At 48.1% G+C, this 127,398-nt stretch overlaps 1 protein-coding gene and 1 long non-coding RNA gene across 8 annotated transcripts; both read right to left on the reverse strand.

The window, feature by feature from the left end:
• Positions 1-51,153: 51,153 nt before the first annotated feature.
• On the reverse strand, positions 51,154-54,095 carry LOC309584754. Its single transcript, XR_014227266.1, has 4 exons — positions 53,983-54,095; positions 53,074-53,179; positions 51,777-52,874; positions 51,154-51,583 (listed from the first exon to the last, which is right to left on the reverse strand). It is a non-coding gene; the product is annotated as an uncharacterized lncRNA (long non-coding RNA).
• A 4,672-nt stretch (positions 54,096-58,767) lies between these two features.
• On the reverse strand, positions 58,768-121,534 carry RIN2 (Ras and Rab interactor 2). 7 transcript variants are annotated; one of them, XM_082303183.1, is made up of 12 exons: positions 121,407-121,534; positions 98,177-98,269; positions 90,098-90,192; positions 83,183-83,375; positions 82,842-82,953; positions 80,957-81,029; positions 78,549-78,640; positions 74,351-75,472; positions 66,476-66,781; positions 63,457-63,588; positions 62,720-62,883; positions 58,768-59,744 (listed from the first exon to the last, which is right to left on the reverse strand). In XM_082303183.1, the coding sequence occupies exons 2-12, from the start codon at positions 98,231-98,233 to the stop codon at positions 59,427-59,429; spliced, it is 2,664 nt and encodes an 887-aa protein (XP_082159309.1). In that variant the 5' UTR covers positions 98,234-98,269; positions 121,407-121,534; the 3' UTR covers positions 58,768-59,426. The 7 variants fall into 7 exon arrangements, with proteins under 7 accessions (XP_082159309.1, XP_082159315.1, XP_082159310.1 ...); XM_082303189.1 differs by having other exon boundaries at positions 121,387-121,481; XM_082303184.1 differs by lacking the exon at positions 121,407-121,534 and adding an exon at positions 116,119-116,207.
• Between the last annotated feature and the right edge of the window lie 5,864 nt (positions 121,535-127,398).

Raw genomic sequence — 127,398 nt, forward strand, 5'->3', positions numbered from 1 at the left:
AATAACTGCAGCTGCCCAGGCAGACACAGGAAACTATTCCACACATGAAATTGCCATGACCCAAGGCACTCCTGGAGAGAGAGTGTAGAGAGTTAGAGCACTGATCCTGCTCCCTGCTTTCCCAGTAGTGCATGAACATGATTTCATCCTGATCCTGAGAGCTCCAAGGACAGTAACAACTGAGGTGCCACTGATGCTGCCACTTTTCTGATGGGCCTGGCCCAGAACCATAGCCCAGCAGGGGTCTGTGGGAGCAGTTCAGTTCCCCCTCCCTTCCTGCACTCTGGGCAGTTCCAGGAGCCATCTGATCCCTTTCTGAGGTTGCCACCACAGCCTAAGCTCCCCCCCCCCCCCCACTGGGCCATGATGGCATCTGCGTTCCCAGAGCCAGCGAACGGCTCCGGCCCTCGCACCACTGCTGCACATCAGGCCCAGCCAGGGGAGCTGAAATAAAGCCTGGAACTCTCAAGGGTAAACTGGCACCACAACCACAAACCTCCCTCAGTTGAGAGTAAAGAGGTGTCCCTGTATTTACACACGTCCAGGAACAATACTCCTCTAGAGCAGGCGTGGATTTACTTTTTTATCAGTTGAACTGGCACTGCTGCCACCTGATGCCATTAAATTCTCCATCCCCACAATCCCTGGTTCCCCTTGGCTGTGGGGTTTTTGCTGTCCCACAGTGAGTTAGGAGGGATCGCTGGCCAGCCTTGTTGCCCAAGAGCATTCAAAATCCTAATCCTCACTTCTCTGACTACTGACTACCTTAAACGCCACTCTGCGTTGTGCAAAAAAGTGCCTTGGTCCCACTGGGAACTGCACATCTCTAACAGCTGTTCTCAGTTATTCCAACTGAGTAAAATAATTATTAAGGAAAAGAGGAACCAGTTAAACCTAACAGCTTTTGCCTGATGTTTTCCTCAGGAATGAGTTAGGAGCTCAGTAGCAAGGCCCTCAGACAGGCACAGTGTCTGATATAAACTATATCTGTGCACACATAAAAAATAGGTTATATATAAATAGATAGCTATATGCCCTAATATATAATACATATTTATATTAGAGTTATGTAAGGCATAAATATCTGCCCTACATATAACCAAAAATATTTATCACCAACTACCTCTAAATTACCCCCTGACCCCTGATGCTAGGAATGTAACATTTTTAGGGATCCTAAAATCAAACATATGCAGGAAAATAAACCATGATTTTATGCCATTAATTCCAAGATGTTTTCCTGGATGTGTGCTGCTGCGTCTGTTTTTCTGTAAGATCTTGTGCCTTATCCCTGAAGTGCACTCAGAATTGTCAGGATCATGAAATCCATTTGGGATTTTACTGTTGCTGCAGTATCCAGTGAGATGAGTTTTTTCAAAATTATTTCTCTTGGACCGAGCACATCTCCTCAAGTTCCTTCTCACTTTCTGCATCCTGGAAATGCAAAAAGGGAGAAGATCAATGTACAGCTCAAGTGAAACAAATAAAAAGCATCATTTCCCTTCTTTCTCTCCAACCCCAAATCAGTTTTTAAGCGTATCGTGGAATCCTGGAATGGTTTGGGTTGGAAGGAGTCTTGAAGCTCATCCAGTTCCACTCGCTTCCACTGGGCCAGGCTGCTCCAAGCCCCGTCCAAGCGTGAGTCTGAAAAACCCCAAACAAGTCCCAGATCTAGACAGCCCACTGGAAGAAAACCCAAAATTAATTAGAGCAGCAGAGCCTGGCTTCAGTCTGGCACTTCTCCTTGACAGCACGCAGAGCTGAACGGAGTGGTCAGGGCACACTCGAGGGCAAACTGGGAGAAATCACGGCGGGGTCTGCCCTGGGATGGAGACCCAGCGCCGCCACCCAGCGCCGTCCCGCTCGCCCCCCCTCCGGCCCCAGGGTGGGTCGGTCCCCGCAGCGCGCGCCCCTTCGGCCGGGCTCGCCCACTCTCCGTGAAGAGGGGCGGGAGAGGGGGCTAAGCAGAAGCTGCGGAGACAGGATCCCCTCATGCCGCTTCTCACCGTTGAAGTCCCCGGTGTCGGCCACCACCGTGGTGTGGTGCTTGAGCTGGTCCAGCGCCGACTCCACCTTCTGCCGCTTCACGGGGGACACCGACACGTCCGCGGCTCCGGGGGACTCGCGCGCCCAGGAGGGACGGTACGTGCCCGAAGGGCACCGGCCCGCGCGCTCCCGCCGCCCGCCGCCAATCCCAGCCTGGCTGGGCGGCAGCGGCCAATCAGGAGCGCGGACAGGAGACGGACGAGGCCGGGAGGAGCCGAGGCGGGGCAGCGGGAGGGAGAGCGATTCTGATTGGCTGGTTCGTGAGGGCCGGGCGGGGGTTCGCCTTGGCGACCGTGACGCCGCCATCGTCCCCGACGGAGCGTATCGGGGGAGTCTCCTGGCCCCGAGATCTCTCGGGCCCGGAACCTCCTGTCCCCGGAGTCTCCGTGTCGCCAGAACCCCCGGCAGTCTTCCCCGCGGCCGGTACGGCGCCCGACCCGCCCCTGAGCCACCCGTCCCTCGTGGCCGCGCGGGGCCCGGGCGCGGCCGGTGCCGCAAGGTGGCGGCGGGCAGCCCCTGAGGGAGGCGGCCGTGAGGGAAGGCTCGGGGCCGCGTCGGTGGTGCCCCGCTGCAGGAGCTGAGCGCTCTGGGCTCCCTTCCCCGCCGTTGTGGCAAGGTTCGAAATGGTTTATCGAGTGCAGCTCCAGGCGCTGAGAGAGCCCTCGGCCCAGTAAGGCAGGTGTTTTGGGCTCGTGGTTCGCCTGAACTTTATTTAGGCTGTAAAAGAGGTGATCTTGTTAGTGTGGGCCCACTTGGAAATTGTACTCTCCAAAACATCTACAGAAGGAATTACCAGTTATTTCAGCTGGGTAATTTAATTGTTAAGGAAAAGAGAAGACAAACTTTTGCTTCTGGAAACAGGATGGCTCTTGGCTGGAAATGTTGGAGAATCCGTGTAACAGGCTCCTAGTCATGGGGTTATGCTGTTCCCTCTTTCTGTATGGTTCCACTTGGGACAGCTGCCACAGTCGTTCCCCTTCCAGAGAGGCAAGAATGTGCTTTTGTGCAGCCTTCTCATGCTTTGCCCCTATTCTTAAGACACAGCTATCCAGGCCGTAACATCCTTCCTGTTGAATGTCAGTCCCCAAACCCAAAAGGAAATGTGTGGTTTCAGACATTCTGCTGAGTTTCTGAGACTCTCAGTGACAAACCATTATGAAAACCCAGTGAAAGAGACGGAGATGGAGTTATAACTTAACTATTTTAATAAATCTTGTACAGTGCATGGTTATATCATTGTCTCCTTCGCTCAGTTACATCAATGTACAGTACTTTATAGCAGTGTCTGCAGGCAGTACAAACAGAACAGATGCACAGCTCAGTCGCGTGGAAATTTGTAAAAGTGGCCTCTGCAATAAGGTCTACTGAGCTATTTGTTTTAGGAAGTGCTCCTGTGGCTCCCGGCTTTACAGAGCTGTCATGTACACTCCTGTTAAAATCCCAGATAACTGTAATTCCCTGTGATTTGCTTTCCTCTACACCCCAGGACTAGAAGATGGTGTGTTTCCTAGCTCAACATTCGTTTTTATTTTCATTTTAGAAACTTTTTTGCCTCCCGTGCTTGCCATCCTGCCTCCCATCTCCACCCTAATCCGGAGCCAGGGCTTCTCAGGAGGATTGTCCTCTTCATCCCTCCCTGACAAGGTGAGTGCCCTTCTCAGATCCTAGCAGGGCTGTGACTAAACCCAGGATCCTCCCCTGCCTGCACCCTAATTCTGCTGGTGAGAGCAGTGTCCTGTTTCAAATGAAGAAAACAGATTATCCATTGGAGACGCTTAAGAATGAAGCCAAAACTAAGGTGCACTGGTGTTCTCAGTTTTAGACATGAGCTCCCCAGATGCTGTTTTAAAGCTTTTTCCATTAAATGTGCAATGACAGGCACAAATTTGGACAAAGACTCAGCATGTGCTGAGAGAGAAATCCCAGCTGTCCCTGGGCTGTGGGCAGCTCTGGAGCTCTGTGTGCTTCACTGCTTTGCAATCAGATTGGTCTGTCAGTCAAACAGAGCTAGAAATGCAATGTGCCAAACTTGCTGTGGACAGGAACTACGCTGCTTGCTTGAGTTTTGAAATGGTGAGTAAATTTTGGAAGCATAATCACTTAATTCTGCTTCTAGGGAGAGGGATTTTCCTCACCCCTATTTACAGATTGCTATATACAAATGCACATAACTTTATGAAGGAAAACGGGAAGTAAAGAGCAACACCCTGTGCTAAATTAGAGGGGTTTTTTTCTTGTGGCCATTTAATTTGTGTTAAACCTGCCTTTCCCAGTGTGCTTTGGGGTTTCAGCTATTTGGGAATCATTTCAGCTGACTTTTTGCAGTGAAAATGTGAAGATGGGGACAAGTGACCAACACCCTGGGAAGGGCTGTGGGTGTGCCTGGGTCGGGAGCAAACGGTCAGGGCTTATCTTCTCCTGGTTTGAGGCCCGGTTTGGCAAAACCACCACAACATTCCAGTGCAGGATCCGTGCCCCAGGGAAGGGCTGCACAGCTGCCCCGAGCCCCGGCCTCTGCATCAGCAGCGGTGGGCGGGTGGAACTCACCTATTTCCAGATTCAAATCCCTTTGTCACTCCTGCTCATTTCTAGGCACTGAAAGCTCATTTCAGCTGTTCAGAGATAGCACTAGCTGGTCCATGGATTTAAGGAAGCAGCCAGACTTCGGGAATGTGTGTTGCCATTCTAGCCTTGTCCAACGAGGGGGCACAGGAGGACAGGACAAGGACAGGCAGTTGTCACCGGCCCTGTGCTCGTGGGCTGCAGGGGACACCTGCACTGAGGGGGAAATGGAAATGGAAATAGAAAGGGTTAGGTTGCCCAGAGAGGTCATGACTCACCATTCCTGGAAGTGTCCGAGGCCAGGTTGGACAGGATTTGGAACAACTTGGGCTTGTGACAGGCATTCCTGCCCATGGCAGGGGGGTGGAATGGGATGAGCTTTAATGTCCTTTCCTTAAACCCAAACCATTGCAGGGTTCTAAAGCCTTATTCCTCTGGTCCAGGCTCCAAGCCTTGAGGCTGGCCTCTCTTGTGCTGTGTGCCACGCCTGCTCTGCCAGGGGAGAGTGGGGAGCAGGGGACAGCCCTCGGAGAAAAGCTTTGGGGGTCTTTTTTTGCTTGAAGCCAGCCCTTGTACATCCAGCCCCGTGTGAATCCTGCTCTGATCGCATGCACGGAAAATTTCAGTATAAAATATATAGTTATAAAAAAAATACTTCATGCAAAATTAAAACACCTTTCCCAGTGGGACATGGTCTTATTGTCAACCCTTCCCAACAGTGTTCAAGGAATTGTCACTCTGATGGCAGCTGGACCCCAAGGGGAGCTCTGCTGCATCTGGCCTGGGCCAGGAATCATTGCTTTCATTCCCTTTTTTTCTGCACTACTTAGGGCTAAGAGCTGAAATAAAGCAGAGAGACTTTAATTTGCAGAATCAATCCTTTCCTGGCGGCGCTTCGTGATTTCTTGGAGCTCCGACTCCCCTCTGCTTTTCTGGAATGGAAACAAAACAGGCAGTTTGGATTTGAACTTCAAGCTGCAGTTAAGTGACAGTATTTAATTAATGCTGTAAAAGTAGAGCTAGTTTCAAAGAGATAAGTGATATCAGTAAAAAGCAGATTAATTAGTGGAAACAGGGGGATCTTACAGATTTGCTCAAAAGACACTTCGGAATTTTTACGTGTGTTTTATTGCTGGTGTAGGTTTGGTTGCATTTTTTTTCCCCACAATTGTATTTTTTAAAATGCCTGTTTAATGAGCTATCTGACGCTGCTGGTACAGCCCCCATTCCAGCAGGAATTATCCAGAAAAATGCTTACCTCCAGCTGGTTTTTCTCCACTGTGATCTTGCTGTAGACTCTATTTCCCTCATCACCGCACACCTTCTTCAGCTCCTCTCTGTTGAGGGAGAAGAGCTGAGCTCCGGTGAGGATGCCCAGGTGTTCCACGGTCCTGGGGAGACACAAAGTAGGGAGGTGACGATTGTGCTGCACGTGGCCTCGTGCCAGAGGTGAGGAGTTGGAGATGGGAGGCCAGGAGCTGCAGTGGGACCATATCACGGGGCCCTGGGGCTGTTCCAAGGTGGCAGCTGCAATTCCAGTAGCATTTCAGGCCTTGGATTTAGTTAGTTAACTGTTTATCTCCAAGAAAATATTTATACCAGAGAAAGGGAGTGACTTTGGGCTCTGAACATTCTGGTTATAGAGCCTGGATTGAACAGGGTTGAAATCTAATTTGCAACACAGGCTCTGTAAGTAAATCCAAGTGGCTTGTCCCAGGTGAGATGGTGCCGGTGGCCTCCCCCGCTCCTTCTCCAGGGAAGGACGAGCATTGCACGTGGCAATAGGGCAAATCTTACTCTTTGCTGAATGACTTGGCCTCCAGCCAGGCTTTGACTTCTTCAGTGCTGGATTCAAAGGTGAGGGGCACGAAAACTTGCTGAGGCTTTTCCACTTTGAAATTCCTGTGGGGAGGCTGAATTTTATTGTTTGTGATCTTCTTTAGCAGCTCGTTGTTCAGCTCATCCGTTTGGTGAATAAGTTCTGTAGAAACAAGTAGGGAATGAAAGCAAGTCTTCAGTCAAAAATGCCATTAAATGTTTGTGGGGAAACTGTAAGGCAAATGGGGATGTGGCTCAACATTCTTATTTAAATTCAGCCCAGAAAAGTGATTCCCATTTTCCTGTGCCCCTGTGTTGCCATTTATTTTGCTCCCATCACCCCTTGGCTGTTGCCTGATGTGGAAGCACAGTTCTGTGAGAATCTACAATTGGAGGTTTGGAATTGAGACCTTTTCAGTCCTCTCTGCTGCTTCTAGTCACTAATTTGCTGATCGCAGAGCTCCAGGTTTTGCTCCGCAACAGAACAGAAGCGGCAGGAAGCACAAACTGGGAATGAGCAACACACTCATGATGGGATGAGCTTGAAGGTCCCTTCCAGCCCAGGGCATCCTGTGCTTCTGTGAAAACTCCAGTGACTCTTCATCCAGTATCGCTTTCCCCATGAAACTCCTGAAGACTGTGGAGAATAACTCAGTGATACGAACAGATTTGTGTCCTTGTATGGTGGGGCTTCCTGTCGTCCCAGAAGGGCTCCTGCTTCCAGGAGTGGACAGGGTGGGATAAGGGGTGAGGTGAGCAGGGCCCCTGATCTCTCTCCTGCTCTGTGAGCCCCACAGCACGTGCAGGGTGAGGGAGTGATGCGGATCTCCTGTTTGGCCGGGAATTCTGTGGAACCACATGAAGGAAGCGGCCAGGCGGGCACTGTGTGTGTGCCGGGAGATGAGCAAAAGGAAGTGAGAGAAAGGGATTGACCTGAGCTGTTCCTTAGACACACTTAAACATTTTGGAAGAGAAAGGAAACTCTCTCCTTGGGAGGAGGAGGAGGAAGTTAGAACTGGAGGAAGGAGGCATGGGGTGATCACTTATTGCCCTGCTCGGCCCGGGCCGCCCGAGAGCCCCGGTGGTGTCACAAGCCCCAGGGCTGCTCTCTTGGCTCTTGTCCTGCCTGGAATGGCCTCCAGACACAGTGCTGCTCCATTGCTGTGATCAGTAAAAGGTGCAGGGGAGCCCCTTGGGCAGGTCTGGTCCCCCGAGCGCCCAAACCCAGGGGAGCCCAGAGTGGGACACACACGTGCGTTCTTTGGCGTCCTGTGCAGAGTGGCGCGACAACATCTCACTGCCCCACTTATCCCCGGCGTAGCTGGCAGGCAGCTTGTGGGTTGGGCTGGATGGGCCATGGCCCCTGGGGCTCAGGTCTCCTTTGTGCCTCTGGTTAGACTGGTTAGAAAGGGAAAGAAAAGTAAGAATTTTTTTTGGTCGTTTTTAATTTTCTTAAGCTTTCTGCCTCACACCCACGGAGGGACAAACTGCCGTGTTCTCCTTGTGCTGATGTGGGGCTGGGGAGACCTCAGGTGGAGCTGCATGGAAGAAGTTAATTTCTGGGAATGAAGAACCCAAAGCAAAGTCTGAAGTTTGCGCAAGGGAATTCCTAGTTGTGCCAAACGTGTTCGATCTCATTGGAAGGCAGAGCCTCACTGCTCCGTAGCTGGGATGTGAAGCGGGACCACTGCCAAGGGCCTGGAGCGGACTGGAAAGTTTTTTGACGTTTTGATTAAACTAGCAGGGATTTATCCAGAAGCCTGCTGGGCCGCCTTAGGCTTTGCCCAAACGCTGCAATACCAAAATGGGGAAGCAATTCCATGCTTCCCTAGGGTGTTTAGAACACTCCAGCTCCACATTTCTGCAGTGCAAGTTGCAGTATTCAGTTAATTCTCACTTAGATGGTGTTTCCATCTGCCTCCACTCCAGTAACGTGTTCCTGGTGCTGAACTGAACTGGCTGAGGGAAGTGTCCATCTTTAATTTAACCCCCAAGAAAAATCTTGATGTGGAAAAATATGGAAAGCAGGAGGCTGGTGCACAAATAGGAAGGATAGGCCTTATTTGGGAAGACGATCGTGGCAAAATGTGAATTTTATCATAGGAGACTCAGGAATCTCCTGGCTTTGTCTACTTCTGAAGGTCTGTCCTGATTGGTGCATAGTATCCTAAGAAATCAGGGAGGTCTAATGACAACATTATTCCCAGAGGCGGATTGTGCCCTGCAGCTGATACCAGTCAGGTATTACCTGACTACAGACCTGTTTGAGCTCTTCCAGTTTCACCACATCCAGGATATTGTACGGAACATAACCGGCCTGCCCACTCCGGTTGAGCAACTTCCACCACTGCTTATTATCTTCCAACACCTGAGAGAGGGACAAAAATAAATCTGCTGTGGGAAAATGGGATTTCAGGCATAAACAACCAGGATATAGCGGGGCCGAACCATCCAAAAGGTGAAGTTGCCAGAAGGACATCACTGAGGCCAGGAGCTCTAATCAGATCTGTTGCTCTCAGATGCAATCCAGGACTGAAACTTTTCCTGGAAAGCATCAGAATGTATCGTAAGGATGAACAGGAGAGCACCTCTGCGTGCTGAAGAACTCATAGTTCCTACATAATGTCCCTGTTTCTCCAGACCTTTTTTTCCTAATGACTGAGTTTCTGATGTCTTTTTGCATTAAAATAAATAATTAAATAAATAAAAAGCCACATTTTGCAGAGAAACCTTTTCCTCAGGTCACAGATCAGTGTCAGCCCAAGTCACGTCCCACCTTGTCCAGCTGCCAACAGTGCTGCAGTAAGAGAAAGGTTATGAGAAAGGTGCTTTTCAGAGAAAACAAATCCTCGTGGAGGAGGAAGTGGTGATAAGGAACCGACCCAGCGGGGGATGAGCAGGGCTCTAGAGCGAGTTGTTGTCCTCCCTCCTCACTGTGGTTAAAATGGGACCGATGTCTTTGAGCTGAGGAAATGACACGACACAGCACAGGCAGCCTGCTCCAGCTTTGGGTTTGAGCAAAGCTTTGTGTCACTGCTGAGATACCACCAGGGAAAATGGAGTTGGTGCTTGTTGCTATCCCGAGCTCTCTCCTGCCCCTGGGGGACACACCTTTTCCAGGAGCGGTCACGTACCTCCAGGATTTCATCCTTCAGCACCGAGAGCTCACTGGCGTTTCGCGCGATGAAATCGTAGCGGATTTTGGCAAATCTCTTGGGCACAGCCACCCCCTGGGCCTCGAAATTCCTGCAGAAGAGAAGTGGCCTGAAGTTCATTAACCTGAGCTAGACTGTTGGAAGGACTCTGTGTGGAAGCTGGAATTGTATTAGAGGATCAGCATAAACTAAAAATATATGTGACAATGTGGCCAGATTGCAATGAATCTAAAGACAGGACAGGGTTGGCTCGAGCTCACAGGGCTGCTGCCTCCAGTGTAAACTAACCGCCTCGTGAAAGCAAATGGTTTTTCACAGACATTATTCAAATAAAAGGGGAAAGGGGAAAAAAAACCCAACCAAGAAAAAAGGAAGGTTCCCATTAGCAAAAAAAGCCTACATGAAAAAGTGAGGTTGTGAGCTATGGCTGAAGGGCCGAGTTTGGTGCTGATTCTCAATCAATTCAGCAAATGACAGTGCATTGATGCAACTGTTTTTTTAGTCAAATTTAGTCCTGATTCTTCACAGTAATTTGCCTCAAGAAAATGAGCCCCATATCCTTTGGTGAGTTCCCTGTTGGCTGAGGCCCAGACCTTCAGGCCGTGACTTCTCAACATACTTGCAGTGAGACTGGCTCCCTCTTAATTGCTTCTTTTTGAAGTATGGTTTGTCACTATCATCCTGCTGAAGATGAACAGGGCTGGTGTCTCATCTTCATATATTCTTCCCCCTCGTCCCCTGTCCTTCTTTTCTCCTTTTTCACCTCTAAATAAATTTCTTCAAGGCGATTTAACCCTGGGATAGTCTAATCCACTTTAGTCCTTCGTGGTCCACCCTCAGATAGATGTGTTGGCACAGAAGAAGTAAGGGTGTTCTCTTAGGATCTGATACTGTAATAAAGGGAAGAGAAAGATGAAACAGGCATTTCATGTTTGTCTGTTTTCTCTCCATGTCGTTTCGTGAACATGTACTCACACTTGGCCAAGAGTAGTGCATTCAGACACTGAATATGAGTGTTGAAGAGGGGACTGAGAAGGAAGAAGCTTAGTGTTCTGCAATAGGAATTATGCTTTGGGGATTTTACGAATTGTTTCCCTCTTTTTCACCATCATGCTCTTCTTGCACACTTCCTTGTCTTTTGCTATTGAGCGAAAGTCTGGAGGCTCAGAAAGCCCAAGTTTCATCTGAGAAAGATTTCCTGTGTCAGAGAGAACGGAAGGGATTCTGTTTCCATCCTTTCATGCCAGGAAGGATGAACTGCCTGTATCAGGAGGTGCCGAATTGGTTCTGGGTGCTGCTGTAGCTCACAGAATTGCAAGACCCAGTGCTGCAGGAGTTCAAATAACAGACCGGTGGAAAGGCTCAGGGGCCACAAGCTGTGCTGCATCTCTCATGGACTTGCAAGGAACCTCTCCTTTGGTGTCTGTGCAAGTGCTGGCTGATGTGGGCACTAGGATTGCTCTTTTAATCAGGCAGCTCCAGTACCTTTCAGAAAAGAATTTTCATGGCACATCATGAGCCATTAATCTCTTGACTAACCATAACATTTCCTTACTCCTTGGTTTTACAGCATTACTCAAACACTGACATTTGTCATTTCACCAGCCATCTCCCTTGACCTCTAGCATCAGGCACTTGCAGGGGGAAGGATCTGGTCTCACAAATATTTTCATACTCTGATCTCTGTGATTTATTAACCATGAAGTTTTGCCTTCAGAACTCAAGATGCCATTTCAAATAATTTCATGTGCAAAAGTCGAGTTATTGGGCAAAAGGGATCCTTGATAGCTGGGTACAAAGGACAGCAGGACTGCTGTTGCTGTTTTCTTTTCAACTACTGTGCTTGCTGTGTGACCTTGAGGAAATAGGTTCACTGCAGCTTTATGGTTCCGTTTTTGCATAGGGAAAATAAGGGCAGTGATAATTGCTTTCAGTTGTAAAACACTTTTAAGATTTATGGAATATGAATGATTCTTACTAAGTGAAAAGTGTTGCAAAGCTGGCTTAGTTGCACACTGTGCTAACAAAATCCCGTATCAGCCTATTGACCCCAGCCTGAAACACTCATTAAAGTTTATAGGACATTTTGGTGGATGAGTTGAGGCAGTTGTTCTGCTGGAAATATCATACTGAAAGCACTTTTAAATCCATCATCCGCTTTGACATTTTTCTCTATTAAAACTAAACACAACTGCTTGCTCTTTCCAGTTTTCTTAGTTTAGTTTTTGATGGGTAAGTACTCACTGTTAACTCAGCTTGTACCCCCATGGCATCTGAGACATTACAGTTCATTCTAGTCATAGCATAAACACACAATAGCTGTTGTACTGAGACAAAAAGAGTTATAAAACATGTAAGATATCCAATGGACTGGTATTAACTATCAAGTTGCATGGTCACTTTTGAATGTCAAATGTTCTTTTTATGGATACTGCATTAATTTAATTTGTGCTTAAACGTTAGCTAGGCTAGACATTGGTGTCTGAAAAGTTTACATATTTTTCCAATGTCAAAATGTGTAAATTTAGTATTAAAGAAACAAAACATATTTACTTGTACTAGAGGAAAAATACTTTCGTAGCAAAGAAATTAACTGAGGTGCTCTTTAGAAATAGGTCTGGCTTGCTTACAGAATTGTTGCTTATGCAGTAAAGCAGATCTACAGATGTTTTCTTTTTTTCTTCCAGATAAAACTTGGATTGTTTGAAAAGTGGGGAGATATTTCACCATAGTACAAAAGAAGATACAGAAGAGGAGAGCAGAATGAGAGCTCTGCAAGTGCCACATGCCTGCAGCCTGCTGTCTTTAGCAATGCTGTTCCTTCCAGTCACTGGAACGTCAAAACAAAATATCCCAAGACTGAAGCTTTCCTATAAAGGTAAACTTTTCAGTAGTTTTTCTGATTCTGCCACTTCGGTTTCGATGTGATACTGCCAGCAGTTCTTTTTGTATTACTAACCAGGAAATACATAATAGAAGCCTTAAAGATGGATGAATTCTGCCTCGGGGCAGTATTAAAATCTGGGTTTTTTGTTGTGTCGGGGCACATGTTTCTGAAGTATAAATGTCTTTTAAAAGTATTATTTCTGTTTGCTCCAAGAGGATGTTAACAGACTATACATAAATTAGAGGGGAGTGGTCCTTGAAAGGCTCTGAGGTGCATTGGAGACATTCCTGTGTGGCTGGTGTGGATGATGTGACACATGGAGGACATTCACACCTTCCTACAGCATCAGAGAAAGTTGAGAGCGCTGACTCAAGTGTTTCAAGGGGACTGACATTTATTTTTGTAATAATTCTTTTTCTATCACTAAGTGGGTATGTTAAACTCTTCATATGTGGTTTTCTTTCTCCTTGCCTCTTTGGATCACAAAAGCGTGATTCTCTGCAGAATTTCTTAGTCTTGTGTGTAGTTCTTGTTAAGAATGGTACCGTCTGAGGGATTTCAACACAGACATATTTATGTATTAATGGCCAATTTTTTAAAGAAGGTGGATTTCTTTTTGCTTTGCATGTACAGTACACCTCCACAGGCACAGAGATGTGTCACTGACACTTCCTTCTTTAGTGAAAACAAATGCTCTCCAGTTAGTTATGTTTCAGCTATGTCAGCCCCTTGCCCTTAGGGGAGCTATTTCTGCTCTGTTTTTCAAACTTATGTCTTCCTATGCATTGCAGAGTTACACTCAGGATGGTGTGATGGGACAGGCTGTAGAGCCTTCATCGGGGCTTATGATATGTTTATCATGAGTTTAACACCCAGAGAAATGTATTGAGTAAGCAGAATGACATGCTATTTATTTACAAGCTTCTCTTTTGCTAGATTTGCATGCCACTGTGCATGCTATTCCACTGTGTATATAAATGTGTTTGGATGTGTTTGTGCGAGAGAGACAGAGGAAGCAAGATCAAGGGATCTTGACAACATTTTTATAAATTCAGGGAACAGTTGCACTCCCTGAAGCCAATGCATACAGAAACTGAAAGAGCTGACATGAGTTATGAAAGTTAGCAGTGAAACCCTCCTGACATACAGCCGGCCTTCTCACAGCTAGGCCTTTTGAGCTAATTCCCAAAAGCAGCATATACCATATGGCCATGGCATTTACTGTGGATTTGACACTCACGATTAGTGAATTCCTCTCAACTTCAAAAGCAGATAGCCTTTGGCAAAATCCTGATGGATGCCTTTGGCAGGTAAAGAGGGGGAGAAAGAAAAATTAGTGAGGTCAACACAGGGGAAAAAAAATGGCTGAAATCTTAGTTTAAAATAGTGGCAGAGACCTGCTGGGAACAGTTGGGAAAATGCCTGAGCTCGTTTAAAAAGACAGTGAGCAGATGATTGATATTTAGGCCCTGACCCAAACTTTTCTTAGCAACTTTATAAACCTTTCAGTTTGGCTTGAGGGATACCGTTTCCTGTCCAAACTTATTCACCTATATCCCTGTAGGGGGGGAAAATCAACAACAGATACAGATGCAAAACAGCACATAAATCTTAGTTTTGAGAGCTGTGATGGAACTGAAAAGTCAGAAGAAAGAGAATTACCAGAATTTATTGTGCCTTGTCTTACTTTCTTGGGGGGTTGGAAGGTGTATATTTTTCCACATGGAACAAGAAATAATTTAATGCTGTTTTTTCACATTTATGTATTGTAAATGATTCCAGTATGGCGTATCATAATTAAACTATATTTTGCGTGTTGACAACAGAATATCAGATGTACTGAATATTTAATATAGTTGTGAGAATTAAGTCCACCTTCCTCCCCCCAAATCTTTCAGACAAAACAATTCCAAGGTTTCTGAGAATAAGATGTAGGAGAAATGAACTGTTTTGCCAGTTCTCATAAAATTGTTAGTCATGTCACTGACAAGTCCTGGCATCTCTGTTCTTTGGAATTCATACTTGAACTCTCATGAAGAGGAGAATACAGGGCTCTTTTCCTTCTTTATGGAAAACAGATGAGAACTGGCCACATCAGGCAGTTCCAAAAACCTGGTCACATGTGTCTTTGAAGGGAAGGTTTCATCTCCTTTCAGGTGCAATGTGCTTATGGCATAGCTCCATCTTCCCAGAAGAGCTGAGCATTTGCTGGGGCAGGAGAGCTGGAAGTAAGCGGGACTTTGCTCTGCAGTTACTGAAGCTTCCAGTTGCATCAATCAGTGGTGGATGGAGGAAGAGGGAGAGGGTAGGGTGGTTAAAGATGTGTCTATAACTGCAGGAGTGCTTCAATAAACCACAGCATGTCAAAGCTCCTTTGTGTTCAAACAGCAATTGAAATTTTAGACCTTCTCTGAATGGCAGTTACAGGTTTCCTTCTTCTCAAGGTTGTCATCTTAACGAATGGGAATCTGTGCAGGAAATGTTAAGATATTCCAGTGAGTGATGTTGGGATCAATGTAAAGTCATACAATGGATTTCCTTTATTGTTTGTCCCAGTCTAAAGATGTGTTCTAAAAAATTGTGCATGTATAAAACTAAAACTACACACAAATCAATTAAAATATGTTGTAGTACAGAATCAAAGTCATATATTTTCCACCTGTGTTAACCGAATACACTATGATCTTTAATCACATATCTCATCCTTTCACATTTTCCCTGATCCATTAGTTGAAAAATTCTCTTATTCACTCAGACTTAACGTTTAGATACTCGTTCATGTCATTACTATCCCAGAAATTGTCACTCCTCTTGTGATGTTTTTAGGGTGCTCTCACTGCATATACCTTACTTATTCTGTGTATCTTAGATACTTCTACAAGATTGAGGTGCTTTTACTATTACAGCTTTAATATTAGGAGAAGGTAACAAACTGTCTTCTAATAGAAGATTATGATCTTTAGAAAACCAGGGGATGATTTTGAGTAATATTCCATATTTTGACTCTCTTTGCCTAGTACTGCTTTCAGTCTAAGACCAACAGTGTGTATTTATCACTCATTTTCATGTAGCTGGAGATAACCTGTGACCTTCATCCAAACTGCAGAACTCCACAAGCACAGAAGTGATATTCAGCTTCCCTAAGCAGCACGTCCTTGTTGTCTGCTGCCTCATTTAACATCCTCATTCCAACCTCTAGAGCAGATGCAGAAGGTTTTCATATACCAGTCTAATTCATTAATGTCATTTTCAGGACAGCATCAGTTCTGTTACTAAAGAATGGAAGGCTCAGTGTCCTAATTCATGTATGTTTAATTCATACAGTGTAGACAGTCTTGTTTCTGTTTGATCTTCTGAGTAATAATTTTTCCTAATTCATTGGGAGGTCCTTCCATAAATATCGTGTGTGTGTCTTTTTAGATTTTACTTCATAGGGAGAAGTAAAGAATAGCCAGACCAGAAGGTTGATTGCCTTCTGAGAAAAAGAAGAAAAAAAAGCAAATTTTTCTCAATTTGTGGCTATCCTAAAATTTTCCTGCCGAAAGAGAGAATCCTAATTGCAAATTTAACCCTATTGATTTGATTTACTTGGCTGCTTTTCATGGACATTTTAGTAAGTGCAGTCTGTGTTCTCAGTGAATGCATTTATATTACAAAAGTGTGCACCCTAGTTTCTTGGCTGGGGGGCATGCCCTAGCCCAGATTTGGACATTGTCACCAGTGACATCCACAAACATCTATCATTCCCGTGTGGGAATGTGGCCATTCCCCAGAGCAAGCCATGCTTACTGTGACAGCGGTGACTTGGTCAGAGGACCAGGAATCCTGCACTGTGACACAGTACAGAGGAATAAGCAGGACTGAAGGCAACGTTTGGCTTTTAAAGCAGGATTTACTTAGCACTGTTAAAAACGACTGTGGTAGTAATTTACATCTAATAAACAAAAGCATTATTCTCAGCTGATTTGTTTTTCTCCATATAGAATGAATTAAGATGCAGTCTCATTCTCACTGAAGTCATGGCAAGAGTTTTTCCACTGAAGTAAATTGAAGCAAGATCAAATTCACGCTCCTCACTTTTTTCATCTTACCTAAATAAACTAAAGACAGGTAATTCTTTCTCCTCTGCTGAAGGATGACAGTGCTAAATCATCAGCTCCACATGGAAATTAGCCATGTTTAAGGATTGTTTAGTTTCACGCAGTGTCTTGCGCACAGGATTTTCTTCCCCCAGAGTGATCCATTCTTAAAACATGGTGAAAAAGCAAACAGAGAACATTTTGGTGCCAGGAATTCTTTTGAAAATTTGACTGGGTGAGTGCATTTCCTTAATGTTCAAAAATTATCCTTTGACCATGCTATTTAACAGTGTCAAGCATTCTGTTCTCTATATTGTTTTTGCTTTAAACCTGTTTCATTTTAGAACTGATGAGATGCTTAACTGTTGCATCAGAGCAGTTAGTTTGTTCAGTTTCAGTACAGCTGGCTTATTTCCATGTCATGCATCATTTAATTATACATATAAAACATAGTTAAAATTGTACAGCTCCATGAGCCTCACTTAAACTGTCTGTGGCACTGCAGTAATCCCAGTACCCTGACGGGGTGTTGCACAGCTGTGACTGGTTGGAATGTGGTAAACTGGTGATGTGTAAGAGAGCCTGGAAATGAGCTTGCATTTTGCAGCTGTGCTTGCTCTACTGGAAGAGGAAGTTAAACCAGAAAAAAACTGCTCTTGTGGCAATATCAGCATCTGTAAATCTGAATGCTTAATGAAAATCAAGGAAAATGTGCTGAGTGAGGAAGTGGTGCTTTTCCCTTGTTTGTCATTTAATTAATTTTTGGTGGTTTGTTATTTCTCAGAAAAATCTATCTCAGATTCCTCTGTGGAAAAACATGAAGTGTTTATGTGGGAGTGAAGATCCTAGTATTGGATGATTGTCTAGATATGCAAAAGACTTTGCCTGTTTTGTCTCAAAAATGCTTTCTGGAGGCAGTGATCATTGACACTTAAAATGTACCCTAGCTTGAAGATGGATGGGCACTGCTGTCCATGTGTATATGCTGTCGACTGAGTATAAACTTGAAGGCATCTATTACATCTTAGTAATGGGAAAAGCAGCAAATTTCTTACAGACATTTTTTTCCTTTTTTAAGCTAGTGAACTTGAAGGTCAGATTCAACTATATGTTGCATTTTCTGTCATATAATTATCATATCTATAATGTCCTGAAGAGCAGCCTCCAGTCAGTGACATCAACAGTTTACACAGCAGTTGAACTAAGAATAACCTTGGAGAACTGACCCATGTCAACCTCTTATGAGTGTAAACTGTAGTTCACAACAGTTTCTGTTTTTTCATGATCACAGAAGGGCCTCAATTGGATAAAAGAAGAATTGTGTTCAAAAAATACAAAACTATTCTGCTGAATGTTCACTTTACTGTATCTCAGAAGATGAGAGGAAACAAAACTGAAAGAGTAATACTTAATAAAGTATTTTTGCTCCCTTATAAAAAGAAGGACAGGACAACATCAAAAACAGCTTCCCTAGAAGAATGCAGGGAAGATACATGATAAGTGGCATCAGCTTGGAAGAGGGATCAAAACTCTTTCTTTGATTGCTTTTACTAATGACATCTGTTTAAGCAAATCCAATTCAGAGCAGTTTCAGGAATCCCAAACTTGTTCTCTTTCTGAGCACTATTTGGAGGGCATGATCTGCCTGACATCAGTGTCTGTCTAGCAGTGGACATCTGTGGTCACTATGCAGGTGCTCGATTCACATCCTGTTTCCTTTTCCTCCCTCCCCATTTCTGCAGTTCCATTTGTAGGTGAGTTCCCCAAAGAAGAGCTGAGGAACATAGGGGATGACTCTTCCGTACTCACAGTCCTTTGGAGATAAATACACAGAGATAGCAGAAAGAGTCAGAATTTCCTTTAATAAACCAGTGCAATATCAGACAGGAAGGGCCAGGAAGTGCTCCAAGAGCTAGAGCATTACACAGACGGGCTGGGAGGGCTGGGAATGTTCAGCCTGGAGAAGAGAAGGCTCTGGAGAGCCCTTAGAGCCTTTTCCAGTGCCTAAAGGTGCCCCAAGAGAGCTGGAGAGGGACTTGAAGAGCCTGGAGTGAAAGGACAAGGAGGAATGGCTTCCCGCTGCCAGAGGGTGGGTTTAGATGGGATATTGGGAAGAAATCCTTCCCTGTGAAGGTGCTGAGGCCCTGGCACAGGTTGCCCAGAGAAGCTGTGGCTGCCCCTGGATCCCTGGCAGTGTCCAAGGCCAGGCTGGACAGAGCTTGAAGCAACCTGGGATAGTGAAAGGTGTCTCTGGCCATGGCAGGGGGTTGGAACGGGATAATCTTTAAGGTCCCTTCCCACCCAATCCCTTCTGTGATTCCATGATTCCAGCGTCTCTACACACATGGAGAGCCAAAGCGCAGTGCAGCATCTTTGGCACCTGATCCTTAAGGTCACTTTGCTGGGCTGATGTTGGGAAACAAGACCTATGGATGGACTGATGAAGTCAGTCAATATTTTTGCCTCCTGCGGTGGAAAACACCTGCGATTCCTTTCCTTGCAGAGCTGCTGGGGGTTAAACAGCAGACAGTGCTTATGGGAATAACCCCTCAGCTGATCTTTGTCTTCCCTTGGTGGTTATTAACAGTGGCAGGGAGTTGTCTCCAGGATGCCCAAACGTCCCAGTGTCACTGTACGTGTCCGTGTGCGTTCATGAGGTTCCGAGGTGGGAGCCAAAGCTCCGGGCGTGCGGATCCATCACCTATTTCCATGTGGAGTGATGTTCTGTTTGAAGGCATCCCCGACCTGTGTCTGCTCAGCCGTCTGGCCACGCTTGAGTGAGGAGTTCCAGTAAGGATATCCATTGGCTGAGGAGAGCTGGAAAGGCAGACATGGAGTCAGTGTTACCAGGAAAGGGGAAAGCTGATCGGAGAAAAGGAGAGGGATAGTGGTAGATGAGTCATGGTCTGGCAGATTTTGGTCAAGGTGTTCTCCAGGGAAGCCTGTGTCCCTGGAGCTCAGTTACGCTGTAGGGTGCTGTTGCCTTGGATTGGGAGAGGCTCATTATTGCTGCCCTTTTCCAGCCTCATTTGCTTTCTGTATTTAACTGGGGCAACCAGATCCAACTGAGTTTTGAGCCAACTACTTGTTGCATGCCACCACTACCCCTGCGGCTCCATTTCTCCGGAAAAGGAGGAGGGAGAGTGAAGAGACAAGGACACAGGACTAACCTCCTCTTGCAAGTGTCCAATGTCTATTTCCCAGGGAGCTCCATGGAAGATTTCTGTGGGTGGTTCCCAGCCGTTGTGGAATTTGGGGATGTAGGTGGGGATGTTCGTGTCTCGGGGCCACTCGGCTCTAGGACAGAAAGTGGGAATATGAGGTGACATTCACGAAGAATGTGTCTTTCAGGGCATCCCCTGAAAGAAGAAGCAGGAGCATCAGGGAATCCAAGCATCCCGTCTGCGTGGGGAGCCTGGGGAGATGGCAGCTCTGTCCTTACCTGGATCTGGTCCATGTCTCCCCCAGGGAATCCCAGAGGTTTATCTCTTTGGGTGTCAGGTGTCCTCTCAGGAAATCGGTGGTGTCTTTAGAAAGCAGTGGGCTGAGGACAGACGGGGCCAGCTCGGGGCCACTGCAGCTGTTGATGATCTGAGTCACACACAAACCACACAAAGAGGAGAGAACTTGCAGGAAACGGTCAAAATGTCAAACCAGGGACACACAGACGAGCAGGAATCGAAGACAAAGCTGATCCTTGGATCAGCACAGTCACTGCAAGAAACATCAACCTAAGTCTTTGAAGGAGACTGGACAGTTCAAGGGAACATGAGATTTTTTTGGATTGGAGTCAAAGGAAGAGCTGATCTACAAATGAGCTGTTGTTACAGACGAGTGAAGTGTCAGAAGCTGACACTTCAAAAAATGGAAAGTATCTTGCTATTCCTTTGTGGCTCCTTTTCCAAGTTGGGATTTCTGCTTCCAAGCATTTTCAGTGCAAATACTGAGCCGTATTTGCCTGAAGGTGAGACCAGGCAGATTCCCAGTGGGGACTCCAGCTGGCTGCCCCTTTTGTTCACAGTAATGCCTTATTGACCCGGTGGAAGGATTCATATTTGCTGGGATTCCTGTATTTACTTCAAGCTTCAAACCGGATCAGAGGCCAGGAACAACCGGCATCGCTTCTGGAAGTTCCTGAGAAAGCTGTGGCCAGGTGTGAGCAGTTTTCCAACCCTGTTGCACAATCTATCTACTTGTAAGTGTGAACTAGAAATAAAAGGAGTTCCCAGTGAGACCTGGGAATAAGATTTACCAGTTCCAGCGGCCTGAAGAGGAAATGCACCAACTCTGAAGCACGGGGGTTTTGGATGTGCTTCCTTAGTTTGGCCTGAAAAGAGAACGTAAACACAGTTTAACCCTAACCTGAGTGTGCCTTCTCTTTTCTGTCACATGGGGCGAGTGTTGTGGACTGATGAGAACAGTAAGGGATGGAGGAGTAGGAATCATTCATTTTTATTTTGTGTCCATTTCTAATTCCCAGTTAATTTCAGGAGGGGGGGAATACCCTCTCTGTTAAATCAGTGCCTTTAAAGCTAATTTGAACAGACACAGAAGACCTTGGCTTATTTTGAAAGTCCTAGTGAGGAAGGGCCAGGATTGCTGGTGCTTCTGCCTCTTGCAGGGTTGAGAATCCCACTAGTTCCATGGATGAAAACAACAGGATAGGTGTTCTGAGGGTCCCCTGGCAAACTGCTGACAAGGGAAAGTCTCCACCAAGGTCTTGCCTGGGGCACCCGGAGCTGCCCTGGCCACTGAAAGGCTCCAAATCCAGTGGTATTTGAGGTGAGCTGTGGCAGAATGGAGAGCAAACACTTGGGATTGATTTACTGCAAGAACTGGGTTTCAGTAACAGCAATCAGCTGAGCTGTGGTGAGAAACCTCTCCAGTTTGTGCTCCCATTCAGCTCCTTCTCCTGTCCTGGACTCCTGGCGCTGTTGCCATGGGAGACAGGCTCCCTGCTCCTACCGAAATGCAAAGCATTTGAAATGCCGGAGATGAAACATTAATGTGGAGTGGGAAACAACTGCTGGCAGCAGGGTGACCCAATGAACGGGCACTTCCCAGGGACTCGGCAGCCCCATGGTGAGGAACGTGGCAGGACCCCACCACAGTGTCCCAGCTCTGCTGCGTGCTCCACCCTGGGCTCTTGCCAGGAGATCAGCTGCTCCTTCTGATCCTGAGCAGGCACAAATTAGCCATATTTGCTTCTCAAAGAAAAGGCTGGAGCTTGGTATCCTGCTTTAAGGTTGTTTACAGTCTCTTGGTTTTCCTTATTAATAACTGCCCAGGAAGGAGCTTGTAGGATGTGTTCGCTGGACAAGTTTGGTCACAACTGACAGAATTCCTGCTGCAGTGGTGAGGCAGGGACTGAGCCTGGTTCACTGTCCCCAGAGCTCGGGTAGTACAGGACAGTCAGGCCAGTAAAGCCCCTGCTCAGGGCTGGGAACGAGATCCTGGCCAGCTTTCCCTCTCTGCCCCTCTCTGCAGTCCTGCTGGCCTATGTCATGCCCTGGGGCCACTCTGCCGTTGCTCAAATGGCCAAAATCCACTCATCCAGGAGTGGGAAAGGGAGGGAGGGCACAGGAATTCATCTTAGGTGGTGAGGCCTGGAAATTTTCAAGGCAACAAATTGATCTTTGGATAATTACAGCAGAGCAGAGAACACGGTGCCATGGGCTCTGGCAGGGCTGTGCTCAGCTCTTTGTTCTCTCCCAGGTCCAAAAGTGTGACCAGTTCCAGCAGCAGCAGCAGCAGCAGTGACAGCTCAGCCAGCGACTCCTCTGACAGCCAGGACTCCTCTACCTCCTCCGAGGACAGCGACAGTGAGGACAGCTCCTCCTCCTCCTCCTCCCCCTCCTCCTCCTCCTCCAGCAGCTCTTCCTCCTCCTCCGACTTCGACTCGGATCCAAGCTCCTCCAGCAGCAGCAGCAGCAGCAGCAGCAGCAGCAGCAGCAGCAGCAGCAGCAGCTCTGAGGATGAGCCCCCAAAGAAGAAGAAGAAGAAATAGCTGGGGAGCTGCAGGACTGGTGTGGAGTGGGGGACAAGCCCCTCCCAGGGGCTGGAGCACACGGCTGCCAAACATTCAATGGTCAACATTTCTACTGCTCACACTTTCCAAGTGTTTTGCCTAGTTGTTCCTAGGACATGGAAGGTATTAAATGGCTTCCTGAGACGTACTGAGAGAGTATTTTTGTGCTTTATCCTTTTATGGAAGATTTTACTTTTTTAGTTCCAAGAAAAATTAAAAAAAAATCTATCATCAGATTCGTTTCCATGAGCTGAAGTCCAGTAACCTGGATGCTTACATGCTGGAAAGCAAAAGCTTTTTATTGCAGGTTATGTTGTGCATCGTGTGCTGTTCCTCTGTTAATGACAGCTTCACTTCCATTGAGAAAATCCTCTCCAACTGTTAAAAGCAGAAGTTTTTCAGCGCTGCTGTGGAGCTGTGGCATAGTTGAAGCTGAATGCACAACGTGTCCCACACAGAGCCTCCCATCTCATCAGCTGGTGCCAAATGGATTCTGTGCTGCTGAGCTTGTGTTCCAATGGCTTTTCCTGATGCTTCCAGGTCCAGTCTTAAGTGCACCATCCAGCTGAGCTGTGTTGGTTTGTTACTGATCAATGGAGTGCTTGTCCTGCCCGCAGGCTCTGGGCTTTTCACTCCCCTGTGGCCTTGGCTCGTGCGTTGGAAGTGTTTGCTGAGACACAGAGTGTTGGTGGTGGGAAGCAGCAGCTCAGTGACTTGGGGCTGCTGCTGCTTTAGGAGTTTCATCTTTGTGCCTTTTTTTTGTCAATTCGGTGTGCCCCAGTGAGACAAGGGCTGCAGTGGGTGTTCTGCAGAGCTCCGGCACAATATTGCCACGCAGCAAAAGCAGAGAAATAATAACAGCCACAACTGGGCACTGTTCTCACTGGATGCTCAGTAAAAAAGAGACTCCTTGAAATAAAGGGCTCAAAGGAAAGTGTTTCCCTTTGCATGTGTGAAATGCAGGATTGCCGAGTGACAGTCTGCAGAAATTCAGTCATTCTTTGTTTGTGGGAACTGCCCTGGAGAAGGAAGTGAATGCAAAAGCCCCACAAGCCCTACAAAAGCAGATGCAGACAGGCTGCAGAGCAGGGATTGCTGGATGCAGAGTGGGAATTCGTTGTTCTTCTGGGGGATTGAAGCAGTTGCCATTAGGATTTTATTTGGTGATGCAGTCTCCTGAATTTCTTCTTGTCGGAGTGCCCTTTGTGGGGAGGGGGCATCACTTGTGGAAGAATTCTCAAGTATCTTGGTTTAGGTAGAATACAGTAACTAAAGTATTTTTTATAATTTTTATGGAAAAAGTAGTGCGTAGACTTCCTTTGGAATAAACTGTACTTCTTTAAATGTTTGTGCGTGTGTGTCTGTGTGCACTCCTGTGTTTTACAGAACACGCTGCAGACTGTAAATAAAACTACCAGAAAGGTGTTGAAGTCTTGTGGACTGAATGTACCATTTAATGGGAAAGGGAATAAATTATTAAGCAGCAGTTGCTAAGTGGATGCTTCCTGCAAATATCTGAAATCTTTGTGGTGTTTGTGTGCAGGTTTCAGCTGGAGTTGCCCTGGCATTGCCTCCCAGAGGGGCAGGATTGCTCCCCAGGAAGTTCTCCAGCCAGAAGTCCCTCTGGATCCGGATTATTTTTAAAAAAAAGTTTAGTTTGTCTTGGCTTTTTCTTTTTTTCCTGCCCTTTCTGGTTTGTCTCTCCCTGTTCTTCTATTACAGAGGAGCCCCTCCCCAGCCTGGCCAGAGCCGCAGCCTCCTTCATGTGCCGCTGCCTCACTCGCTGCTGCTGGTGCTGGCTCAGGAATGTGCTCAAAGCCCGGCTAAGCAGGAATTGTTCCGGGCCTGCTCTGTTGAATCGCTGCCGCCGCGAGCAAAGCTGCCCCTGCTCCTTGAGGGGAGCGCTCGCTGCAGCCCGGCAGGAAAAGAGCCCAGGAAAAGCCGCGCCCTTTGCAGGAGAAGCGCTGGGAGCAGAGGGGAGAGCGGGAAAAGGCAGCGAGAGCAGCTGGGCGGGCGGGGCGGCATCAGCGCTGATCCCTCCGCGGGCAGGAGCGCATCACAAATAGTCCCTCCGGCGGATCACTCCGCGGGCGGGCGCCATCACCGCTAATACAAGTATTTATAAATTCAAAAGAACTCATTAACACAGAAGAAAGCAAGTATGCTTCATGCTGGGTGGGAAACATAGGGTCTAAGGGATAAGAATTTTAAAGTTGTTGATTTTTTTTTTTTTTTATTTTATTTTATGAGAGAACTACATACCCCATGGCACCCACAGAGTTCAGGACGGGTAGAGAGGATGAAACAAACTTTAAAGAGAACCTTAACTGAATTAATAATTGAAACTCAAATGTCATGGGGTATGTAGTTCTCTTATGAAATTAAAAAAAATTAATATAAAATAAACAACTTTAAATTTTTATTTTATTATTATTCCATGTTCTTCTCCCCCTCCTGGATGAGGAATAGGGGTCGGTATTTGCGGCTGTGCACTGTAAGGAAATAAACGAGGAGTGGCTGAACCTGCCATCGCAGGTGGCTGTGATCTGGCCACTGGAGGAGAGGGTGCAGTGGATCTGGGTAGGGTACTGCCAGCATGCGGGATGGGTGAGGGGTGGGGACCCAGTGCTGCAACCTCTGGAGGCAGATAATCTGCACGTTCTCTGAGTCGGAAATAAAGGTGACGAACAAAGTCATCCGAACGCTGAAAGCGACGGTGGAAAAATGAGGGATCAGATGCCTGTTGTGGATTTCGAAGCTGTGAAGAAGGCATATGAGAAGTTGGAGTTGTATTGGTTGTTGTAAAAAAAGGAGATGAAGCTTGGGAAGATAGAGGAATGCTTTCTGAAGCTGTGCTGGTCACTATATCCTTCTCACTGAAGTGTTGAGCAGGCATTTGAGGATGAAAAAGTCCCATAAAATCAGCTGAATGTCCCTGAGAAGTTCGAGAAGAATGTGCATGAAATGGAATGTCTCGATGCGAGACGTCACTATTAATAACGCGTGCTTGGTCCTGTTGTGATGGAAGAGGTGTCCACGTATAGTTGAGAAAGTCCTCTTTCTGTTCTGGAGATAAAATCGTATTTGTTTCGCTGAAATGGCACGGGAAACATGGTTCAGCATCGTGTGATTGTTGTGATAATCCTCTGAGTGGTGTTATCAGAGTGATGATAGGGGGTACATGCCGTGGTGACACGGCAGCTGTTGAAATGTCTCTGCTGTGTGTCCACGGCTGTGGCTGCGGTGCAGACGGGGGCTGTGTGGACACAGAGCTGGTAGGAGGTGTAGCTGCCGAAAGCTCCTAGGATGGAACTGCAGTAGCCGAACGAATTGCACTGCTGGCTGGAGGTGCTGTGCTTATCGGTCGTATCGGCGTGGCAGCTGAAGCGTCCGTGTGTGGCTGGAGGTGCCGGGCGGGCGGCCGGGACCGTGGGCGGGACCGGGCTGGCCTGGGAAGCGCTGGTGCCGGGCAGCGGGCCCGTGGCTGGGCTGGAAGCGGGGCCGGGGCTGGGCTGGAAGCGGGGCCGGGGCGGGGCTGGCAGCGGGGGCGGGGCGGGGCTGGAAGCGGGACCGGGGCTGGGATGGAAGCGGGGCCGGGGCTGGGCTGGCAGCGGGGCCGGGGCTGGCAGCGGGGCCGGGGCTGGGCTGGCAGCGGGGCCGGGGCTGGGCTGGCAGCGGGGGCTGGGCTGGCAGCGGGGCCGGGGCGGGGCTGGAAGCGGGGCCGGGGCTGGGCTGGCAGCGGGGCCGGGGCTGGCAGCGGGGCCGGGGCTGGGCTGGCAGCGGGGCCGGGGCTGGGCTGGAAGCGGGGCCGGGGCTGGAAGCGGGAGCGGGGCGGGGCTGGAAGCGGGGCCGGGGCTGGGCTGGCAGCGGGGGCTGGGCTGGCAGCGGGGCCGGGGCGGGGCTGGAAGCGGGGCCGGGGCTGGGCTGGCAGCGGGGCCGGGGCTGGGCTGGCAGCGGGGCCGGGGCGGGGCTGGAAGCGGGGCCGGGGCTGACGTCCCGGGCAGGGCCGGGGCCGGGCCAGGAGCGGCTCGAGCCGCGAGCGGCGTTGCCGGGGTAACCGGCACTGAGGAGGGGCGGCCGATGCCGCGCCGCGCAGGCGTGGAAGCGAGGGCTCCCGAAGGCGGAAGTAAGGCCGGGATGGAAGCGGCGGGAGTGATGACGTCAGCAGCAGGCGCCGCCGTTCAAACGCGGAAGCGGCCGCGAACCCGGGCCGCGTGGGGATAGCGGGAGGGCCCGATGGAAGCTCCGGGACCGCCCCTGGCCGCGCGCATGGCTCATCTGATGGGAGGACCCCAGGCTCGGGAGGTAGGGACCTGCCTCTGCCTTGCGCCGTAACACATGGATCGGGCGAGATGGAAACCGAGAAATATTCTCGGCACTCTCGGTTCCTACACTCAGGTGTATTCCTAGTTCCTGACATTCCTTTAAAACTACCGAATTCTTCTCTCAGGTCCCTGGCAAATGGGGCTTTGCAGCCTGGGGGAGTTATTGCAGAACGGGGTCTAGTGAAGCGCTCTGCAGGAGTGGTTGTGCACCTGAGCGGTCATTAATTGTCTCCTCTAATGAGGGAAACGTGATTAAACTCCCGGTGCTGTGCTGCTGTTGTGTGTCGGCCTCGAGGTGTGAGACAGTCCCTGTGTCACACTGGAGTTGCTTAGTGGCTGGACTGGGACTGGGACAGGTCTTGTTGGTCAGGAACAAAAGGGAAAATTTATCTTTTGGCTTGCTTAATATCTTGGCTTTATTAATGTATCAATGTCAATTGTTGTCATTTGCTGCCTCCTGCACAGTGTGTGTGCAGCTCTGTGTGAGAGCAGACTCTCCCCTGTTGGGGAGTGAGACAATCCTGGAATATCCTGAGCTGGAAGGGGCCCACAGGGATCACCCAGTCCCACCCCTGTCCCTGCCCAGACCCCCCAACAGCCCCAGCCTGGGCATCCCTGGCAGCGCTGTCCAAACGCTCCTGGAGCTCTGGCAGCCTCGGGGCCGTGCCCATTCCCTGGGGAGCCTGGGCAGTGCCCAGCAGCCTCTGGGGGAAGAGCCTTTCCCTGATCTCAGCGTGAGCCTGCCCTGGCCCAGCTCCAGCTGCTCCCTGGGTCCTGTCTGTGTCCCAGGGAGCGGAGATCAGAGCTGTAGGCCCCGATGTGTTCTGACCTCACACTTCTCTACCAGAACAAACCCAGTGCCCTCAGCAGCTCTTTCATGGTCCTTCCACACCCTTCCCCATCCCCATGTCCCTTCTTTGGATGCTGTCAGCTTTGTATCTTTTGTATACTGTGGCGCCCAAAAGTGCCCCCAGGACTCCAGTACAGTTTAACAGCAATGAAAGAAAACAGTAGATTTCAACTTTGATCTCAAAAGCTGTCTCAGGCCCCTGATACTGCCTCGAAATGTCTTTGCAGTTCTTGCTTTATGACTTGTGTCAAACACGGAGAGAGTGAGACTGAGCCCCTGGGGTCAGGTTCTGTGTGAGAAGCCACACAGCAAGCCAGAAATCTTTGCTCCAGATCACCAGAAATTTACAGTATTGAGGGCGGAAATACTGAGAGTTGAGTCTTGGGAGCTGAGCCAGGAAAGCAGCACCTCTGCCATGGGCAGATTTGGCACGTGGAGAGAGCTCGAGCAGCTTGCAAGAGGTCCCAGCAATGTGTGTGTGGAGCTGGGAGGAGCATGAGTTGCAGTGTCGTGTTTGGAGTCCCCCTGGGTGAGGATGTAGGAATAGACTGGAGTTTTTGGTGACTGAGGTTTCTTTTCTGTGGCAATAATTGTTCTTGGCCACATCATTTTGGTTTGTTACTCGCCTGTGGTTTGTTCTACAGGCCTGTTTCCTTTCTCTCCTACTATGGTGTCTCAGTTATCTTCAGCAGAGGCTCAGCAATAACTAAACTTGAGCTTAGATACTTAAACTTCAGTTCAGAGTAGATACATGGAAGAAATCTTTCCGTGTGAGGGTGGGCAGGCCCTGGCACAGGGTGCCCAGAGCAGCTGTGGCTGCCCCTGGATCCCTGGCAGTGTCCAAGGCCAGGCTGGACACTGGGGCTTGGAGCAGCCTGGGACAGTGGAAGGTGTCCCTGCCCTTGGCAGGGGTGGCACTGGATGGGCTTTAAGGTCCCTTCCCACCAAGGCCTCGTCTTCCTTTGCCTTCAGTGTCTGCCTCAGAGTTTGTACCCAAACCAAAGTGAGGTTGGTGTCACCTTCTCTAAACTGGGAGAACAGATCACTCCAAGCTGTGGGGAGATGGAGAGGCTGTAGGATGGAGAGGGTGCAGCCCTGCAGACGCCGAGCTGTGGGGTTGCTGCTTTCAACAGCCTCGTTGTTGCTGCGGACACAGCTCAAGGTGGGTCTGAGAGAGACAAACTCTGCTTTTGGGGGTTTGTGTTGATGAGGAGGGGAGGGGAGGTCGCTGCTCTGCTTCTTGTAACTGCTGTGGCAGAGCCAGGAGCCCAAGGCAGGACAAGGGCAAAGCAAACCTCTCCGAGCTCTTGGGTTCTCTTCATTCCCAGATATTCTGATTCCTGCCCAAGTCCAAGTTCATTGTGCTGTGCAGAATGCAAGTTTAATCAGGTTTTAGTGCTGGTTTAGCTGAGTGTTTCTAGGGCTTGAGGATGAAGCCAAATGCTCTGCACTGAAAAAGTGATGGATGTTCAGCACAAGATTCTCTTCAGGAACTGGCACGAAAAGTGGTTGCTGAAGCTGAGGGAGAATTCACAGCTTGGCTGGAAGAGGGAGAAGTGCTCACTGCTGGTCTGTCACTTCATCCTCATGAGTGAGTGTGGGAGCTCCCGAGATCGGCCAGGCTGCAATTTCAGATAGTTTAGATGGGCTGGCCTTGAAAAAATCATATTTTGGTGCCTGGAGCAAAAGCTGAAGGTGGCAGGAAGTGGCAGCAGTGGCAGGGAACTGAAGTGACACCACCCTGAGCTCAGAACTAATTTTGGTTGTGACCTTGAGCAGTCCCTGGGCCACACCAGAGCTTTTTGTGTCACCTGCTTTGGGAGGTTCTTCCTTGCCCGTGGAGAAGTTGGGTCTGGCACAGGTCTGCTGTGGAGCACCTGTGCCACCACCTTTAAAGAGCCACCCTGGAGGTGTCAGTGAGCCCCTCAGTGCCTGCCCAGCCTAGAGCAGGGCTGGGAGGGCAGGGGGCTCAGGGAGTGCTCATTCCTGGTGGTGTTGGAGCTCTGAGCCCAGCCCTGAGCTGGGTTTGTGGCTCTGAGGGCATGGGGAGTGTCTGGAGCAGGCCTGGCCTGGGCAGAGTAGGAACTCCTGGAGTAACTCCTGAGTAAGCCACACCTTCCACGCGAGAGGGAGGCACTCCCAGAGTCAGGCGCTGTCTCCTCAGAGGTGCTTTGGGGTTTAATTCTGTTCTCACAGTGACTCCTCTCACCTGGGAACCCCGTGGTTACCTACAGAGGGTCTGAGGCCTTAGGGATGTAAATATGGACAGGAGGGGTTGGAATCTGCCTATCAGGGAATCTTCCCCTTGCCCAGAGGAGAGTGTGTAGAACTCTTCTGTGTGATGATAATGTTTTCATACTTTAGGTGTAAAAATAAAAAATGGGAGAAATCTCGTTTTTCTGGCAGCACGCAAAGAACTTTCTTCTGTGTCACCTCTAAAACTCTGTGAGGGGATGAATACCTGGGAATCTGAAAGAGACATAGCTGGAAAGCATCAATATGAATGGATTTTTCTGCTTCTTTTTGCACTTGAAAGAAAGGTGAAAGTTACAGGCTGAGTCAAGCTTTTACCCTTTATTTCAATCAATTCAGTTATTGCTAAATATGGCTACACACAGGTAGCCCAGGTGACAGAGCTGCCTCCAGCTGCTCCTTGGCCCCAGTGTCCCACGCGGGATGCTTGAGTTATCCACTGAGAGCCCCCTTGAGACTGGAGCACAGGTAAATCTGCCTGTCTGAAGGGCAGGATTGTGTCCTAAGTCCCTCCTCATTCCTTTCTTTCCTCAGGCCCCACCATTGTGGCTTGGGTGGCAGTGGCACATTGGAAAGGCCTGGGGGTGCCAGCTGGGGTGAGAGCTCGGGGTGCCAGCCCAGGCTCCACCAGCACTTGGCCCACACTGGGGCACAGATTGAGAGATGAACTCTTGGAAGCTTGTCCTGAGTGCGGGAGCTTTGGGGTTCAGTCTGGACCGGGCGGTGACGAGTGGAGACGAGAGATCTCTGCAGTCAGATCTTGGAACATGCGGTTTATTGCAAAGGGCGTGGGTACAGGGGCACTGCTTAGAGCTGCCAGCTGCAGCTCTGAGCAGGCCCAAGAGAGCAAGAGTGTAAGTGGGTAAGTAAAGAGAGAGAGAGAGTGAGAGGAATGAGAGTGAAGAAGTAGTGAGAGAGAATGTCTGAAGTCTTGGTTACAACACAATAAATCATCTTCTGTACTGAATATTCTAATTGTCACTAACCAATCTAATACAAGATACAAATCCTATAGCATTTACATACAGCCTGTAAGAGTTCTTGTATTACCATAGAGTGTTACATCTTAACTCTTAAAAACTACTCTTTGGACCCCTTCTGCTGAGCTAGTAGGGTCTGCTCTGACCCTTGGACCTGCCTGCAAGCAGAGGGTATTGTTCAATCAAGAGGGGATTACCTTCAGTCGGCCATACCATTGTTTTCCAGTTGTTCAGTAACTAAGATTTGGTATTTCAAAAATGGCTTTCATTTCGATGTCGCTTATAGTTTTCATATTGTCAAAATCTTTTGTCAGGCAATCATATTTATAAGGCTTTCCTGTTTCATCTTCCCCAACACTGAGGAGGATGAATGGTACCTGCTGGCAAAATTCAGTGCTTTCACAGAGCTGTGATAAACCCCAAAGTCTTAGACTGCCAACCTACAGCCTCTGCACCGTCACATTCCCCAGTTGCATTTTGTATTGGAATTTTACCTGCTCCCACCTGCGTCCTCCTGCTGGCAGTGCCAGCAGCCCACGTGCTGCCTCTCCTGAGAGCAAGTTCCTGCCTGTTTCCTCTCCCAGCCCCAGCTCTTGCTTCCCTCTGGCAGAGGCAGCTTTAGGTGCAATATCCTGATGTTTCTGCGAGTGGGTTTTGGAATAAACCTACACACGGGATGTTCATGGGTTGCTGCTATGGATTCTGTGAAAGGTGATCAGGAAAAGCAAGTTCAGAGTTACTCAGGGGATTCTCTGATTCCTGCCCATCTCACGGAACTGCTCAGGGTGAAACTACTACTCCCATGCTTTTTATTTTGCTCCTCTTAGTGCTGGTTTTTCCCCAGGTAAGTCAGTGCTGGAGCAGCCCTTGTGGGTTTATCTGTGATGAGCAGTGGTTGTGTCTGCACACGGAGATAGCAGATTCCAGCTGTAGTGTGCAAACGTCGGTGCTTTGTGCCTTAGTGCACAGCCACATTTGTCAGCTGACAGGGCTGATGCGATGAGAAAACCTCGCACTCTCCAATAACCTGAGCACAGGCACTTCCTGCGTTGTTACATTTAACCAAAGCTCTGATAAAAAATACTACATTAATTTTTCTAATGGAGACCAGATTCCGCATTATCATAATTTATGTTTTTGGATAGTCTTTGATTGACTCTGGTGGGAAGGGAGGTGAATCAGTATCTTGTACTTTAGGGAAAGATCTAGGGGAGAATTGAATTGTACTTCCTTGGAATTCACATCACCCGCCCTTAGTCGGAGATGTTGATCTTGAGAACAACAAGCAGAGAACAGCCCAGGAAGGGCTGAACGTGACAAAACAGTGCAGAGCATACAGAAATCCTCTTTGCTGTGTTCATCATTCTGTCTTCATCTTGGATTGTTTCCACCCTTCTCCTCCACCTGGAAGTCACAAGCATCCTGCAGTGGCAGGTACTCTGGGTTCTTCAGCCAGGAGTAGTCTAAGAACAGCTTTTGCTGGGAGTGGCTCTGACCTTGCTGAAATCACTGCTGAAACCTCCCCTGACTCTTGCAGTGCCAGAATTTCAGGGTGCCAGTGGTGAGGCAGGGACTGAGCCTGGTTCATTGTCCCCAGAGCTCGGGTAGTACAGGACAGTCAGGCCAGTAAAGCCCCTGCTCAGGGCTGGGAACGAGATCCTGGCCGGCTTTCCCTCTCTGCCCCTCTCTGCAGTCCTGCTGGGCTATGTCATGCTACTATGTTACAGCATTGTTCCATGTCTTTTTTTTTTTTTGGAAGTAATGCCGGATATTGGCAGTCAGGGGCGATGGAGCGAGGTGAGCAGTGACCGGTGGACAGAATGAGTTGTTACGGCCTCGGTCTCAATTTTTGGAGCAGCTCTAAGCATCCGTTGTTGTTTGTGTGTTTTAGGTGGTCCACTTGCAGGATGTCCTGGCCCTGGATGCTGGAGCGTGCAAGCCTAAGGTATAGGTGTGGTGTACTTCAGTCGGAGCAGGGAGGCTGTGGTTTCACAGTCTCTCAGCATGTTTTGTGTGTTTTTGCTTTGCTTCTCTGCAGGTGTTGCTGCTGCCCTGGGCGTGCCAAGGGCCAGAGGCGAGCAGGTGAGTTGGCATTTAGGTGGGGTGGCTGATAGGCCAGTGGTCTATGGCAGCGTGCTGAGCGTGTCCCTTTTCATTGTGCAGGTTTGTCCTGGCCACCTCCAGAGTCAGATCAGGATTTGAGGTGAGCCGGGGCAGTGGTGTGGAGTAGCCCGGGGATGCTCTTCTGGAGGGCAACAGTGACGTTTTCTGTTTTGTTGTCTTAGGTACCGTGAGCAGGTGTGGAGCTGAAGTTTGGAGAGAGCAGGTAAGCGCTGAGCCTCGGCAGTTTTGAGGGAGGGGGCCTTGCGGAAGGGGTCTCTTTTGGCGTGTGTTGTCAGAGGCTGAATTTTCTCCTTGTTCTCCATCTTTCGCAGCTGCCAAAGCGGACCGTGGGGAACGTGTTGACATCTGAGGTGCTGATGCATTTTTTCTGTCAAGGATGGATTTTGTCCGTTTGTCTTCAGAAAGCTAAGTGTTGGGAGCGGTGGTTGGGAGAAGGGAAAGGCCTTTGGAGTTCCAGGAGGCAATTGGAAGTTAGCTTAGAGGAGAGGGCTGTTGTGGGAGGGCCCCTTGGAAGTAAAGGGAGAGGGTTTCTCCTCAGCATCACCCGAGCCTTTGCTGGGCAGGGCAGTTCCCACCCATCTCTGTCATCGGCCTTTGAGTCTTGCCGTCATCGTGGATCTTTTTGCCCGAGGAGCTCGCCTTCGGGTCTGGCACGATCGCCACGGTCTCCATTTCACCTACTCGCTGGCGTAGCCGCCCGCGGGCATCTTGGCCACTTGCTGGTTGGTCACGTTTTGCAACGTCACTTCAGCCTTTGGTGGCAGAGTCCTTCCCTAGGGATCCCTTGGTATCACCTGGCAGTCATTGCCTCCTTCTCTAGGCCTGCCGAGCTTCTCAAGCATCCTCTGAGCTGCTTTGGCACTGCCTTCTTGGAAGGAGTTACGTTTCACTGCCGCGTGCTGTTGCCATAGAGCCTTCTTTCCTTCGGCATCGCCAGCTTCTGGCTCATCTTGCTCTAGGAATCTTGTGCCCGTTGCTGGGCAGGTTCAGCTCGTGTCTGTGTTATGTCATTTGTGTCTGTGTTCTGTAGTTTGTGTCCATCCTCTCCTGTGTCACAGGGCTTTGTTACGTCTCGGTGCTTTCTCGGCCTCGTTCTGGGCCGTAGCGGCAGCGGGGATCTCTGCTCGCGTCCTTTCCCGGATCAGGCTCATTCCGGCATCTTTACAGTTTTGCTTTTGGAGAGCAGAAGGAGTACACAAGATGTTCTCATCCATCTTCCTTCTCACTTTTGGTAGTATCTTTTTTTCATGGGCCATGGACTTCTCTGGACCCTCCTCACTGTGGTAGTTCCGTAGGTTCCATTGCCTCCAAGCATATCGGGTCTAGAATTTATCTTCTGGAGAGTTATCTCAAGTCCTCGTGTCATCTTTGCTTCTATTTGGTGTGCTTACACTTGGAGCTGCCCTGCCCTGGCACGTAGAGTCGTGGCTGGGTTGAACAGTTGTAAAACTTTGTGGTTCATCTCTTGTCTGTGGGGTTTTGTGTAGAAAACTTACGGGCCTGGTGTATGGGGATAACTCCGAGCTGTCAGCTCCTTGTAGACTGCCTCATGTTGTCTTGCAGGTCCCCAAGGCCGATTCCGATCCCTGCAGTCACCGATGCTACCGCTTTTCCCAGAATCTGCCCTTCCACGTCAGGGAGCAGCAGTTGGAAGATGCGTTGAAGCGTCTTCATCAGTGGAGTGTTGTGAGTAAGGGCTGCAGTCAGTGTGTGAGCTGAAGAAGGGGTGTCTGTCTGTGAGAGTGTGTGTCTGTCTGTGTCTGTGTGTGTCAGTCTGTGAGAGCGTGTGTGTTGACTGGTTCTAACCTTGTGTGTGTGATTATTGCCTTTCAGTTTTTTCAACTGATTTTTAACTTTATAATAAGAAAACAGCCAGCTGTGAGGTTTTTTTTCTCCCCCATCTGGGTTTTGTTTTTCCTTGGTCCCATCCTGTCTGTGAGGCGATGTTCATCGCCAAGGTTTGGGTGCAGCCAAACAAAGAGCCTCCCTAACAGGGTGGAGAGTACACAGTGGAGGTTAGGAATACAGGGAAAAGGTGCACCAGCCCTTACACCACCCCTAACAGCACCATTTTCCCCCCACCAGCAGCACAATGCAGCAACCCTGGAACCCTCAGTGCAGCAGAGCTCAGTAAGCCTGGTGCTGGGATAACCCTGGAACCCTCAGAGGAGGCCAAGCCCCACACCAAAAAGGTGGGGATGACATCTGCAGGCTGGAGAGTGACAGGTACGAGTTGGGGGCTGGGGCGTGTAGAGCAGGAGTGAGGGGTTCCAGGCAGCAAGAGCAGTGCGGGGTATAAAGTAGAGGGGGTTAAAGGTTAGGGGATAAAGGGACAAAAGTCAGGGCAAAGGTTGGGGGGTCAGGGAATCAAAGGTCAAAGTCCAGGGGTCAAAGGTCAAGGTGGTCAATGTCAAAGCACAGAGGTCACATGTAGAAGGTTGGGGCAAAGGTCACAGGGCTCAGGGGGGTCAAAGGTCCTGGGGTCAGGTGTCATGGGTCAAAAGGTAAGGGTCAAAGGGCTAAGGTTGGGGGTCAAAGGTCAGGGATCAAGGTGTAAAGGTGGATGGTCCAAGGTCAGGGGTCAGGGATCAAAGGTCGGGTTGTCAAGGAATGGGTCAAGGGGTCAAAGGTCAGGGGATAAAAGGTCAAGGCTCGGGCTCAGGATTAGAGGTTCCAGCATGATTTTCCGTGGTGGTTCCCAGTGTGGGGACACGGGGTGTGGGGTCAGTGGCGCCGGGGGCGGGCAGGAGCCCCGTGGGCAGTGGCCGGCAGCGGCGGGGACGCCTCCGTACGGTCGCGCCCCTCCAGTGCCAGCAGAAGCCCCCCTGCGCCGTGCGGTGCCCGGCCCCACTCCTTGACCTCCCCGCCGCTGCCTTCCCGCACTCCCACCGCACCCCCTGCTCCCCTCCAGCCCAGGGAAATGCAGGAAAACACAAAATCATTGAGGTGGAACAGTCACCGGAGCTGCCCGAGCCATCCCCCCGCCTGAAGGCGGCAGCTGCCCAGAGCCAGGGGCACCCAGCAGGATGCAGCTCCCCTTTCCCAGGAGCTGGAGGCAGGGGGAGCAGGGAGAATTTCAGCTCCCAGCAGCTCTCTGTGAGTGCTGGATGGACTCTGGGCTGAGCCAGGTGGGAGGTGTGGGTGGTGTTCATGTCCCCAGGAGCTGCTCAAATCCACCTTAAACTCCTGGAATGGTCTGTGCTGGCAAGAACCTTACAGACCATCCTGTTCAGCCCCTCGCCATGGTCAGGGACACCTTCCTGGGGTGTCTGTGCCAGAGTGGTGGAATGGGCAGGACTTTCTCCCTGAGCCCAGTCCCGGGCAAGATTGGGGTTCCCATGGGAAGAAGCCTGTGAGCTGCATTTCCGGAGCTGGGAGCCTCCATGCCCGGGAGTGTTTCCAGTACTGTTCTTTGGCTTTTTCCATAACTGGGCATGATGTTTCTCCCCAGAGCAAGGTGGTTTTCCCTGGATTGTTGGGGTTACACACTGGCTGTTTGACAGCTCTGTTGTCTCTTTGTCCTGAATGGAAGAGTGAGGAACGGGGGATGCTCCCGACTGTCCCAGGGATGTGGGAACAGCCCAGTTCCAGTGAGGAATGTGACGCCCAGCTCGTGGCGTGTGCCCTGAGATGGTCTTTGCTGTTGTTTTGTCCTTAGAGCCTGTTGGAGTGCTGGCCTGGATTTGGGAGGAGCCAAGTAGCCTGGAGCAGTGAGGTTTTTCCTGTCAGAAATCCATGCTGGGGACGTTTTCCCTGGCTGTCCCAAGGGGAAGGAACAGCTCTGGAGTTTTTGCAGCCACAGGCTGGGGATGCATCCCCTGAAAACCAGTTCAGGATCGTTCATCTGACTCTGTCCCTGACCTGTGGCTTCCAGGGAGCCTTCTGGTCTTCTGGATATTCCCAGGAGAGGATATTCCACCACCTGACTTTTAAGCCAGGAATTCCAAACCCAGTAAGTCGGTCACATTCTATGGGAGCTGCCCCAATGGTGGGATGGCAGAGGGCACACCCCACGCTGCTGTTTGGGACATTCCTGACTGGAACGGGAGCCAGCTGGGCATTTTGGAGCACTGAGGCCACCAGGGCAGCCTTGAGTGGCATTCCCAGGCAATGCTGAGGCATCCCATGCCTGTGGCAACACATGCCTGATGTGGAGTAGAGAGAGGAAGGGAGAAATTCTGAGTTGATGGGAGGAATGGAATTGGGCTTTCCAGAATGGAATTGGTATAGGTGCTGATGGTATCATGGAATCATGGGGTGGCTTGGAAGGGACACAAAGACCCTCTGGGCTCTGTTATCCCATCCCGTGGCAAAGAACACGTCCAAAACGGCCTCCTCACCCCCATGGAATGGCAGTGGGTGTTGGGAGCTCTGGCTGGAGCACCTGGAGACCAGGTAAGAATAGCAGTGGCATTGTTTTGGCTGCTGCTGGATGTGGTTTTCTCTTGTCAAGATGTTCCTCTGATTGATATTTTCACAGTAGCTTGCTAGGCCTCATTTGAGGATAATTCCAAGAATTTGGAAGTCGTTGGAAAAGAATGAGGAAAAAAGGTGAACCTGATCCATTTCTAGTAATTCTGAACTTCTCTTGCAGCACCGTTCCAGGGGAAAGCTGGTGAAAGGATAAAGATGCAGAGGAACAAGTGTTGTAAACCCCCCAGCCTCCCTGACAAAGCAAACCTTTCTGCAATCCCAGTAAATCTCTTGGAGAAACTGTGGGATCATAAGGTTTCCTAGGAAAGGAAAACTAAGGACAGAGATGAGGAAATAGGCTTCCAATTAACAATGATTTGATGGAGGTAGGAATGATTCTTGTATGTTTGATGCACCCCTTTTTATTCCTGGGATAATTTTAAATGATTTCTTTAAAAAATCATTTCGATTTGGGAATTCAGATTAGAGAGGAAACGATGCAAAATAAATGCAGGGAGAGATCACAGAATCATCCTGGAATGGCGGAATAATTTGGGTGGGAAGGGACCTTAAGGATCACCTCATTCCATCCCCAGGGTGCTCCAAGCTGCGGCCAGCCTGGCCTTGAACACTTCCAGGGATGGGGCAGCCACGATTTCCCTGGGTTTACGGGCACAAGAGGAAATTTCCAGCAGGAACTGAGGGGTTTCCCTTGCTCTGCCTGGCCCTAGCAGGGCTTTGGGAGGCAGAGGCTGTGGGAACAGGAGCTTTGTCCACTGCCTTGGAGGAGTCTCTGATGTCCCAAAACCCAGCAGAGCAAGTGGTTGTGGTTTAACATCCCGTTCAAAGGAGATGCCAGGCCAGGAACGGGAATGGACTGCAGAGCAGGGATGGTGGCCAGCAGAGGGGTGAGTGTCCAGGGGGTCCCAGCAGTCCATCCCTGCTGCCCAGGTTTGGGATGAGCAGGCTGGTGAGTGTCCCTGTGCTTGCTCTGCAGGATGAGGAAGCCAGGCCTGCTGAGGAGGAAGATGAGGAGGTGTGGGAGGATGGAGACAACGGCCACCAAAGGCTGGGGAAGGCACAGATCCAGGTAGGAGACGTTGCCTTGCGAGGAGAGGGACTTGTCTGTCCCGTTGGAATTTGGGGCGTGAGGCCAGTGGAACAAAGGCTTTGATTCCATTTTCTTGCTCGGGTTTTCACGTGCCTTAAGAGAGCTTTGTGAAAATGTCATTATCCCTGATTGAGTCTCTGAAAAACAGGGATTGAAGCTTTCAGAAGGGGCCCAACCCTGCCTGCATGTATCCAAGTGCAGCCCCCACTCCCTGTTTTTGTGTACAGCTGGGATGAGACCTCAGCTGCTGTTACTTGCCAGCTCACAAGTTGTGTAGCTCAGAGCCTCAGCCATGAAGGGCCAGGCTGTGTTTAAAACAGCCCAAGGTGCCCGAGAGCTGGAGTAATTTCCTAGCAGGTAACTTGACTTGGAAGCTGCATTCTAAAATTTGTCCACATTTAATTGATGTCCCACATGGAGACACCTAAAGAAGCAGAGGTGGGGTGTTCCTAAGAAAAGAGCATCTAAATTCTTTGGTGGTAGAGGGCTTAAAGTCTGAGTGAGGTGCCTTTAGGACACTTCCATTCCAGTATCTGAATAGAATTTAAATGAAGTAGCCAAATCCTGACAAGCTTGTATGAACTCCAAAGCCTCTGCAAGTGGTTTACAGCCAGGGAAGGAGATAAGAGTCTGGAGTCTCTTCCCCAAAACCTGGCTCCTGGTTTCTTTGGCCAGGCATAGGAAGAATTGTGTATTCCCTGGGGCTCTCCTTATGGGGAGAGGTTTACTTATGTGCCCTGGGTTTATTCAGTGCATCTTCAAAGTGATGGAAACTGATTGCATTGAAATGCCAGGGGTGCCAAATGTTTTCCCCAGGCAGAGCTCGGAGCCAGCCCAGTGGGAAGGGGTTTAGTGGCCATTTTCCCGCTCCCTCGGGGCAGCAGCACTGGAGCACTCGCAGCCACCCGTGCCCGAGGTGCCGAGTACTGGCAGGAGGCAAAGCCAGGGACTGGGCAGGAGGAGCTTGCAGTGCTCCTGGAATCGCAGAGCTGGAGCTGTGGGTTAGAACTGCCAGGAGCTGCTGCCTCACTCAAACCTTGTTTAAAGCTCAGCATCCCTCCTGCTCCCTTGGAATGATTGTTGCTTCTGTTGTTGCTCTTTCCCGCTCCATTATGATTATTATTGTAAATTCCCACTCCATTTCTTCCATAGCCCTTTGCTTCCCAGAGGTGGTGCTTTAGGCAAGCCCCTCCAGCCTGGGAAGGGGCTTTTGGCTCCAGACTCAGTCCCAGTCCCCATGAGCAGCTGGAGCTGTGCTGTCCCCAGCAGGTGCCTTTCCTTCCTTCCCTGCTGCACTTTGGCTTTTTGAGGGCTCTCTAGGGGGCTGAGGGAGAAGTTCTTTGTCATTCCAGGGCAGCATAAGCCCTGATCCCACTCAAAGCAGGAGGAATCATTCCATCCTTGGTTTTGGATACACCTTTGGTGTTCTCTCTCTTTTGCTGACACTGTGTGGTGAAGCAGCAGCTCCCTGGAATAACTTTTATTTGTAAAACAATGAATTCCCTGCTGGAATCCCAGTCCCAGCCCCCCAGATCAAGGTGCAGTTTAAGGCCTTACACCCTGACCAGGACAAGTTCCTGTCCTTAGACATGGAAAACAGGGGAAAACTCAGACTGGATTGGAGCCAGCATCCAGAATGGGGAGAGTGAGGCAGCGTGCTTGGCCCAGGCTGGGGCTGGTACAGGGGGTGTTCCCCATAGGATGACACCCGTTTGGAGCAGATGCTTCTCTTCCTTTGTCCAAAGTCCAATGGCAAAGGAGTGAAGAACCCACAAGTGGGGCCTGGAAGGAAAACAGTTCTGTTAAAATTAGGCAAAGAATGCACTAAGAAAAAATGGACATCCTTTTTAGGTATGAAAGTAAGTAGGGGAAAAATGTTGAAAAAGAGCTCTTTTATTTGGTGCCACCTCTCATTGTTTTATGGATAAAACCCTCTAGTGAGCAATGAGAACAGGAGTGGGAAAGCCAGGAGCCTTTGACTTCCACAGTGGACTTAATTGCCATGCTTAATTTCAACAATTTCTTCTTTCTCTCAGGCCAGGAAAACCCACTTAACTTGTCCCATCTTTGCCAAAAGCTTTGGTGTTTGAGCAGCCAAACCCAAGGGGCTCTGGCCCCACCAGCCTGTACTGGAGGGCCCCTGGTCCTGCCCATGGTGTGGGATGAATCCCCAATTGTCCCCAGAGGGGGCTGCCCTGGTCCCTGCAGTGCCCAGCACCTGAGACACAGAGAGAGCCCTGTCCAAAGGGGCTCCTTGTCAGGAATGTGGCAGCAGCCCCAGGAGCAGGCTGGAGGTGAGAACTGGGGCTGTGTTTGAGACTGACCAGGTCAGCTCAGTGTTTACCTGTGGGGGGAGTTTGGCCCCCCATGCTGAGTTGAAGCTGGATCAGGGTGACAGATGCTGCATTTTGGGCACCCTGAGAGTTTCTCTCCCCCTTGGAGATTTCCTGCAGGGATGGGGCAGGGCAGGGAGCAGAATTAACCCTGCACCTCCCGTGGGCACTGCTGGCCTTTGTCTCTCTGCTGTGCCATCAGCCTGTGGGAATTTGCTGCTGCCGCTGCCACCCCACCTGGGGGCTGCGTGCTCCTGGCAGCCCTTCCCAGCCCCACACCCGAGCTCCAGCGCTGCCTCCAGGCTGTGTTGGGAGAGTTTGCTGGGAATGTGCCTCATCCCTGGGAGTATCCTTTCCTTCCAGAGTGGCTGGATGGAGCTTCTGGGCTTGTCAGCTTCAGAGTTTGCTTGCAAAAGTCACTGCAGGGAAGAATGACAAGGAGGTTTGTCAGAGTGCTGCTGTCAGACCCCACCTGCCAGTCTGTGCTTTGGCTTGGAGGTTGTTGTGTATTGGCCCTGCAGGGAATGAATGTCCCCTTCCCACCTCAGCCCAGCAGATCCCAAGGGCTCTTCCTGGAGTACTTATTCTTTGCTTCCCTTTGGGATAACTTAATCTGCACCCTTCCAGGAGCAATTCCTTGGCTTCTCCTGGAGAAAACCCCATGGCAGAGGCAGTGTGCAAAGGAGCCCAGAGCTGTGCTTGGAGCAGAGAGTGCTGAGAGCTGCGTGTGCCTCTGCTGCCCCAGGCTGGCAATATCCCCATGGAACAGACTGGGCAAATGGCATTAGAGGGAGCACAATCCCTTCCTGGAAGAGGTTTTCTCCTGTGCAGATCAGGCATGGGGCAGGAAGGGAACTTTGGAGATCAGCTGCTTTCCCCCAGAAAGCATCACTCACACCAGCATGGATGACATGACCTGTGCCCACTGCTCACCATGCACCTGGCCAGAATCAAGAGCAAAGGTTGGTTTGGGTGTGAGCACTTGAAATAACTTTGAAAGAGAAGCAATCACCTTTTGCTGCTTCTTTCTTTCTTGCAGATGCTGGGATTGCCTCTGGGCACATGGGCTGAGCTCTCCCTGCAGGGAACTGTCAGGCCTTAACAGCTGTGAGGTTGTGTTCTTCTCAGTGGGGAACTGGAAATAATTATTAATTAATTGCAGAAATGTTTTCTGAACCTTTCCCCTTTCCTGGTAGATCTTCTCTCTCTGCCTCTGAATTTACAGCTGTTCCCTGGTGTCATTGGCCCTGCCTGAATTCCTTGCAGCTCCTCACTGGGAAAACCTGGGATGACTTTGAGGGGACAGAGGAGACATTTTCAGCTGAAAACCTGGGGTGACTGAGAGGGGACACAAGAATTGTTTGTGTAGGAAAATGGGAGGTGATGTCAAGCAGAGCAAGGTGGCATTTTTGAGGGAAAAGCTGAGGTGATGTTTAGGGGAAAGAATGCACATTTTTGGGGCAGAAAAGAGTTAATATTATACAGGAAGGAAAAACTGGGGGGTAAAACTTGATGTAATCTGTAGGGGACAGAATGAATATTTTGGAGCAAAAATGAGGTACTCAGTAATAGACAAAGAAGGAAAATTTTGGAGGCCAAACTTGACAAAGTCTCAAGAGCAGAGAATGAACACTTGGAGGGAAAAAGGAGGTGATGAATACTGAGCATGTGGGGAAAATTTGGGGGCTAAATCTGAGCTAATCTCTAGGGGAGAGCATGAACACACTGAGGTAACATGAGGGAATCAGTTGTGGGCAGATAGGGAAACTTGTGTAAAAATAATATTAAATAAGCTGTAGAAAGAACATTTTGAGGTAAAAATGAGGTAAGCAGTAGTAGACAGATGGAAAACTTTGGGGGTAAATCTTGATAGAAGCTACATGGTAGAAAGGAAATAAATATTGAAGGAAGAATGAGGGAATCAGTAGTGGACAGGTAGGGGAATTTTGGGGGGTCAAACTTGAAATGATCTAAAGGTTGAGAATGAATCTTTTTTGGTAAAAATGAGGTAATAAGTTGTGGACAGTTCAGGAAAATTTTGGGGGTTAAACTTGAGGTAATCTCTAGGGAGAGTGTGACCACTGACATGAACTGAGGCAATCACTGGGGCTAGGCAAGGAAATTTGGGGTGTAAAACTTGGGAAGATCTGTAGGGCAAAGAATGAACATATTGAGGAAGCAATGAGGTGATCAGTAGTCGAGGTAGAATGTGGGGGGCAAACCCTGAGGTAATTATGTAGGAACCATAAGTGGTTTTGAGAAAAAAATCTGACCTAATTTGTAGGGGACAGAATGAACATTTTGGGGGTAAGACAGACATAACCTGCGTGGTTTGGGTTTTAAAATCTAGTCAGTGCACAGGGGACAAAATAGACATTTTGGTGATAAAATCCGAGTTCATCAGTAGAAGAAAGAACTCATGTTTTGAGGTAAAAAGGAGGTGATCAGAACTGGGCAGGTAGGGAAAACTGAGGGGGTAAAATGTGAGGTCATCTCTAGGAGAGAGCAGGAGCATCCTGAGGTAAACTGAGGGAATTGCTGTGGACAGGTGGGTAAATCTGGCAGGTAAAACTTGAGGGAATCTCCATGGTAGAAGATGAGTATTTGGAGGTAAAAATAAAGTACTCAATGGTGGAGATGTACAGAAAATCTTGGGGGTAAAATCTGAGGTGATCTGTAGCAGAGAGCATGCACTTGATGGGGTAAACTGAGGTAATCACTTATGGACAGGTAGGGAAGTTCAGAGGGGTAAAAATTGAAAGCATCTGTAGGGCAAAGAATGAAAAGATTGAGGTGGGAATGAGGAAAGAGGTAGTGGACAGGTGGGGAAAGTTTTGGGGGCAAATCTTGTGGTAATCTCCAGAGCAGAGAAAGAATGCTTCCTTGTAAAAAATGAGGAACTCAGAAGGAGGCAGAAGGGGACATTTTGGGGGTAAAATCTCAGGTCATCTCAAGGTGAGGGAAGGACTATTTGGAGGTCAACTCAGCACTCACTGTGTCTTCCTTCCTTGGCATCAGCTGGCAGGGAAGGGAGAAGAGGCCTCAGGCTGGAGAGGGGCAGGAGAAAGGCACTGTGGGCAAAGGCACCTCCCTGGCATCCCCAGGGTACCTGTGGGGAACACAGCGGACACTTGGGGAGCAAAGGGAGGTGATGGCATTGTCCCTTTGGGGGATGCTGGCATTTAGATCATTCCATCCATTTGCCTGCTGACATTTCCCAGCCCAGGGCCTTTGGCTGCCAGGGCAGCACAAAGATTGTTCCCTGGGTGGTGGGCAGATTTGGGGGTTGGCTTTGCTAGTTCAGATGAATTCTACCCAAAGCCCTGAATTCCCTGCTGAATTGCCACTGGAACAGCCTCCCAGTGCCTCCTGGAGCATGGATATTCCCATGCAGAGCTGCCTATTTAACACCAGCTGTGGCAGGAACCAGCAGAGCTTCCAGGGAAGCTCAGCAGGGTCAGGGCAAGGACAGCTTCATGTTCCATAGAATTTGCTGTTTGTAACCCTCATCCCCCAGCCCCCCCCCAATGTCCCTGGGGGCACCTGACAGAGTTCCCTGGAATTCAGCTGCCTGCACCCCCCGAGCTGGGGCTCCAGGTGATATTTGAAAGCAGGAACAGGCGCTGGCTGGACACGCTCCCAGCCCCTGCTGAGGCAGCCCCTGTGCCCACGGGAGGACTTCTCTCCCTGCAGGAGCTGATTTCATTCCAGAGCCTCAGGAGTGGCCTCTGCAAGTTCTTTTCCCTCAGGAAAGGGATGCACATCCCTGCCTTCAGGGCACCTGCAGTGGGAGCCACCTGGGAAAGCTTTCCATCAGTTGTGCAGTTCCAGCTGGCTCCCCAAAAACTCCCAACTCAATCCAAAGAGATTTCTCTGACTCTGACCTTTCATTTGAAGGCATCTCTGAGGGCATTGCTTGGCATTTCATTGCTGTGGGCGAAGCTTGCCTTGGCCTTAACACTGCTGAGGGATGATGGCCTCAGGCTGGAAGGGAAGGCATTTTGGGTGGCTGGGACATAGCTGGCAGGTGTGTGGGAGGTCAGCACTGGGAATTGCTGTCTGAGCCCCTCTGCAAACAGCCCATTCTGACATTGCCCAGTGCCAGCTGTTCTTTGGGGCATTTTTGGGGTGTCAGTGGGGTCTGTCAGGACTGAAGCATCTCTGGGTGCCTGTTCAGAGCAGCCCCTGGCCGAGGGGCCGCGGGCAGCCCTTTATCCATGTCCATCCCAGCGCTGCCCGGGCAGCCCAGTGCCCGTTCCGGGGATGTGTGTTTGGCACACTGCGTGCCACGGGCAGGACACTGCAGGCACAGCTCCTCTCTGCAAATCCAAAGCACAAGAGCTGCTGCTTCCCTTCCTGGGCCTCCTGGCCTTCTCCTTCCCCCCATTCCCTGCCAGCTGGGACACACAGAAGGAGCACCAAGGAACACTCCTGGCAGTGAGCAGGAGTTGCTGAGAGCTCTGTGCAGCTCTGGGCCACAAAAAGCTGGCCCGGCCTCAGCAGCCCCTGGGATTTTGGGCTGTGAACACTCACCTGTGGGAAAGGCCCCTCTGCAGGCAGGAGCAGCCCTGACCCTCTCCAGAAGAGCTTTGGCTGTGGAGCAAGCGAACCCTCAGGACTTGCCTTGCTCATTTCTCCCTGGAAAGGGCCATGGAACAAGCACCTTTACAGCTGTTGGGTAAATCCTGGAAAGGGCAGGAAATCAGGGTTATGGGAAGAGTTCAGTGCTGTCACACAACTGCTCACCTGTGTTGTTGCATGATGAGGTGCTGGCCATGGAGCTCTGCCCTATGGCAATTACAGGGGCTGGTGTGGCAAGCAGCATTAGCATAAAAGAAGGAGTTGTATTTGCATAGGAATGATCTTGCTGGCACTTGGCATTCCTATCCCAGGCAGGACATTGCCAGGAGCTGAGATTGGCTTGGCTGGAGCAGGGTGCTGAGAGTGCCCAGGTGTGGGTTCAGTGGCCAGAGGAGCCATTCACATAAGGGTTCGACTTGGTGGTCCTTGTGTAGCCATTGCCACTCAGGATCTCCTGTGCTCTGGAAATAAAGAAGAAACATTTTTCCCTGGCCTTTTAAAGCCAGAGGTTTTTGCAGTGGAGCGTGCAAGCCGCAGAGAAAGCGGGGGGGAGGAAGGAGAGCATCAGGTCTCAAGCGGCAGTTGTGGGATGAGCGGCTCAAGCAGCAGCGAGCCCCGGCGAGGCCCCGGTCCCGCAGCGGGCGCAGTCAGAGCAGGAGCGGCAGCAGCGGCCTCGGCGCCAGCGGCCGGGCCGGGGGAGGGGCTCGTCCCGCTGCAGGCGCGCTGGTTGGGCGGGGGCGCGGCGGGCGGGAGGCCCCCGGGGGAGCGGCCCGGGGCAGGGGGAGCGGCGGCCTCGGCAGTGCCGGGGCTGGGGGAGCTCCGCGTCCCCGCGGGGGCTGCGGGCGGGGCCGGGCCGGGAGCGCCGGCGCTCCGGTTGCGCCAGGGGGCGCCCCACAGGGCGGGCGGCGCTGAGGGAGCGGCGGCCTCGGGGGGTGCCGGGGCGGGCACGGGCGGTCCCCGCGGCCCGGCCGCTTCCAGGCGCGATCCAGCGCCTGCTGCGGGGAAGCGCCGCCCTCCCGGCGGGCCCGGCACCGGCACGGCCCCGGCTCCCCACGGCCGCAGCGGGAGCGTAGCCGGAGCTCCGGCGGGAGCCCAGCCCCGCGCTGGCCGCAGCCGGAGCGGCAGCGCCGGGCTCGGCGCCAGCGCCAATCCCGGAGCGGCACTTGCCAGCCGCGGCGATCCCGATGCCTAATGCCATCCCCCATCCCACCTCAGTTCTCCGAGCCCGGCAGCCGCACCCCGCCCGCCGAGAGACAAGCGGCTCGGCCCGGGACCCCCAGCAGACACCGACAGGACCCAGCCCCGAATCCCAGGGCCCGGGTCCCGTTCCCACCTCAGCGCCTCGGGCTCGGCGCAGCGCCGGGAGCAGCCCCCGGTGCCGGGCTCCGCACAGCGCTCCGAACGACGGTCCCGCCACAGCCCGGGAGGAGCAGGATGAGCATCCACCGCACAAAGCGGAGCGGGCGCGGATCCGCCGGCATTTACGGGCGCGGGCGGGGCGGGGCGGGCCCGGCACAGGTGTGAAGGGCGGGGTCCGCACAGGATGCGCGGGGCCCCAGAGCGGCTGCGCGGGGCGGGGCCGAGGGGATTTAAGCCTCGGGAATCGGCGGCGCCGCCATTTGCTCCCTCGGCGCTCGGTGGGAACGGTTGTGGCCGGACCGGGCTCTAGATCTCTGTATTTCCATATTTCTATGTCTCTGTAGTTCTTTTCCTTTATATTTGTGTTAGTTTGTCTTCTTCTAACCCTTCTCCGTTCTTCCCCCTCTGCCTCCCCTCCCCAACCCCCTACACCCCCCCCCCCCTACCCCCCCCCCCTCTCCCCCCTAGCCCTCCCCTCCCTCCCCCCCCGGCCCGGTCCCCCCCATCCCCCCTCCCTGTCCCCCTACACACCCCAACCCTGCCCTACCCCTCCACCCTCTCTCCCCTTCTCCACCGTTCCTTCGCCCCCATCCCGGGTCCTCCCTGCCCCCTCACCCTGCTCCCCTTCCCCTCCCAGTTCCCCCCACCTGCCCTCAATCCTCCCCCTCCGTCTCCCACCTTTCCTTCCCCCTCCACCTCCCCCTGTTCCTCTTCCCTCGTCTCCCCTCTGCACCTTGACCCCCCACTTGTGCTCCGTCCTCGTCCTCCCCCGCCTCCTTTCCTGTCCCCCCATCCCACCTCTCCCTGCACACCCCGAACCCCCCACCTGCGCTCCTTCTTTGACCCCCTCTGCTCCCTTATTCCCATCCTCTGTCCCGTCTTTCCCCCGCAGCCGCGGGGCACGGGGCGCCGGAGAATAAAGCCCAGAGGGCCGGAGCCCGGCGCCCCTGCCCTCGCTGGAGCCCCACACGGGCCGGGCCCGCTCGGCGGGTCCCCCGTGCAGTACAAAAACAGCGCCGGGGCTCCGGCTTTCCACACATCACACTGGGGATCCCCTCCTCAGGAGGGGTTCCCGGGGGGGGTGGTGGGTTTTGGGGAGGGTGGTGGGTTGGGGTGGGCCCCCTCCTCAGGAGGGGTTCCCGGGGGGGTGGGTGGGTTTCAGGGAGGGTGGTGGGTTGGGGTGGGCCCCCTCCGGAGGAGGGGGTCCTGGGAGGGGGTCAGGGTGGGCCCCCTCCGGGGGAGGGGGTCGGGGGGAGGGGGGTGGGGCGGAGGGGGGACTTTCCCCCCCTCCAGTCCCCGCCCCCTCTCCCGGACCCCCTCCTCCGGACGGGGCTCACCCCAGCCCCCTCCCCGGGACCCCCTCCTCCGGACCGGGGCCTCGGGGAGGGGGGGTGGGGGGGGAAGCAGAAGGGGTCACGTCACTCTGTGGCATGAACAGACATAGAGACCACAGGCCAAACCAACAGCCCCTCCCGCCCGGACCCCCCCCACCCGCCCCCCCCCCCTCCCTCCCCCCGGGGCCCCGGTCCGGAGGAGGGGGTCCCGGGAGGGGGCCGGGGTGAGCCCCGTCCGGAGGAGGGGGTCCGGGAGAGGGGGCGGGGACTGGAGGGGGGGGGAAAGTCCCCCCTCCGCCCCACCCCCCTCCCCCGGACCCCCTCCTCCGGAGGGGGCCCACCCTGACCCCCTCCCGGGACCCCCTCCTCCGGAGGGGGCCCACCCCAACCCCAACCCACCCCCCTCCCCGAAACCCACCACCCCCCCGGGAACCCCTCCTGAGGAGGGGGCCCACCCCAACCCACCACCCTCCCCAAAACCCACCACCCCCCCCGGGAACCGCTCCTGAGGAGGGGATCCCCAGTGTGATGTGTGGAAAGCCGGAGCCCCGGCGCTGTTTTTGTACTGCACGGGGGACCCGCCGAGCGGGTCCCCCGTGCGAGGCTCCAGCGAGGGCAGGGGCGCCGGGCTCCGGCCCTCTGGGCTTTATTCTCCGGCGCCCCGAGCCCCGCGGCTGCGGGGGAAAGAGGGAAAGGGGAGGGATGAGATGGGGTAGGGAGAGGAGTCGGGGTGGGTTGGGGAGAACGAGGGGGGAAGGGAAAGGTCGGGTGAGGGGGAGGGATGATGGTCAGAGGAGGGGGAAGAGAGGGGAGTCGGGTTGGGGAACGGGGTACGGAGAGGGGAGAAAGGAGGGGTGGGGGAGAGAGGAGGCGGGGGGGGTCGGGGATGCACAGGGGAGCAGGGAGAGAGGGTGGGGGGGCGCTGGGGAGAGGGCAGGCAGGGGGCTGGGAGAGACAGGGAGGGTGTGGGGGAGAGAGAAAGAAACTGGGGGGGGGTAGGAAAGAGGTGATAAGCGGGGGAAGAAGGAGGAGGATAAGGGCAGGAGAAACAGGGGGAAGAAAGAGGGGGAGCGGGGGCCTCTCCCGGGCCACGCCGGGGGAGCCCGGCCCGGCCGCAGCCTCCCCGAGCTCTGAGGGAGCAAATGGCGGCGGGGGCGATTTCGGGGGCTTAAATCACCTCGGCCCCGCCCTGCGCAGCCGCCCTGGGACCCCGCGCACCTGTGCGGACCCCGCCCCGCGCACCTGAGCCGGGCCCGGTCCCGCTCGGCCCCGCTCGGCCCCGCCCCAGAGCCCCGGCCCCGCCCGGCCCCGGGGCCCGCCCTGCCCGGCACGGGGGCGGCTCCATCGCTCGGGGCCCCGCCCCTCTCTCCCGGGCCGGGCCCGCCCCGCGCACCGGGGCCGCACCGGGGCCGCTCCCGGGACCGGGGCTCCGGGTCGTGCCGGCGGCCGCTGCGGGTCCCGGGCGGTGCCGCCTCTCCCCCGGCGGGATCGGGGCTGGGATCGGCACCGGCAGGAGCCGCTCCGGGACGGGCGCTGGGGCCGAGCCCGGCGCTGCCGCTCCTGCTCCGGCCGGCTCTCCGCGGGGAGCCGGGGCTGTGCCGGCGCCCGGGCAGCCCCGGGATCCCGAGCCGGGCCCGACGCGCCGGGCCGGGCTCCGCTCTCAGCCCTGAGCCCCTCCCGGAGCCCGCCTTGGGCCCCACGACGCGGCCCCGGGCTCTGCCGCCAGCCCCGGACGCGGCGCTGAGTCGCTGCTCCCGAGCTCTGCGTGGGGCCGGCGAGCCCGGCTTCGGGCTGTGCCTGAGGCAGGACTCGGAGCTCAGAGACACACACTCGCCCTGGCCCGAAGAGCCCGCTTTGAGCATCAAAACACGGCACTTGGCCTTTAATTCAGGTCCAGCAAAACGCAGCACTTCCGTTTCTCTTTGTGAGCCCAAACACACAGGACTCGCTCTCTTCCTCAAGCCCTGAGAACAGGATTTAGTCACTGTTTCTGAGTCCCAACTCTGGCCATACCAGCCTGCTCTCAGGACTCTGTAGATCGAGAAATGCTGCTAGCAAGGATTTTCTTGCTATTTTCTGTGAGAGACTTTTCTCTCTCACAGAAGAGGTAGCAGAATTATGTAAACAACCAAGCCACCTGCAACCTTGAAAAGTCTTCTTTATGGTACAGTAGAAAAATATTTTGACAATGGATGTTTTAGGATTTTAGCCAATCACCCCCAAGGGGAGGCTGATCCTTTGTCCAATTAGACTATGAAGAAAGAAGTCTATAAAAGAGTTTGTAAAATAATTAATCAATCTTGCTGCACAATTCCTGCCTGCCGGATCTTCTCTCCTCCTCCTCCTCCCTACGGCTGTGGGACAGTGATATACCCTAGGGCCTCGGCCTGCGCTAATAGGACTCCACAATGCAGGATTTAGTCTCTGCTTTTGAGCTCTGCGCCTGCTTCTGAGCCCCAGAAACGCAGCACTGGGTCTCTTTTTGTGAGCCCAAAACCGCTCCTGTCCCTCGGGTTCGGAGCCCCCAGAAGTGCCCGGGGCCATGGCTGGACCCCAGCTGGGCACCAGCAGCCGCTCCCTCACCCCCCCGTGGGATGGGGAAGAGACCAGAGACAAAATTCCAGCTCAGAACAGTTTAAGAATGGAAACCAAGACAAATACAATCATTTGAGATTAATGACAACACATAGTAACAGTGAGAGCAACAAGAGCAGTGGTAACACTAATGAACAGGAGAGGGAGAAAAACCCCTCCACACCTGCCCTGTTATGATCCGGTTTAAACGCAGAAAAGCAAAGCAAGCTCAGTCTCTGTGCCTAAACCAGAAAGAACTTAGAAGGTTCAAAATATCCCCAGAAACGAGATTAAAACCAAACGAGGCTAGATGTTGTTGCCAAAAAAATGGATGTATTTTATTTAATAGTAGAGAGGCAAAGAGAAGGGAAGAGAGAGAAATAGAAAACAGAAGGGTGCGTGGGGAACAGGGAGAGGGGTTGGATGGAAGCCCATCCCCCATCTGAGGGTGCCAACGACGTCTCGTTGCTCCCCTCCATCCGCCCTGCCGGTGGGGAGGGTCCCCCGTGGGCGCCGTGGCCACGCCGCCACACGCTGCCCCAGCCGAAGGGTGCAGAATTCCGTGGGTTAATGCACACTTTGGGCCAGCTGGGAACGCCCACGTGCCTCTCTTGCAGGGGCCGGCTTGACGCTGTCCCTTGCAACACTGAGGGTCTGCTGCATCATCTCTGGTGCTCTGGTGCAGGCTCTGGGGGCCCCTGTGCTGGGCCATGTCACCCCTTCTGCTGTGGATGAGCTTCCTCCCCCCGGTGAGGACCCCGCAGCCGGGCTCTGCACAGTGCAGGATGGGCAGTCACTGCGGCTGTGACCACCGGCTTTTCCAAGGTACCCAAAGCCTCTCCTCCCTCCACCCCTTGGTGCCAGCCCGGGCAGCTGATAGCCCTGGGGCTGTGCTCCTCATCTTGGAGGTGTTAAGCCTGAGCTCCGTGAATATCCCCAGCCCTGAGCTGTTACTTTATCTTACCTTCATCAGCGAGCAGTGTCAGGCCTCGGGGCCCCATTCAGGGTGTGGGAGTCTTCTGCAGCTTTTGTAATACAGTTTTAAAAGTCTTTTAAGAAAATGTTTGAGTCATAAAACATAATATTTCAGTCTTTGAAACCCCTCCCTTTAACGTTATAAATCCAAAATCTAATCCAGAGCACCAGAATCTCCCACTGTGGGGGATTTCCATATTCCTGTTGCTTTCTCTGTGTTCTGTCCTGGGGATTTGTGGACTGAGGGAGGCACTGGCCGCTCCTCTGGCCAAGGGGAAGGCTCCTGTGCTATTCCCATGAAGAGAACACCTGGAATTACTGCCCTGGGAGCCCAGTCCGGTCTTTCCAGTGACTGGGGGGCACCCAGAGGGTCTTTACATGAAATGAAAATGAGACCCCGGCCCAGTGCATTGACAGCAGGATTGGACACTCCTGGCCAAGGTGACCAGTCCGTGGGAGTCGGACCGGTGACGATCCAGGGGGGATTTTAAGTTGGATACTTGCAGATTTCATCGTGCAGAAGCTCCAATTCTTTTTGGCACCTCTTGTTTAAATGTCTCCCCACTGGAAGAGGTCAATTAGTCTTTTTAATGACCTGACTGCCAGAGGCAGGGAAAACCAATCAGCGTTCCCTGAACACCTCCATCACTTCCATGTCCACCTGCAACGAGTGGCCGATGGGCAGGAGCCTGCCCAGAACAGGCTCAGAGATGGGGCTTTCAATGCAAACCATTCCATCATTCCATGATCTCTGCCTGTATTAATGTTGCACTGTTCCCTCTCAAATTTAAATTCCCAAATTTAGATGATTTATTCAAGGAATCATTTTTAAATTATTCAGGAATAAAAAGGGAAGCATCAAACATACAAGAATCATTCCTACACCCACCAAACCATTCTTAACTGGAAGCCTATTCCCTCATCTCCGCCCTTGTTTTGCTTTCCTGGAAAACCTTGCGATCCCAGAGTCTCTCGGAGCGATGTACTGGCATTACTGGAAGGTTTGCTCTGTCAGAGAGCCTGGGGGCTTTACAGCACTTGTTCCTCTGCATCTTTATCCTTTCATCAGCTTTCCCCTGGAACAGTGCTGTGAGAGAAGCTTGGAATTACTAGAAATGGATCAGGTTCACATCTTTTCCCCACCAGTTTTCAACTGTTTTGAAATTCCTGGAATTACCCTCAAATGTGCCCTAGAACACTGCTGTGAAAGGATCAATGAGAAGAACAGCCGGAAAGCAGAAAACCACCTCCAGCAGCAGCCACAATGATCCCATTTCTCTTCTTACCTGGTCCTGCCAGAGCTCCCAACAGCCATTCCTATTCCGAAACAAGAGCTATGGAAGACATTCCTGCTGTCCGTGAGGGTGAGGCGGCAGTTCTGGGTGTTCTTCGCTGTGGAATCAGACAACAAACAGAGTGTAAATGATCCTGGTGGTCCCTTCCAAGCCAAACCAGCCCGTGATTCCATGCGTGGATCAGCACCTGTCCCAGCTCCATTCCAGAAACCTCCTCCCACTAACCCAGAACTTTCCTTTTTCTGCTCAACATCAGGGGTTTGCTGCCGAGAGCCCCGGGCAGGGGACGCCTCAGCCTTCCCTGGGACCGCAGCATTCCCTGGGCTGCCTCAGCATCCCCTGCGCTGCTGTTCCACGCCCATCCCGTGGTCCAGCGCCTGCGCGGGCTGCAGTGCCGGGCTCTCCCCACGGGGCGGCAGCACCGGGAGCGAGCAGCCCCGGCCGGTCCCGCTGTCTCGGGGCAGCTGCGCCTTTAACCCGCCCTGAGCCGGCGGGGCCGTGAACACAGCGGGCACAGACCCCACCGCTCCCCTTTATTTCACCCTCAGAGGCACAGGATCGCAGCATTTCCTGGGCTGCAAGGGACCCACAGGGAGCATCGAGTCCAAATCCTGGCCCTGCACCCCAAGAATCCCACCCTGTGCCCGAGAGCCTTGTCCAGACCCAAACTCTTCCCCCAAGATCCTGAAAACACAGCGGGGCTGGGAGAAGGATGACCACGGAGGATTTTTTTATACAGATCTCCTTGCACGATCGTTAAATAATATTATTAGACAGTCCATGAACGCATCCCTGTGCCGGGACAGCCACCCCTGTGCCGGAACACTCATCCCTAGGCCGGAATACCGATCCCCCGCGGCCCCCACCGTCCGCTCGGGGCTGTCCCCGTTCCCCGCTCACCTCCGAGCCCGGAGCACCCGCCCCGGTGCCCCCGGCCCGGCAGCGCTGCTCCCCGGGCTCCCCGCCATTGCCGCTCCCGGCGAGGAAGGGCGGAAGTCACCGGTACCGCACCGATGTGGCTATTCGACCTTCTCAAGATGGCGGCCGGAAGGACCCCGCTCCGTCTATCCGGCTGCCTGAATGCTCCCGCCTGCCCCAGGCGCCGCTGACCCCACAGTCGGTGTCCGCGTAGCGGGAAACGCCTCAGAAAATTGCGTGCAAGCGCTGGGCTGGCGTCGGCGTCGGCGTCGCGTTCAGGCAGCCGAATAGACGCAGCTTGGGGGGCGGAAAGCCTTCCCTGCCGCCATATTGAGAAGGTCAGAAAACAGTGCACACGGCCGCCATCTTTAGTGTGGCAGTGACGACACTTCCGCCCTTCGCCGCCATCTTGGGTGCTGGCAGAAGCCACTTCCGGTCGAGCCGCCATCTTTAGTGTGGTACACTTAGGGCCCCCGCCGCCCCTCACAAGGGCTTCTGTCTAGTCGGCTGCCTGAATCCGGCCCGGACTCCGACGCCGGCCCCGCGCTTTCCGCGCGATTTTCCGCCGTGCTTCCCGGTGCGAGGACACGGCTGGCGGGGTCAGCCGCGCCGGAGGCGGGCGACGGCTCCGCGACCGGCGGCAGGCATCGGCAGGGACACCTCTCGCAGGGGCCTAGTGCGTCCGCCATCTTGAGTGTGGCGGAAGTGTAAACCACCCTCTGCAAGGTCCTGGCAGATAATAAAATAATAAAATAAAATAAATACTGTCATATTCTAATAAAAACGTCACTTAACGCCGTCCCGAGAGCGCGGAACTGCGCCTTCCTTTCCGAGCCGCCTCCTTGAGAGCGACACGCGGGCGGCTCGATTCCGACCGTGCCCGCCCGGTGCCTCCCGCCCGGGTCGCGCTGCGACCGCGCCTCTGCTGCCCGGCAAAACCGGCCCCGCCGGGCCGCCCCCCGCGCTGTCATTCCCCGCGGTCGCCGCCCCGCACGGCGCCCGTTCCTTTCCATAGCTGTGGCCCCGCTCATGCACGGCCGTGTCCCTCGGCTCCGAACCGCCCTTCGCCCCTCCCCTCCGCTGACAGACCCGGCCCCGCTCGCTCCCGCTCCTTGCCACGCTCGGCAGCCACCGAGGCCGCCGCCCTCTCGGCTCAGCCGGCACCGGGCGGCAGCAGCGCCGCCCAGCTCAGCCCGGGGGCAGGCACAGAGCACAGGGAAAAGCCGGCTCCGGGCGCTCTGCAGCTCCTGCAGCCCGAGCGTCTCGGCTCCTGCGGCCAGGCGCTTGCTGCTTTCCTTCCTACAGAAAAACGCCGGCTCCTTATTCTCAAAACTTGCTGATCCCTATTCCCAGCTTCTTATATTCCTGTATGTGACAGAGTAGAGAGAGGGCTGGCTTATTTCAAAATGAATTTACATGTAAATTAGCAGCATTTGTCTATAGCTGTAAAAATGAAGAACTTTTAGTATTTTACGCTGTCATACACACATCCCTCCCGGTGGATTTTCTGGCAGTTTTGGGCCCCTCTGCGGGAGGACACCCAGCACTGGCCCCCCCTCATTCCCCACTCACCTGCTCCTCCACTGCATCGTGGCTCTCCCTGCGACATTGGGGGGCCCCAAGTGACATTCAGAGCCCCCGAGTCTCCACCCCCTCCCCCAGCCTTTTTTCCTCACCCCCAAAGAATGCACAAAACGAGACAAACTGCCCTGGACGGCAGCACGGCACTTTCATAAAGCCATTTCCATGCAAACATCCCCCAGAAAGGGGCTCGGCAGGCACAGCCAAGGGGGGCAGCCCCCCGCAGGCTCGGAGCTCCTCCCCAGCTCCGGTGTCCCGGGCTGGCACGGGGGCAGCGGCCCCACGACGCTGCCGCGGCTCCCGCTCCGGCTCCGCTCCTGCGCTCGGGGCAGGGGCAGGAGCTGTCCCATCCCTTCCCTACCGCGCCGCTGCTGCCCCCGCCAGGCTGCGGCTCCGGGATCCCAACCTGCGCTCACGGACACATCGAGCGCTGCGGGGGGAGCACGGGGGAGAGACCAGGAGAGGCAGAAAGAGGGAGCGGGAGCAGAGGGGACACAGGAGGAAAAGGAAGAGCAGGCTGCAGGATGAAACTGAAAAAAACACCACCTGCGATGGGCAGCACGACAGAGAGGGATTAAAAAAGAACAGGGGCAGGGGACGGGACAGAAGGATCCCGTGAGAAACAACGGCACAGGGAGCACGACGGATCCCCCGAGAAGAAAAAGGAACAGCAGTGAGGCATGGAGAAGGACAGAGAGAAAGACGGAGCGGTAAACACACAGCAAAGACAGAGGGATAATACAGAGACAGAGAGGGAAACAAGGACGGAGGGAGGAAATGAGCGCGGCACGGGGGCGTGCGAGGAAGACGGGCAAGGCGCAGCAGAGGGATGGGGAAAGAGAGGGATGGGCAGCAGGACAGGGGCTCCCATGAGAAGGGCACCGTGAGGGAGAGGGACCGAGCAGCCGATGCAGACAGGGACAGGCAAAAGGACAGCGAGAGGGACAAAGAAATACAGTCAGACTGCAGCACAAAGGAAAAAGGAGAGCAAGAAAGAAGGAAAGAGAAAGATGCGGGCGGCAAGGGAGACAGAGAGAGACAGAACAGGGAGAGGGATTGAGCAGAATTTATTCAATAAAGGTCAGTATGGATTTCTTAAAAGAACACCAGGACATCCCTATCACGGAACTCTGCTGCCTGCTTCAACTTCACAGCTGTCGGGGAACATTTCTCCCCCCTCTCCTCTCTGCGGTGTTTATTAAATCAAGATTGAGTGTTTATTTCTTAAAAGAAAAACAAGAGAGAGTGAAGCAGTGAAAGGGAATGGCATGGGGAGCACACAGGACAGGAAAGCAACACAAAAGACACACTGGACAGAGAGAAGAAAAGAGGTGGAAAGTTGGATGGAAGGCTGAAAGAAAATCAGGAGCAAACGCCAGGACTTTAATTAGAGAGGGTGGCTGACGAAGCTGCCAGTAAAGCAGCGGCTCACACAGAAGCTGCTGCTGTCACGGCTCGGCCCGGCACTCACTAATTAACATCTGTCTCCGGGCAGGGCCATGAACCCCCTGCTGCAACAGGAGGGGAAAGCCGAGGGGATGATGAGCACCGGGTTCGGTGCCGCTCAGCCCCAATCCCAGCCCGTGGCGCCAGGGAACGCACCCCGATCTCCGAACCTTCTCCCAGGGAAATTCCACCTTCACCCCTTCTCTTCCCCTCCCGGTGTCTCCGTGGGCCCGAAACAAACACGATGAGAGGTTTCTCTGTTGCAGATTCTTTGGAAATCCTACACTGACTTTGAGCAAGAGGAGTAGAAGACAACCAGGAAACTTTACTGCCAACCAACATCAAAGCCCTCGCACCGGAGAAGAACGAACGGCTCGTTTATACGCGGCCAAATTCCTTCAATTTTCAGTATCGTCTGTTTCCCAGCACTGTGAGGACTGCTGGGCACAGCACCACGAGTGAAATGCTCTCGTGTTCAGAAGGCACAATTGCAGAGGACAGCAAAGCTGTCTCGAGGCAATTTGGGCACACAAAACCCCCCTTTTTGCACCCTGAGCTTTCTGTTGTCACACCTGAAATTCTGAGTTTCTCCATACTCTGCCCCAGTGCTTCCCTCTCCTGTCAGCTCCACTGTTGTATGAAAAGGGATGAATTTTCTTTAGCCCTGGATGTCAGCCTTAATGCCACAAGAAGTGGTTCAGCAGGCAAGAAGCCTGCCAGCTGCTTCCACGACTCCTCAGGCCAAGGATGCCAGCTCGGTGAGAGAGCTGCCACGACCCTCCTTTGCTCACAGCTTGTAGTGGGACAAGCAGCACAAAACCCAGCAGATCAGAGCCACCCATACATGCAACTTTCCTGTGGGAACCATTCAAAACCCACAGCACACAACATCCCAAATTAACACCCAGTTTCACAGCGTATGGTTCTGTGCAACACTCACCCTTTACAAAGTGAGACACAGACCCGTGCCAGGGGTCTCAGGTACACAGCAAACCGACACCATGGGCCCATCCCCGTGAGTACAACGCCCCTTTGCAGGCACCTGCCTCGTGTCACACTGCTCCCAGTGGGCTGGGGAGAACCCCTCCAGCCCTCTCAGCCCTGCCTGCCCTGGCTGGGGTGCAGAGGGTCCCCCACGCCCTCGTCTGCCTGGGACAAACCCACGGAACCCGTGCGTTCAACACCGTCCGGTCTCAGCACACGCAGGACTCGCTTTTCCCTCTCGCCACCGAGGGACGCAGTGCCATGAAATGCTGCAGCACCTTCTGCAGGCCAAGAAACACCTGGACACTGGATACAAACTGTACAGAACAGTGCTCTCCTTCACATTCCTGGCATCTTTAATCCTCTGCTGACACAAATAGTCCATGGGATAGGTGCTGCCAAACCCCTCTGCAAACCTGCACTGCTGCTTACATGGAACTTCCTTACCGACCTCCTTCACCACCTCCTGCCAGGAGCCTGAAGCAGCAGACTGATGGATTTCAATCCTAAATCAGGTTCTCTACATCCTTTCTCAGCCCCTTCTCTACAACTTTTTCCTTCAATTTGCTCTTCCAGCCCCCTGGTTCTGTCTAAAACAATGCACATAAGCAATAATACAGATAACGATACATCAAGTTCAGATAAAGGCACTGAAATCAGTAGTTCTGATGTTACAACCTTCTTACAGATAACAGAAGTTTCCTAAGAACTCTCCTGGAAGAGGGAAAGAAGAGAAACCACACAGACTTTTAAGGCAATACTCTAAAACCAGCAAGAGATTTATTCTTGTATATTAAATGTTAAAAATCACATGCATAATTATAGAATACTTTATAGTTAAAAAAATATTTCCAAAACCAACCCTGACAGTTTACCTGCAACTGCTATAAAATATCTATTTTATATATATATAAACATGATGATTTTCTGTAATCAAAAAAAATTAGAAAAGGATGCAATCATCCAGGTAATGCTGAGTGAACTGATGCCCTGCATCGGACAGCCTTGTCAAACTCCTGCTGGCAGAACTGAGCTCACCCCGGCCACTTCACAGAAACGCTTGTCTTGCACACAGATTCAAATGAGAGTGACGTCTGTGGAAACGCCGAGTGTAAGGAAATCGGTTTTGGCACACTACAGCAAAGACCTCTGAGGGGCCACATGCTGCAAAGGAGCCCGTGGTACAAGAAATGCAGCCTCGTGGGCTGTCTCCTCAGACATGCTGGTGGAATATTCTGCATAGCAGGTCACGTGCACAGTGTGCCTGAGCTTTGTAAGCATTGCCAGAAATGTCAGCGCGTGTTTTACCAGGCACTTATGGTTTAAGACATGTTTTAGCTCCTAAGGAAGGTAGCCAAGGAAGATGTTTGTAACGATTAACAAGGAACAGACATTAAAATGACAAGTTGCTGGTTTTAAGAAGCTGAGTCGTTGCTGTTCTGGAAGATGGCCCCGTATGGGTCACTGTTAATGCGCTTGTAGACAAAGTGAAAGACCTGGGGCTGCGGACGGCTGTGCAACTCCGCCTTGATCTTCTGAGGGTAGGTATCCTCTGTCAGTTGTTGCCAGGTGTCATCAACAAAAAGAAACAGGCTGTATTCTTCTGGATTTGCCACTTTAAACTTCTCAGCACAAAGCTGACATACGTCTTCGGTAGTGATATACGGCCTTACTAGCAAAGTCTTTCCCGTACAGCCACTGGTAACTTCCTGGAATGCAACACGAAGGTAGTTCTGTGGAGCAAGAAAGCAGACATCAGGAACTCGAAAAACCCTCATCCTCTGAAAAGTCAGCAACAAAAAGCAAGCCTCTCCCTGCTCCAGCTGTGAAGCACACCCTGGTGATTCCTGTACATTACAGCCAGCCCGTGAGCTGCAGCCTGGTGTCTAAGCCTGGCCTAACCCAGCTTCACAGGACAGCATTTCATTTTTTTTAGAGGGATGCAGAAAGAAAATTTACTCTGCACCATTTGAGTAAATTCGTGTGATCTTGAGGCAAAAGCTGGATCTTTTCTCCTGCAGAAACTGACACACACCCCCAACTCTGTTAACACGGATACATTCTAACTATGCCCCACAGGGAAATGCAGTTTCGCCTGCTTTCTGTTCGTTTGTTTGCTTGTTTTAAAAGAAAAATTAGCTGGAATTAAAATACTAAACTGCAGTAAGATTCAAGCAGGTGGAAAAAATTACAGTGAAAAAGAGCTGTTTATTGACTGAGCTGGTACCTACATACGGTTCATCTGCTGAATAAACTAAGCATGTTAAATCCCAATGGTAGAAGTTCACATTTCACAGAAACAAGCTGATAGAAGCTATGACTGAGAAGAACGTTCCTCTGACTGAAGTTCCAAAGAGTTCTCTTGTCTAATAAAGTATTTCTTGATACCAGGCAGACTGAAACACTGAAGCTCTGCAACAAGATTTTAAAAATCTGGACTGAACCCAACTGATTAGTACTAATCCATTTTTGTTACCTGGTTTGAAGAACTTGTAGGAAAAAAACATTCCTAGAAAAGGCAGAACACACTAGTTTTAATTTTTAAGACCTGTTTTGAAATGCACATGCTTTTTGATGGATGGGATTGCTGGAAGGAAAGGCTGAAGTTTTTTACAAATGCCCGTAACTCATAGTCTAAGTATCAAAACTATTTCCACAGTATCAGAAAGCTGTATTTAATCATCATCAAAATACAGGGGTTTTTGCTTTTCCTTCCATGTGGGGAAGGTGGAAAGAGCCTCAAGGGCCCAAAAGCTGGCAAGGCTGTGAGACTGCAGCACAGAAATGCCATGACCACACCCTGCTTCCCTGGGACAAAGACGACTGGAGCTACAGGTGTGTTCCATGCTGGCTCTAGGGAAGGTGCTCCATTTCAGGACTGCAAGACTCAGAGAGAGAAGAGAGAAAACTGGCATTCTGAGCAGACAGCAAAATGCCTGCATTTGTGCCAAGCACATCCTGGGAGTGGTGGGATCAACTGATTCAAGGTTTTTTTGAAAGAGGCAACAGCAGGAGAAGCACTGGACACACTCAGTGACAGCTCTTCTTCCCTGCCCCTCTGCACCTTCCTGCATCCAACCGAACATTGAGCCTGGACCAAGTTCATTTGCAGAGAAAGAGAAGATGGAACTTCATACAAGATCCTGCAGAAGGAATCTGCCAGCAGTGTGCCCAGGTGGCCAAGAAGGCCAATGGCACCTGGCCTGTATCAGGAATGGTGTGGCCAGCAGGACCAGGGAAGTCATTCTTCCCCTGTACTCGGCACTAGTGAGGCCGCACCTCGAGTGCTGTGTCCAGTTCTGGGCCTCTCAATTTAGGAAGGATGTTGAGATGCTCAGATGTGTCCAGAGGAGGCCAACAAGGCTGGTGAAGGGCCTGGAACACAAGCCCTCTGAAGAATGGCTGAGCGACCCGGGGCTGTTCAGCCTGGAAAAATTGAGGCTCAGGGGAGACCTTATCACTCTACAAATCCCTGAAAGGAGGCTGTAGCCAGGGAGTTGGGGGGTGGGGGTCGGTCTCTTCTCTCGGGCAACCACATGAGAGGACACAGTCTTAAGCTGTGCCAGGGGAAGTTTAGGTTAGACATCAGGAAAAAATTCTTCACTGAGAGAGGGACTGGGCACTGGAATCGTCTGCCCAGGGAGGGGGCGGAGTCACTGTCCCTGGATGTGTTTAAAAAAAGCCTGGACGTGGCACTCGGTGCCATGGTCTGGTTGATGAGGAGGTGTTAGGCCAAAGGTTGGACTTGATGATCTCAGAGGTCTTTTCCAACCTAGTTCATTCTGTGATTCTGTGACTCTTCTGTCATTTTGTCACCCAGCAGAAATACAAGGTGCTGGATGCTCCTATGCAAAGTGCAGGGTTTTGCCAGAAAGAACAAAGACTCCAGCTGCTTGAATATGACACCTAACTACAGGTCAGCAGAACAGAACATGGATCCCAGGGAGATGGACGGGCTTTGGGCACTGGCCAGGCACTGGAATTGCTCGTAATCGCTTCTCCTCTTCCTAACTGTAGAGGACTGAACACCAAGGAGTAAATCCTTTCTTCTCAATTCCAACATCCTCCTTCTTTCAGCCCACAAATGGCTGCATCTGAACAGTCAGTCCAAAGCAGATGAACGAGATGCAGGCCTGGTTTTAGAAGATGAAGTAATAACGACTGTTGTTATTCTCCAGTTGAAGGCACTGCCCTGCTCTGGAAGAGCAGAACAAAATGCAGGGGACAAAACAAAACACAAACAAACATGAAGACATCCATATTACAGAACTCTGCTGCCTGCTTAAACTTCAAAACTGTTGGGGAACATTTCTCCCATCTCTCCTCCCTGCCACCTGCTTTATGTCACCACTGGCTACTGGGGAGTTGTGCTGATTTATGCCCCTGGAAATCTGGATTTGATCTTTTGAACAGTAAGTCCACAAAAAAGCTGAATCTAAGATACAATTCAGTTTTTCCTCACTCTACAGGATTGAAAAGGGAAAGGAAAGAAAGCTCTATTATTTAGTGTTTTCTTCAGACTGGCATAATGAAACTGTTTGATAAAAAGTGCAAAGACTTCAAAACAGAGGCAAATTTGCCAGCCCTAATCTCAGCACTGATTCATTCCACCTGTGGCCCCAAGGGAGTTTGCTACGAATCATACCTCTCAAATGGCAATTTCCAACAACACAATCACCCCATTTTCTATTTCAGCCCTGAGCTCTACCTGAAAATCATCAACTGAAGGTATTGTCCTGTTTGTTGTCCTCCTCTTGTGCCACTGCCGGAGAGTATCTCGGGCCTCTGAGCTGAGCAGTTGGGCAGCTTGTTCTTCCTGGAAGTTCTTGATCAGTGAAAGTGCTCCATAAGCACTTGTCAAGTAATAGCCTCCTGTGAAGGACAGCAAGGGAAGAACGTCTCAGAGTGGTCTCAGTCACAGGTACAGACCGTTTTCTTTGAGATGTATAAATACATCCAGAGAGGCACCCAGACACACACACAGATATACACAAAGTCCCTTTACTCTATGGCCAAAATATTTACACACTAAATGAAAACAGCTCATGAAAACAGCCTGCAAAATGCTGGAGGGTGTATTCTCAGCCACTGAGACGCATTCAGTGGTTGCATGTGCTCCACATGATACAGCGGTGCCCGTGGCTGGGTCCACTCATGCTGAGGAAAGCCGATTCCTTAAATGACTCCTGTCTCTCCTTTACTCCCAAGTGTTTATTCCTCTACTCTTGGAACACCAGCTTTATTCTAAACAACTATCTAACAGTGTTTTGTTTTCTTCCCAAGCTTCAGAGGTGGATGAAATAAACATGGCTGCTTAAACAAAGTAAAAGACAATCTACCAGTGTTCATCAGCATCAAAGCAACCGCTGTTAGTGGCAATAAAGCAACAACTGAGTGTGAGATTTGTACTCCGGAATCACACAAACAAGTAAAAAAATTGATTACCTTCTCCATGCAGCAAGGATGGATCCAGCAACTCCATCATGTATTCGATTTCAGTATCCAGCTCCAGCATATCACACTGGGCTAGCACATATGTCAACACAGGCAGGAAGTCATCAGCTCCATACAGCCTCCCTGGGTTGAAGGGAATGCAGGCAGTGAGAGACAAACCACACTTTTTCACCAGTTCCCGTGTTTGAAAGGAAAGCACTCTTTTGTGCCTTCTCTAGCCAGCATGTCTGTATTACTCCAGAACCCCCTGGAGTCACCAACGTGCAGCAAAGAGAACGTCGCCTGACACTCACTGCTCGGGAGCCCGGCTCAATCCTGTCCTTCCAACAAGCACAAATCTTACGATGCACGCCTTGAGGCACGCAAGGGAAATTTAGAGAGTGGGCTCACCTTGGCACCAGCTCAACCAGTGAACTGGTGGAAAGGCTGCCATGCCAGACACCTGCACTGCTCTCATTGCCTGAGAGATGATGGATAGGCGTTTTCTTTATACATCCAGGGATAACATCCACCTTCTGGAAGTGTCCAGACACAAATACCACTCTCTGAGTATGAATCTCTCAGCAGAGAAGCCCGAGTATAAAAGCCTATTAGATTTGACAAGGAAATTCAACTCATTTCCATGACAGAACAGTCAAAAACACCAGTGAGCAATGGCTCCTGTACCTGAAGGGAGCCTACAAGGAAGATGAGGAGAGACTGTAAGGGCCTGGAGTGACAATGACCCACAAAGACCGTGCTGTACCCGGGCCTGGCCGTGGTCCTGGCACTTTTCCTGCATTCTGATTTTCTGTTCAGAAGTCACTATGTGGCCAAATCTCTGGGTCTGGCTAAACGGTGTTTAGTGCAGAACTGATGCGATGGTCACTCAGAATCGCCCAGAGCAGGAGCCAACTTGCAACTCTGGTGAAACTCAAGTGACACCAGCTGAGGCACACACCCCAGATAACACACTTACCTGGCTGGGAGTATGTGGCAAAGCAGATACTCAAACAGCTGCTGGCTCAATGACATGTTAAACAAACTTTACATGACAAAACAAGACAGCCCAATGAGCATTTGCAGCATCTTAGCCCAAGTCTCCCAGTGCAGCACTTAACCAGCAGCAGCCTCTCAGTATTTTCCTTCTGCATGTTGGAAACACCTTACTCAATGCAATAACACAGTATTGTGAGAGGAGTTTACAGAACTTCAGGCCAAGATTCCTATATCCATTTTTAAAATGCAGAATTTTGAAATGCAATAGTAAGCTGGGCAGGAGCTCAGTCCTAAATCTTGTAAAAGTACTTGGGGGGCTTTAAAAGCCACGAGCTTTCACCATTCATCTCAGATCTCCAAAGAAAGTAGGTGTCTTGATCTGCACATGCAATGCTTCCTTAGAAAGACAACTGCCAAGCACCTGCAGCAGCTTATACTCTCTTAGGGGGAAAAAAATCTTCCACTGCCACAGCTCTGCTACACCCTAGCTTGTTGAGTTCCACAGCAGTGCAAGAGAGAATGTCAGAGTTTCACCTATAAATTCACACCATCCAGAACAGTATTTTGGACCACTGACTGCTCAGCAGGTCTTGACTGGTCTGTAGTGCCATTTCAGTATTCAGGATTCAAAGGCACTTTTGGATTCTTGCTACAGTGCAGAAACAGATGTCATTTCTGTTCCAAAAGCATGACAAAAAGTGTCCAAACGAGAATCTTCAGTGGCACAGCAAGCCAAAAATATTGGATTAGAGGCTGCTTTCCTCCACCCATTAAGAAGGAACTCTTGTAGTTGTCATATTGCATACACGCTATTGAATTACTATAGCTAAATACAGGGTGTTGCCTCTATTACAATTTGCAGAAAAATACTCATTTAGAATCAGTGTTAAATTCAAGGCTCACAGGACAGCCTTTCTGCCAGGCAATTTCAAAAGCCTACAGAGTTAAGGAAAGCTGCTCTTTTTCAGCTGCTTCACATCTGTAGGATGCTCTGCCTGGAAAACAATGCCCCGTTTTTCAACACTATCAGTGGTGAACTAAGAAGTGGTGTCACACTTCTTTTGGTGTGGAATTATGCTAAACCCAGTCTGATTCATCAACCCCGAAGTTAAACATCCTGACTGATCCTAAGCTGAGGCAAAGATGTGGCAGATAGGGTAAAGTATCCTTATCTGAAAATGTTAGGCTGACACAGCTGGCACGGAGACATCTGACTGACAATCGATCACTTCATACTCCGCAACTCCAGTCCCACTTTCGAACGGCAGGATCTTCTAACATATCCCTTCCTGGAGTGTGTGTGAAGACTCCTCCCTTGGGTGGGAACACCCCTCACGGCCACTCCTGGAGGCTGAGCAAAAGAGATTTGCCCCCCCTGGTCGCTGGTCTCCGGAAGTAACAGCAGTCTCTACTCAGCAATTGCTTTGGGGTTTTTTGCTAGCTTTAATATAATTGCTTTATTATAATTGCTTTGATACAGTGCGTTATACTACACTAGACTATACTAGTAGTTTTTACTTCTATGCTGTGTAGTAAATTATTCAGATTAAGATCTTTTTTGTCTGATCATTTAGCATAATAAATAATTTATTTTTAATTTAACTACATCTGGTTAGCCATCCTTAATCCTGTAGGACAAAGCTGTACAAAGGTTCAATCATACCTCTATAATTCTTTGGCTTTAAACCATTGACAAAGTCTGGGCTAAGACTGACTCCAGCTGCACCCAGCCCCCTCTCTGAGAAGGAGTTTAGAGAGCAAGAGGGTCCTTCCTGCATCTTGTGACTCCATGGGAGGGCTTCTCTAATTCACTTTGTCTGAAGCTCCCACTCCACCCATGACAACGAGTTTTTAAGATGTGCGGCCAGATAGATCAGAGACAGTGGGAAAGAAGGAGAGAGGAAGAATTCCTCTCAAAAGGACAAGGAGAGGCTACAAGAGCTTCAGCTGCAGAATGAGATGGTCTGATTCCTCTAAAAGACAACACCAGGTATGAAATACCAGTGAGCCTGAACTGCAGGAAGCACCGTACCTGAGTTATTCTCCATAACAGTGTAAATCAATTTGCAAACTCTCAGCAGCAGCATGACTTTCTTTTCAGGTGAATACATCTTCTGCATAGTCATGAACTTGACTTTAATCTTTTCAACGTCCACAAAGTCTGGTGTGGGAACAAACACGCCCAGTTCCTGAGGATTCCTCTGCCGCACCAGCTGCAGGTTTTCCTTCAGTTGTTTCCAGGAACCATCCGTGGTATGAAACTCTTTCAACATCGCTTCAATGTGACCCTTCAACGGCTTCAGAATGCACTTATGCATGGCCTTCTCCAGCACAACATCTGCAACAGGAAAACACAAATCCAGCTGACTTCTCCCTCTAAAGCAGAGCCAGCATTAATATAACCATTCCCTAAAGAGAGCCTGCAGAGCAAAACCTACTTTCTAAGGCCCATTTATTACACAAGCTGAGTTTCCAGATGTTTGTGTTAACAGAAAAACAAGAGGCAGAGTAGAATCTGTATTCCATTGTCATTTATGGCAATGTGGTAAATAAATAAAACCACACCCACACAGACAGACTAGGGATAGTTAAAAAAAAAAAAAAAAAAGCCACGGGTCTATTTAAGTTTTTCTTTTGTTGGTCGGAAGTCTGCAAGTTTTATTTTACTTTGAGTTTAGACTTTAACTCCCAAACTTAACGTAAAACACAGTCAAAATCATAATTTTTGTCTGCTTTGGCATTAAAGCCTATCCTTCTTGTATAGTTTCCATTGGAAACTATAACTCAACGAAGACTTCCTGAAACTTGGCTCAACTTTGTCAGGATCTTTATGAAACTGGACAGATTACAGGCTTTAAACTATAAATGAAAACCAAGCTGTGTTTTTCCAGCATCAGATTTCATCACACAAGCTTATATACAGCTTTGTCATCAAGTTTGAAGTTCTTTGGCAATAGTGTGCACATGGCACAGTAACCACTAACTTCAGGGCTTATTTTAAATTCTTGTTCTACTCCAGTTTTTCTTTAACCATCGTTCTCCATTTTCAAAGTATGGACTGTGTCAACAGAGAAAGCTCTTTGCTAAACATTTTCTCAGCAAACCTTTACTTCAAAAGTTGATTTCCTTTCCCAGCATCCTTATGGCAACACAGCTTACATTAGTTATTAGATTACATCGATTATTTGTACCATGGTGGGGAGCATGGTGGGGAATGTTCCTCTGCCATCCCCGCAGGAGTGTGGGGCAGGACCAGAGCCTAGAGCAGGCAGAGGAGCACAAGGACTGGGAGCACACAGAGGAGAGGCTGTGTCACTGCCAGATCACACGTTCACACAAATTAGCAGTGCACATTCCTGCTAGTAGCGGTGACTCATTAATGTTTCATTAAACCTCATGCCTGTCCCAGGCTCTTTGCCTGTACTTCTGTGTTTTTCGTAGACTATAGCCTCTTTCTTTTCCCCCTACTCTCCCTTCTCTTTTTTAAATCACACACACTATTTCTAAGGCTTGGGATTTACACCCACACCCACACGCTCTCCAAACAAGCGCTATTCTGTTTTCTTGCTTTTTGCTTTCATTTATCCTATCCTTGTGTCCAGCCCTTTTGCCTTTTGGGTCTCCATACCTCTCTTTCCCACATAAACACACCCTTCACACACTCCACATATGGTGCCTTGACTTCATACGTAGCATTTTTTCTGTGCTTGTCAGTGAAGGCACCAGTAAAGGCATGAGCAGTCTGAGACATGTTCTTGGTGGCCTCTCGCACAGCGGCCAGGCCTGGATCCAGCCTCCCACCAGACCAGAGCCATCAATTACACATTAGCGGGTGGTCAAAGGCCTGATCCTTATCTATTGTACTTGGCAGAGCCACACAATTGCCACCAAACCGGCCAGGTAAATAGAAGCATCACCCTCCTGCACAGGGACAGAAACTGCCTCTCCCTGCCATCAAAGCAATCCTCAGGGCTCTGGGGGCAGAAACAATTGCAGAAACAATTTTCCACCAAGAAAAACGCACAGGTTTTCGCCCACAGGTGCGCTGGCCAGCTAAATTTCTAGAGTGTACAAATCGTTCTTTGCCATCTTTACTGATGACTATTTTTTTTTTTTGACAATTCAGCTTACTTTACTTCTACAACCTGGTTTTTTAAAATAGGAAAAACACCGACTGCTTCGCCTGTAAGAGGAACACCTCTGCAGTGTGCATTCCAACCACTTGGTCTTGTTTATTAAAGCAGCTGGCGCTGCTAAATGTCATACAAAGTGCGAGAGCTCTATCCCCGTGAAAGCTGAACTCCCACAGGCTTCCACTGGAAGTTCTGCACATGAATACTGAGCATGAGCCATCCTTCACCTCAATAAAGAGGGGTCATCACCACGTTTGCTCACAGGAGCCTCGGAAAACTCAGTATGTTTCTGTATGTGACTGATTCTCTACGGGAATAGGAAGCAGAAGCAGCGCCTCCCCAGAAGCTAAAGGAACTGGATGCTGCTGGGAGAGAAAATTCCTCCCCAGAGCCCCAGTCCTTGGCTGGGGCCAGGCTCGTTGTCTAGGTGGGAAGTGGAAGGCTCAGGGCTTCTGCCCTCAACCCTTTGAAAGGTAGTGCTGCTTCCAGATGAACCACGCAGATTTTTACAGCTGTGCAAGATGGCAAGGTTTCTTTCACGTTTGCAATTTGTCACAGGCTCCAGAAGCGGTGCCTGGAAATTGCTTTGAAATTTGCTCGATCACGTTCCACAATTTCCATGGAAACCTGAAATCATTTTGAAGCAGCACACAGGAAGGGATCACATAACTCATGTGGCTGTGCTCAAAGCTCCACACAGGCACAACAAAACAAAGAAAAAAACCACGACAAACAAAAATCCACCAAACCACACGCAAAGAACCCCCCAAAACAACACACAACCTTTTTTTCTCCCTTATGAATTCTTGGCACAGACATAAGAACCACTGAGTTCTGCCCTCAAATGAAAAAGTGGCAGAATCTAACAAGCTGGTGAGGCTAACAGCAGCAAGACTGATAAGGGCTGGACTGTTTTGTTAATGGTCAATAGTAATACCCATATGTGTCCTAATAAATACAAAGCTTATAAAGATTTTATATTATTATTAAAGCCTGGAAGGACAGCACTTCTTGTGATCGAAGTCTTAGAACAATATTCAGTGTCACGGCACCTACAAGCATGTTTGGGGTGAGACCATCCAACTAGCGGCCCTTTCTTCAGCACCTGCTGCTTGTGGCCACTTTCAATAAAGGTGTTTCTGGATATGACCCCAATTACCAACCAATTCTCAGCCGGCAGCGGTTTTTCACTGTTTGACTTCTAAGGGCCACAGAAAATATACAAGTGTTTCCCAGGCAAATCAGCATCTAAGTTGTGAATTGAGGTCTGATTCTTTACCTTAACATCTCTGCATATTTCTAAGACCCAAATCAGCAACAAAAATTCTGTTTACTTCAGATGCATGTTTTCAAATATCCTCCCAGGATGCTTACCACTCCAAAACCAAAACAGATACTCTGGAGATAATTTTTTTTTTAACTGAATACAATTTGAGCTGAACACTGTGTATTGTTCCTGAAATGATGCTTATAATTAGCCTGTAGCCTCAAAATGGGAACTGGAAGTGCTTTGATAAATGAATTGTAAAGGCCAGCCAGCTAGTTTCGTTGTGACTCGTGGAAACACATCTGTATCCTGTGCTGACATGCTATTTTTGTTTTGCTGCCAACCACACAAATCTGCATCTAGACAGGACAACATATTAGTCATGGCCAGTGTCCTTACACAGCCTCCTTACAACCCGCACTTCCTCAAACTGCAAGCACACTCTCACCTTTTCCAGGCTGTCAGTTTCCCTGCTACCTACCAACTATTGTTGCCCCACTGAGATGATGCCCCACTGTCAGATTCCAGTCCCTGGATTTATACACAAGCCCTGCTTACCATGGCCAAACCATTCATCAGGAAAATCAGGGGTCGGTAGGAGACTGAGTGAGCCTGAGAACCACCACAAAAAGGCACAGTCCTGCACAAGTCACACTGCCTGGGAGCTGAAAGCAGAAAGTTGCTCTGGAATACCACAGCATGTACATGCATGACACCTGGCTAACACTGCATTTGCTTTGTTCTGCATTTTCCTAATACCTTGTAAAGTTTGTTGACTGGCACGACCAACACGGATCTACTTGAAGATAGCTCATGTCAGGATGGCCAAGCATCCATTTCTTGGTGGGTGTCTACACTGTCACATGACTTGTCCACGGTGCAGACATGGGTATCTCCTCCACAGGAGCAACACTTGAAAGTAAGACCTCACACAACCCACATTCCTTGATGATCAGCACAACCCTGAAGACAGAGGTAGGACCGAGGTGATTGACGTACAGGCAGTGGTGGCAGAGACTTAGCACCTAGGGATGAAAGGTAAGCCTCTCCTCATTTGACCTACATAAAGCACACCAAAGAATCACACAACTACCTGTGCTAGGTGTGTTCTGCTTTAAACATCTGTGGGTTACTTAAAACTCATGCCATAGCTGTGTGGTAAACACTTGTCTTCTCCTAAAGTAGCAGTAAAGAAAAGAAGCAGGGAATAAGTCACAAAGTAAATCCAAGGGGTGGTCAGAAAAAGAACCTGGTCCTCTGCCCCTGCTCAGTGCTTTTACCACTGCTTCCTACTTGCCCTATCCCGCCACTCTTGTGGTGAAAGGAGGTGCGCTGAGGGACATGTTTGTCAGCATAAACTCAACTTGAAAAGATGCTACAATGAAGGACAGGACACCAGAACAAATGTACAAGCACCTAAAAAGTAACACAGTGCAAAAACCAGCTGGCATGGGTTTTTCAAGCAGAAACAGTGACATACCATTCTAATTCCTTTAGGAGGATAATTGGATTAGTAAAGAAGAGGGGATCTGGGGTGGGCTGCCGCTTAACCTTTTTACGACCCACAGGCTTAATTCTGTGCACCTTCCATATAAACAAACAAGGGAAATATTGTCTTATAACCATAAGCAGGGTGCATGAACAGGTACATAAAATACAGCACTGAGAACCCAATTATCCATGCTTGACCGTCAAACAAGATGGACTTTGGAAAAGAGGTACCATGTGGGTCAGTCCTGGGCTTCAGTTAATTAGTATTTCCAGCTCTGTCTGCCTGCAACTCCTCTGTACAGACCCAAGGCCCTGCAACAAGGCATGGACTGCCAGTAAGGTGCCAACACATTCTCTCCATGCTTCTTTTAACATCCAGCATTCGAATATCCCTTGCATATCAGAAATACCAAAACAAGTAACAGACACTATTGTTCAGGTACGTTCCCACATGATCGGTCAGTACCTTACTGACAAATGGTTTAAACCAGTCATTTCTTGGTTCAGGGCCAGATTTGGGCACTGAGACTGAAGTTGTTCAGATGTTAGATCCCACTTGGCGAAGTGACAACATTCGACTCAACTCCTTTCTGTTCAAAGCCAGGAAAAGATAAAAAGACAAACAAAAACTCCCAAACATTTGCTGATTAAGCAGCTGTGGTCTATCAGGGTCTCCTCTGCTCTGACCAGTTCAGGTCCTTATTCTGTGGATACAAATTGAGGTGCGGATGTCTTTTAAAAAAATAAATTGCATTCATCCATAAAACAATAAAGAGCCACGTGCCTTACTCTTGATTCTGTCCCAACGCCCGGAGTCCCATTGCTTCAGGGAGGGTTAACAGCCTACAGTGCTAAGATCAGGAGGCATCTGTCAGAACTAATTAGAAACCCTGAAGCATATTTTGCCAGTGATTTTGCAGAAGTTTAACAATTTGATGGGACCCCTGTCTGGGAAACTTAAAAGATCTGCTGCAGAAGTCTTTTACTTGCAAGGGTCCACGGTGCAGTTCCGGAAGAAAAGCTACACGAACACAAAGGTCATTACAGAGACATGGGAAGAAGTTCCAAACATCCAGGGCTTCACTAAACTTGGGGGTGCTGCTCCAGCACCTACTGAAGTTCAGGAGACAAAAGAGGGTTAAAGTGAAGCCTGAGTGACTCAGAACGGAGGAGTATTATCCCAGAAGCACACATCCAGCACCAGGCTGACACGTTAGAGGAAAAAACTGCACCACCTAAGTGTGAACTGACAAGACAGGATAAACGACTACTCACAAAGTTAAAATTTGGGCTGCAATTCCATACGGAAACAGTCAAGCAAAACTGTGGACAACAGGCAGGGCTCTACTTCATAAAAAGGTCTCTATAGGGATGACTAAATTTTGCTGTCACATAGTTATCTGCTTAGATCAGCAACATCTGATGCTCCTGATCCACTGCAGTTGTTTGCTGGCGCAAGCCAAAGGCAGTAGGTAACTCAAAAGCAAGTTCTTCCTTTGTTTAAACCAGCCCACTTTATAAATTAATCGTGTTTGGCCACATGATAAAAATCAGACTTTCTGTCCCTGAAGAAAACCAGGGCAGTTTTAGCTGTTGTATTTCATAGCTTATGCTACTCCAAAGCCTGAAACATTTAATAGGAGACAACATTTTTTCCAGTCTTGGGAGACCCACAGTCCGATCAAACCACACCCTTGTGAAATGAAAAGTACACAACAAACCAAGCTTTCACAAAATTACAACCAAACTGCATCTGTATTGCTTTGTCAAATATCCAGCACTCTGCAGAAACTCAGGCAAAAATGCGCCTGCATCCCCGGCTTAATTTGGTGCTTTTTCTTCCATGTAACACCCACCTAACAGTCTTTGTTATTATAGTGAGAGTATTACATGTCTCTGAGTCTCAATATCGAGGACACTCTTCACATTTCTGTATTTGCTTTAGCAGTCCTTGTGACTTTTGCTTGACTTTGTGAAAATGAAGTTGAGGTTATGTGAGAATACTTCCTCTTGGTTGAGGACAGGCAGAATGTCAATATAAAATTACCCTCTAGTCCCAGAGAAAGAAGTATCTGCCAATTTTGCACTGAGCCAACTGTTGGGACACTGGGATATGGAGAAAAACAAGCAAATTAGGACTGAAGTGAGCTCACAAGGAAAGTATTCTGCCCTGAGGCGTGTTTACCTCTTAAATGTGGCTTACAGGCTCTTTTACAAATACTGCTCAGACTCTGCAAGAGAGGCAACTGAGATTTATGCAGCAACAGCAATTTCACTTTTGTGGATACACAAGTCTCTCTCTGCTGTTAAAACATATATTCTAACATATAGCTCATCCACAACCACTCACAAACACATATAAAGGAGTAGTACAGAAAACTGGGGATCAGCAGCCCCTTCTCTCTCTCTCTCTCTCGCACACGTTTGTTTTCTAAAGCTCTTACGTATCCTTTTATTTAGTTTCAAGTGCCGGGATAGTACAGCTTTGCTAGAAGTGACTTAAGAATGTCTGGAAGAATCCGATTTATTTCAAAACTAAGTTGTCATAAAATGTCTCCCTGCTCTTAAATGTCACTGGTTCTGAATAAATTCTAGTTCTACAGCTACAATCCATACGGTTAGATTTGGCAGTTTTAGACCAAACACTGAGAACTATGTCAGCCCAATTCAGGGAAAAATATATGTGTGCCAGCAAATAAAGGATTCTCTGTTGTTAACAGTACAGCAGCTAAAAAAGTAATAATCACGGGTAAAAAGTCCACATTGCACTTATTTTAAGGATAATTTCTTATGAACAACTTCGTAGTGTAATCATTTGAAGCCGATAGGGTAATTTGGGGTGGGGACGGGGTGGGGACGGGGGGAGGGGGATGTTGTTTTAAGACTCAAATACTCGGTGGCTCAAGCTCTACTAGCAAAGTTAGCCCCACCTTTCTGAACCGGACAAAGACTATCACTATAAAGACAGATCACACATTTTCACCCTCCCCCCAAAACACAGGACAGTGTTTCTTACCTATTTGGTCTTCAGGAATCAGTGATTCGATTGGGGGATCAAGTTCGGAGCTTTGGGACAAGTAGTTCTTGACCTGGGTCATGAACTGACGAATTGTTTGCAGCATATCAGTGCTTGAAACATGGCACTCCTTGTTTTCTTGGAGAAAGCTGACATAGTCCTGTACTAAGCATCCAAAATAGGTGCGTTTGTCCCGGGACATCTCTGCAATTTTCTTAATCATCCTCTTCTCGGGGGTCATGAAGGAACTGAAAACTCCGCTGACTTTCCGTAGCTGAGATTTCACAATCTTGGGGAGAACAAACGAACTGCTTCTTTTCTTCTTGGGCTTCAAAGGGGGTGCCATGCTCTCTTGGTCACTTTCCCCCTCAAAGTCCTCCAGGCTGCTGTTGGTGTCCCCCTCATAGCCAAAGAGCGGCATGCTCCGATCAAAGTCCAGCGAGTCCGACGAGGAGGTGGAAATGCTCATGTCGCTCAGTCTCTGCCGGCCTCCATTCCACGGGACGTGTGACTCAGAGATGGCAGCCGGCGTCTTTTTGGAAGCTGCTGGAGCTGGCTCGGGCAGGGTTTCACCTGGAACAGCAGCTGCCTCGGGCACGCGTGCGGAGCCAGGCCGGATCGCCGCCGTGCTCCGGGAGGCACCGTCCGCCTCGGAGCACACAGCCTGCTTCTTCAGCCGAGGAGGCGGAATCGGGGTGGGCTTGTTCTGCAGCAAATCCAAGCCTCTCTCCTTATGGTTGACTGTTTCTGGCATGCTCGCCTGCTTTATAGTCCTGGAAAGCTGTGGGCTCGTGAGGGTGCTATTAATAGCAGGAGGTGGCGGCCGGGGCGGGGGGGAGCGAGGCCTCGCTGTGCCATTCACGTCTTGAGTTCTCGGGCTCTGCCTTTTCAGACTTCCACTGACATCCTGGCTGTGCACTTTCAAGAAGAGGGGATTAATGAAACACAGCGCTCCGTTGGTCTGGCTGCACTCCAGCTCTGAAGGCGTTCTGGTTCGTATAGAATGCACTCCATTTATAAGGCAGAGCTGGCGTGAGTCTTTGCAAGCACTGTCCAAAGGCACAGGCCTACAGGGAGGTGAAGGATCCGGGGAGTTGCTGTTAGCCAGGGAGCTCCAAAAGTCTGAAAATCATCATTGCATTAACGTAAGAATGCAAAACAGCAGGCAGATGGCTTTCAGAACATTCTGCTCAACAACATCAGTTTAAAGTATCAAGAAATTTAGGCAAGATTTTATTAATTCAAAGGGGCAAAAAAAATCCAAGCGAACCTCTTAAAGCACCCCCTGACATAACTGCATGCTACATTCCTGGGGCTGCTCTTACCCATTTATAAATACCACGACCAATGCATAGCTTCCAATCAGCCCACTAAACTTAAAAATTAACTGAAAATCAAAGAAAGGAACAGAGACTGTAACATAATACTTTTTACTGGCTTGAGACCGAAATGAACACAAACTGCTCACTAGCATCTCACTCAGGAGCAATAAGGCAAGATTCTCAGCTGGTATTAATAAGCTCACTTCATTAAAGACAATAGTTGAGAGTATTTACACCAGCTAAAGGCCACTTACAGAAACTCTACAAGTATCTTGGTTCGGTTTCTTTTCCTAGTGAACGCATGAAACTATACATGAAAAGACAGATCACAGTTTGCTGTGGTGCATGCACACATCACCTTCAGCTGTGCAGACCAAGTATTCAAGTGTCTGATAAGGGCACTGGCCTGCTCCCCTGCCTTTGCCATGGGGACGTTTTGCCTGAGGATACAGACATGCAGCAACACATAAAGAGACTGAGTGTGCAGTCCCACACCAGCAGCATGGAAAACCTATGCTACCCCAGCAAGTTGCAGCTGCAGCCTCTGCACTTAGCCCAGCAAAGTGACAGCATGTTTGTGCAACCAAGTCACTGCTAAAGAGCATCGGTTCCTGAAGGTATGAAGACTGAAACCAGATGTGTCCTTGAAGGCAGCAATCATGCTGAAATAAGGGCAGAATACCAGAGGAGGGAGATTTAGTTAAAATTTGCCAATCATGACATGGTCCCTTTTCCCACAGAGTGTCAAGATGCCTCACTGGAGGCAACTGAGCAATGACACCTCGGCCCAACTGCATGAATGTGAAGCATCCACAACAGGTCCATGCCCAGCCACCGTGTCCTGCCTGCGGGGCAGAGGACAGGAAATAGCCCATGGTGACAGGCCATGCATATAGACAGGCACAGGCATGTTTCTCTACATAGTCATGCCATGTTGCTGGTGTTCCCAGCTTCATGACTTCACATCCTGCCTGAGATCTCTCAGTGCCTGTGCTTGGCACGTGGCTGCTGCAAACACATGTGATATAAGCACTGCTGCAGGTGAAACACAAGGGAGACTGAGAGGGAATCTTATGTTCAGCACATGAAACCGTACAGGTTGGCAACAGCCTTGAAATCTTTACCTTAAGGTCCTCCTGATGTGGGGTTTGATGGGCTACGTGCTGTTGACCTGTGTTGTGCAGCCCTCCCTCTGAGCCTACTGCACAAGAGAGCTCTGAAAGGGAATAAAACCCTGTGCTCACACACCACGGGATTTTGTGCCTATGTGTTCCTCAAAAAATCCTCACACTTTAAAGGAAGGGCTGTTGGGAGTTTTTAGGCCTCTCTTGAGTCCACAGCATCGAACGGCTGACTTCCTGGTGCACTCTTTCTGCACGTGGACACCTAAAATTCCATCAAAATCTCAACTTTGTTGCCTGGTTGTAGCTCATAGAAACTGTGATCTTAATCTGGTGTGTATGAGATAATTGATCCCAAATACAGCAATCACACAGACACTGATCCATCAATCTCCTCCTCAGCTTTCAAATGCAGTAGCTAAAGAAAAAACACGCACAATGCAGAGACTGTTTAAGAGCAAGACTAATTCTGCAGCAAGCAGGCCACAGTGCTCTGGGGTACTGGTGACAAAGTGCAGTTAGCCTGGAGGGCTTGATCAACATTACCATTATCATCCCCTCTGGAGAGACTCACCTCGTGTTACTTTAAGGCTCCCCTGGGTCACTGGGAGATGGTCTTCATTACACCGTATCCCAATCAGACTTGTTACTTTCTTTTTGCCATCTCGACACTGACCTCAACAGTACCATATTTGCCTCTACTCCCATGATAATCCATACTCTCACCTGATTACCTAAACTTGCAGACAAGCAGTGCAGAAGTGATTTATCCCCTCTCTAAAACAAACCCTTTAATTGCATTGCTACTGCAGCATACCAAAATGCAAAGCACTGCAATACATCCCCGTGTATGACTTCACTGCAAAGTCCCACCAAACAGTTCAAGAGATCCTCACGCTAACACTGATTTAGAGAGGATCCTTTTCAAAACCAAAGATGATTTTAAAAATCTACTGCAACAAAGACTGCTGACAGTCAACCTTCCCTTCCTGGAAAAGGGAAATGAGGCCACTCAGCACTTTGCTCAGTGTGGAGTTGCTCAATGATTCATCTGGGTGGTGCCCAAGTTTCAAATCCCACCAGGCTTTGCATCCATCTCCTCCGAGCTCAAGGTATGCTTTACAATGAGCCTGTGTTTAGCTGCAGCAGCCAAGCGATGCAAGAACATGTCCTTGCCTTGTCTTTTGGACATGTCCTCGCACTGTCTTTCGGTATCTTAAGAATTTCGCCTAGCCCATGCCCATGGATACATTCTGCAGATCCTATTTACACACTCCTCATTTTCTAAATATGCCACTTCATTGAGGCACTGATCTCAAAATTCACCATTTTAAGTCTGCATGTCAATCTGAACAGAAGTTTTATTAACAGGGAACCTCAGCTCCTACACTCTCCTCACAATAAATTATAAAGCCAGTGCCTGCTATATGAGCACACAGACAATGTTAGGTCTTGGAGCAGAAGCAACATCAACCTCTGTGCGGGGACTGTGAGATTTGCTTTGCTAAAGGGCTGCCCAGAGAGGGGAGAGAAGAAGGAAGAAGGAAACAGCACTAACAAAAATATCACAGAAGGCAGCGAAAGAAGGAAGAGCACCACTCCTTGGCCAGAACAAGGTCTGGCAAGTAAGAGAAACTGCTTTTCTAAATGAAATTTGTATCGTCACAAAACAGTATGAACTATTTACTGATACAGCCTATTTCTTCAAGGTTACAGGAGTGCTACAGGGAAGGACATCTATAGAGAACTACTTACTCAGTCCAAGCTGAGCAATCTCTTCAAGTTCAGCTTCTGTCTTTGCTGCAGCAATTGCATGAGGCAACTTCAGTGTGAATGGAAGGACATCCCTGTTTTCAAAGAAAAAACCATTATGGTTTTCAGCAACATCCATAGCTTTAAAAGCTTTTTTTTTTTTTAAACTCTGGCAGTGGCTGATCTCTGATTATTTTCTTCTTGAGCTGTGGCAGGTAGCAAGATCCTGAAACATACAGCGCAGTTAAGCATTACCGGTCCCAGGGCTCCTTTACATTGCAGAGTGCTGTGAAGGGCAAATGACAGACTAGTGCCTGGGACTTTCCACTAGGATCATTTCCACAGAGCCATCCAGTATTTTCTGCCTTTCCAAAAGAAGCTTTTACACCTGTTCTTCTACAAGCAGATCAGTGAGATGCAAACTTGTTATCTGCCCATAATACTTCAACAAAGCTTCTTACTTTCTGAATACACTGTTTACTGCTATTCCAGTTTTCAGAATAAAAATTTCAAAGAGTAGCTGCACAGCTACTCTAAAAATTTCTAAGCTAAGGGTGTGTTGGTACTACTCTATTCTAGGCTGAAGACACTTCATTTAAGAACGTTTTTGCAATTTATTCTCTTGTGTGGTTTCACTTCATTGCGTACTAGACATTCACTGGATGTTGCCAAAGGGAGATAGATCCATGAGGAACAGCATATACTAAATCCAGCGTAAAAAACTTTTAGACAGAGATTTTAAGGGACAAAACCAAGCAACTGTATGTGCATTGTACAATCACTGCCATCAACCAATAGTATACCTCTCACCTGCCCTGTTGGTACCAATACCCTCAAGCAACAGTGCATGCTAAACTGCAACACCTGTAGTAGAAGCACCCATGGAATTCAGACTAAATGAGAATCCTACACAACTGGTGTCAGCATGAATTTTGGTTTTAAGGCTGTGAACAAGCCAACCATCTGCTGTAGCACAGACAGTGGGTCTTTATCACATATATATTCTCTATGTTGTATGTTAGCTTTTGGAAAAAACAGGATCTCAGAACTCCACTCACACTCAAATCAAGCATATGCATGAGACAGATACACAAGCTAAAAAGCATTTGAAAGGCACTTTCAACTTGGTACCCACAGACAATACAGAGTCCAGATCATCATCATGGTCTCAATTCAAAGATAATTAAACCCTGACTCCTCAAAAAAACTGGTTGGGTACCTCCTGCAAGAAATTCCCTCTCATTTTAGAAAATCCTCCTGGATTTCCTGTGATGTACCAAATGGTAATGTCTCTTTTTCACAACAGCTACCTATCTGCCTCCTTCAGTCTACACAAAGCAACTTTAAGCCCTCAGTGAAAGAAAATGGACAGACTAATGCCAAGAAATCTCTGTGTGCTGCATGGTCCTGTAGGCACTCAGAGAGAATTCACCAGAGCCTGGCAAGTGGGCAGAACTGGAAGGGTGACAAGATAAGGATTATCTCCTCATTAAAGTAGTTTTAAATGCATTTTCAGCTCATTTCTCATCAGCGTGCTGGCCAATTACCTACGTGGTATCAATGCTGCTTTCAGCACATGCATGTACAGCTCAGCTGAACAGAGGCTGTAGCAAAGGGGTCTAAGATGCTTCTCCACCACAAACAAAACCAGCAAGCACAGCAACCCAAGAGCATCCCACACCAGAAATCAGCATGGTCAGCATGAACTGGCAGCCTTACTTAATGGGCAGTAAAAGGACTGAGACCATCACAGCTGCCTCTCCCTGCTTCCTTCAGAAAGTGTGCACATGTGCAGTTTGGTTGTGTTGTGACCTGTCTGTGCATACATAAAGGCTCAAGCATCAGTCTGGAAATTTTTACCAGTAAACTGAAGTCAAATTGAAAACAAAAGATTAAAAACACCAACTACTTTTTTTTCTGCATACTACCTGGAAAACAATTTTGGCAATCATAAACTGCAAACCTGACAAGGCCATTTTTGTTGTTCACCATTTAAATTGACATCTCTCAGCTGTCATATTCCACATATCTGACATTTTTCCATTTTGCTCCAAAAATTCTTTTTACCAGCTATTCCAAGAAATGGACTCTGCAAGCTAGTTTATGGTCATTTTTAAATGAGCCACAGAGCACTTAAGAAAGCATTACAAGATACCAGCTAAAGTAAAGTTTAACTTGGCACCACCTCACAGCTGGATGGGTAAAATCACAGCAGCCTCCCAATAATCAGTATGAAGTAAGACAGAGACACTTGCTTCCGAGACTCACCTCTGATTTCTCCCATTACGTTCTAAGACTACCCAGGAATATTTGCAGATTGGCAACATAAATATCATGCTGAACCAAGTCCTCAAAACTCTTTTTCTCGAGACAGTCCAGCAGATGTGACTTGGAACATAACACCATCTTACCTGCTAATACAGTAGAAAGCAATGAGTCTGAACAAATCAGCAAAACTTATTCCGGACCCCTCCAAGGAAAACGCTGCGAAGAAAGTTACAAGAAAGAATCACACATTAATCCACTATTTCTTTAAAAAGTTTAAGAAAACACATCTTAGATTCTTGCATGAAGTTAGTAAGTTATCACCATCAAACTAGCTACTATTTGGTTAAGAGAAAACAACTCTGTAGAGGAGTTCATATCTCTGCTGAAGGCACTCTCAAGAATATACTGATAATCTTGGTGGCTGGTTTGCTTTTGTATTCCAAGCATAGAGTCTAATTCCTGTAAAACAGATTGTGTAATGAGGACTGCACAATGTTTTGCTAATAGGCAACAAATCAGTAACTGAGGCTTTGTCTGCCCAGTGTACTAATATACCTAATTTTAAATCTCTTATTTCCTCCTCTTGAATTGCATTCTACTCACTTGTCTTCGCCCCAGGTGTATAGAACCTAAAGGGAGACAAATTTTCTTTCACTCCCAAGAAAACCTTTTTAACCTGAAGACCCTTAAAAAACTCAGACAATTCTGTTGCATGCCACTGCCTTGCACAGGGGAAGAGGAAGACACGAGCAGTGCCTTTCATTTTTCCCCACTTCATGCCATTGTTTCTTACTGATATAAATATTTGTTCTCAGCAATAATGAGGATTACTTCAGGGTCTCTCTGATGCCAGTAGCAAATCTCACCCAATGGCTACAAAGATCAAGCAGAAGCAGCTCCTAGAGTGAAATGATCCTGATCTTCTTGCCTCTGGTCTAAAACCTCAGCTGCGACAAATGGCTAAAACCATCAGTAAATACTTCCCCCTTGTGGAAAAATTTTGTTCATAAAAGACAATATACAATTATTTTCTAGATGGAAAATTATTAGCAAAACAAGCCTATATAAACACAGGCCACACTTAGATCAACTATTACTGACAACTTTCTCTTCTCTTTGCCTTGCCTTGCCTGTAACTGGAACAAAAACCAGACACAAAGAATTAACTTCTTGTTCCTGGGGGCAGAGGAGGGAGAGATAAAAAAGGGAAAATTCAACTAAAATTATGTCAGTTTACAAATTGAAATAGAAGATAACTATAGACTCTCTGTTTCACGGAAGTTTAACTTAAATTGTTGCTAATTTTTTCCAGTTTTCTCTTTCTTGTTAAAACAAAATATTTGTTCCACTTGCAGTTTCAGCACCACATGCACTCACCAGCTGCAGCTTCCTTTTTTCATTCCTAAATCTCAAACTTATTTATCACACCCTCCCTTCTAAAGATATGAGGGCATTACTGGTTCAAAACAATTTGGAGTGCTAACATTTGCTCGTTTCTACCAAAAAAAGAAAGAACAAATATAGTTTTAACTTTTAAAAAAATCATTGATCTTGCAACAGAAAAAGTTCTAAAGGGTTAAAATCCATTTACCTATTACACTAAAAAAAAATCCCCACCAAACCAACAAAAACCAACAAAAAACCAACAACCCATCCCACACCTAAATTGTGGACAGAGAGAGCTCATGACAAAGTTGCATCCAAGAACAGTCCCCTGAGTACAAGGAAATGCAAGGACACTTCATTGAAAACAGACAGGATTACAGCCTGTGTTTCTACAGAAGACACATGTTTCTAAGAGGATAAAAATAAATGAATTCTGGATTCAGCAAGGTACATTCCAGCTGCAGCAGCCTTAGGCATTTCTGTATATCTGCTCTGCTCCAGGCAGAACATGCCTGACCCACTCCCAGAGCCTACCTCAGAGAGCAAGCAGGACAGGCACCCCATGACGTTACTTGCACAATTTTGGGTATCCTCTGCTGTGTACCTAACCAGCAGCTGAAAAGCATGTAGCTCACAACTTACTGTATGTGCTTTCTTTTATGGCAAATTCTTTCAGGCAGGACCCACAGTCACTGGACAGACGCAGAGAGATGACTTTCTTCTGCAGCCTTGCAGATTTCCTAACCAGAAATATCTGTTGTGGAGAAGGCAGAAGGACATGGTTTAGGTTCATCACAGATGCTACAGTAAATACAGATAAATCACAAAAGGAACCAGAACAACCTCAGGATGTCTGATCTAAACCATACGAGAACTTTACTTGGTCATTACTGTATTGGGTCCAACACCTTGGTGTAAAATGGCAGCAGCACAACATTTGGGAAAGGCAAAAATGTCCTCAAAGAAATTGAGATTCTTCTTACCCCAGGAGGCTGGGCCTGCAAAATTTCCATGGCTTCAGCATCATTCAGACCAAGCTGCAGCCACACGGGGTGAGTATGGAGGAGCTTGTCCAATATGCTTAGCTTGTTGGATAGGCTGTCATATCCAGAGTCCCGGGGGCAGCTTTTTACATCATTTTTCTCAGGAGAGACATTATCCATGTCCTTTATTAGACTGTGGGGAAAAAAAAAAAATTAGACATGCTAACCTCCTATGAACAATCACTCAGGTCAGCAAACAGAATTATCACAAAGCTCATGGCACTGCTGGCACTCTGGGCTGGTACTTCTCCTGCTGAGAATTCATATATTTATGAAATATAATTCTCTTTTAAAAATTCTCTTTAAAGGTTCTCAATTCAAAGCCAGCGTGAAGATAAGCCTTAGCATTCTCCTTGGAGGTTGGAGAAATTCAGCCATCACTTCAGATACAATTGTATGTGCAGATGTGATTGACTGAACATTTCACTTGCTTCCCTTGCTATGCTAACATATGGAAAAGCTTCTCTTCAAGGATATTTATGCAATTCAGATACTTTTATTCCCAGATTGACTGCAAATGCTGCAACCCACAGAAATCTTCCTCTCTCCTGCCTGCCAGAAAAATCCGTTCAATACTCTGACAATGGAGCGACCCACTACCTGTTGGTGGTCATTGCACCAGACACAGGAACTTAAGTCTGTCTGGAGGGAGGGATTATTTTCACAACACAAGTCCACAAACCAGCACCACTTCATCTTATGCCCAGACTACTGTCTCTGCTCCAGCAGCTCTGTTGCCTTCACAGCTGCATATCCATCTTTGCTCCCTTCTGCTAAGAGGTCAGAGTGGAAGCAGGTGAGAAAGAGATGGGAAACCCAAGAAAGAAACAAGAAAAACATGTTAAATCCCCAAATAACCCTCCCTAAGGCACATCTTCCTTAAAAAAATTGTCGTAAGTGGCAGTCACTTTTTATGGCACTCCTGCTAAATTCTGTAAATATTTACTTTTTTTTCCATTTTGCCATGAAAGGTCCTTACCTTGCATTTTAATACTACACCTCCCAGGATCAGAAACAAGTAAAGAATTGTGTATTTATGCTCCAAATTCATTTGGCTGTGGATCGACTCCTATGTGAGAAATAAAGGCTAAGCTAAGTGTGAACGTGGCAAAGTAATGCAAGGTTAAAATTTATTTGGAGTGGGGCATCTAAAGTGACTGCTACGTTCAGTAATGAAGTACAGTTCTTGGAGGCTACAGATATTTGTTATGGAAAATCCAAATAAACAGAATACTTTGAGAGCTCCTTTTGTTATGCAAAGCTTCACCATCATCCATATAATACAGAACACCCAGTACAAGTGCATGTGTGTTGCTGGCTCAAATTCCTCATTTTTGACCTAGAAGTACATCCTGTGATTCTCCCATGCTAGAAATCACTCTGGAGCAGTTACTCTGGTAACAGCTTCCTGATGACAATATTTAGGAGCAGACGAAAAGCACCCTGCAAGCTCGACTGACTCCCTGAGATGTCAGGCAGAGGATGTGTTCCCCCTACAGACCTTTTCTGTCGCAGAAGAGGCCCTGGGCGGCAGAGGGCAACACAGCTCCACCTCCCCACTGCACACGGTGCAGTTCTTCTGAATTCCATACTCTGGACAGGCCCTAAGCATCACTAACAGCATTGACCATCCTCATTATCCCAGCTACTGTACCCACAGCAAGTGGGCACAGAGTTCACAAGCACAGGAGCACTGAATACTTAAAAAAGAAACAAAAAGCCTCTCCACCCCCCCAAAAAACCCTGCACCACAGAAAACAAGCCAAACCAAATTAAAACCTACCAACCAAACAACAGAAAAAACCCAACGACCAAACTGCTTTCTTCTAGCTTTGGTCAGCGACTTGCAGCATCTCTGGAGAGGACAAGCAGGGAAAGTAAATGGGGCAGAGAACTTTCACTGTATGATCGGGTAACAACAGGCAAAACCATTTGACTTTTCATTACCTGGATCAATCACCACTACCAGCGTTTGCCTCGTTCTTTTCTCCTATGTTTGCTTATTTATGATGTGATGCTTTTCAGATTTCCAAGGCATCCCAAACGCAGATGATTTCCCCCCCTGCCCACAAGCATCAGAAGCTTTTACTAACTGCCAATATGCCCTCGAGGGGCACAAAATACATAGAAACACGTTGGGTGCAGGAGGGAAGTACTGTTTACATCGGTCATGACCAGGTCTGAAACTGCCTCAGTAGGAATGCTGGGTTACCCTTTCAACCAGTCCCAGCAAAGCCTAGTGTCGCAATGGATGAATCTCCAGAAAGTCAAATCAAGAGCCACAAGTGTTTTCCTGAGCTGTACCTCCAGTAAATACTGCTCAGAAACTTCCCACTCACCCTCAGTGCCAGTCAGCTGCACTACAAACCAAAGGGAGCTGTGGCAAAGTGCAAGTTATACACAAATGCTGGCTGCAAGCTTAGACAGATAGAAATTATTTCCATTCCTTGTCAGGAGGTGAAAACTAAACATGCTGCAGGGGGAACATGTCCAAGAGGGAAAAGTGCTCTGCCTACTAAAGACAGCTACACCACATTCAAAAGAAGGTGTGTGACTGGTATGAGCTAGAATGCCTGGCATCGCTCGCTACCACAAAACCACCTAAAGCTGGCAAGAGTTTGCACAGGCATGTAGGGTCGCGATGTTCCTCCTTGGTAGGACTGGCTTCATGCTGTCCCTCACCCCCTACACCATTATAAATTGGAAGATCAATTTGACTGGGGAGCTGTCAGGTTTTTGGAACCTCCAGGCACTTACATGCTGAGATCCAAGGAGGAAACTCTCTGACCTACATACACTACAGGCACCTCCTTGCTGCAGCTGTTTCTGCTCCCTCAAAAAATAAGCTGAAGATTATGGATCTCTGATCACCACCAGAATTTCTGCCACTCCTAAACACTAATGGTTCAAACAACACCGATGCAGCTTGGCTGAATCAGCACTAGAATGTTACTGCAATCTGTGGTGAAGCACACAGGAATAGGCAACACTTCAGAAAAATTATTTCCTATAGCCAAATAATAAAGAAGGAGGCAGAGAGAAAGATCTATCCTGGGGAACTCTGGAAAGAGCACACCTTGGAAAAACCGCACCTGGCAAACCACATACAACCTACGAGAAGCCACTTCCCAAGGCCTGGGAGCAAATGCATAAAAAAACCCCACTGGTGTGTTTTGACAGCCTATTTGCAGCGGTCTAGCACTACTGAGCATCATATTCCCAGGTTGCTTTTTATTCTTAAAATAATTTTAATTAATGATCTGGGCATTAGACATACAGGCAAACCCTGATACATGGGAATTCTTGAAATTTATCACGTCTTAAGAGTTAAGACCAAAATTTTTGGGGGCTGGGATGTGTGTGTTACTACTTTGGAAACAATTGCATGGAAAGAATAACCGCTGGAATTTATGAACAACGGATTAACTCAAGTGTACAAAATAAGGGTAAGAAGTTGCTGTAACCTAAATGCTAGCAAAATATGCTGTATTATACAACAACTAAATTAGTCTCCTGGTTTTACTTTTGAGTTGGGGGATGTTTGGTTGGTTGGTCTGTGTTATTTGTTTGGGATTTTCAAAAAGACTCCTGATATAAGACAATCTGACCAGGTCATGTTAAACTCAAAACTGAAACACAAATTAGCCTTGATAGATGGTCTGCTTTAATGCAGGGTTGCAACATGATCATCTTCAGTGGGAAAGGAGTTCCAACACTACTCACAATGAACTAAAGGAAACACATGATTCATGCAAGTTTCCTTAGATTTGAAAATACCCATAAACGCGTGGGAAGAGAGGTAATTGCCAAGATAAACAATGCTGTGCTGCATCCTGATTAGACTTAGATCACAGTAAAAAAGACAAGGAACAGGTTGAAGCCTGTAACCACGATGATCTTTGCTCATGATGTGAACCTTGCTCCAGTCCCACCGAAGTTAAACCACCACAGAGTTAACTCAGTTTGACTATCCACTGCAAAATGCCTGGGTTTCTGTAAATCCTGCAATCTAACAGCTCTTAATCACCCCAGCCTAGTCTGTACAGTCATACTGAACATCAGCTGGGAGGGGCATAAAGCCACTGGGAACTTCCTCCTGCATCCCACTACAGCTAAAAGAACAGGACAAGGCGGCTGGGAAAAAAGGTTGTTGGATACTTGCCTACCTGTCAACAGTAACAGAAGTGGTTCTCTGTGCAAGACAGAAGGTGGCTCTGCTGAAGTTAGTAACTGCTGTGGGAAAGACAGCGGCGTGAGGGCTGTGCAGGGCAGGACACAAGGCAGGGAGCAAAGCTCTGCCCCTGTTCCTTCCACAGTAAGAGAGCAGGAAGGGAATAAGCTGCTGCAGCTGCCACCACCAGCAAAGCATCCCTGAACCATTTCACAGGCACCAAGTGCCCCGGGAAGCCTGGAGCTTTACAGCCCTCCCTACAGAGGGACAGCAGGAAGCGTCGGCCCCCTCACAGACATTCACACAGACATGCAGGGGGCCTGGGGCCTCCTGAAAGATCATCCAGGTGCATCCAGGTGCCACCAGTCCTGTCCCGCAGGCTCCTGGGCTGCCATTGCATGCAGATGCTCTCTGATCACTGGAAAGGCAGGACAGAAATCTGTCCCACTCGTTCCCTTTTCTGAAAACCCTGCTCATTTGCATTATTGAGATAAATGTCTGCACTGGGAAAAGTCCAAGCATCAAAAAAGTGGAATACTGAAACAATCCCCCTTAAAACACATTTTTGCAAGCCTTTTTTTTTTGGCCTGGCTTTTATATATTTACAAGCCAAAGCGGTAAGCCCTTGAACCACTGTTGATATTACTTGGGCCATATATATTAAAAGGAGAGAGGAGCCCAAAGTAAAACTGGGGTGAGGAGTATAAATCTGAAAGTCACCACATAACCACAAAAAAACCTCACACCGCAATATTGAGGCTGCAGACATGCAGTTTCATGTCCCTGTTTTTCTGAATTCAGCCGAGAGCTCTGCAACTGCTGCCTTTCCAGAACTGCTCCGGGTGTCTGTGGATACCTGCTAAGGTGGAAAAAGAGCGAGGAGAATGGACACTGAGCTCAAATTTCCCTAGATGCAAATCCAAGGGTCATATCAAGATACCAACTTCTGAACAGCAGAACACGCAATAAGAAGAGCAAGCTACATTAATTGCCAAGTTTTAAATTAACTACAAAGAAATAAAGTTATGACAGTAAACACAGCCTTGTGAGGTGTCTAGTTTAAACAAGAACTCTAGAAAACTTCTGTTGAAATTACTATAATCTTGCTCTGTAGCTCTATTAAAAAAAAAAAAAGGTGCCAGTGCACAACTAAATTACGTAATTTACCAACTTTGATACAATTTCTTCCTTGCACAGAAGCATGCAGTTCAGAATTTTGTAGTCATAGAAGGTTTGACTTTAGCTTATTTACTCAGACTTCATATTTCACATTATCATCTTGAAGTGACATAAATAATTTTTTTTTGGATGGCTATTATTATTTTTCATAGAAATTGCATTCTTGACTTTTTTATATTAGGTTTACTTACTTACATATCTTAAACCAAAATATATTTTGCAGTCGAGATTAACAAATTAAGATTAAAAATCCATTTTAAAAACCAATAAAAAGAAAACCCATGGTCTGTAAAATGGGGAGGAGGTTTTGTTGACTATTTCCAGCTAAGTGCTTCCACCAAGATTTTAAAATCAGTAGACCTTAGCTGTTCATGCATATGATGTATTCAAAGATACAAGAATCCTTTTCTTAACTGAAAATTAGCTGATGATGTCTGAAGTTAATTAGCTGAATTCACAAAAAGAAAGTATCCTTTCTGCCCCTGTAAAAGAACTGTGCTCTCAAAAGCTTTAAAAGTGAATAATGTTCAACCAGGGCCACAGCCAGCGACTTTAATTAGTTCAACTGTCTTACTTCTTTACCACTTGGGAAACAAAGGTGCTGCTTAATGTTTTTTTAAATAATCTAAATATGCTTTGTAGTAAGTTCTAGCAGATGTCAATAGAATTCATAGGAAGAAAAAGAGCTAAAAATCTTGAATGTAATTTTAAATAATAATTTTCCACTTCATTAACTCACTGCTAGAAGAACAAAGCCCACCAGCTCCAGAGCTGGCCAAGACCATGAAGTCAGATAAAACACAATGCCTATACTGGTTGCTTTCCTCTTACAACAAATATTTCAGATAAGTCCAAAAATCCGTTCTCTTGTTAACAAAATGATTAAAATATTAATTATCCTCCAGATGCCAATTTAGCAGATGTTACTGGGCAAGCAAAGCCAAAATGCTGGGATCCCACTCTGCCCACTTAAAGGTACAAGCTTAAGACTACAATTTATTTTTTTTATTTGCAAGCTACTCATATATAACTTAACTTAAACACATAACCCACCTATGCATCAGCTCACAGCAGTCAATATTTTACTTCCTAACCTGAGAACATAAATAAATCATGTTATTGTATCTTGAACCTTCAAAGAGCCACTTGAAGCCGTGAACATTTTGTCTTTACAGCGTGAAACCAAAGCTGTGCCACAGACAATGGTAATAATCTTAGCAGTTCCCTGCTTTAGACATTCATCAGTATCCAAGTTTTTTAACAAGGAAGTAGAAGTGAAGATCGGTTGCAGTTAGAAGATATTAAGGCAAATACACCAAACAACTGAGTCTCTTGGCACTCCTGCACAAAGGCAAATTCCTTAGATCAAGAGCAAGATTATCTACACATCCTATGCTGCCAGGGAGAAAAGTGCTAGGACAACAGCCACCCAAGAAGACAGCACAATGAAAACATTCCTGTCAAGGTAGACCCTCCAGAACTATGAAAAGAAACATTTTAATCACCTTCGCCAATCAGCAGATTCATCTTCCACTGTGAGATCTGTCTGTACCATCTCCTGTTTCAGTTCTCCGATTTCTGAGGCAATTGTGTCAATGAGCTAGAAAGGGACAAAAATAGTATGACATCAAGTGAGTGGAAGAGGCGTGGAAAAGAAGCCGGGGCAAGTTTAGTCACCAGAGATTACAAACTTTTCTTTTATTGTAAAATCGCATCCTATTTGGACTTCCCCTTGCAAAGGAACAAGTAAGGGTTGGGCCCATGTATAGTGGTTCTCGGAGGAAGAATAATTCCTGTTCTGTGCCAGTACAAAACCTTCCAGGTTGTCTAGCCTTTTAATTTAAATGGAATAAATTTGCAGCCTCTATGCATTATAAAACATCTTACAAAAACTAAATTATTCAACTGTTCATAGCATTTACTTTTTCAATTTAAAAAAAAAAAAAAAGATTAGAAGAGTTCCATCCGCAAGAGTTCTGTTTCAGAAGGGACACTAGGCCAGCATTATGATACCGTGGAGGATGAAAAGCAATGAAGCAAGAAGGGAATGTGTGGCTGCTTTTCACATGAGGTTTTGGACTCCACTTGAAAACAACAATTCAATTTAAAAAGAATTGCCTTGCAACCCTTCGGCTCGGGCAGAACCCCACCCTGATTCTGGGTATGAGGGCAAAAACTCACTTTAAGGTGGGCACGGTTAGCACTAAGGTTGTATCCTGAGAAATGCAGAATTTGCTACCCAGAGTTCTGGGAAACATTTTGTTGAGCAGAAACCAACCATGAAGTTTGCAAAGCATGCTCTCTTGGGCACTTCTCTGTAGCCAACGTATCAGGTTTGCTTGTCACGCCACACCATGACAGCCTTTATATAAACCCTGGGAGGGTTCCCTCTCTCCTGCCGGGAGGGAACCTAATGAAAGGTCTGCAGTGATGCAGTGATCTCTTCCACCACCCCTGCACATCACAGCAAACAAAAACCCTGGCACATGAAGCAAAACCAGCTTTGCAGTCCAAGTCAGAACAGTCTTCATAGCCACCCAAAAGGTAACGAGCCCGAGTCCCACTCAGTGCAGGCAACTCGGTACAGCAGCATTTCAAAGAATTGCAGGCATCATCCTCCTAAATTGTTATATTGGAAGTTTTCCTCCACCTCAGGAATTCACACTCTCCTTTGCTGTGCAGCATTATTCCAATCAATTCAAAAGAAGTTTTAGTCTCTGCTTACAACTGGCCAACTCCAGTAAACAGACCTTATGTAAGAATGAATTACCATTATCCACACCATAAGGGCTTCTTTCTGTCCAAGTCATAGCTCCCAGTGTTGGAAATGATACAAAATTTAACATTTTTTTACATAACTTTAGTCAGGGGTTTTGTTCTCCTTTGCCCAGGGGGAAAGGAATTGAGGTTTCTTTTCAAAGGATTGTTTCACCACTCAGGCCTGATGAGCTTAACATCTCAACAGACTGGGAGTAGCACAGAAGATACACAAAAGATAATGACCATTAACAAACATCAACTCCAAACATCACCCCTGGCATGGTCCCAGACTCCTGCTCTGGGAAGAGATAGATAAGAGAAGGAAGGATGAGAGCCTAATTAACATGGAAGGCGAAGGGATCAATAACCAGTAGGAAACCAAATATGAAGACCCTGGGACTAATGAACATTGAGCCAATGAATTTTTCCAGGTTTTGACTGTATGTGAACAATCTAGTAAAGAGTTACGTGTGATGGAATGATTTTCTCTGCATAACCCACGCAATGTGTGGATGAAATTATTTCTGTTGCACATCCTGGCCAGAATAAAGTAATGCCTCAATTCTCTTACACTAAAAATTGTTGGAGAGTGTTTTTTCCGCAGTTTCGGTGACACCAGACATATGTCCTACTGGCATTGCAAAGACCTTCCAGCTGCTGACTCTCAAACACCCCTGAGTCACTGCAGCCAGATGTGAGCAATGCCTCCCTGACAGTGAGAAGGGGCAGCCAGAGGAACCCAGGCCAGCCTCAGGGAGCAGCTGGAGGAGCCCAGGCCAGCCTCAGGAGCCCAGGCCATCCTGATGGAGCAGTCTCTCCGCACCCCCCAAACAGCTGAATGCTACTGAGCACAGGTCATTTCATCCCTCCTTTTGGATAAGGGCTGAATCCAGCCCCCACACTGGCTTTACATGGTGAAAAATCCATGTGACACTGCTGTCCAGTGGGCCTCACTAGAAAGCCATTGCATGCCCAGTGCACGGCGTCTGACCATGGCTACAGGCAGCAGCATCCCCTCAGAGTGGGGAACTAAGGTTAGCAGAGCAGCCCTTTCACTGAATTAGCAGTGTAACTCTACCTCCAGTGCTGCATGCACCGGTCAGCCCGTCTGGTCCCCTTCTGCAGGGCCCAAAGACAGCACTGAAACCAGGGGAATTACTCCCAGCCCCTTCCATTTTGTGCAATATGGTAAAACCTAAGGCCAGTCACACAAGCACCTTAAAGACAGTCAGTCTCAGAATAATCAAGCTGGAATTGGCCATCCAGTAGTCTTCAAGGGATCATCGTTGGTCAACTCTGCATGGCAACAGAGGTGTCTCTTTCAGCAGCCCTCCTTCAAACACGTTAAGATTCTGCTGAAGATTCAAGCAGAGCAAGAGAGACTGCTTGGAAATTTGCTGGCCATCCACACAGAGAAGCTGACCAGAAACAAAGAGTGCTGCAACCAGCTCTGGGCATGTATTCTCTCTGTTGGGGATCAAGGTGCCTTGGAGTGGTTGTCAGCAGAGCCAGTTGTGGGTGAATCAGAAGGGGTGAATTTACGCATTGCCAGCAAAGCACCCCTGCAAAGCTGCTTCAGCTGGCAACTGTATGAAAGCTTGAGCTGCTACTCCCCGGGATTCAGCTCTGCACAAGGAGCTCCTCTTCATGGGCAGCAGCACCTCAAGTCTTGGCATCCCTAAGACCAACTGGGGCCATAAAGATTCATCACAGTGGTGTGCCCTGTTCTCTGACACATCTGCAGAGACTAAGTGTCTCTCACAGGCGAACAGTCTGCACAACAAAGGAGCTTTTCAGCACCTCTCCCTGCAAAGCATACAATGTATGAGCTCCCCAGAGGCGTCCATTTGCTTGCAGCCACCTCCTCCACGCCCGCCTTGCTGTGTCGCTACCTGGCTGCCAACCGAGTTAACTGCGTTAGCGGGCTTTGACCAGAGCTGTGACAAAACCCACCTCCCTCCCAGCAGACACAATCTCGGGGAGCTACAGCAAAGAATTCTAATCCAAACATGTACTAACAGTGAAATAATCTTAATGCTTTTGAATTTCTACACCTGCCTCGAAGAGAACGCTGCAGAAATTATCATCCCTGAGAGGAATTCTTCCATGTTTAGCATGTTTGCTTCTTTTTCTAAAGAGAACTTACACAAAACGGCATGTTTCAAGGAGCCTTCAGCTCACATTCTATTCTACAGGCTAAATTTCTTGGGTATACCACATATCCACCATGAGAAATCAGTCTTTCCTTAGTCTCTGAAAAGTCAGTACATCCTGGACAAGGAAACCAGGTCAAAGTGTGGCATCAAATCCCAAAGTGACCTGCAAAGTTCCCCAGGATGGAACACCCACGGCAACCCAACCAGGACCTACCACCTGCCACTGTGTATTCCACCTGAACTAAAACACCGCTCTCTAGGAAGAAACTCCTCATTTTTTGCTAAAATAAACCACCAATATTTCCTGCAATTTCCAACTGATTTCCTTAAATTCTCTTTAACGACAAAAAAAAGTTGCTCTTCTCTTGATGTAAAAACAGAAAGTCTTATGGAGTTGCACCATTTGTGAATGCTTGCAATTAGCTGGCACATACTGTTACAAGGGCATTTTTCTCTCAAACAACGTAATGTGCACTCATGATTTTATGACAGCATTTCTCAGTATTTGGGGTCAATGACACATCTGGTGATTATACAGCGCACTTGATGCACGCATGATTAGCATCACACAAGTTGAGCTGTTAATAACATGTTTCTACAAAATGCAGGAAGGATCCTGGGTATGTACTATTATTAGCTCCAGCCCCGAGGAAACAAGCAGCAGAAGAAGGCTCTGCCTTTTTAGTGCAAGGCTAAGAATACTGGAATTCTTCAAAGAGAGTTCTCTATTTGCAACAAGTGTGGTACCTCTTTGGCTGGAAATAATGGGAAAACTCATTCCTTTGTTTCAACAGACTTGACAGCAACATAGCAAGAAACAATTTCCAAAGAAAAATGCAACTGAAGTGGATGGATACATTTGTCAGAGGCCATTGTTAGTGTAAAACAGCGTCCATGAGCACAAAGACATAAAAGTAATCAGAAGAAATCTGTTGTGGACTGTTTTAGGTCTGTGAAATAGCTATTACTCAGCTTTGCTATAGGAGGAGGAGGTTTACCTGAAAAATGCATTTGGAAGTATGACATCTTCTCAGATGGTTAATTACTTAGTATTTTTTAAAAAACAAAATTAAAATGAGATCTTACAGAACATGACAAAATAGCTATTTTTTGTGTCTAATGATTTTCCTTTGGGATTTATTCCTGATAAAGCACTGCTCTTTAAATTCAAAAGACACTACAGTATAACCACTGTAAAGCCAAAAAATAACCATGACTCAGGCAGCATGAATTCACATAGCAGCCCAGAACAGTATTTCCTAACCAAATCTATCCTAAACATTAGATTGCCAAATACCCATGTACTAACTGTTTACATTCCTAACATCCATGAACGAAATCATGAAATGCAAACATCTTAAACCACAACATTTCCTTCCACAATGTACCACACTCTGCTTTTGTCAATTGATTCTGAGCTCAACAAGACTGAGCTCAGCTTTTGGGAGCTGGCAAGGGTGACAGTGAAACTCCTACATACGGACCACAAACACAGCACCTCAGCACCCCAGCATTCTCTCACCACAACTCATCTATTTTGCTTTGCATCTTTCAGGATGTCGTACAAGCAGCAAAAATCAGAGCCAGTGTTCATCAGAAGTCTTCAGTGTTCATCAGAAGCAACCCACCCCCAAGGGGCTCCAGTCACACTTGTGAAGCTGCTCTGTTAACACTCACATCACTGCCATGCATCAGGGAAAGCACATGCCCAGGACCAGACACAGACAGTGCCTCTCCCAGAAGCCCAGCATAACCACAGCTCTTCTTACTCACTTGACTTGAAGAGTTTCCTGCTCCCAAGAAGAAGACAGGTGGCTTTGATTTGATGTATGTTCCAGGACATTTTAAGAAAAAACTGTGTGACAACTGAATTCCTACTTTTTGTGTTGAAATGTAAGTAAGCTTGTACAGAGAATTACTGAAACTTCCATCCTTCTGAGAATGCAGTGAAAGAGTGAGCCAAGATGACCACTGCACAATGTTTCCAAGCCCTGAGATTTACAAGAGCTTGAGAGGAAAAGATAAGATGGGTGCTTCTAATCTGGCAAGGGGACATAGGCTGAAGACAGCGAGGGGCTGAAGACAGCGAGATCAGTATCAGACTGGACAAATGAGCCTCAGCACTTACCATTCCCCCTTCCTGCCAGCATCTCATTTTTCATCCTTTCTGGAGACCTGCATCCTCTTTGGCATCACATCTTTTCCTTCCTGTTTTGATAAGCAGAACGTAGCAACCCTCACAGAGGGCCCTGTGTGATGAGGTGGCCAAGTGCCAGAGACAAGCCGAACTGGGAACGCTGCTTCTGGACTTGTGCAAGCCTCTGAATACAATCCAATATTTTGATACACGGCTGCAAATTCTGGTTATTTTGCACAGTGAGCTACGAATTCTCAGGGCCACTGACATTGTTCAGTGTCTTACTCATCAGAAACAAAGTTTTACCCGATGCTTGGTTTTGGAACAGAAAAGCTTTACTGGTGTGAAACCTCTGATGCCAGTTCAGTAAAGACTGGAACATTCTGATGAGAAGGAGGATGATTCAGTAAAGAGGACATTTGTCAGAGACATATATTCAGCCCTTTGCCTTACCACATGCTCTCTCTTGTAACCACTGGCAAGCTATTCACTTCCAGGATTATCCAAGACTAACCCCATCTTTGCCTCATTTTTACCCTTTGCTGGCTCTGAGCGCTCACTAAGCACAAGGTATAAAGAGTCCACAGAATTTAGCCTCTGAAACTACAGACTTCTGCTCTGTGTAAAATGGAGACAATACTGTTTTCCTTGCATACTAACAGTCAAAAGAATGGCCACGAAAAAACTAAGAGACTGTTAGAAGCTGCAGCAATGAGAACTACTTAAGAAACAGGAAAAAAAAAAAAGATAAATTTGGAATTTCCCACTGGCATTTGTCAGCGATATTTCTGGCAAATGTTGCTGCGAATGGTAAGATACTCCCTTAAGAGGATTTAAGAGCCCTGAGAATCTGCCTACCAGCATGGTAAAGGTTTCTTAGGCAACTGCAAAGTAACAAGAACAACATGAGAGCCATGTGCAAGTACATTGCACAGTCTGTGCCTGTGGGAGCGCATTCTGAAGAACAGATCGGCAGGGATAAAAGGCCATATCTTAATTACTAGGTCTCCTAAACACAGACAGACAAGGCAAATTAAAAAAACGTAAACTCAAAAAATCTGATGTGCCAAGTATTTTGCTTATTCACCAGCTCAGCTGTAGCAAACAAATGTAACTGCTGTCACATTTCTACTCACATGGGGGAGGGAGAAGAAAAAGGTAATTTCACTGAACACCCACGAACTACCAGGTGCACTGCACCCAGGCTGGGCACACTGACTGCCTGCAGCTTCCAATCCGAATCGGTGTGCTCAGAACCATGGTCCAACAGTGCAACTGCCCAGGGATAGTGAGAGGTCTGGAAAAGTATTTCGGAGACATCTTTTTCCCTGCCAGCCAGTCCTTAAGAAAACTTAGGACCTTAGTTTCCTAACTGACAGTGTTTCTTGAAATTGTGCAGGCAGACTGCATTTCTAATCACTTAGAGTAACTGCAACGCCATCATCATAAACAAAACAGCTGTTCCAGCATCTATTCTCTACACAAGAATTACACAAGGAGATCCCAAAGGACTGCAGAAAATGACTAGGTGCTTGCTTACAGTCCCAAGTGACATCAGGAGTCCTTCAGCATACAGGTAAGAGACAACCTAGAGATATTTCTTGGAACTGAGACAGTTCCTTGCTGTGATTTGAAAAATAGGGCTATTCTCCCTATTTGGCTGTGGAGTGCTATCAACAAGCTGACATGAGAGGTAGCTGAAGTGTGTCGCAGAACTGAGAGGCGGTTCCTGTCACTGGATGACCCTGTTAATCGTTGACCACTGTGAATTGCTGGGCAAGACAAAAGGAAAACATGATGCCACTGCAGCGCTGATGGTTTGTTTCATAAAGATTGCCCTAAGGGAAACTTCTGCCCCAGAGGAAGAGAAGTAATGGAAACAGCAACACCCAGAGATGGCAGCGTTAGCATCTTTCACTGGAAGAAGCTACAGCAAGTGCTGAATAATATCAGGGATGTGAACCCGGTAAGTTAATTCAGTGCTCAGAAGCACCTGTAAATTTTGATGGCTCCCTAAAGCAAAACCCTGTCCAACAAGGCAGCCACGGCCACCCTGGCACATAGTTAATAGGATTCAGTCATCTTTTGAAAGCTGCACTGATAACTCCTACTGCACCCTGGCTTTTTGGGATGCTATTTGTTCTCAAAATAGGCAGTAAACCCAATTTTCAATCCAATAGTGGAAATCATAAACCTGTACCACAACTTTAAGTGGCACAAACCCAGTTATGAAGGCTCCAATAATTTTACGTCTGTACATAATAAAGCTTATGTTCTCAGCATTAGGAGCAAAGAAAGCCATGACCTATTTTACACCAAATATTCTATGCCATGTACAAACAAAATATACACGTGAAATAAAACTGGGGGTAACCTAGCCACAAACACTGCCTGTAAAAAGAAATGCTCAAGAAGTACTTCCCGTTTTACAGAAAAGGCTTACTGTGTATCACAGAGAGTACTGCACATTCTGCAGCGCTCATTCCACATAAGCTCATGTACTTTATGTTCTGTATAAATATCCCATTTACCTTAAAGAAACTTCCTCTTTTGTCCAGACAACGGGTTTTCATTGTCAAAGATGACATCTTCCCTGAGAAGACTCCACTGTATGCCTTGATCTCCTAAAAGCAGACACATATTTGTAAAGGTTAGTCCAGCCTGTAGGAAATTCCTCTGCAATTCTAAGCCACAGAAACAGTCACAACAAGCCCTCTGCCAAAACCCTTTCTGTCAACAACATCGTGCCATTTATTTCCTACCAGAGTCCTTACATATCCTTTCAGTCCATTATTTTTCCATCAATTGCTTCAAAAATACAGTGCTACTCAGAGTTCCCTATTTCTCCCTTCTTTTCACAGCTGATCCTGTAGCTGTGAGTAGATTTTAATGTGCTCATTAAAAAAGAATGCTAAAACATAATGATTGCTTTCTTTGTTTACTTGACCTCAGTCTACAGTACAAACAGAACAAAATGTTAGATGTCATTACAATCCACTCTCAAATATTACAGTATTAGTGGGACTTACCAGGAGGGAAAAAAACCAGTTTAAAATCACCCACAAGGGAGAAAATACTCTACCACTAAAGCAAAAACCAACAAACTACAACAACAAAACCCCCAAACACCCCCCAAAAAATGCTGCTTCAAGTTTCTAAAATGCATCTGAGTCATATTCAAGTCAGGAACTGAAGATGAAATTAGGAAGAACCTGCATTTTCCACTATCAGGTAAAATGAACGGACAGTTTAACACCCAGGACAATATACTAATGCATCATGTGGGGAATACCAAGGGGGTGATCTCCACCTGAAAGTAGAGGAGCAGAGTTCCTCTGAAGTCACGACCAATTCACACCAGTGATTTGTGAATCAGCTTCTGAACTAAGCAGGAGTCAGTTCCATGCTAAGAAGTCCTTCTCGGATTTTTACAGGTGAGCCTGTAGTTGTACTGAAACAGCCTAACTCTCCTCCTTGCCCACACGTTTACCAATCACACAGCAGGGAGCTATGTTGGAAGTTTTAGTTACCAAAAGGGCAAATAATGCAAGTGCAAAACATTAGAGAGTAGAAATACAGACACAGGTTTTGATTTGATACAAGCAGAAATGAAAATAAAAATGGCTGTCAGCAGCAGCGAAAACCCAGTTTAGTGGTGTGGCTGCAGAGGGAGATGGAGCAGAACAAAGCAGCTGGGACAGAGAATGCTGACAGGTAAAACCCCAAGTTTGACACATACCCCACACCAAACACATGCATGCTTCTGCTTCCCTCTAATGCCTTATGCAAAAGAATTGACACGGGTAAGGAAGACCAAGGCAGGAGGAGGAGATTAAATGAAAAGAAGGGTTAAATGAAAAACCCTGGCAAGCAAAAGTACATGAGGAAACTGAGAGGTACAAGCAGGAGAAAAGAAACATTTTGGTTTTAACATGTAGCAGGAAGCTTTAAATAGTTCACCCTGTTTCCAGAGGTCCTACCACAAGAGCACTAGAAAAGGTTACATTTTTCCACTTGAATTCTGGTTAAAAAGCAGCCATGCCAGGAAGCTCAGGAACCTGCCTGTTTTCCAGGCAGGGTTTGCAGACTTTGAAGGCTGAAAGAAAAATCTTGAATTCTGCATTGTTGTGAAAGTCAAACACTAAGGGATGAGCAGGAGAAGACAAAAAACAGTGCTGGGGGGAAAAAAAAATTAAAAATAAAAAAGTCCAACTTTCTTCCTAAATCAGTATGTTTAAAGGATATGCTCCTGGTGAAGCTCTAAAGAATTGTGAACTGTGTTTCTTTACCTAGAAGTGTGCCTAAATAACTTGACTACACTAACCCCTTAAGAGATGATGTTCAGTTCAGGTGGTTTTGCAGGTGCTATTAAATGAGTTAAGCTCTGTCTCCTCATTTGCCACATACACAAGGATAGAGAGCAGTTGTTCCACTCTAGGGAGCATAACAAATTATATTAAAAAGAAAAAAAGAAAAAAAAAGAAAAATCTTCTTTAGATCAATTCTGGAAAGAAAATTTGCACCTGAGAGTGTTAAGGTGGAAGGAGACCCAAGAAACCCAAAAAGGGAATTAGAAAAAACCCTCAAATTTCCAAGTTGATCCTATTCCCTTAATGGCAACGCCAAATTAAAAGACACATGAAAAATCCCAGAGATTTTAAAGGAGTTACATTAGAGCATTATGAGCAAGATCCTGCATCTCTAGTCTCAGTCATTAATCACTTCATTTGTAAACAACAAACCCTTCACAGGAAATCTCATGGGTTTTAAGTTTTTTTTTCAATTTAACCACAAGGATGTCTGCATGCAATCCTATTACCAAAATAAGACCATGCTGGGATTTTTACATTCTCCACTCAAACATACAGAGGAAGGAAAACACACAAATACACAGTTTTCGCCCTTCAAAGAGTGGTATGACTCCAGTCGGAAGAAAGCCTCAAATAAAACCACTGCTTATTTCACTTGTAAGAGGTTCTGGAGCTCTAAACGTCTTCATAACTTCTATTACTGTTACCATTTATGCAACATTACTGCTATCTGTAGGACCTTAACTCTGAGCCTCAGCTGAGCTCTTCTCAGCTCCACACAGACAGGGAATCAATCCACCACCACCTTTTGTGGCTACAATGTCATTTCAAACTAATTTAGGGTAACCTAAATAATGTTTCATGTTTGAGTGGGTTTTAGTATTTCTGAATAAAATCAGCACAATGGGAGACACTGCTGGGGCTTTTTTTGTATTTATTGGGAGGGGTTCTTTTGGTGCAGATACTTCTTTTTTGCCATCCAATACTCAAGAAGACATTAGAGCTCGCTGGTAAAATGGATGGCCAGGCTGGGTGCAACACTCCACAACCTGGGGGCAGACTCCTACCTCAGAGCTGAGAGGTTCCTCCACATCATGCAGAAACAACTGCAGAAAAACAAATCTAGTGTCAGGAGGTTTCATTTCTCTACACAGCTGTGCACATCTGATGTTTAGTCAGATCCAAAACAGGCTGGAAAACCACTGCTCTGAAGTTGTCCCTGTTGAGTTTGGACTGTATGAGGCTGACAGAAACAAAAAATCTCCCTCCTTTGATTGGGAAGCTGGGTAGAGAAAGTCAGCAAAGCATGTCATCTCCTGTACCTACCAGAGAGGAGCCTTCTCTCCTCCTTCTGTGTTCCAGGCACTGAGGCAGAGAGCCGAGACAGATTCACCCAGACGCTGCCCAGGTGCCTGCTCAGAAAGCCCCTGTGGAAATGCCACCAGGCTGCAGGAGCCAGCTCACTGTGCTGTTCAGGTGGCCTCTTGCCTGGCCATCTGGAAGGGAGCGTTCTGTGTGTCCCAGTACTCTGCCCCAGCTTTCCGTGGGCAGAGGTTCCATTCGGTTCCTATGCACAGCGCTGCCTTCCCACAGCTCCTCACATCCAGGACAGAGCTCCCGTGTGTGAGCGACAAGACAGGGCAGGGAGAAGGCGTGATCTGTCTGCTTGGCAAATTTCCCTGAAGTCCAACGCTACTGCACGGATGCTCATGCCCATGCAAGCTGTATGTTTCAAAAAACCAGGTGCTTTTCATCTTCTTTCTTCCATTCCCTTCTCCTGCTGGTTTTCATTCACACAGGAATGCCACAGCACCTTTTGCATGCCTGTATGCAACTGAGACTTCTGACTCCTCATCAAAACAGCTCCTACTTTACTCCCTCTACTGCAATTTTATGTGGATTGTTTTGTATGTTCTTATTCTTAACTATATTAGAGCAAATGACCACCTCGCTGGACTTCTCGGGATCCTTCCCTTTAATCCTCTCATTCCAGTCTTGCTTTTACAAAGCAAAATGTCCCGTTTTCTGTGGCCATGAGTCCTGGCAAAGACGAGACAGTCTGTCCGTATGCCTCCCCTGAGCTCAGCCACAGCAATCTGAGGAACGTGCAAAATTCCTGCCCACAGTCCTCCTTACCCCACCTCTGCTCGGTTTCCTAAGGAATCAAGGCTATCCCCACTGCACCAGCTTCCCGTTCTTTAGTTCCTAACTAGGATTTTTGATCTCTTGACCAACCTAACAAGACCTGACTGAGGAAAAGACTAACACTGGCAAGAAGATGGCAGGAAGAGACTCCATGTATGCCACCACTGAAGGAAGAGATCTGCAGCTTTCCTTTTGCTGGTTGACCCACAGAATTATCACCTTTTTTTTTTTTCCCCTGTATTTTAAATTTAAGTTACCCCACTGAAGAAACTCAGTCTGCCCTCTTTCATTCTCCACCTGTAAAGGTCATGCAATCACTGAGCACAGGCTCTCACAGAAACCACCTCAGGCAAATTAAGAGTTATACCGTTCTGCAGCCACAGAAACACAGGAGAAAATACCAGTCCAGACCTTAAGTATAAGCTGGCAAAGGTCAGCTGATGTCAGAAGACTAATGGTGATTGCTACCTGTCAGTGTGTTCCCTTGGCCAGCAGTGGGGTACAGCTGGAATACAATCCCTACTGTCCTACAACAGAAAAGCATGGAAGCTAGATAGAAGCTACTACAGATGTACTTGTAACACCTATAGCGAATTAGCATCATATTGCAATCATTTTTTACAGCAATTCATAAATACGTAGTATTAAAATAACTAAAATTCATTTGGGGAACCCATTTTCTGGTGTCTTAAAGTGGACACCAGAAACAGGAAGGATAAATACATTTTACTTAATTTAAAAAAGTAAAAAAACCCCACCCTGCTCAAATGGAATTCTACACTTGACAATATGCCAAGAGATACACACAGAACTTCAGATTTTCAGCAAATGTAATCATCCTCATGCATTTCATTTTCCTGTTCTCCTAGTACATTTGCACAGTCCCAGGGAGCAGGCTGTGCTCATCTCTAACCTACAAAGCTCTGGTTTGTCCAATTACTCTGACCTTATCTGAATCTTGGCAAAATGAAACTTTTCCTTTTGAAAGTATTTCCTCTGAGAAGCTGACTGCAAGCCTCCTTCCAGGAACATAGATACAACTGAGCACAGTATCACTTTGAAAATCTATCAAATAAGACCTTCAGTCTACAAACTATCACTGGTGCCAGGATCTGGCAGACCTCTCAACTCAAATGTTGCATTGTGTTAACACAGCTGTATCCACAAGCAAAATGCGAGGGGACTATGTAAAAAGAAATTCTAACTTCCATCATTCTTCTGGCTGCAGAAAGAGTTTACAGACTGGTCGGTTGTTTTTTTGGTTTTGTTTTGTTTTGTTTTAAATTCAAGTAATGCAAGGGCACATTACTTGTAAAAAACAAGTAAGACATACAGCAAAAATGGCAAGTCGCTCTTTACGCACTGGTGTGTTTTTGTATTTTGCTATTTTATTTAAAGAGTTTAAAAAACCTTGGAATAACAAAAATTCCCTCACCCTCCTTTTCCTTCGAGCACTCTTTATACTTTTATCTTTGCTGCCTGAATGAAACGTGTTTGTGTGAGCTGCTCCCCTGAAGAAAGCCACCAGTATGATGTCAGTGAGTACTTCTCAGTCAATATTTCTGCCCACGAGGTAAAAAAGACCTTACAAAGATAGACATTCCCTACACATGTAGGCAGAAGGGCCTCGAACACAGTTTGCAATCCTTTTCAGAAAACAATACTGTCCTCATAAACTGCAAAGGAAACATAAATATGCAACACTCCCGAACTTTTCAAAGGCAATGAGGGGTCACAGGTAAACTGCATCAATGCTGCTCATCCCGCTTAACATAACAATGCTGCTAAATCACAGCCAGCTCTCCAAGGACGACTCCTCCGACTCCTCCTCACCACGCATGGAGCCGCCAAGTATCAGCCAGTGCTTAAGAGACTGTCACCCGGACAGACCGATCTTCAGGGGCTGTGTCCCAGCCTCTGCAGCTCAGTCACGGCATAATTACCAGAGTCAGCCTGAAGTGGGAACATCACTGCCAGATTTATCCACTGATCTTTCTACATCTGGTTTCAGCCAGTCATCACTCCTGCCTCAACCAATCTTTTGCCTGCAGGCTTATTTTTTCCCCTTGATTCCAGATCCTACTCACTGGCAGTCTTTTATGAGACTAAAGGATGAAGAGAATTTATTGCTTTGAACTTGTTTCAGCACTGCACTCTCAGGAGAGGCTTTAAGTCCCTTTAGATTTTGGGCAGATCCACTGTCTCACTCACAGCTGTCCACCCACTTCTTTTATCTATGAAGCCGTAAATTCCGAAACGAAAGCATCTGAAAATCCCATCTGAAAAGGGCACAAGAATCAGCCTGACTCTGCTCCCACCAACATGAGCAGACATGGCATCACTCTTTCCAGCAGGAGCATATAGTTATGCAAACACCGAATGCCTCAGAAAACCCAATCCTCAAGCTTTGCCGAGCACAGCACACTACCAGGAGAGTTCTGTTTGCTGCTACCGCTGTCTCTCTGTACCCCTTCCCAGGTTTCTTCTTCCTCTCTTCCACTAAACAACCTTTTCCTGCTTGCTCCCATGGCATACTTTCCACATTACTGAAAAGGAATAAAACCCCAAGTCATTTCCTCTGGCACAGCGTTTAGTCATGGAGGATACTACCAAATCTCTTATAAGAGAATGATTGTTTGTTGATACATTCATGTCTTGTTTGCCTCTGGAAATGTCAGAGAAATACATTTAGGAGGCGACTGGCTTTGATTTGGATAACCTTTCAGAAGGTTTCTATTCGTCCCAAATTCCCTGGCATAGATACCTCACAAAAAACCTAGCGTTTCTTGCAGTATTTCTGTAATTTCCACTTACGATTCCTGCCAAAACCACTGAATAATAAAAATAAAAACATTCACAAGTGTTTTCAAATGCCTTAAAAAAGTTTAACATTGAGCTGCACTTCCTGGAAAAAGCAAGAAAAAGTAATTGCTTGAATTACAATATCAGCTTCAAGGTCTGGAGGAACTCCAGAACTCAGAGCAACGCTTTAGTGCAAAGGGAGGTGGGGTTCAGCACCTGCGTTTGGATGGAAATGCACAAGACAAGCCACCTGCTGGGCTTGACCATGGGTTATTTTAGGCACCCGGGAAAAGCCAGGTGCCTAAAATATAACCCCTGTACCATGAATGCCAGAGCAGGATGAGGGTTTCAGTGCTCAAGTCCTAGCCCTGACCTCCTGGCCCAACAGAGGCATCAAAACAAAGCTCTGAGCACACCACTGCCAGAGGTGACAATCCTCCACGAAGCAAGGCGGAAGAACAGACCTGGCTTCCTGATGGTTCAGAGAGCCTGAACACTTTTATCTGCTCACATATTCCACGATCATAGAATTGCAGAATGGCTTGGGTTGGAGATCTAAAAAGGTCTCTGTCTCCCCCCTGCTCTAGGCAAGGACACCTCCCACTATTCCAGGTTGCACCAACCTTGCCTTGGACATTTCCAGGGACGGGGCAGCCACAGCTTCCCTGGACAACCTGTGCCAGGGCCTCACCACCCTCACAGGGAAGAATTTCTTCCTTAATATCCAATGTAACCTAAACTTACTCTCTGTCAGTTTGAAGCCACTCCCCCTTGCCCCACCTTAAAACATTTCTCGGATGTGGCAGAGTATTATGTACATCAAAGCTTGTGCTCATTTTGCTCGGTGTTTCCAGAAAAGCTTCAGCTGATTTCCAGTAAGAGCAATTCTCTTTTCAGAGCTAGGGAAACACAAATTCTCTTGATATATTTTTCTTCACATAATTCATTGAAAAGGATTGCACTTGTTTACCCAAAGCAACACACAAATGGGGGAAAAAGGCAGACAGACCTAAAGGCTGTTTGACCTTAAAAGTAAATATGAGACAGGGATTGCGAGATAGAAAAGTGATCTTAAAAGAACTGCAAAAGCTGTGAATTTTTTCAAAGATATTTAGATCTTTTAGGCTCTTCACTACTAAAAAAAATACTCAAATGTTAAATGGTTTGCACACCACTGAACAATGACAATGAACAATGACAAAACATAGCTTCTTTCAATTCTAACGCAGTACCATTTTCTAGTTGTGTTTCTTGCATCACCAATATGCTTAACAGGTATCTCCTTGTAAGAAAGTAATTCCCTTATAATGGCAAGCAATGGTTCCATTATTCCCTATGAAACGTTTTGCGAAGTAAACTGCTGTTCAGGAGACAGCCAATGCCAAAGAAAGATTTCCACTGACGGCCACAATTACCGGAATGAGTTCAGCGCAGCTACTAAATGGTGTGCAAGAAGAATCTGTAAGATCGGGAGCCCCTTCGGCTGTTATTGCAAGCTCCATTTAAAAGCTTGTACTGATCGCTCTGAGACCACAGAATGCAAACGCTGAAAGGGCCATTTGCTGTGCGCCTCGAGCTTCAGCACAGGATGAGGCATCGGGGCACCGATCAGCCAGGAAACAAACACCCTCTCTTTGTTCTGCTGTTGACCTTATGCTCATCTTCCATGTGACACATTCGGAAGATAATATGTAAATTATGTCACTGATCTAATGGTTTAGCTATTAAGTAAGGAACCAGATCACCAGAAATGCACCACACTTGGCACCTTGTTTTTTTTGATAGCTCCCAGTGACAGCAGCTGCTCATTTCCAGTACACAGGCTGCTCCTCCTCTGAGCCGAGTAAGCGAAGGCAGTCAAATACAAAGTACTTTATTTCAGCCGAGTCTATGGTAAGGGCTAATATTTGAATTCCTTGATCAAAACTGTCAAGATGTAATCACCTGGGACACTTGTCAGTTCAGCTGTTAGCATAAGATAGGTACAATTTCACCCCTTCTTCTTTATTCACACTTTCAGCATATGACACGAAATAGCAATTTTGTGGACCGCAAAAACTCAGGCTTATAACCAAATGCTATGTTCACAAGTATCAAGGAGAAAAACCTGAGCAGCGTGGCATCATCTTTAAAAGAGGAAGATGTTTTGGGATTTCAGGAAGCACATGTGCCCTCTTCGGCCTCTGCACGGTCCCGTTAAGACAAAAAGTACCAGTAGTTAATACACTCTCGTGATTTAAGAAATGGGCCTCATATTTGGTGAGAACTTTGATGTGTAATTAGTTTCCGTTCCCCGTGAAAATTGGGAACAGTACTGCCCTGCGTCAGAGGGTTTTCTCAAGGAGTAAACCACACAGCAGTGACAATTTCTGACACTGCATTGATGGGGGTGACCCACAGGAACCCCTCATTGTCATCAGGGCATATGCAGAGGAAAGAATGGTGTGTGACCAGAGGAGAGGACAAGGTCCCGAGCTCCCGATGAGCCCGGAGGGAGGGCTGGACTAGCTGAACTGTGGAAGTCCCTTCCAACCTCTGGTTTTTGCAAACATGTCACAAAGCAGGGGGGGGACAGGGAATGGGGAAGTGTGTGTTGGGGAGGTTGGGTTTTATTTTTGGTGGGGTTTCGGCTTTTCTTTCCTTTGTTTGCTTCTTTTGCAATACCAAGATATCAGAGGAGAAGCATGAATTTTTCTTACTCAGTTTCACACGGTGGTGGGAGCCCTCCGCCGCTCCAAACCCCATTTCGACTTTTCATCACACAGGAATTGCTACATTTGCATAACCCAAGAGGAAGCTCAAAGTCAAAAAGCATCGTATCAGCTTAAACAATTAATAAATCAGACTTTTAACTTTGTATATATTAGCAAATGATATATACCTGATCACACACACACACAAACTGGGTGAAAAAACATCTAAACTTGGAGCAAACAATTCAATGTAATACTGGAGCCACATATCAGCAGGAGTAAGAAAAATCTGGACGTATGTTTTTTACGGAGACAACCTGACTAAACAAACCGGAACTATTATTTATCGACCACTGGAAAATGTTTAAAAATACCCTGGTCAGCTCACCTAGTAAGTGATATGCAAACATTTATCCAAGTTTAAACAAATGGGGAAAAAATTACAGCGATTGAACCTGATTTTTCGCCTCCTAAAGCAAGTACACTAAGTGCTGTGGGTCAGCTAGTGTAAAGCCACTGAAATTCTTGGACCTAGAAAGGATCCATTTTCAAGATGCCTGTTTAAGGATGCAAAGCATCCCACATACTGAATCATGCCAGGTCAGCACCGAGTGACTAACCTGAGGGCACTCCAGCTATGCAGGGCGTGGATTTGCTTTCTGTTCAATAACAATTGTATTTGCATGCCATGAGTTATATTTGCACTAGTGCTTTCTGTCCAAGAGGTTAATGTAATCCAACAGACATTGGAGTTTTTGAGGTTGCACTTTATGTTTGTTTATTTTAAACAGCTGGACATCAGTCATGATGGACAATTTGCTTCTTTATTCACTCAGCACTCACTACTAACTTTTGAAGAATTCTATCGATTGCTTTAAGAACCACTTTTTGTAGCACACTTCCAATGTGGTTCCCCACTCTCAAGGGTGCACAAACAGCAAACCGTGAAGCTGAGTACCAAGTAAAAGATTTACTTCTCAAAGAACAAAAGAAAATATTTTCACTAGAAAAACGTTAAAAGGACAGTGCTTATGTCTTGATCTATTTGTTTTGGTTTATGTACAGAAGAGACTCCAAGAAAATCTTGCATTAATTAAACCAAGGTCACTGCTCTCCACACAAAGATGACCCATGTAAATACACCAGATGGCAAAACGCTTCTGCCTACAGCAGAGTTTTCACTGCCCTAGCCCAGCTCGGACCCACTGGCAACGAACAGGTAAGCTGCTCACTGCAGAAAGCTTGCATCATGGCTTGTCTCGGCTGTGGAGACGGGCTTGGAACTGGGTTAGCCCCACTAGGGACTTGACACCTTCTGCACCACCACAGCACAGCACTGCTAACCTGTATTATGCAGGGGGAAAGCCACCACCGGGCTCCGAGTGTGTCATTTGTTCCTGAACCACACTCGGACTACACAGACTGGAAAAAGCAGACTGAGCCATGGAAGTGTGCCAGTTCACTGCTGCACTAGTGTGCCAACACAGCAAGCAGGATAAACCCAAAGCACAGTGTTCTCACTGTCCTGTCCGCTGTGCCATATACACATCATAGGAGATGGAATGCCTCGACAGAATGCCTACACTTATTTTGTGTTACTAGGAGGTTAAAAATCAAAACAAACCCACAAATCAAATCCTGGAGGGAAAAACTCAGTTTGCAGTCTTTATTTCTTGCCTGTTTGAGGATCTGACTGGGGACAGAGGGGAGGGGAGACATGAATAGGGCAATGTAACAGTTCTTCAGAACAAAGTCTGCAGAAAGCATAATGCATAGTACTGCCCCTACCTGACCTATCCGGAAAAACCAGGTCATTCTAAATCCTCAAAATAATTTCAGACACTTGTACATGCCTCATAATGATCAGGTCTGTAAGACTGGTTATAAAGAGTGACTGTTCTATAAAATACATGCACAACTTTGACCAACTATGCTCTGAAATATTAAGTTTTCTTTTTTGTCATACTGAACTATTGCTTATCTGGGGCACTGGGGAGGTGGAGGGATTCACCTTGGAGATGTTTTCTTTTTGAGGGAGTTCCAAGTATTCAAATATTTGGAATCTACAATTTAGTTTCTAAATACATATGTTCACCAAACAAAAGAGAAAAGTCAATCACAACATACGACTCTGATAAACAGTCTTAAATGTTTTTTCTTCCATCCCATTTCTTTACGGAAAAAAAATATTAAGTAGTGAAAACAAGAAGGTTATGACACACACCAATGAAACCCAGGAAATTCAAAGCTGAAACCTGTTGAAATATCTGTCTCAAGTTAATTCCACTCCTCTTCCTGTTTTTTACATACACACCATGGGACTGGCAGCGTCAGCCTCGAGCAAACTTCCTGGCTCGGGTCCCAGTCTGCGTAACTTCAAAGTCACGTAAGCACAGGTCACCTTTCCTGTCCTCATGCTGCTCTTCTTGATCCTCCTTCCAAAAACAATTGTTCCTTCTGACTTCTCCCTGCTACTCTTCCCTCTGATAACCCCATCACCTTCTGTCACAGCTGACTTGTAAATTCACCAGCAGTGCAAAGGTTACTGCTGCTTGTCCCAACCCTCTTCCCTTTTCCCATCAGGTTGATCCTCACTAGCACTGTCCTCTCACTCTGCTTATCCTGAGCAGCCCCAGACTCCCCTACCACAGCCTCTACACCCAGCTTGCCTTCACTCTTGCAGCTGAACCCCTGGGGACGAAGCCTCATGACTCTGCCAGCTTCCTTCCCTGTACCCGTAAGGTTTCCATCCACAAATCCATCCATCCTCCTGTTTTTCAATTTTCACTATTTTCTACTTCCTACTAAAGCTCCTCTCCTTTTCTACCCCTTCTTCCCAAGCCATCTGCATAAGGATCCTGGACAGACAGGATTTCATATTCATAGAAGAATCACAGAACAGTTTAGGTTGGAAGGGGCCCTAAAGGTCATTTAGCTCCAATCGCCCTGCCACAGGCAAGGACACCTTCCACTCTAAGGTGGACACCATGCACATTCCACACCTCCACTTTATGCAGGTTTGAGCAGCCTTCTCATCCCTTCCCCTTCTTCCATCACACTTGTATTTAAGAAGGTGGACCAAGATCACCACACCCTAATAAGGCCCCTATCCGCTTCCTTCCTCCAGTCCCTCGAAAGGCCAGGACATATACGGCCCATAGATAAAGAGGGAGGAATTGATGCCACAGCACCGACTGGCTCTAACAGTAAGGAGAACTGCTTAAAGCCTCTGCCAGGCTGTCTTCTTCCAGACTAGGAGGAATGAAAGTCCTTCCTAGGTTTCGGGATGAGCTCTTTTCCCTCCTCTAACTTCTTTTTGATCCCCCAGTTGAATAGGGGATATCATCATAGCCAAACTTTCCTTCCTCAGCAGCATCAGCAGTCACATCAAGACTCATTTGATTAGAACTAAAAAGTTTGTCCTTACTCACTGGATTAATGAGTTCATAGAAACTCCTAGCAGGGGAACTGCTGAAGAAAGAAGCGTGGGTGTTTAGTTCTTCTATGTTAGTTTGCTTGTGTAAACAATTTGTTTTCTCTCTCCTGGGACAGTGTGTTTTGAAATAGGCTTTTTAGAAGACAGTAAGCCTCACTGGTTGAAACGGTGAAACTGGGTCCAAGTGCTGCCAAAAGCAGAGCATTCCAAACACACTGGTGACTCCACATATTTGCTGTACTGGGGGGTTAACGTTAAGCACACAGGTCAGACGGAGTCTGTTGGTGTCACTTTTTTTTCTTTCGGATCTGAACCAAATGCAATCAAGCCCAGAAAGTAAGGCAGCAGTCAGATGACAGGCTAGGTTTAATTCTTGCTGACACACTGGTACCAAAAGATTCCCATGACTTCCAGCAACAAACACTGGCAATCACTGTGTATGGGGAGCTCGGACTAAGCATAGTGCGATATGCATTTACCCGGTCCTTTTAAAAACAAAAATTAAATTGTTTAACAGCTAATAAATTCCATCACTCGCATTCTGCCAATAATGAAGCTGCCAATAGGTGAAAATACTTCTTAGGTTACACACCACAATTTCAAGACTTCACATGGCATTGGTTTATTGCTTCTACATCTGGTGCCAGTTATTTTTATACAGCTTCTTTGTATAAATTCAACAACATGGAAAAAAACTCTTCCAAGTTTATCAACCGCTCTTAAAATAAACACCAACAAGTCCATTACTGTCTTCTGTACCTCAGCTATGACATATCCCCTGCACAAACACAAACCCATGTCCTTGGGGAGTCACAAATCTCTCGAGTAACTTGACCTGCTGTGACTGAGCTAGGGGAACTCAGTCCAGCCCTAAAATTAATCTTTTTGTTCCCAGTCCGTCTGCCTTTGTTTTCAAAACCATAGCACCAAAAGGCAAATCAAGGAGAAAACAAACATCTTCCAGAGTTTGCGGACCATGACCTCATGCGGCCAGGACTGCTGTCCTGTGTCCCCTCCTACTTGTAAAGTCCCATTCCACTGCCTACCAGAGAAGGTGAACACGAACAATGTCCCGCAAGGAGCTGGCATCAGCTTCCCCCTAGAGACAGAAATCAAGTATATTCCATTATTTCTCCCAAGGCCTGCACACAGGACAACTGGAGCTGCCCAGAAAGACCCTGATGAAGCCAACACCCCCTGCTCCCCAAGTAATTAGCTGGCATTTGATGCAGTGTACCCCCTGAAAACAAGGAAAGTCTAAGTGTGCTGGTCCCCTCTTCCATGCCATCCTTCCCCTGCCCAGGGGTCTGTTACACTCAGCCAGGCTTCCTGTAATGCCACTGAGGGTTCAAGCAGGAGCACAGATCCTTCAACTTGCCTTTATAGCCCGAAGTTTAACAGCAGCTGCTGTCAGCTGCCACTCTGACCACTGTCAGCTCATGCTTCCCACATTTATTCTTAGGCTTGAAGGGCTAGAATAACTTTTTCCCCTTTTGCCCTTCAAATAAAAGTTATGTTCTGCAGAAGGTAACTACAGTGGTGCCTCTCTCGTCTAGGGAATCTAGCATTCGGCAATGCATAATGCAAGGAGAGCCAGACTGTAATCCAGCTTTAAGAACATGTAAATCACTTTCCACTCTGGAATGTCCTTTCTTCTTTGTGCTCTGTCCATTCTGCCAATGTCAGCCTAAGCTTCCTACCACTGCTTCTTTGTACAGCAAACACCGTGTTACCAGCACTGTAGAACTCTGCAGCAGGAGCTACTTGTTTGAAACCTGCATATTCAGTGAATTTTTGGCAATTTCTGCTTGTTAATCTCTGGATCAGAAATGGATTCCAAGCCCAGCACCACCTTCAAACAGCTGTCATGCCTCTTAGCACTTTGCCACACAAAAGCACCTTTCTCCAATCTCCTAAAATACACAGTAAATTCACACAGAAACATTGCACTAACACATTTCACACCTATACACGAATTACACTGTCATACGCAGGCCTGGAAAAGCAGCAATTCAATTTCCCATTCCATGACCACCAAGGCTGCAATGTGATAAACTGCCCCTAAGAAATTACAATTTTGCCAACTGTCCCAGACATTTACACGCAGCCCTGGAAGATGTGACCTTGAAGTGATGACCATCCTATGTGCAATTCGGTCTCAGCCTACAGATTCACAACACAGGCTCATGGACTCAATGGCACAGGTGCTTTGCTGAACTGGATCTGAAAGAGGAAGATGTAAGTCTTGCTGGGGTGAATGACTATTTGAAAGGCAGGGAAAAGACCACAGCCTACAAGTGGGCTTAAATAGCCAAGAAAAGAACCATATTGCCTTCAGTTAAAAGCTGGCCAGCTCGAGACAAAAGCCTTTCCACTGACAACCAGGTTTCTGCACTGGCCCCCAGACAGTGGACGAGCAGAAGGAAAGGAGTCCATAAAATGCTGAACGAGTCACGCTGCAGGCATCACACACAATCGACTTTGCCAAAACTTTACAAGAGCTACTCTTCTTCAGAGTTTATACATTCAGACCAAAAAGGCGTGTACTATGGATGTCAGAGACCATGTACACAACCTGTGAGTTTGCATACAAGGCCTGATGTTTTATCTTTGTCTGGACCTTTCCCTAGTTTCCTGAGTTAAACACGATCTGTTGGTCTGAATCAGTGCTACTTTAACAAAATGCATCAACCAGAAAAAACATGAACAGAGAAAAACTGACAGACCACCCATAGCTGAAATAAGAAATATAAACACCTTGCTGGATGGAAAGCTTGCTAGCAAATTAGCTGAACCTACGACCTACCTTTCTTAAATTTCTTGTCCTTATAATGCACCAGGTTTCAGTAAAATCTTCCAAATGAAGATTTCCCCTAGCAAAATAAAGGCTGTCTTGACATTCTGTCAGGCCCAAGGGCATGCTCTGCCTCGATACAGGGCAAATGCCTGTAACCAGCGTTACAATCCAATCCCACGCAGTAAAGGAAATATCCCCAGGGACAGACCTGTGCAGGGAACACAACATCCACCCGCACGTGGGAACTGGAAGGCCAAAACCAAAAACCCAAGGAGTCTTCCCATCACGACTGGTGCATTGCCTCCTAGTGGCAGCTTTAACCAAACTGATGAACACATGCCTTTGTGAAGGAAAAGGTGGCATGAAACAATGTCCTGATACTAAGACTACTTTCTTTAATTCACTGCCTTCAAGTTAGGGTCTCAATCCAGCAATCCCCAGTTAAACATACTACCCAGCTAACCCCAAGGCCCAAGACTTCCTTAGTTTTACATTCTGTACTCCAGTGATGCAGCCAAAATCCTGCCAGGAACACTACTGAGATTAGGCAAACTAATACTCTTCTAGCCACGATTAGAATATCGATAGTAACTACTGAAAAACAACTCTCACCCACTGCATGTACTTAGAACACATCAAACAATGAGAAGCAACACACAGAGCATCAGTGGAACTGCCAGTGTTATGCACTCCTTGCCCTGAAATAAACCTCGATTAAAAGGTTGAATTTAGACGTAGCTCTCAGAGCGCCATACTAAATAAGGAAAGAAAAGCAGCTGCCTCCTCCAGCTCACTGTGGAGTAGTGAAAGCAATGGTTCTCTACAACATGGCAAACAGAAGGCCACCAGCAGCCCAGGAAGACGCCCCGAGTGTCTGCCAAGAGGCTGTGCACATGGGAGCACCCCACTCCAGCAAGGATCAAATCACACAGGATCCAGCTAAAACACTTCTCAGGCTTCCAGAGCTGTTGTAAACCACAGGGAAATACACCATAGCTGTCATGATGTATCACCGTACGTGACAGCTAACATATGCTCAGTCATTCATGAAATACCAAGGGATGAAATAATATTTTTCATAGACATCAAAAAATGAACCTGCATTATAAAAAACCAAATATTGACTTTGGCAGATCATACCTTCCAGCAAAAAAATTGCAATAAAGTTAAACATTTAAAGAGACATACTGCAAAACAGATGCTGAGAATATCTTTGTAGGGATTCCTGCCAAAGTGGAGGAGCTGTGCATCTATCAGTGCAACAAACACGATTCAAGAATTTTTATGGAACCACTAAATAGAAACTTTGAACTATCCAAAGGAAAGATGGTTGCTCGCCTGATGGTGAACTCATTTTTTCCTCTGCTAAAAATGCCAAGCAATACAGTTTGCAGAGGACATACTACATAAATGAAGAACACCAATTCAAGTTAGAACTGAGCCTTTCTACCCAACTCCTCAAAGATCATTTTCTAAAACTCCAGTTACCTAAAAGCAGTTTACAGAGACTTCAGCAGCAATTCCCAGCTCTAACACACATTCAGAGCAACACTTCAGGATGAGTTTTACTGCACTTACGATTTAAGTCAATCAAGTTCAAGCTACCAGCACATTTTCTACTCACACCTCCCAAAACTGAATTCTCATAAACTTCTGAAACAACCATCATTTCAACAGCTGTCTCTAGACAGACCTAGTAAAACCTAAGTAAAAATTTAGCGATATGCTGTGGCACAGGTGCATATACAACTTAAATAACCTAGAGCACCCTAAAGGTTCCCAGTCATGCATCCAGACAGTTGTGGCCCTTAGCAAACACACCACAAGAACCCTGCTTCCTTCTCCCAAGCTATTCAGTGTGTCCAAAGTCTGATTTTTATTCTTGCATTAACTACCAAGAACACTGTGAGCAAATTATTCTTTTTTAAATCCGCAGCTGTAGCTAAAATAGCTTGTTACAACATTTACTGAGGGCTGACATTTCATAGTTGCCAATATCTAACTGCTTTCCTAAGAAATTACAGTCTCAGCAAGTTATGCAGCATAAAGCATGCCAAGGCCCCAGCTGGCACAAGGATGCATGTTTATTTTTGTGAAGGTTATGGTTTTGGTTTGTGGCTGCATTAAAAAAAAACAAACCAAAAACAACAGTTTAAAAACTTAACTTCTTTGCAAAAGGTGGTGAGCAGTTTCCCATACAAGCAGATCCAAAACTTGTAGCAGGCATCCCCAGGCCTCAGTACAGGCCTTCTTTAATTCCCAAGTTAGAATTATCACAAGGCTCACTTACAGAACCAGCAAAAAGCTGGAGTACATGGCAGCACCTTGCCACACTGGCTCAGGCACACAGGTTGGGCTGGAACACAGCTGGGAATTCTGTCCACTGCTCCACATAGGAGAAACCCCTCGTGCCACAGCATCTGGCTTTTGCACTGAACACCTGACCAGGCACCTGCAGGGCAGCAAGATAAAAGAGGGTACTTGTAAACAGAATTTCTCTGGGCACTGCCTCCCTGGGCTGCTCCGACCACTCACTCAGACCTGCCTTCTGCCATCCCCACGTGCTCCACAGCTCCAAGTCCTCACCCTACCCAGGGAGTCAAGTCAATGTTCCCCTCTCTTTCCACACATTCACTCTCAAACGCATTTAAAGACACATCTTGGCATATGCTCAAAAATCATCATCCATTAGGAGAAAATATTAAGCAAAGGATTTAGAGGAAGACAAGGCTACAGATCCACAGTCAAGTTAAGAAGGGAATGTCAGCATATGCAGCACACATCATGCACGAAAGCAAAACCAGTAAGGTTTTGGGTTATTTTCATGTCGCAAGGATGTATGCTTCAACAAAGTCAGCATTGAAGAGCCCTGGAGTTAATTCCTGGAAAGCACAGATTTGTATTCAGCAAATATAAACTGGAAGACAAAAGCATCACCTTTGATGCAAAAAAAAAAAGTGCAAAAGAACCCTTTAAAAGTCAAAAAAGTATCTGGCTATTGTGGATTTTCTTCTTTTCCCATACAAGCCACTTGTGAGACCTTGTTTAGAGCACTGTATTTAGTCCTGGGCATCTGGCCAGATGACGTTCACATTCTGGAGCTGGTGGAGTGAGGAAAAAGAATCGTTTGGGGGTGTTTTTTTGAGAAAAGTACCTCAGGAAAGAGTTGCATCTGCCTCTAAGCAGGTGTACATGAGGCTGGGGAGGTGACTTAACATCTCTCACCAGAGTCAATCTGCAGTGCTCTGCCGGTTGTAATGGAGCAACAGCAACTTGCAGCAAAAGATCTGTCCTTTAGATTCTGAATACCACACAAAACGATCCAGTGTTTTCAGACTTTTCAGAACTCAGAAAGACAACACCTGCTTACATGCAAAGCAGGGCTTTTACTCTTCGAAGACAAGTTACAGATAAGACATCTTCCAAGAACATTCATTTACAAGGCTGTCTTGCAAAACCCCGTTCCCAGATCAGGAGGAAAAATGTATTTCCCTTTTCTCATCCTACCCTCCCGTTATAGGCAGCCTTCACAGACCAGAATCCTCCCTGGTGCAGCATCATTAGCTGTCTTCTCACACAACACCCAGCACAAATGGGTGCACTAATTCCAAACAGTATATGATGATTACATACCACAAAACACTGTTATTCCTGCCAGAGGACTGCTAGGACTCCAGTAACTTCCTTTTGCTACTTTCACTCTACCATGGGGAGATCTTCATGCTCCTCTCCCATATTCATGCAGATGGCAGAATCCTTACCAGCTCCAAAGGGAACAGTACAGCATTAACGCACAACAATTTTCAACTGAGCTAATTGTTTAGATCAGCATTTCCAAAAAAACCAGAATGAACCGACTGACAGAATGTGACTGCAGCTCCACAATTTCTTTTCCATTATGTATAGTTTCTCTCTGCTGATCCCAAGGCAGAAATATGGCTTTAGCCATCCTGCAAAATTTTCAATTTTACTTAAAAAAGTAAACAATGGGTTCTGTGTATTGCAGGCTCATAAGATCTACATTAGGCAACCAAAAGTTACAAGGATAAAATCAAGCTCTTGGGCCTGATTCAGCATTCACAACAGCGTAAGTTCAGAAGCAACTCCCCTGAAGTCAATAAAGCATAAAACTTACTGTCAACAGAGGAGAACTAGGCCCACCCTCCTTCGACTAAAGAATGATCCTCACAAAGAATGGACTTCACAAGCACGAGACAACCTGGGAATGCTATGCTACATTACTATGCTTTTTGTTTCGGCTGAAAACTTCAGGCAGCAACCCTCAGCTGAAACAGGCAGCTGCGAACACTTCCATGCCGAGACTCTTCCCCTGCCAGCTCGGGCACAGAGCAGCAGCGTGCACTTTACACACACTTTTCCCAGCAGCACAACACCCGCATGAGAAAAGGACCTGTGTTTCCACACTGCACAGACCTCTGTCTGTCTTGCCAATCACATCATCAGCTGAGACAGGGGATGCTTTTTGGGGCAGAATGTCCAGCACGGAGGCAGCCATGGACTGCTGTGATGCCTGACAGGTCCTTCACCACCTCTCATTTCTGTGGCAGCCTTGTGGAAAGGAACAAGGAGGCAGAGAAAGGAACCGTATGTGTTTGTTGTGGTCCATCTACAAAAAGGTCCTCAAAGCCAAATTAACACAGGCTGGGTTATAGCACAGCAGGTAATCTTACCTGCCAGGTAAGGATCACACAGAGCCCAGACCAAAACCACTTACACACTTCAGACTCGACAGCCAAGAATGCGAAGCAGCAGCAGCTGCCCTTCCACAAACAAACCCTGTCATGGCTCACAGCAGCTGAGACAAAGAAAATTCCATGCCCCTGCCAGCTCTTTCTCCTTGTCCTGCTCTAGCTGCAAATGCTCAGGACTCCTGAACATGTATGGTAAGGTAAACCAGAGCACCTCAGCACTGGGTAACTGCAGGTGGTAGAATATCAGGTACCAGTAATGTCCACAGTAGTCCTACTCTGCATCACAAGCACCACAAATGCTAAGAAGCAGACACGACCTCCTTTCTAGCTGCCAGTAACATGCTCCATGAGAAGACATGGGATAAGCATGTTGCATTAAGTGTCCTGATGTAGCATTTTATGTGTCAGGAATAATTTATTTTCAGTGTTCTGAACTAAGACATATATTGGAAAACTAGACCCTCATATCCATCCAATTCATACTACGACACCTCTGTGTTTTGCTACACGATGATTCGATTTAACACAGGGCACGAAATATTCAGTTCCAACCCCTCTCCTGATAGGAATTACCAATCGAATGATAAGTGACCGAAACAAAACAAATGGTAACTGGTATGCTTGACTCTACTTAGCATTCTCACCACAGCAACTCTTCACTGAGGAGCTTCAGAGGGTTTTTTGAGACACATCTCGATAAACCTCCAACTGCACATTAGAGGTACGTAAAGCCTCTTACTCTCTTACTCTTAAACCTCTTACTCTTGAGATCTGTATGGTATGCCAAGTATTTATTAAAGCCACAGGCAAGTCCTGCACAACCACAGAGCCTGCAATACATTTGATCACAGAACCAGTTTTCTGTATGTTGCTCCACTAACGTTTGAAGTCACCATGCCTGCAAGCTAAGAACACGATTTTGCTGTTCACCCCCTTTCTCCTCCCGACACAGAGCCTCTCAGTGATCCTACAGGGCCAATAAACTGTGGCTGGGGTTCAGTGAGGTATTAAGAAAAGAACTGAGTCCGTATCTACTTGATACAGTACTCCATCAATCCCCTGCTGCCGATGGGAGATGAATTACCTCACTTATCGCTGCAATGTGACAGCCGCATTATTCTCCTACATAACAGCAGCTCTCTAACTGCTACAGTAACAGCACTGTTCTTCTCTTTTTTAAAGCAGTAGGTCCCTTCTGAAAAAAATTCAGTCACCCTACTGTTCATTCAGTCTCTCAGTAACTACTGCTTGAACTAGCTTTAAAAACAACGCAGGAATGCCCTGATAGCTAAGTAGAAGAGCTAGTCTTCTTCTACATCAAGAGCAACAGGAGCCACCTCTCCTGGTCCTGTCAGCCACACACCAGAACACCTGTCCAGCTGTTCACTCACCAAATGCCTCATCAAAGGTGGAAGGAGGGGACACTGGAGCAGAGTTTCACACAGACAGCACAACCATTCTCCTAGAGGTGGAGTGAGAGACACTGAGCTGGCTGGGAGCGCAACAGGGTGACAGAGTGATCTACCACAGTCACCCACAAGAGCCCCCCAACGCACCCTATCCAGCTGTGCCAGCACTACTGGCAGCCAAAAGACCCCTGGCCAGCATAGCTTCATCCCACTTCCTCCTGCTGATCTAATTAAATAGTCAAGCCCCAAGTAAGCAACTGGTATTTTTGGAGCTAAACAGAGCTAAAACTAATGAACCTTAATATAGATCTGGCCTGAGGAAAGTCAAGGGCTTGGTTCCATGGCTATACTGGCATACTTTTACCACAACAAAACACAGAATTACTCGTGGAACCAGCGCAGACTCAGCTGAATCGAAGACACAGCTGCTGTGGAGCAGCAGAGTCAAGGCTGTTGAGTCCTTGCCTTTCCGAGCACGGCCCCATCGGCCTTCCAGCCCCCACCCAGCACACACAGACACACCTCTGCAGGTACAATCAACTCCACTCACCCGACCAGTCCCTCTGCTGTCACCCCAAGCCATCCTCTGAGGGAAAGGGCTCCGGCCAGCACTGTCCTGTTAAGCCCCGCGGCTTCTGCTGTCACGCAAATACCTGGTGGAAATTTTGTTCTGCTCACGCCTCATCAGCTCAGCTGGGCTGGCAAAGGCACATGAACACGTTCCTTACTTACTAGGGCTTAAGAGTTACACTTTGGGAAATCAGCAAATAAAACAAATGAGAGGTGAGAACTCCGAAAACGTGAGAAGACGAGTTCACAGAGGAAAATATACCGTCTGCTCTTCTACATCTACCAAACCACACCTGCGTGATCTAAAAGAACCTTTTGCCATAATACGCACAAGGGAACATTTCAGAAGAGGATGCAGCAAGACATACACTGCATCCCCGCCTTTTAGGCCCCAGGAGCCCCTGTTCCAGCCAGCAAAGGGAGCGGATGCCCGGACCGAGGGCTCCCCGTGGAGCAGGGGCTGGACTCCGGACCACGGCGTGCGCTGCCGCAGCAGTGCCAGGGCCGGGGCCGCGCTACGGGCTCGCACCGCACCGCGCTCCCGTCGCGACTCCGTGGCACCGGAGAGGACTGGGAGGTGGCGGGACGGACACCAGCAGGGTCCCCAACCCGGGGCCCGCGGGGACCGAACCGATCCGGTCGCCCTTGGCGGGTAAAGGGGTCGTAGGTGAGAGCACCGGCTGCGACCGAGGCGGGGACAACGCTGCCCCGCGGCACCGGCGGCCGCCGAGGCTCGGCTGGGCCCGGCCCGCCCGCTCCCGCGGCGCTTTCGCGGGGGCGGTTTCGATCGGGCTCCGCGAGCCCCACGGACGGCCGCGACCCCCGCACCGCCCACCGCCCGCCCCTCCCTCCCTCGCTTCGCCTCACCTCGCCTCGCTTCGCCTCACCTCGCCTCCCGCGCGTCGGCGGCAGCGCCGGGCAGCGCAGTCGGAGCCGCCCCGGCCGGCCGGGCCGGGCGGAGGCGCGGGGAGGGGCCGGCTCTGCGCCGCCGCTCCGCTGCCCCCGCGCCGCTGCCCCCGGGGCCGCCGCCGCCTGCGCATGCGCCGCTCGCGGGCCGCGCTCCGCCCCCGGCCGGGCCGGGCCGGGCCGGGCCGAGCCCGTGAGGGCAGCGGGGGCACCGCGAGCACGGAGCCGGGCGGGCTCCGGGCCGCAGCGCACCGTCACCTGCTCGGGGGGCGGGGTGGCCTCACAGACATCCCCAAGTCGCCAGGACCCGTGCGGTGGGCGCAGTTCTCCGCAGACTTGGGCCAACGAAGCGGTTAAGATCATTCACAGCATCGGTGCCGTTAGGCTGTGCATTTTCCACAGCTCATTCCAGGATGTATTTCAGTGCAAGTTATTTCAATAACAGAACAATGAGAGCAACATTTCCCTTCCATTCTGGCAGCTGCCAGCAGTGCCCATTAAGAATGCCAGTGACCACAGTGAGGAGCAGCTGACGTGTCAAGCCTGATTACAAACACCTTCAAAGACATGCCGCAGCAGCAAAATCTACTTAAAGGGGGTATAAGCAATTCCAAAATCGAGACCATTAAAATGAAAGGTGGATTCTTACCTAGCTTTTAGAAGGCAGGATGAAGGAATGCTGTCTCATGTCCAAGAAGGTGATATTTATATTAATCCGTGGCTTCCATGAAAGCTCCCATTTATCCTCGGGCCTAAGAGCCCTGGCTTAGTCCCGCTGAGCAGCTCCTGTTGCGGCAGCTTCCCCCCAATCTATAGCTGCCTTTTGACCGAGGTGTGAGACTTCGCTGGCGTGAGCTGCAGCAATCCTGCTTGCCAGCTGTGGCAGCAGTGGTGAGTTCTACAAGGCGTCTCCAGGGCCTCTGGCAATGGCTCCACCTGCATGAACACCGCACAGACATTAAAATGCATTCATCACAAGCTGTATTGTGACTGACTGTTCAGTCCAATGGGAGCCTAGAAGATGGAACTGAAGTCCAGTCTTGCGGTGCCTGGTTTGGCAGAGCCATCAGAGCCCTTGGCTACCCTTACAGAGAGAGGGGAAGACACCACTACCCCCCGCCCCTGCCTCCCCGCCCAAACATTTGGGAGCAGTGAGGTGAACTGCCAGCCACAGATGAAAACAGGAGCAGAAAAGGCAGTAAACAAGAGGCAAGTTAGGACATAGCCAGCCCTGCCAAAGTGGAGCAGAACTGAGCTCTAAGAACTGGAAAAAATTCACTGGAAAAGCCTTTGCCTGGTACAGCCTTTGAAGAATCTGAGATATGGCATCAAGTTTCATGGCTTGTTTTTCTTATTTATCCCTGACTGAGACCCCTCCCCTCAAATCCAGCTGCGAGATGGGCTTGGCACGGTTTTCTATACATACAGTAAGCCTGCAGAACAGCAGTTTTTCCCAAGCCCTGAACAGCTGGGCTGTATTTCTCATCATACGGATGCGGGTCAGAGACCAATGTGTAGGCGGAAGGATTCAAGGTGGGATGCCTCTGAGCACCTGACTAGTCTGGACAAGACTGGCATACAGTCTTCCCCAAGCTGCTGCTCTGCTGTGTTTATAAGCCATGGAGAGGCGAGGGAAGTTTTCCCATGGAATTTGGATGTGACTGGGCCACGGCAGCATGTACTTTAGCTATAAAAATCACATCCCGAGTACAAAGCGTGTTATGAGCATGGATCTCCAGTGTCCCGAGTAGATACCACGGGGATGGAATATAGACTTGCTTATCTCTTGTCACACCGTGGCAGCTGCAGCAAGGAGCAGAAACTGTTAATTCCTTTGGCTAGCTTCTCTTATGGTAGCCAAGATTCCAGCGTCAAGACACTCTCCTCTTGCACTGGCTCCTGCCCTAGACGTCTGTCACACTGCTGTGAGCTCTGCGGGAGTGAGAAGAGAAACTGCAGCACAGGAAAAGACAGAGGAGTTGCTTGCATCTCTCTCCTGTGAGCTGAACACATTGCTGCTGCGCCACAGGAGCAACTGTGCCATCTCCCAGCCGTGCAGGTGCACCCACCCCAGCCCCTGCAGCCAGGTGATGTCCACCAATGACTTCAGAGTGACCTGTTCTCACCTGAAAACATGATGTGTGTTTCATTTTATAGCATGTGACAGTGATTACTTCAGTAAATTCCAAATCTTACCCTTGGCAGCATTATGTGTATTATACTTGCGGCTTCGAGCTGGATTTCTTGTTCTGATTTGCACTCAGCTGTTCCTTATAGCAAGGGAGGAGGGAGATGGGAATCAAACTGCATGCAGGAGGCACAGCAAAAGCTGCTTAAGAGCAAAACAGACTGAGATGTTTTGTTTAGTTTTCCTAATTACTTTTTCATACAGTGATCAGAGGGAACATAATTACACATATGCAAAGAAAATAAGCCACCAAAAACCCCCGCTAACCAACCAGTGAACAAAACCCCACAGAACTGAGCCAGCTAGTTTTTCTGCAGGACTGGTTTTTTGTAGCTGGGCTAGCATTGGGATCCTGAGTTGTTCCGTGCTCTGCAATGCACAGTGAGGCAGAATCTCTCCTTGTTCCACCTCCTCCCTTTCTCTCAGCCCTGTCCCATGAAGGTAGATCTGGCCAACAGTTTTCCAGCGCTCCTTCACATCAATACGGATCTCCATGGTGGAGTTCTGATGGGAGAGCCGACAACAGCTAAGCTTCCTCAGCAGCCAGGAAATGAGTAAGTGGAAAAGCCGCATAACTCCATTTCCAGCTCAGCAGCACTTACTTTTTACCTTCCCTCTCTTTTAATTTCAAGAATTTTTTTGACAACAGTATTCACACAAAATGTGCACCCGTACAGGGATGTGCGAAGGCTTGGACATCTCAGCTCCCAAAGAAGGTGTGCACCAGAAGCCCAAGTTTCTCAGAAAGCCCCTGCAGAGTCAGAGGAACACAGGAACACCACACACATCCTGCCCTCTCTGTGTAAGGAAGGTGTGAGGGCTATGGCATCTTATCCATCTCCTCACCAGCAGCCTCAACTAGCTCAGAGAGCAAGAAAGGAGGCGCAATAATGAGCCTCCAGCTGCCAATGAAAGCTCATTCCAGCTGTGTATCTGCCAAAAGCTATTCCTTTCTCTACAGTCCGAGCCAAAGTAATGTGGCAGTAGTGATGAGATCTCTGTCGAGGGAGGTGATGACTGCCAGACACTAGCTGTGAGTAATCCTCAGGAACTTGGGGATGATCAGAGCCATGTTCTGATCCCACTGCTGAGCACGTATCTTTTTTTAGGTGGCACTGTGTGGGTAGGAGAGAAGCAGTGGTAGGACCTGTGTCTGGGTAAGGACTTCCTCTGTCCGCCCAAGTTCAGCACTGCTGATTGCTGTCTTTCACCCACCACTGAAGCACAGCGACTTGAGTTGATCCAAGCTTGGACTTGGAAGTACCAGCTACTGAGGAAACCAGCCTCTGCCTTCATTATGGGTGGATGGAGTCCTGGCAAAAACCAGCATGCTCTCATCACCTTCAAAAAAACCAGGCTGATATTTCCAGTCTTTCTCTCACAGCTGTCTTAACTTGCAGGAAAGCAATGATTGTGATTCATCCTTTTATCTTTACACTGAAGAGGGAAAAAGACAGCGTTTGTAGCCTGGCTTTAAAATAGTTTTCTAAATAAAGTCATCTGTGCTCCAGATCTCCAGTTACAATGAGGAGTGACATACACCATACCAATTTATGGGACAACAGGTCAGTACGGAGAACTGTGATGAACCTATTATTTGTCACTTCAGCATCGTGGTTTTTTAACAGTGCACTGTTTAACTAGACCCTACAAAAATTTAATTACTCATGTAATTTATGCTTCTTAATTAATACTTTTAACATCTAACCCTTCCCCAGACTTGGAGTGCCCACAGGCAATGCTGTTCTGAGGTGTCAGCAGGCATTTGCTTTATTACCTCTTGGAACCAACGAACTACAAACCTGGAGGAGAATCAGGCCCCCTCTATGCTCAGATAGCAGCAAGAATTCCATTATTCCAAGGGAGGGGAAAGAATTCCTGCAGCTACACTGAAAGCTCTTGTGTTTATTAGTGAAAGTACTAACATTTCCCAGTATGCTTTCATGTTGTAGTCAAGTATTTTGCCTTCGGTTTGGAGCACCCTGTAAAAACAACGAAGTCATACAAGACCAGTAACTTGAGGATGATCAGCTGCAAATGTAACTCTCACAGAGGCAGGCAGAAGCTGGCTGGTCTAGAACCTGGTGTGCAGCCTTGGGAGTTTGAAGAATGTCCTGAGATTGGTTTGAGAGCTAAAGCACTTGCTATTCTCTACTGGGGAGCAAATTTGTGTACACAGAACAAAACCCATTGCAGAGGCAAACAGTATTTGTCCAAAGTGCCACTGAGTACTGCTACCATTCCCGAGAAAGGCCAAGCATCATGAGTTCAAATAGCAGGAAGCAAGAGGAAGAGATGGTACATAAAAAAATGAACCTGGACCACGAGTCCAGGTTCATAAGTCATTACTGCCACAGACCTCCACTCAACCCAGCAGATTGTTACCTTGTATTTGGCACTTCATCTTCAGCCTGGAGAGAGCTGCATCACCCAGGAGTGAGGACAGAGCTGTGACCGGGCCAGGTTGTTGGGGTGTGTTCAGCTAATGCACACCACTACTCTACAGGCAGCTTGGTTTGAACAGGGAGCCTCAACAATACAGTAAGTAGCTTTGAGTGAGGATGACAAGATCTGGCCTGTTAGATTTAATATTTTAATCTACTGCCCAAGTGTACTGTGGCTCTAATCACAGCCATAGCAGATTCCTTGAGTAGCTGAAGATTAGAGAGACCATCGATAATCCCTGCTGTGCTGCATGGATGAAAGCTGCCAAGAGGATTCAAGGAAGAAATAAGGTATATCCAGAAATTCATTATGTTCCAGTTGAGACAAAGCAATCCATTAATACCTGACACTGAGCATAGTCCAGAAAACTGGAAGCAGATCTTGAAAATGAGCAAATTTCAACAGGCCTAATGCAGATGTGATGAACCAGTTATAAATATTCAATCCAGGAAGCTCTGTCACTAAGGATGGATAGCATTCCTGTTAGGAATAACTGTAAGGCTCTATGCCCTAGATGGCATTGCTCTGCAACATTAGAAAACACACTTCTAAAATCCAAGCTCTCCCTGCAGTCAGCACAAAAGAATTTCAGGCAGGACAAGTGTTGATTTAAGTTCACACACAAAGCAGAGCTCTCTCTTTAAAATGTTACTTGTTTGAGACATTTGCATGGCAGCTGATACATGAATTATGCCACTTTTCCTTTTCCCCAGTTATTCTTTAAAGGCTCACTTGTAAAATCTTCTTGTGTGCACAGTCTGAAGCGGTTTCACTGCACCTGCTCTCTCCAGGCTGTGGTATATTCAATTGTTTTTGTTTATTCTGTGCTACTCCTCTTCTCTAGTGATTTGCTTGGCACTGTGAAGAGAGCGCTGTTTGTTCCCCACAGCCAGAGGCTGAAGATCAGCCTCCTCCTCCTCTCTGAATGCTGCAGCCTGCTCGAGGCAGCTGGACGGGAAGTGGGCACATGCTCAGCTGTGCCCAGAGGGCTGATCACCATTGCAGCAGGGAGGAAAACCACGCAAAACCAACATACCTGCAGCTCATCCCAAGTCCCGTGTCTCCACACTGCCCTCCCAAGGCATGGCCACACGCTGCCTCTGCTTCAGCGTTCCAGCAAGCACAGCGTGCTTGGGACTCCCCGAGTGCATCCACCTCCCAGCGCCACAGACTGACTGCAAGCTGCACTTCAGGAGCTGTGCAGCCCAGCAGCAACCCGGAGGCTGCCCAGCTTTAGGCAGCAGAGCAATTTTACTTTGGCACTAAAAGCTCTAACGATTAAGCCCTTGTTTTCCAGGGTGTGGTTAACCTGTCGAGGATGTCCATGTCCTGGCATGCCC

The sequence above is a fragment of the Coloeus monedula genome (genome assembly GCF_965178545.1).
Source record: "Coloeus monedula genome assembly, chromosome: 2".
In the NCBI taxonomy this organism is placed as follows: Eukaryota; Metazoa; Chordata; class Aves; order Passeriformes; family Corvidae; genus Coloeus; species Coloeus monedula.

Coding starts and splice junctions, on each gene's coding strand:
- RIN2 (XM_082303183.1), bottom strand. CDS start 98,233: ATGTCATCTTTGACAATGAAAACCCGTTGTCTGGACAAAAGAGGAAGT. Junction 66,782..74,350: donor GATTCCTGAAGACCAAATAG/GTAAGAAACACT, acceptor TTCCTGTTGCAG/ATGTTGTGCTGGAGAAGGCC. Junction 59,745..62,719: donor CTTCAGTTGATGATTTTCAG/GTAGAGCTCAGG, acceptor CTTGCTCCACAG/AACTACCTTCGTGTTGCATT.